The sequence below is a fragment of the Lepidochelys kempii genome, chromosome 5 (genome assembly GCF_965140285.1).
Source record: "Lepidochelys kempii isolate rLepKem1 chromosome 5, rLepKem1.hap1, whole genome shotgun sequence".
Lineage (NCBI taxonomy): Eukaryota > Metazoa > Chordata > Testudines > Cheloniidae > Lepidochelys > Lepidochelys kempii.
The window spans coordinates 98,169,262-98,297,958 of record NC_136384.1 but is presented as its reverse complement, the minus strand read 5'-3'; the positions used below and the strand labels follow the sequence as shown (position 1 = coordinate 98,297,958).

The window sequence follows — 128,697 nt, the reverse complement described above, 5'->3', positions numbered from 1 at the left end:
TTGGGAAAAAGAAGAGGAGTACTTGTGGCACCTTAGAGACTAACCAATTTATTTGAGCATAAGCTTTTGTGAGCTACAGCTCACTTCATCGGATGCATACTGTGGAAAGTGTAGAAGATCTTTTTATATACACACAAAGCATGAAAAAATACCTCCTCCCACCCCACTCTCCTGCTGGTAATAGCTTATCTAAAGTGACCACTCTCCTTACAATGCGTATGATAATCAAGGTGGGCCATTTCCAGCACAAATCCAGGGTTTAACAAGAACATCTGGGGGGAGGGGGGGGTTAGGAAAAAACAAGGGGAAATAGGTTACCTTGCATAATGACTTAGTCACTCCCAGTCTCTATTCAAGCCTAAGTTAATTGTATCCAATTTGCAAATGAATTCCAATTCAACATTTTCTCGCTGGAGTCTGGATTTGAAGTTTTTTTGTTATAATATCACAACTTTCATGTCTGTAATCGCGTGACCAGAGAGATTGAAGTGTTTTCTGACTGGTTTATGCATGTTATAATTCTTGACATCTGATTTGCGTCCATTTATTCTTTTACATAGAGACTGTCCAGTTTGACCAATGTACATGGCAGAGGGGCATTGCTGGCACATGATGGCATATATCACATTGGTGGATGTGCAGGTGAATGAGCCTCTGATAGTGTGGCTGATGTTATTAGGCCCTGTGATGGTGTCCCCTGAATAGATATGTGGGCACAGTTGGCAACGGGCTTTGTTGCAAGGATAGGTTCCTGGGTTAGTGGTTCTGTTATGTGGTGTGTGGTTGCTGGTGAGTATTTGCTTCAGGTTGGGGGGCTGTCTGTAGGCAAGGACTGGCCTGTCTCCCAAGATTTGTGAGAGTGTTGGGTTATCCTTCAGGATAGGTTGTAGATCCTTAATAATGCATTGGAGGGGTTTTAGTTGGGGGCTGAAGGTGATGGCTAGTGGCGTTCTGTTATTTTCTTTGTTAGGCCTGTCCTGTAGTAGGTGACTTCTGGGAAATCTTCTGGCTCTATCAATCTGTTTCTTCACTTCCGCAGGTGGGTATTGTAGTTGTAAGAATGCTTGATAGAGATCTTGTAGGTGTTTGTCTCTGTCTGAGGGGTTGGAGCAAATGCAGTTGTATTGCAGAGCTTGGCTGTAGACGATGGATCGTGTGGTGTGGTCAGGGTGAAAGCTGGAGGCATAGGTAGGAATAGCGGTCAGTAGGTTTCCGGTATAGGGTGGTGTTTATGTGACCATTGTTTATTAGCACTGTAGTGTCCAGGAAGTGGATCTCTTGTGTGAACTGGACCAGGCTGAGGTTGATGGTGGGATGGAAATTGTTGAAATCATGGTGGAATTCCTCAAGGGCTTCTTTTCCATGGGTCCAGATGATGAAGATGTCATCAATATAGTGCAAGTAGAGTAGGGGAGTTAGGGGACGAGAGCTGAGGAAGCGTTGTTCTAAGTCAGCCATAAAAATGTTGGCATACTGTGGGGCCATGCGGGTACCCATAACGGTGCCGCTGATCTGAAGGTATACATTGTCCCCAAATGTAAAATAGTTATGGGTAAGGACAAAGTCACAAAGTTCAGCCACCAGGTTAGCCGTGACTCATTCCAGGGTGCTGGGCATGGTCTGTATTCTCAGGAAGGGGTACTAGATACAGGATCCGTGCCCTAAGAGTATGCCTAGCAACCCCAAGACAGAGACAATTCAGACTCTGGGAGGATTAATACTGCAATAATAAAATAAAAAAAAGACTAATAAACAGGCAATTTAAAATTAACACTAGTGAATGAATACTTAGCTATTACTTATATTCTGATAGCATGTCATCAAGTGTGGGTAAAAAATACATCAGTCTAGCAAAAAAGAAAAGGAGTACTTGTGGCACCTTAGAGACTAACAAATGTATGTGAGCATAAGCTTTCCTGTAGCTCATGAAAGCTTATGCTCAAATAAATGTGTTAGGCTCTAAGGTGCCACAAGTACTCCTTTTCTTTTTGCAGATACAGACTAACAAGGCTGCTACTCTGAAACCTATCAGTCTAACAACTAAATCCACAGGAGAAAGCCCTGGGAAAAAATATATGTTGGAGAAAAGTACAGCAGAAATCCTTGTATTTTTTTCTTTTATATTTGCTGATTAAAAAACGATCTGGCTCAGAGTGAAAATACATGTGCATTGGTGTTTTTGCCAGCAGAGGTCACAGCAACACAACACATTACAGTAGTCATAACATAGAAGCTACAATATTAAAGGTAAAACCAGTGCAATTTGTTTACTTGAAACCTGACCATTTAAAAATAATTTATGTTCAATACCTTGTATTTGTTTTGTAAGAGATTTTTTTAAATAAGGTTTTTGTTAACCAGAACAAATAGTTAATTAACAGAAATGTTGGGGTTTTGTTGATAGTGTCATATGCCATTGACTTTCATCTAATTACTCCTATATTGATCCCAGTAATGTATAATGTTAATAGAAACAGCAAACCTTAAGCAAATACTGGCAAATATTCACAGAACGTAAACTTTCAAACTCATAAACATGAATTTTTGCACTCACAACCTGATTCTAAGAGTTACACTCATGCAGTGAGGGAAGAGGAACAATATGCCACTTGACCAATGTCCAAACTAACCAATCAGTTCAGCCTGAATTTTACATTTTGCCTGACCAGTACTCATCTCCAACCAACTACAGACTAAGAATCATGCCTAGAAACAATTGAGCAAATAGTTTCTAGTAACAAAACCTAAGCTGCTCTCAGAAAAATCGTAACGAGAAAAAGATGAAATTCATTGAGCAGGCTCATCCTTATGACTTATGGACCAAGTTCTACAAAGAACACAGCAGTGTTCTGGTTCAAGTTAACTGTTCCCAGTGGCCCAAACATCACAATAAACAAAACACCACTCAGAGAGATTGATTAAAGTGAAGGCTGAAGCTTTTATTAGGTATGATGTACCAAAGCTAGGAGAAGAACAGCCAAGTGGCTCCTACCCACATGAACTACCCAGCAAGAAGAGCCTAGTCCAGTTTCCAAACAAACTATCATCAAGGCAGAGAAATCCTAAAGAGGAGGCAGCTTCCAGCCCCTTCCTATGAAATCTATCCAGGGATCAGGACCAAAACCCCCCAGATTCCACCTTACTTTCCCTCATGCAAGGGATAAGTATTGAAATGTGAAGTGCCTCTTTCTGAAACTGAACATTGAAGTCTTGCCTTGTCATGCAATACATGGCAAGGGTCCAGCCATATGCCACCCAACTTAGCAACTCTGACTCCCTGCTACCTCAGGAAACCTACACTAGACACCTGCAGAACAGTTGCAAAAAACAAACACCCCTTCCATCCCCTCTAACCAAACTTCCTGTGTGCTGTAAGGAAGACTAATAACCCCCCACAGCTAGTTGTCATTCTGCAATGTGGAAAATGTCCTTCCTAGCCCCTTGAAAGGGTGTTGGCTGAAATCCAGAGCAGAGTGGGAAATCTAGCAATAAGAAACCCCAGAGAAGGATGGATGGGACAAACAAAGCAGTTATGAATGGCAGCCCACACCCAGCAGGAGGAATATAAGTTTCCTGATTATTAACAGATGAAGCACTGAACTCTGAGATATTAAGATAACTGTTTTATTATTATTTTCTCCATTTTAGACTTTACATGGGGCTGTAATTTTCATGGTCTATGATGTGCCAGAGATATATCACAAAATCCCATCACCCTGTTTTTTAACATCTCTGCCAAAGCAGTGGCCATTTCTACCTTGCTTACAGTCCTGGCTAGCATTTTTGAAGCTATCCGCCGTTGTTTGAAGCATGGTATCTTTGCATTTTTTGTTTCTCGTTCCAAGGCCCCTACAAAGCCATCCTGTTGGTATCCTCAGCTGCACAGCCCAAGATTCAGTGCACACACTTCTCTCTTCCCCACATCTGCCCCAAATAACTGCTACCCCAGGGGTACAGCTCAATGAGGGATGGAATGTAAGGGATGGGGTCACGTATCCAGAAATGCAAGTTTGGGGGCAGGGTAGGAAATGGGAGAATTGCATATGAAGATTTCCTGTTAAATGGTCCAGCGTGGCTCTGCACTGTGCTCTAAAACAGAGGTCCTCAACCAGGGGTCTAGAGTTCCTGGGGGACTGCGAGCTGGTTTCAGGGGGTCTTCCAAGCATGGCCAGAATCAGACTCACTAGGGTCCAGGGCAGAAAGCAGAAGCTCAACTGTATGGGGCAGAAGCCCAGGGACCCGAGCCCCGCCACCCAGGGCTGAGGCAAAGCCTGAGCAATGTAGCTTCGCAGGGACCACTGTGGCACCAGGCCCCAGGCAATTGCCCTGGTTGCTACCCCCTAATGCTGGCCCTGGCTTTTATATGCAGAAGAACAGGTGTGACACATGGGGGCCATAGAGTTTTTATAGCATGTTGTGGGGGGGCCTCAAAGAAAAAGGTTGAGAACCGTTGCTCTAAAACATCATAAACTTGCCCTAAAGAGATAACTGTATTAAATATATTTGTATTTTAAATAGGGAAAGTCCTTCCCTGCCTCCAAAAGTAATGATATCCCCATTTCCAATGCATGGCATTTACAAACCAAACGAGTTAAAGTAATGTCATACAATCCCCTGCTGGAAGGTTAAGATCTCCTTTTATATAAATCCTTCTGCAAATATTCCTCTAGTCTACTGATCTGTCTCTAACTATTGCTGCATTTTTGTTGAGCAATGTATTTTTATTGAATTGTGGCAAAGTCAAGAGTATATAGAGTAAATGGTAAATAAAATCAGCTTGTCCTGGATTTGGAATCAAGTTTCAACTGGACAAGTCACTGCTTGGCTCATTTCCCCTTTGAAAGCCTCATTGCTATGTAGTGCTGTGTGCCTTGAACATTGTGTCTCATGCAACCTGGTCACAGTATTAGCTTCATTTTCGTGGCAGATGAACTGATCTCTTGTGTAATGAAGGTATTTCTCCTGTACTGGCAGCTGGAGAAAGACATATGCAAAATGTGAAGGTGTCTTTAAAATTCAGTTTAATCTTATCTGGCATCGCACACTAGAAAATGCTGTTGTCATAACTGTATGGCTATTGCAGGACACCACTTCAAAGCAGTTAAGAGTGGTTGGGTGCCTTATCTGGTTGCATTTCCATAGTTTAATATGTCAGGATTTCTTTTAAATTTAACCTTAATACTGAATTTCCCAAGTTTATAATGCTTGTTTTGGAGATTACTACAACATCCCTGTAATCCCTCCCCCCCATTTATTGATATGTATGCTTAATTTGTACTTCCATTTAATGTAGGTTTTCTCTAGGATTATAGAGAGCGAATCTATAAATCTTGAGGTCTTGAGCTTTTGGATGAAGGTGGCTGATACATGTGAAGAAGTATTATTATAGGTTGGGATAAGTGAATCTTGTGATTTAGTGACACATCTGAATGATGCCACCACTGATAATGTAGGTTAAGCAAGAGGGAGAGAGAATGTGTGTGTGTTTGCATGTGTAAACAAGACCACCATTGGCCTCCTTTTCTGCCCCTTTACATAATCTATTGACTCATAAATCTTCTCTACTGCATCTTCTACCTCCTGGAACAGCTTTTGTGCATCTTTCTGCCTTCTCAATTTCCCACTAAATTTGAAGGCTTATCTGAAAACATATCTTCTCCCATGACAGTAGGGAGTCTTGATTTCTTCCAACCACTCCTGTTTATTATTTTTTACTTTGCAACTTTATTATTTAAGCCGGTAAGACCATTAAAATATGAACACGATTTGGCCCTGTGTATCTTATCCACATCAGAAATCCCATTGACTTCAGCCAGGTACTTGCGTGCATAAGGTGAGCAGGATTTGGCCCTTGTTTTCTGTGCATTTTATTATGTAAAAGTGCAGGTGTGCACTCTTTCTCTTATGGGGCAATGGCCTTTTTGCATTGGTATTTCAGAACAGCAAGTGATTTCACAACTGCTGCAATGAGTAAAATTTAAACAGATATTTTCTGTTTAATCATGTAATGGTTTATTTATACAATGAGAATTTCAGTTTTAAATATTTAACTTGTTTCTGGATTCTCTCAACTCTTGTGCTCTTTGTTCTGCCCTCACATTTGTTATACATTTCCCTGGTTGGATGCCATTATTAAAAGTCTCACCTTCAAAATAATTTATTCTACAGAACATTCAAAAAGAAAGGTTTGTTTTAAAGATGACCAGTTGGTTTGTTTAACGAAAAGAGAACTAATTGGAATCTTGTTGGTTCACATTTCAACTTATTCCAAGCCTTTCAGATGAAGTATGCTTCTTAAAATGTAAAACAGCAACATTCCAAAGTCAACGAAACAACAGAACTTGATGGACAGTTCATTCTTCTGCCTAGAGCTTAGCAAGATTCAAAGGGGATTGGATATTCATATGAACAATATGGATATCCAGAATTATTAGTTTAATTCTAACAGCTTGGGAAGGGAAGAAAACATCATGGGTCAGGGCTTAAACCAATTCTAACTATTAAGGATTAAGACGAGATCTTCTCAGAGAGCAGATTATCACACATCTACCTACGATAGGGTTTGTTGCAGCTTCCTTTGGAGCATCTGGATCTGCCAGCTTTTGGAGACAGATGAACCAGGGGTTGGTTTCACTATGGCACTTCCCATGTTCCTATATCAGCCCAACTCATGTGCCTAGTCATGGATGGTGCCCAATTCAATACTCACTGATGTCACTGGCAGTATCTCCATTAACTTCTCTGAGTGCAGAATGGGGCATTTGGTGAAACAGGTGCTTTAAACAGATTTGGGAACTTCTAGCATTCAACACAGTACACTGCCAGAGAGCATTTTTAATGATCTGTAATAGTTTTTTATGTAAGTGTTCCAATGCAAAAAGAGTAATTTAAATTTCTGGGTCAAATCCAATCACCCAGCTCTCCTTCCAAGCAGCTGATCTGGGAGCTAGGGAAGTGGAAAGGGGAAGGAAGGACAATCTGAGGTTGCAGTAAATGTCATGGCCCTAATACGTATCCCTGGGGTGGGAGGTGAAGGGAAGATCTGTTTCCCTCCCCCTCACCATTACAAACATTTCCTTTTTACCAAAGCCACGTTATCAGGATAAATTGTATGTCATCCCATTCTGTTCTGATAAATAGATTCCACTGTATCTATAACATACCATATAATCAGATATCTAATAGGATTATTGATACATAAATTACAATGTGTACATGGGTCACAGGCAATCGGTACTTATTCTACATTTCATCTATTTCATGTATGTGCACCCTTTACAAGAGAGTACAACAAATACATTAATTTAAAAAAGCCTTTCAGCTAAAGAAGGGAATATCTTGAAAAAAGAGTCACCTGAGACGTCTCTGGTGCTACATGTACCAACAGTACTATCCCTAGCCACAAAGTAACCACCTGGGAACCACAATAGAGGCATCAATGCCCAGTCATTCCAGGCTTGGTATTTAACAAGGTCTGGGGAAGTGACAGATAAAACATCAAGGGTTAAAAAGGGTTCTGCTTGATTAATTATGGTGAGTACAGCATCCTCACAAAAGAAAGCAACATCATGCAATTACTGAGACAGGAGCATATGATCAGACATGATCAGTCTTACATCAATGCATAGTCTAATACGCAGACATTTTTCTTTTTGCTGCAGGAAACTAGGACACATCTGAAGAGGAACACGGTGACTCAGCACAAGATGAGAGCACTGATTGGGGGTGAAGCATAAACTGTAAGACACAATTCATATTTTGTTGATTATAGAGCCAAGGTTCACTAATCATAATATTGTTTAATGATAATAGTTTCAAATCATTTCAGTTGATAGTTTCCATTTATCTATTAAGGCATAAATAGAGAACTAATGAAGATCAATCTTTTAGTAAACAAATTCTGAGGTGACCTGATATGCACTTTGATAAGTGTGTTTCTTAGCCCTTGTGAAGTTTCTGTAACCAAGAGCAGCCATACAGTTGCCCAGCCATAATTAGTAAGATGAGTCCAATGCATTTTTGTGCAGTCAGAGTTAACATTCTGCATATCTCTTGGCTGCCCCTTTTAATAACACTAATAGGGTATTTTCCTCAACCACATTAAAATGGAACATTATGGAATATATACTACCTGTGACAACCCATGGGAAGCAAGCTCATCAGGAAGGGAACATGGTGGCAGAAAATGACTTCAATTTCCCCTGTGCAATGGGGACCATAAGGGAGGTAGAATAGTTTAAAAAGTAGGCCATATTATTTGAGAAGGGTGCGGCCCTGGAGTGCTCTTATCCAACATCTCCCCCCAGTAACTCCCACCCATCAAGATCCCCTGGAGCTCTGACAAGATTCAGCATTGTTCACCCCCCTCCCCTTGCCAGTAAGAACCCTGACGGCAGCTGGTTGCACTTACTCTCCTTCAGGGCGAATCTTCTTTTGGGGTACATGGCCCATGCAGGTGCAAGGAGATGTAGCTTACACTTACCTGCACCAATGTTTCTGAACCTGTCACACAAACTTTCCTGTGTTTTACTGTGCCCCGGGATCAGAAGAACTTTAGTCTGAACATATGTCTTACTAGTGTGAAGTTAACAGGAGCTAGTGAGTGGTCAATAATTTTGAATATCAGGTTTTTTATTTAAGAGTCAGAATATAGATTTAGGAGCTTGACTTTAAGCTTCTCCTTTTTTAAAAATCATGGGTACTCTGATAATCTGTAGAGCAGAGACAAAATCACTCACCTGTCTCTCACTAAAACATCTGCCAAAAGAGAAATGATAGAGTGGGGAGAATATATAGTAATTAGTGTATTAGAATTGAACAAGTAATTTGCAGTGAGTAATTTGCTCTATGAATTTAGAACCCTTCTCTTCATGAGGAATGTCTGCAAACCGATCATGATTTCCTTTAATTTATTCATCATTCAAATGTATTCATTAAATTATTTTTATCCTGTGGATTAACCATGCTGTACATGTTCGGTACCCAATACTGAAAAGCTGTGCTCTATTGGTTAGTAATGATTGATTGCATAAGCCAACTAGCATTGTTTCTGTTCCCTGATTTGATGACCTGGAGTGCCTGAAGAAGCTAGTGGGGCCTTCAGGGGGAGGCAGACATTCAGGGAAAGGTAGCAGAGAAACAGGATTAAGGATTCCTTTCCGTGCCAATCAGGCCATCCCTGAGGCATCATTCTTAGAAAAATTAGACTAGTAGAAGTATTGTCTGGGTGCAGCATTCAATCAGTTTTCTAGCTTCAGTCACACGAAGTAATTCCATATACCTGCACAGTGCTCGCTGCAAAGGACAGTTAGATCCTTGCCTGACTCAGTTGACTGTCTCCATTCCATGAAATCTTATCCAGTTCCCCTTGCCGCAACCAATCCCATAAATTAGACCACAGCCAGTGTAACTACTCTCATGCCTGAGTTTACCTTGTCTGTCTTCAAGTACTCAAGTGCGTGACCTTAACATACATTCCCATGCATTTTATTGTGAGTAAAACTGATCATTCATAGAAAAACAAGAAGGGGAAGTGACTCTGGCTCCATAGTATTCATTTTTCAGTCTGACTGAATATTTGTAGGCAATTATTGTGGAATTCTCTAAATTCTACAATTTATCGAGTCCCTCTCCATGGTAGTTTCTCAGAAATCCATTTCTTATTTTGCTTTTACTGTAGAATGGCTCAAATTCTGGTATTAATGTGGAGTAATTCCATTGATTTCAATGAGATAATAAACCTCATGCTTAAGGGTTTAAGGCAGTCTCTAACTATTAAGCATATTTTGCATAGCAGGTTATTCCATATCTGCATCCTGTGGAATTCTTGAACCTTCCTCTGAAGCATCTGTACGGACCACTCTCAGAGACAGATATTGAACTAGATGGACCATGGATCTGATCCAGTCTGGTCCTTCATAGACTTTAAGGTCAGAAGAGACAATCATGATCGAGTCTGACCTCCTGCACATTGCAGGCCACAGAACCTCGCCCGCCCAGTCCTATAATAGATCCCTAACGTCTGGCTGAGTTACTGAAGTCCTCAAATCAGGATTTAAAGACTTCCAGTTACAGAGAATTCACCATTTACACTGGTTTAAACTTGCAAATGACCCATGGCCCTTGCTGCAGAGGATGGTGACAAATCCTCGGGCCTCTGCCAATCTGACCAGTGGGAAAATTCCTTCCTGACCTTATATATGGCAATCAGTAGACCCTGAGCATGTGGGAAAGACCCACCAGCCAGACACCTGGGAAACAATACTCTGTAGTAACTCAGAATCCTGCCCATCTAGTGTCCCATCACCCACCATCAGAGATATTTGCTGCTAGCAGTTGTGGATCAGCTACATGCCATTGTAGGAAGTTTCATCATACCATCCCCTCCATACACTTATCAAGCTAAGTCTTGAAGGCAGTCAGGTTTTTTGCCCCACATCTCCCCTTGGAAGGCTGTTTCAGACCTTAATTCCTCTGATGGTTAAAAACCTTTGTCTAATTTCAGCCTAACTTGTTGATGGCCAGTTTATATCCCTTTGCTCTTGTCTCCTATGTTTAACAGAAACACTCCAATTTACACTGGTGCAAATGAGAAGAATTTGGCTCAAAGCTTTGTTTACTCAGTCCCATCCATTTATGTTCCATCTATCTACGCAACTCGTCCTTTGGACCTGCTCATTTATCTGATTTCCCCCAATGTGGATTCAAAATATTCGTTCATTTCACTTCCCATCATGTCCACAAACAAGCAATGTTGTGGATGAAAATTTTGGTTGAAGTCTCTCCTCTCTATATTAAATTCTTAAATTACTTTGTGAGATCTTACATACACATCTTGAAAATACCAGTCTAGAAAAAGTAATGTATTTTCTTTCTATTCTGACTCTGAGATCTCATGAGAACCCTGGAGTGATGTCAGGAATGGCAAAAATCATTACTATGTTGGATAATGGAGGGTTATTAATAATTTTCCCTCTTGATGCCAGATGACTGTAGTGCTATTAACTCAGATATTAAATTGGGCTTGCACATTTATCTTTGAAAAAAATATCAATAAATGGACCTGAACCTAAGTACAAGTGAGAAAAGGTCACTAGCTCAATAAATTTTCATGCCCATTCATCTGAACTAGAAACCCAATCAAACAGGTATTTTAGCTATGCTGTCTAGTGGTACTTAAGAGAGCTAAGAAAAGTTAGATCTCAAGCCCATTTTCTGTCAGGAGTAGTCTATATTTAATCCTCTTCCTCACATGCCCCATAAGAATCTGGTGATGTTTATCAATTGATAAGATTTCTTTGTGGATCAAGAGAGGAAAATTTTGATAAACAAATAAAACCCCTATCAAATAACTTATTTTCACCACTCCACTTTTCCTGACTGAAAATAAGGGAAGAATAATCCAATTATTTCTCCTATTGTTTCTAAAAGCTTTAGGTTAGTGCTGGTTAGGAATTTTCCATCTAAAATTTGTTCAGTGGAAAATGCAGTTTCTGCAAAGTCAAAATTTTCTGCAGGGTGCATAAAGCACTCAGTCATAATTATCAAGGCATTTGCTATTATTTAATCATCATCATAATAGCCTATATTGAGCAAAGGCTGGTGCACATAAATTCAAATATTTACTCTTCTTCAGTCATATCATAATGGTGGCTATTTGTCTGTCCTGTCCACAAGTAATATTTGTTTCTGATGAAACATGAAAGAGAGCCCTCAACACATTCAACCCATTTCTGGTAGGTAAGTCTCACTGAAGTCAACTCCATACCAACATGTCCAAGGGGTTTGTTTCCTCAAGCTTGCCTGTTTCCAAAGCTTCCCTCTTTGGAAAATTTTGCTACTTTATCTGTGTTCCATCCTCCACCCCCAAAACCCCTGTTGTATTTTGGCTAGCACATACAGTGAAAAGGGAAATTTAGGGTATGAGACCTGGTAGTAACGTGCAAAAGCAGCTGTGGTCTCTTCTGCTTTCTAGGTCAGTTTATTACACTGTGGGTGAATCATCTGCGTCGCTGCCTTTGACGACTGTTTCATTAGCTGGAATATCAACAGTCAACCCATTCTATTTCCAGGTCTGTTTATTGGACCTGTATGCCTGTCCAATATTTCATACACCAAGTGATTTATATCTTTCCTTCAAGACTGTGTAACACTTTGACTGAATCAGTTTATGTTGGGCTTTCAGCTTTTTAATTTTTTGTTTCCAGAGCAGTTTATTCATCAAGCCACGGTTTGTTTCTCTGCCAGGCAAAGGCTATAATTCAGCCTCTAAGAACTTTCTTTAGGGCCTCCCACTAAGTTCCCAGAGAACTATCATTCCCAATTTTCAGAGAGCCTGGTTTCACTCTGACAGTGATGTTAAAGTGGGCTTTTCCTTAAAAGGAATGATTTAAATGTCAGGTTTTAGTAAATGGGTATTAGGCAGCCTTCAAGCCAGTAGAACTGGCCCATACCTTCCATGAAAAGAGGGGACATTGCAACAATCATGCAGGTCTAACAGGTGGAATTTTCAGGAGGAACCTCTCCTGGAATGGATACTGGGGACTGCTGAGAAGCCAATTTAGTGGCTTCATCTTTTACAGCATTAAATTCAAGCTCCTCATCCTCCCCTTGAAAGCCCTATATAATCTCACCCTAATCCTTAGCTCTGTTCTCATTTGCTGGTCTTGCTTCTTAAATTCCTGCAATTTCTCTCACCTTCTTTTTCTCCCACATGGGCTTTTGTACAGCGCCCTACACCTAGACCAGTTCTCCCTCCTGTCCCCTTTTTGGCTGCCAAGTTCTTGTGTTTCAAATCTCTCCATAAACCCTGCTTCATTAGGAAATTATCTTTTTAGCCACACCAGTAACCCCTGCACCCACAGTGTCTTTAGTGGTTTTTTCCATGACTTGCCTTATATCTTAGGATCTGAACCATCAGCTCAGGTGCTAGGTAACTAGGGGATTCTAACAGCTACATTTATTTGGCCCTAATTAGCCTGCCTCTCTTGCCATGCCATACTGCCACATCTGTGGTCAGCAGCAGCCAAGCTAGATCCCCCTCATTATAAAAAAGAGGGGACAGCTGGCAAGGTGTTCTCTGGCAGGGCTGCAGGGACTCTGGAACTCTCTCCCCCATTGGTCTGAAATAGTCTGAATTTGGTGATGTTCAGGCATACTGCAAAAGACAGCTATTTGAGAGGGCTGCAGGTATGCTTCCTATGATAAAAAAAGGGTGGAAAGGAGTTTTGAAGGTAGCTGGCTACGTTCCTGTTCAAATGATTACTTGAATGCTGCTGCAATTTTATTGTATTACTAATGGTGTAGCATGGGTATGCCAGCCCAAGCATACACTGCCATGCCCAGTCTCCTTTAACAAGGTTTATTGTCCACACATAAGCAAATAAAAACATTCCCTTAACTCACTAACTGTCCGAATGGTTCACAGCTGCCCCACCCAGGGTCTCTGGTGATCCTGCGTTGAGTCATACAGCTTCCCAGTGGCAGCCAGCTCTGCTACCTCCTTAGCTCCAGGGACCCACCACAGGTGTTGACTCTACACCTCTGTAGTTTCTACTCCCCAAGCACAGCCTGTCCCACTTATTCCTCCCTTTCCTGCCCTCTGACAGGTCTTTATAGCCTCAGGAGTAGCCCTTCCCCCTTTAATTAGCTCAACCTGGTTACCAACTCTGACACAAGGGAGCTATGCCTGGTCTACTCAGAGAGACTAGCTGTTCTGTGACAGATAAATGGGTGTCTTTTTATTATTTAAATCTAATATATAAAATACATTTGGTAGGGGCTTCAGGAGTAATCAGTTTTCAGTTTTGAAAACAGGCACCTCTCCTGTGAACCTTACTCTAAAATGGTGGACACAACTTCGCAGACCTGCTAAACAACAGATACCAGTGAGAGGGCCTGATTAGCCATTGCCTTTCTCCTCTTGTATACCATTGCCTTCAGTAGAGTTGCACTGGCAAAAACCAGAAATAACATAGTAGTGAATGAGGCTCAGAAAGAAAGGGCCTCTTAAATTACATCTGCAATACTTGTAAGCATAAGCCCTCATTTATGCATGCACAAACTAAGTAAGTACAAGCCATTATACCTATTTGAACATGCCATTGATAAAGACTGTGCCTGTGGATAGATGAAGTCCATAACATGGTGACCCTTTGAACATTTCATTGAAAGTGTTATGCTCTCATGTAGCTCCCAGTTCACCTCCCCCAGGCTCCTGAGACCAGCCTTAGACAGGTTGTAACCACTGCAGTTCTGCTGCAATAGGTGGGGAGGGACAGAATACCAGGAGTCAATGTGCCCCCTATGTGCTCACAGCGTGAAGCCTCAACCAGAGCTTCTAGTGTGACTACAGTTAGGAGCTCTTTAGAGGCAGGGTGGGTTGTGGCTGCAGGATTTACTGCTCTGAACATCCTCCAGTTTAAACCCCTCTCCCTGATGTGGAGAGTGCAGGTACAAAGGCCAGGGAAATTGTAGTAGTGCCCACAAAGTGGCTCTACTTCTGCTCTGTACTCTGGAGAGGACTCCTCCAGTACCCAGCTGAGTTACTCAAGCTGCCTGTTGGGGCAGGATTTGGACCTTTATGGATAAGACCTTCCATATATTCTGAAACTCTCCTGAGTTGAATGTTTGTGTCAGACAATTAGACCTGATTGACCTTCTTATGTTACCTGGGCTACAGTACCTTGGTTTGCCTCATTCAGACGTAGCTCAAATACTTTGGACAAACATATTTAGTCTTTTAGCCTTACTTAATTGCTAAAAGGTGTATCTCTTTACATTGGCAGTGCTTGATAACAACTTCAGCACGATATCAGATTAACTCAGTGTTAGACATGGCTCCGCAGGAAAATATTGTGTATTCCTCTTTGGCTGAATGGCAGGGTTTGCCTTTACATAAACATACACACTCATCTGATCCAAGATGTTTGCAAAGACAGGAGCTTAAAGCCAGTGTGAGATGCCAGCTAGCTGCATACATCCAATTTTCAAATGATATTTAGTCATTGAAAGAGGGCAAGTAGTATCACTCTCCATCTGCAAAATTGGGAACATGTTCAGGTTTCTTTTGTGCTAGAAACTGCCAAACCACAATAAAACCAGATTCAAAATATTGCATAAAGCTCTACCAGTTTTTAAAAAATATGTAGGCCAGGAGAGATACATGCAAGTATCTGAGGGCAGATTTCAGCCTCTCCGATAAGGCATAGAAACAGAGGGCTCTTTTCTTTTTCTTTTCTTAAGGTGAAATTTCAGAAAGGTGGTCACTGATGGCTTAATTCTGCTCCAGTGGGACTTTTGCCACTGACTTAAGTGGGAGCCAACAATCATAACTTTATAAAATCCCACCTCAAGACTCCACTTTGCCTTGTGTATCTTAACAAGTCTTTAATTCTTTTTAGGATCCATTTTTCCACTAAGACTATTTTTTCTACAATTTTGTCATCTTTAAATGTTTTGCTTCATTTCCCCTCCTTCCTTCTTTCTTTCAAGAAGGTTTTCTTTTCTTATTTGGCCTCTATTTTACCATCTGTGGTTTCTCTCTCGCTCTTTCCCCCTCTGTACAATCTCCTTCTACCATTATCACCTTGCATTTATATCACTTTTGATTCCCCCTCTACTTTTCTCTCTGCTCAATTTCTCCTACAGCCCCTTAGTCTTCTGGTGATGGGAGCTGGAATGTGGGTCCTGCTTATTCTCCAAATGTGGGTGGTGATGAGACTGTTCTAGAGCATGAGTGAGTTGATTTGGTGGTATCACCTTCCAAAAAAGGATAATATAGAATCCTGTGTAGAGATGGGCCTGGCAACGAAGACTGGATCCTGACCTTATCTTCCCCAAAGTCCAGGGGAGTTTGTTAGTATCTGGAGAAGGGGCCAGATGTGAAGTTCAGATCTGGGTTTTGGTTGCGCTGACAAATGTATCACAAGGTATGGCTACACTGCAACGTAAGCCCAAAGTTAGCAGAAGTCAGGTTAGCAGACTCTTGGTTCTATAACCTAGGGCAGGGATCGGCAACCTTTGGCATGCGGCCTGTCAGGGAAATCTGCTGGCGGGCTGGGATGGTTTGTTTACCTGCAGCGTCTGCTGGCTGCAGTTCACTGTTCCAGGCCAATAAAGGCTCCAAGAAGCAGTGAGGGCCAAGGGATGTGCTGTCCGCTCCCTCCTGCAGCTCCCATTGGCCTGGAACGGCGAACCGCAGCCAGCGGGAGCTGCGATCAGCTTAATCTTCAGACACTGCAGGTAAACAAACTGTCCTGGCTCACCAGCAGATTTCCCTGACAGGTCGCATGCCAAAGGTTGCCTGAGCTAGGCTTCAGCGTCTACACTCATCTGTAACCCCAGGTTAGGAACTGGTGAACCCTGGGTCCCAATCTGGGGCTCCAGAATCTACATTGCATTATGCAGGCCCAATCCAACCACCCATATCTCAGACGTCCTAGCGCCCTCCCAAAATATGGCTGCTATAGCCCTTTGTTTGTGGTTCAGTGTGGGAAAACTTGACAGTCCATCAAACTTGACTGTTGAGAGGACAAAGAAAGTTGCCCTGTGGGATACTTTTGGCAGACTCCAAGAGCAAGAGTCCACACTGCAAAGCAATAGGGGTCAAACTTAGCCTTGGCTTGACTCAAGCTCAGACCATCCACCCCACTGAAATCCTGGTCTGAGCCCTGGGTTAGCGTGATTTGTATGTAGACAGAAGGGGAGATAGGCTTGAGTCTGAGCTCAGACCCTGGGCTTACACTCTAGTGTAGATACACCCCTAATAAATAAAATCCTCTTCCATTCTGTACTGCACAACAGCCTCTGTATTGTACATATTTTCTGTTTACTAATGTACCATATCCTGGCTAATGGACAGAGTTTATTTGTAGGGCTGTCAATGGGGAGGGAGAGCCAGTGCAACTGCCCTGGGTCTTGAGTTCAGCAGGGTCTAGGACCACTAAGCATCTCTGATAGTGGGTCTGAGCTGTTGCAGCACTCTCTGTGCCTCACAGTGCAACTCCCGGTCTAGCTGGTGGCTGCTGGTGTTGCTGCAGGCAGCCTGGAATGGGAGGGTGTGGGCAGAGGTGCTGTATGATAATATCAGCACACTGTGACTCCACCAGATAGTATGAGGAGCCCTATTGTGTGAGAGTAAAAATAGGGGAGAAAGAGGCTGAGAGAAGGAGATGAAGAACAACAAGAGGGATCAGAAAGAAGAGGAGGGGAAAACCGTGTAGAGATGAGGTTAAAGAGAACAGTTGGAGAAAAAAAAAACATTGAGGGGTGTGTGTGTGTGTACACAAAGTGGAGAAGAAAAACAGGAGAGAGAGAGAATATAGGTGTCCCACCCCCAGGGAACCCTGCTTCTACTTCTTGTCTGTCTGTCTAGGGGTTTATACCATGTTTATGACTGCAATCCTTATTTGGGGCAGCTAGCCCCTCCCATTGCATGGCTACACTCTATCTTTAGCATGGCAGCTCAATTAGAGCTAGTTTGAGTAGATCACCTCAAGTTGCAATTTACATCTCCACTTCTAAGTGTAGACATACCCTAAATGCTGGACTCAGATTATCCTGGTCTCTGTGCACCTATGTATTTATTACAGTTTTCTTCTATAAGTAACTGTCAAAGAATTAGGTAGTTTAGCTTTCCTAGAGCCAACTTAATATATTTCTAATGACTTAAGCACATTTGAGAGTACTGCGTATTCTGTCGCATCCAAAGTGTACTATACAGTGCTCAGTGAAAACTATTGCCATTTTAAATGTCAGTAAAAGAAACAATATTAGATTTGAAGATAGATTTTAATAAAGTTTACATCCAGATTATGTGTGGAGTACTTAACACGATGAACAAATTCAACATTCTCAGCAATGTACCCAGAACAAATCTATGATTTTCCAAAGAGACAGAGAAGAATATCGATTAGATAGTAATTTGTAAGTGCTTTTGCTAACGTCATGATGAAAAACGTAAAGACAGCTTGCCATCTAATATTTAGAATAGCACATTAAATCAAACTGCACAAGCTGTATGTATTGGGAAAAAAAAAGACATTTTCATAGCACATATCTTCCATTGAAAAAATAGTCCTTTCTCAATAAGAATTTCAAAATTTGTTAGCTATGTTCCAGGCATTAAAATGTCCCTCTCAGTAAATTACATGTACAATTTCTACATTAATCTCGATCATGTTAATTTAAGCAAATTCCTTGTTTGCAAGTTAATGAATAATTTGGGATGTAAAAATTTTTCACAACGCAATTAACCTTTGCAGATTTGCTTAGTATTTGAAGATGCTAAATTCTGTCCTGGAGCAACATTACGAGTTCTTCTGTGGAATTTTGATTGTGACAGTCTTAACTTCTGTATATTCATGAATGCCATATTCTCCCCTAGATAAATGAGAAACAATAATAGCACTCGCTGCAATGCTGATCATAGTAGTGATGTCTCAGAATGGATCTGCTGTAGTACTTTACAACTGGCTACATTTTCTTGGCCTCCTTGGAAGTTTTCAATCTAGCTAGGCTACTGCTGGATGCTATTTTCAACACAAAAGCAATTGCTTCCCAGGAAAAATGTGTCAAAGGGCTTCCATTTTGGTATGACACAATGTTACTGAAGCCATTTAGCACATATTTAAACTGAGCCCCAAATCAGGAACTTGTCACGACCTACACCCACATACACTTTACAGGGCCTTCCTCAGCTGTCTGAATTTTCCTAAGAATCTTATTCTTGGGTGAATAAAACACATAGTTAACCCATTATGGGAACTTTTAGTTAGTGACGAAACTGTATACAACAGTATGTTTAAATATTTTTCAGGCTTTGACATAAACCAACAGAAGTTAGGAAACTTAAAGTTAAATCTGACTGACCCTTAACCTATTATGGTGGCCCTTTAAATTTCACATTGTGAAATCAGGATGGCCTGTATGCTTTAACTTCGAGTTTCCTAGATGTTTTACATTTTATGCCACACTGTTTAGAAATAATTGATTGTTTTTACAGCATATTAAGCTGGGCCTTGCTACAATCTAATTATATCTTGGCTCCTATAACCATACTGTTAAGTATGTATATGAGAAAAGCTGAGATCTGTCAACTATCAGGACCATACACTGAGATATCCTTTACTGAGATTTCTTTCATGAGGCATCTTGGTCATTCATAACATTCATTTATTTACTTTGTAACAGCAAAATTGTATAACCTTCACTGTAATGGTTACCTACTAAGTTTTCTTTTAGTTTTAGTTCTAGATATAGCCTGACACATTTACTTTCTTGTTCTCTGTGTTATTTATTACACATTTGCTTGTTTGTGTGTCTACTCCTTGAAAATGTTTTTGCCAAATGTTGTCTATAGAAATATAACATAAAATTTTATTCCTTTCGATATGACTTTTCTCCATAAATTCTCTCTATCTCATGTTTGGTTTACTTATGGCTCAGATTCCTAAGTTAGACACCTAAGCCAAAGGAAACATTGCCTCCTAACTGTCCTTTTATGTCACTCCATTAACTCTGATGATGCACTCCTACACATCATGAGGGAGGAGATTTCCAAAGGGACGAATGGGAATTAGATGCTCAACTTCCTTAAAATTCCTTACTCTAGATAATACCAGTGTTTACATTATTTTTGTACAATTTCCAGTGGTGAAATCTCTCTCTAACAACTGCATGTATCTCCTGATTTCTGCAAGGGCTTTTTAACCTTGATTTATAAAGACTGTGGTTCATAAATAGCTGCCTCAAATATCTGACATACCAAATTTAAAACAGTCTTTGATAGCAATGGCTTAAATCATCATTTGTTCTCTTTGGGTGGGATTTTCAGAAGTGCCTAGATTAGGCCTAGTTGTTCCCTTCAAAATTAGTTTTGCCAAAAGGAGCAGATTGAGGACAATGCTGAGTGCTTTTGAAAAATCCTACCCCTTATCTCTAGAAAGAGAGCATTAACTCAGATGCAGTACACCTGTACATATGTTATTTATCAAATTAATTCTGTTGTTCGATGCAAGTATCTATCCTGAGACTTAACAAAAGGGAAACTATTTATTGTTTTGGCTTTACCCTTCAGTTAACAAATTAATGTAGATGGAACATTGCTGCTGTGATATATTGGTGTTCTTTAGAAACTTGCTGCTTGTTTCTAAGGTGCAGGTGGAAAGCAGCAGTGTATGTTCTGAAAATCAGAAGACATAATGCTATTTCATGCAACAGGCTTACATGATGTCAGGTGTTTCATGATATTACTCATTACATGACTCATCACATTTGCTAATATTACAAGTAGGGATGAGTGAGCTGGCTCAGATAAACCAACAAGTAGTCCAAATGGAATATGAACCAAACTTCAGAGATTCAAATGCGTTTGGTTCACTTTTCATTTGTATGTACCTTTGCACTTTGTGGTTTGGGTCAAAACCAGAGGTAGAAGGACTGAGACTGTGAAAGGCTATTTCTGTGGCTACTTTTGAGTAAACTGGAACTGGGAAGCATTTTTAAAATGTTGTTGCCACGAGCCTGTAAACCTGGAAATATTCATCTAAACTAAAATGAAGCTCCAAAACTTTTGAAATTTGTGCCTCACTAGTTACAATATGCAGGATGGGTTGAATTTTCAAAAACTGAGCACCTAAAGTGGAATCCACAAATTATACATGAGCATTCAGGTAACTGCATTAAAACATGCATGTGTGCATGCAAAATGGAAAACTGTACCCACAAATACCAATTTTGCATATACACGTGTGCCCTTATACCTCACCACAAGTGCCCATTCTTTGAGAAACTGGCTATAGTGTCAATAATTTAATTACTGAAATTTATTAAATGATTTGTCTGACGCTATATGTAATAACAGGAAAGCTCTGAACTTTAGCTGAAAAATATGACACTACAGACCCTAGGTAAAGAGTTCTAGTGAAAAATGGTGAAAGTGGTCCCCCAAAGTTGAGTTCGGGAATTCCTGGGAATGACATGCAGCTAAATCCTAGTGTACAGATCTAAAGCATTACTTACAGTTCTCGTCCATTTCCTGACATTTTAAATCCTCCAAAAGGACATTGAGCAGACACTGCACTATAGCAGTTTACCCTGAAAAAGAAAGATGACTTTACACATCATGGGCCAGATTCTCAGCTGGTGAACATCAGTATAGTGCCTTTGATTTCAGTAGAGCTATGGTGATTTCCACCAGCTGAAGATCTTAAATATACTTACCAGGTATGTCGTTCATAGTTCAGTGAAACAGTAATACGTGCATTTACAGTTGTAGATACTGGATTTGTAATACAATTTAGAGTCTTCAAGGGATAATGATAATTTTATATTTGTAACTGACAACTATAACAAATCTCCCTACTACTGAAAATCTGTGAAGTTCCGGCACCATTTTTCAGAGCCCAAGGAACAGTCAGTGTCTTTCAGGTTTGTTCTCAGAAACAAAGTCTAGGGTCATTTCACTATTTACTCAGGATATTCTGTTGGATTCTGCGTGACAGTTCCAATACTCTATATTATTTACTGTTGAGGACAAGAAACCTCAGTAGAAGTGTAATTACCTATGGCAAATTTTTTTTAATGGGGCTAGAAACTAGCAGAATTAATAGTGTGGGCAGAGGGAGCCTTCTACTGGTTCAACTGATTAGTTGACTCAGTCCTCCAGGATTTTCAACTGAGTGATTCTTCATTTCTACCGCTTCTAATTCTCTTCTCTTTCACTGCCAGGTCCCACTGACTTGAACACTGGCAAGTGAGGATTAGGAAGAAAACAGAGATTTCCACAGAGAACAACATTTATTCGAGACTAGAAAATATATTTTTTTTAAAAATTACTCTCTTCAAATGTTTTTGGTTATTGACTACTGGGATGCTTCACACTGGTTCTCTCTCTAAAGGGTTTATACAATTTTAAATAATCTAAAGAAAAATACCTACTCTTGAATCAAAACCCTGAAATTACTTTTGTAAGAAGGTGCATTTGTTTGGGTTACCGGTAACCATGTATTCTTTTGTGAATAATGTAAGTCTAATTGGACAGGGGACTGGTGCTAAGTGTGTGTTGTTTAAGATCCAACACAAAATAAGGCCAAGCTTTGGGTCCTTGAAAAATCTGTCTACCCCTTTGACTACCATGTGCCACTTTACTGGTGCACCCCGGTCACTCTCAGTGTGGAGAACAGCATTAATCATTTGAGTCTCTCTCTCCATTCAGCTCATCCCCAGGGTGCCACTCTACCAAGGTTGATGTCTGAAGCATTTTAAGAGAATGGGCTTTTTAAGGTAACGTGAGAAACTGAGTTTTATGAACTAAGTTTATATTGTGCTACCACAGTATTGTGTATGGAGAGTCCACCAAGTCACCTGCACTTTCTAACTGGCAGATTCATGAGAAATACTACATAATAGCAAATGAGGTATTGGAGGGCAAGGGGAGGGAATCTGCCTCCCTGGAGATCAGAAAGGGTTAGAAGAAAAAAAACATATATAGTAAGTCACCCAATAAAGTGTTGTTCAAATGGCCTCCTATTTCAGCCTCGGCTATGTATAAATATTATCAATGAGGGATAATTAAATCATTGTTACATACCATACTGTTCCAGCCTGAAGAGCAGTTGTAAATGTCAATGCTTTATCAAGGTCTCTGGTAAAAACTGCTGCTGCTAACCCATACTGAGTATTGTTTGCCCTCGTGATAACTTCATCTACAGTTTTAAACTTCATGATTTGCTGCACTGGCCCAAAAATCTATTTCAGATCCAAAAAAAAAGAAAAAGAAAAAGAAATAAAAGGTGGTTAAAATCTGTGGAAACTTCAGTATGGTTTATTGTTTGAAATAATTTATTTCTAAAGTATTTATTTCTGTCAGAGGAGCCTTATTCCTATGTTATTAGTCAAATCAAGAACATAGACTTTAGGGCATGATAACTAAATGTTCACTACTATCCTAAGTGTAAGTGAGGTTAGAATAATATGGAGTCGACAATTAATTAAAGTAAGATGATTGTAAACATGAAAATAATTAAAGAGAAACAGAAGATCATTTAATACCTAACTTGAAGTTACAGGATGTTACCACATCTGTACAGTGTTCCAGTGAACTCTTAAATTATTTATTTTTGGTCAACTCCATTTTTAAAATTGAAAAATACATTCAATTTTTCCTCTCATAAACCTTTTATTAGCGTTTTATCTCCACAAGTGCCTGCACAACTAAACAAAGAAGCCAAGTAAAATAACTAATTCTACTCTCCTTCTGGGTGTTAACTATTAAACAGGAAAATATTCCATTAGACTCAGCTCTTCTTCTGTTATTGGGCAATTAATTTAGCTCCATGTTCTCAGCCAGAAATTGCAATGCTGCACTATTCAGTACTTCTGTAACTAGGGATAGGGGAGTAGTACCACATAGACTCAGTCTTGCTCCCACCGAAATGAATGGGAGCTTTGTGCGTGACTTTACTAGAAACAGCATCTAGTTCAAATTCTGCAACGAGGGCTATATGAATTGGTTTGGATAAAAGAAGCAGCCACCTGAACATTCCCCCCAAATTAAAATTGAAAGTCAACCTCTGAGGTTCAAAATTGTAAATTAATCTTGAACATTTTAAAATGGTCTCTGTTCATCCTGATTTCATCTAGATCAGTGCAGATAAGAGAGAGGCTATTCTTGTGGGAGTGATGTCCTAACAGAAACCACATAAATCTGGTGAGGATTTTTAAATCGCTCTCCTGTTGCTCCTGGTCCCTCAGGATTCATTCTAGAGGCACTAGGGCTTTTTTATTCACTTTAAATTAATTTGTTGACAGCCAAATTGTGAACTCCTTGTTCCGGGGGGAGGGGTGGAACAGCTACTCAACAGAATAATTCCACTGAAGTCAATGGGACTACTGTAGCAAATAGCTGCTCATCAAGGGGATCAAGGAGTTCACAAGCTGTCCCTGAAAGATTTGTTTTCTCTGTTATGTATTACCCTAGATCTGGCAGTACAGGGTGATGTAACTAAAAATTCCAACCACTGTACCTGTTGTCTCATATAGACTAACTGGAACCTTTTTTAGCCAGGCAGATTATTCTCCCTTTCCAGCACTTTTCATTGAGTTGACTAAGCTAATGTAAGTAACTAAGAAAGAGATTCTAAACTGAACCAACCTAGAATGAAAGATTTATTGCAAAAATTTTTATCTATCAAATTGACCTTTTAAATGGATATTTTGTACAGACATTTAAGCAGAGAACTGCATGTGAAAGTACAGACTCTCATGAATTTATTTACCTCTTCTTTGGCGATGCGCATATCATCTGTAACATTAGAGAAAACCGTGGGCTGGATGAAGTAACCTTTGTCTCCCCATGGACCTCCTCCACATTCCAGTTTGGCTCCTTCTTTTTTCCCACTCTCAATTAAGTCAAGTATTTTATGAAACTGCTCCTTATTAATCTAAATGAAAATATATTGCAGGAGGGATAAAAGTAGCATGTACTGATAGCAATCCCTTCCCAACCCATTAACAATGTTCCTTAACAATGTTGTAGCTTCATTAAATCTTACATGTTGAAATGAAACAGCTGGCAAGCCCCACAAATTTTTTTGTCTTTAACTTCTCAAAACTTTACAGGCTTTCCCCATATATATCAGTAATAAGAGATATAAGCACAGTATGAAGGGTTAAATGTTCTAAACAAGTTGATATTCTGGTTGCATAAAAAATAAAGATTCTCCTCTATAAAATACATTAATTGCAGACTTCTCTCAGTACTCTGAAATCTGTGGGATTACTATTGGCCCGTGCAAGTGGGCATCACAGAGATTGATCCTGCAGTCTTAATATAGGGCCCGATCTAGCACCCACTGAAGTCAGTGGGATTGTTTGGGATCAAGTATATAGACAAGCCTTCCCAAGAACTGCCGGATTGGTCACACTCTTTTACTAACACTAGTAGAGGGGGAAAAAACAGAGCAGAATTTGAATTCAGTACTATTTAATTTTGTTCTATCACTGGAAGTTGCTGGAATACAGAATAACTGTTGGCATTGAGCTTGAATGGTGGTTTATTTATTGTTTTACACCAAAATCAAAAAACAAATGCAAGTAACACCAAGCATATATCAGCTTGGCAGGTCCATCAGAGCAAGATGTGGAAGGAGCAGACATTTACAATGGGAATGCAACTGAGACAAGACATTCCCAACAAAATGGCAAAGTTGATAACAGAAAATAGAGTTGTACCATGTTAGAAAGTTATTATTGTGGCAGCAAAATAAACACACTATTGTCTATTCCTTCCTGGAGGGAAATTTTGTACAAGTAACTCTGCATATGTTTCAAAATATAAAACCAACACCACAACTTGTTTCTTATAGGTTGAGAACCTTCCTATCTTGTCCATTTTCTCAGTGATTTTTTTCTGTGTGTTTTTGGGGTTCAGCCTTACAAACACCCAGTCATTAAGACAATGAGACTACTCCCATGAGTAAGCTTACCCCTATCCATTAGTGTGGATAGGGTCCTTACTCTGGACAGCGCAACGCTCAGGGGGAAATCCTGGTCCCAGTGAAGTTAGTGGCAAAACTCCCATTGATTAAATTCAGGTAGGCACACTATGTTTACTTTTGCCCAGCATTTATCAGCATTCTTATTGAGCAGTTTTCCCCATTATTATATCATTTTGCTGAGGAGGGAAAGGGAGTTCTATCTTCTTGCTCAAGATGACACCTTAGAGAGAGGAGGTGACAACTAAACTCTTGCTACAGAATTTGACTGCAAGCCAAATCTCACTGTAATACTGACATGATTTGTCCAGTTCTTAGAATTGTCAACTGCTAACACCATTGTTTACAGTTATCAGGGTTGTGTTCTAAAACCTTACTGGTGGAGTTTCTAAGTAAGGATTCGCTAATAAAGTATACACAGACAGCTTTATCTGGGAAGAAGTTTTTCTTCTTTTTCATTCTTTGTGGTCTGGTATCATAATTCACCATGGATGTTTTGCACCTCATCCCTTTTCCACACAGTAGAGAAGTGGTCAGGAGAGTTGACTAAGCGAACAGAAGGACAAGGCAGGAGGCTAGACGCTTCATCTTAATCAGCTCTAGTATTATCATGCTCATTCCCATAAAACAGTGTTTTTAAAAGGCTTTGGAGAACACTGGATCATTTTGGTCTCTTTTGTGAGTTTCCAAGCTATCCAACAAAACTTATGATTCAACAAAACTTATGATAAAAGCTTGAAAATATTTATGAGGATTAAAGTCTGTTTCACCCCCTGCCCCCTTGGCCACCCGTGATACTTTTAAGCAGTTGCCTTATTGTACACAATAGACATATACGGTTACTGTTATCCTGGTGGGCAAAATATCTTTGATATGTGCAACATCAGGAAGAATGGAAAATGTTGAATTGAAATAGTTGGATGTTGCTGTCAGCTGTGTCCACTTTCCAAATTAACTCTTTGGCAACTTCAGTTATAATGTAAACTAGATTGTAAGCTGTTCAGGAAAGACTCTGTTTCATGCTATCTGTTTGGATGGCACCCAACACAATGGAGCCTTAATCTGATAGAGGCCTCTGGACCCTATTGTAATACCCAAATAACAATACGTGATGATGATGTGTGAGTCAGTATGCATGTACATATGAATGAATATGTGAAGTAGTGTGCTCCCATGAGTACCACTGTGCAGGACTCAGAGGGAGATACAAATCAGGATGCATGTAATTCACCTCCCAAAACAACATCCAGTGTCATAACATTGACAACCAGAAATAAAACTGTCATGACCAGGCTCGTCCAGTGTAGGAGACAGGTTTTACTGAGAAGCTGGGAAGCGCTGCTTCCCCATAGGATAAAGCTCTCATTCCTAGCCTTACATGGCTGTTTGATAACACGCTTGGAAATGATATGACTTTTGCATATAGAATCTCAGATAGCAATCTTGCCAATCCTGGGTATTGGGCTAAAGAGGGAACATTTCTCTCGCAGGTCCATTAAAAAAAATAAAATAATATGAACCTGTGTCTCCTACATGTTAGACTTTGGCTGGAGACACCGATTGTCTAAATTCTGATTGGGTCCTTTTGATGACATCACACCTGCACACAAATCTCCAGTGGAGCCCAGTGAGACCAAGATTTTGCAAACTGGGTTCCTCATACACCAGAATTAGTGGCCTGTATGGGAGTTGCTGAGTGCTCAGCACGTTTCAAAATTAACCCTCTTAGGATACCTAAAAATGGACTTACAAACTTTAAGCACCCAGTTTGCAAAATCTTGGTCCTGGTACCTCAATAATGTAAAGAACAACCCCCGCCCCCGAGTCTCATTATATTTAATGGATATGAGGGAGGAGAAACAACAAAAATAAAAGTACCATGAGAGAGTGAAGAGAGGCAGCTAGAGTAGGAGGGAAATGGGCAAAACTAAAAGTGAGAGTTTTAAGCACCTCCTCCCGCAAAGTGCACAGCTACTCTTTCAACTCCAGTTTCTGGCCTTCCTGTCACTTTTAACTCAGTTTCCAGTACAAAAAATGTCAATATTTCAATTGGCGCATTGAAAGAAGCTGCTGCATCACAAACGGCTGCTGCCTTTTGGACTGAGAAGAGGGCCAAAATAGTTCAAGGAACTTACAGAAAAGAGGAAAGGGTTTGACATAATTACTAAACAGTACACACATTCAGGACAGTAACAACAGTCACTGTTGTTCACCATGTTCGGTTGAATCCCAGTCCATCCCTTTTTCAATTCAGTTTTGAAAAACAGTGTAAACAAAAGGACAGTACACTGATTCTGGGGATAAAAGCTCTGCTGGCCTGGGAGGAAGATAAGGGGTGCTGGTGAGCTAAGAATGAAAATGAGGGTGAGAGGGAGATGGTGGGAGTGGGGAGAAAAGGGTTTTTTTTATTTTCCATTTAAACCTCTTCAGAAATGTACCTTTCAGCAGTTTGACCAACCCTTTTGATTGTTGTTTGTTTTCCTCTTTCATATCAAGCAGGAGTACTTGATTTTAAACTCAATACAGCAACAATAACATGAGGGTGGCTTCATGTTAGCTCAGTATTAATCACACACTAGACTAAGAAACACAAACACACCTTAGTTCTCTCAAGTTCATTGTTATGAACACCACATTCCTTGGCCTTGGTGTTTATTCAACCCAGGATATGGGTTGTTACTTCACTAACAAGGCACACCTTTCAAACTCCCCAGTTAGGATGGTTTTGGATGTATTTTTCCATCTTTTGTGATGTCTTTGATTATTCCAAGTGTCAGTACAGTTGCCAGGAAGAGGAACATTTTATAACCATTAATTTTGGGGAGTTTTCTTTGTTCAGCTCTAGCTTTATCATCTCTAAGATGATACTTAGATTCTATAAGGATCAGGTACACAATGAGTAAAAAAGGTGTATTTACAGTACATATCCTACTGTGCCGACTCCCATTTTAGTCATACTTTAGACAAGGAACAATTTAACAGCGCTATAAAGTAACCTAAAAAGAATCCTTATCGGTTGCATAGTGTTATATTTTAAAATATGCTTAATTGAATATTTATGTAACAGGTCACCACCAAATTGTGATACAATGTGTTTTAAAATTTGCAATATTTTGGGGAGCAGAACTGGAGAAGTACAAGAGCCTTGGAGGAGTGGGAAAAATGTCAGTAACTTTGACTTCTGCACAGATGTTCACTTATAATACAGTGGTAGTACTTGAATATATTATTGTTAGAGGTCTCTGATTAGTATAGATGGGTAATAGTAATTTGAACTTCTACAATGGCCTTCGTCTGAGTTTTCTCAAAGCACTTTAGGGGGTGGGTAGGTACTATAGTATTATCCCCATTCTATAGAAGAGGGAACTGAGACAAGGAGGTGAAGTATGTTGCCCAAGAACCTTTAGTTAAAGGTAGTAAGGCATAAAATGCAGGTCTCCTGACATGTAATCCTCTCCAGGACTCTAATTAATAATAGAATATATTTTAAAGCATAGTGCCTGTCACAGAAGCCCACTCACTCCAGGAACCACAGCCTGCTCTTTGTGACTCAGCCCTCCGGCCAGGTTCATATGAGCGTTTCCCCTTCTGGGGCGGGGTGGGAGGGTGAAACAAAGACGTTCCAGAACAAATTGTCCCAGGTAGTCCACTGTCCTCTGCCTGGTCTGTGCCATGTCCCCAGTGGCTGGTAGGGGGAACCGAGCTCACTCTCTACTCCGAGTTCCAGCGCAGGGACCCTCTAAACAGCAGCCAAGGTCTACACTCCTATTCCTTGCTCTTCTGAGCCTTCTCCTATCTTCCTGACTTCCCCCATTTTTGATTTGCCAGCCTCCCAACTCTCCTCCCAGGGAATAAGTGGACTATCCTCTATAGTCCTAACATACCTCCATTCTCTCAGGGAGTGACTGCAGCCTACTTCCCTACAGCCTCCTTCTGTTGCCAACTACCTGGCTTTATATAGGTCCCTCCTGTTCCTGTTCAGTTGAGCCTCATAGCTGATTAATCACTCCCTGCTCCCTGGCTGCTCCTCCAGGTGCTGCCTATAGGTTAATTAGGCCTAATATACCCTCTCAGGGCCAGTGTGGGGAGTACACCCCCCTCCCAGTGCCTCTTTGCCATAGCATTACAGGACCATACAAAGTTAGGTAACTATAACTTACCTGGGGACCTTGATTTACACCACAAGACAGAGGATCACCAAGGGTAATTTTCTTAGCTCGCTCAACACTCCTGCGGACAAACTCTTCATAAATAGGTTCTTCCACAAAAATCCTAGAGCCTGCTATGCAACATTGACCCTGATGGTAGAACAGACCAATGTGTGCAAGTTCCACAGCACTGTCCACTGCAATGAAATGAATATTTAGTCAAATCTCATTTCTTTGCAGTCTCTACATATACTGGTTTTGAATGCTCACAATATTGCCTCCCTTTGTCATACCACCTCATTGGTAAAACTTTCCACTATGTGGTCTTTTAAGGCACAGATGATCCCTCTTACATGTATCCAACACTATTCCCCAAAAGACTTCTAAATATGATATACTTAGACAAGTGCATCTTTGACTACATGGTACAGAATTTTCATTCCACATTTTCTCATGATGCTGGGTCAACAGTGCCAAAAGGAGCATTCAGTTATGGTATGCTGAAAATTATCAGCTTTCAGCGATCCATCTTCCTGAGTTAGCAGCACTCTTGCCATTGGTTCAGAATCTCATGGATTCATGTCCCATAACAGAAGTTAGTATCAACTTTGGGTACAAAACTACCACACGATACTAAGGGCTGACACACTGACAGAAGTTCTGTCCTTCCATGGATGTCAGACCAAGGTCCCTTTTTCCAGTTTTTAAGTGAAAATTAAGTTAAAGATCCTGAGGCATGACTAGAAAAGAATGAAGGATCCCATACGGGTACTGGACAAATGCACAATGTTGTACACACAAAAAAGAAACAAAACACCAGTGATTTAGATACATTGTCTAAGACCACAAAGCAAAAGAGGAAGGTAGCTATAAAAGGAAAAAAGATATAAAGAATTACTAACAATCCGCATCCGCAAATATAATATTAGGACTTTTCCCTCCAAGTTCCAATGTAACCCTCTTCAGATTACTCTTTCCAGCAGCTTCTTTGATCAGTTTGCCAACCTAAAATGTAGCACAAAATAGAATTTAATCTCAACGTTTTCATAACAAAAAACCCATAAAACTTAAAAGTGTTGCTCCATCCCCAGCTCTCACTTTCCCAAAAAAGTGAGGGTCGGGTTAGTAGCTGTCCAATATGAGAATCATTAAAAATATTTTGAGGGGGGGATCAGATGGTGGGGTGGGTCCCTGAGTTTTATGTCCCCCAGGAATTCCCCCATCCCCAAACCAGAGATAAGCCCAGCTCCCACTGATGCATCTGTGAAGGGCTATTCAGTACCTCCCTCACCAATCGTGCCTGACTTGGAGCAGTACTGAGCACTAACATCACCTCCACCTCTGTAACACAGGCATTCTGAGGTAGAGGGCAGGAAAAGCTGCTGCCACAGTGGGCACCAGGGCTCTGATCTCCCACCTTCTCCCATTCAAGCAGCCTTCCTCTACTCCAGGCAGTGAGAAAGCCTTTTGAAGCACCATACATGGGAGGGGAGCTGTGGAGACCAAGAGTCTGTCTGCACAGCCCACTCTTCCCTGGCCCAGCTTCTACCTCTTCAGTGGGATGAGGTAAGGAGGCCCAGAGGGGACTAGAGAGTATGGGAAGGGCAGTCACAGCGCATGGCACCATTTTGTTTCCCCTCCACCTATTGCATTATTAAGGGGACTCCCTTGCAAACCAGACTGGAGAAGGTAGGGTGGTGATGCCAGCTTCAGCGTGAGGGATAGTGTGGTAAGATCCCTGTTGGCTTTCATTGCAGCCGGATAATTTGGGGGAGTTGATAATACCTAGATCTTCCTGCTTCCAGGAATTTATTTGCAACCCCTTTTTAAATTATTGAATGGAAACATTATCAAATACACTTTTCTTCTCAAAGAAAATTTCCTTTCATATATGAGTTATTGACGCCATCATTCATTTATGTCATGATAAATGCCTATGGCATGAGTGATCATTTACACCAGTGGTTCTCAAACTTTTATACTAGTGACTCCTTTCACACAGCAAGCCTCTATGTGCCACCCCCCTTGTAAATTAAAAATACTTTTTAAATATTTAACACTATTATAAATGCTGGAGATGAAGCAGGGTTTGGGGTGGAGGCTGACTGCTCATGACCCCCCATATAACAACCTCACAACCCTCTGAGGAGTCATGACCCCCAGTTTGAGAATCCCTGATCTAAACAGAGGCCCATCCTGTAAAGACTCATGCATAAGTTTAACTTTACACATATGAACAGTCCAATTGACTGTAATAGGATCACTCACGTGCATACATATGCATAAATCTTTGCAAGATTTGAGCATAGATTTCAGGTAGTTTTTCCTACCAAAATGCCATTGATGAAATTAAATAGCAGAAAGCTCCATTTGTTGAATTTTCAAATATATAAGACAACCTCACCCCCCAAAAAAGATATAAGAATAATATTTTTAAAAAGAAGACTCAGAATAGTACTGCTAAGTTAGAACCAGTTGTATCTCATTGGATTCCTTTGTTTGAAGAGGCCTTCCTAGAGTACAAACATTGTTTAGATAAGTTTGAAGTTTTCAATAACTAACAAATCATTACACAGACTTTGTTTAACAAAACAGCAGCCAAAAAAGAAAAAAAGTTAAAATAATTACATAAAGCAAGCTAGACACTAAATCATTACTCAGAATCGGAGGAGCGGAGCGTTCCAGTTTATAGTTACTTGCATTCAGAATAATACCTGTGTAGAGCCTGTGAAAGCCACTTTATCTATGTCCATGTGGTGAGAAATTGCTGCTCCAGCAGTGGGTCCGAAACCTGGCACAATGTTCACTACCCCCGGTGGAAATCCAGCCTACATTGTAAAAACCACCAGAACTATGAGTTAATGATGAAGAATGGATGAGCATGTCTATTACTTTCATTAAATTGTTTCTGTTCTACAGCTCCCCAATAATTTTTCCCCAACCACCCAAAAAGTCATTTCCACCCCCAACTCAAATATTTTTCTATCTGACAGTTCTTCTTTTTTGCTTTTCTTGCAGAGTAGGTATCTTGTTCCAATCCATTGCGGACATTCTTTTGGAAAAGCAGACTCGGTTTCTGTCATTATTTCAATGCTTTTGTCAAATGGTGAAACAGCATTAATTCAATATGCCCCTCCCCAAGTCAGAAAATGTTTAATGACGTGAAAACTGGTTAATATCTTTTTCAACTTCATTAAGCCAATTCCATTCATTTGACTGGTGATTTAGAGTGAGATTCTGCTCTGGAAAGTGACTATAAAAATGACATTGTGGTGTGCCACACGGAATGGCTTGCTTCTTTCCATTGGCACAACCTGAGCTGTAGGTCTTTGGTGGTGGAAAGACTTCCTGGAGGGACTGCTAGCAAGGAACTTTCCAATACAAAGTGGGTGGATCTGGCTAGTGAGGAGGCATGTCCTGTGTACCTAGGAAATGTGCTGTTTAACCTCCCTTCAAAAGCTTCTGTTTAATGCTGTCCTCCTCCCTGGTGTACAGATTTTGGCACGAATCAAATCCATTGTCTCTCGGTGACTCCAGATGAAATTTGCTCAGTTTACAGAAAGAATGTGTTTCCACCCCAGCAAACTCCCATTAGGGTCTCAGAGTCAAGTTGGGTACCTTCTTGCTTGTGAATCCTCACTGCTAACTTAGACCCAACTGAGGTGCAAGGTAAGTGTAGTTAAGGTGGGCCTCAATTTTATAGAATGGGTCTGCAGGGCTGGCAGTTAGCAGAAGATTTTATTTTACATGAAACAAATGTGGCATGGAATCACAGAAGGTAATAAACACAGATCCCCCATGTTATCACTTTAATAGAGTCCCTTTTTAGAGTAGAACTGGGACTTTGAAATAAGAAGCCTTTGAGGCACTTAATAGTGAAATATAACTCCCAGATAGACATGTTTAATTAAGAATACCATATAGCTGAGACTCATACACATATTGTATATATTTTTTAAAAGTTATTTCATATTTCCTATCAAAATGGCACCCTGACCCTAGTTAGCTTCTAGGCCCTACTACAATATACATGTGAAATTATAATATCAAATATAATATAAGCAGGTTTTTTAATTCATTTTTTTAAAATTCGGTCTTTTTAAGTGCTCATTAAAGGCACCAGATTTACATCATTGGCAACTGAAGTCCTCTGTTGCAGACCCATTCTGTGATAAAACAATGAAATCTTCTCTATGCTGCCTTAGCTGTGTTTCATCCCTAACCTAAAAGGACCAACATTAGGATGAAAAAAATGACAGTGTAGGGTCTATAAATCTATACCATCACTGGTCTCCATAATGAGACTGCCAATGAGGGTATCAGTTAGTGCCAACTGTGACTATGTTGTATTCTGATGTGAACACTTGTCCATGAAGACATGAATTTAGATCACCAGTTGGTTTCACATAAAGCAGCTATCAGAGTAACAACTTTTTGCCACTACTACTAGACTCAGATTTCAATAGGCAATTCAGATGCAAAAGCAGAACTGTGATGAATTTTAGTTCACAAATTTGGACTCAGAAACAATTTGACAACTTTAATAAGAATTTGCACATTTTAATGCCCTATAACTTATATCGGAGCATCCATCAAAAATATTCAATCCGGATATATTCAAACTTCAGATATACCTGAACTTTCAACAGGTGAAATTTGGATAAAGAAAACAGAAACAAAATGAACAATGATAAAACTAGATTTTTTTAAAAATAAAAATGGTAATTCTACTCCTTTGCTCATTTCTACATAAAAGTGTCATTGTCTTGTATCAGTTATACTCTATTGAACAACAACAGCACTGAGATTCTGAATACAGTTGACTCCTTATTGCAGGAATGTTAATCTTATATTTAGAGAGAGATGGTACTTCATCAAGGTCAGGGTAGAACTCAGTTAATTTTTCTTTTATATTGCTTTTCAATGGAGCCATCATCTTTATTTTTGCTGTTTAAAATGAACAGATGAAATACTTTGAGCAGTAAAAGCAATTCCCCCAAATTGTATTTTCTAGTAAAGTTTTCCATTGTGACTCACTATGAGCAGCATTTGGCCCTTTTGTGAATCTTGTCCACTTTGTCATACTGTTATCTTTGCCCTAAACGGACTATGGGCTGTATTTGTGATGAGTCATTGTTATGAGTCATAACACTAAAATGTGCTGAGTCAGTGTTGCCAGTACTTGGGGAAGTTACTAAGCCTGGTGATTATTGACTTTGGTGGCAGTAATCACATCCAGATAAAGTTTTTAGTTTGTTTTTATTGATCCTAACAAGAGCCAGTTTAACTGTTTCACCACTCTTCTCTGGCGTCCCTTCTATGCTTGGTGATACTCAGCAACGTTACTTTGAAACCAATGGAACGTTAAAGACTACTGTATTTGAGACATTCAGAAGCAGAGGAGGTGTATTATAGTTGGACATATTGTACATGAAGTTTGGCAGCAGTCAAGCAGTTTAATTTTATCCTCATTAATCATAAACCCAGGTGAAAAAAATATGTGTTCCGTAAAATCACCTGCATAGAACAGATCTATTACTAAGATAACCATGATGATAAACTAACCACCACTCATCTCCAAAAGCTTCTTGTTTGCTTTGAACTTTGAAAAGTATGATGCTGTTATAACACACAGTCATTTGCCAAAAAATTTAGTTTACTAGATTACTAATGTGGTGTGATTTTTTTTTCAGTAGGCTAGATTGTAAAATATGTAAGCTTTTTACCCTTCATTAGCTTCAGTGATTTGCAGTAAATTCCATAGTACAAGGCTAGATATGCTATTTGCTATTTTGGCACAGTGCAAACTAGTTCTTACTACTGTACGGGCCTCTTAGAAAAGTATACTAGTCTGCTATGGCAAACTCACCTCTTTAATTAAAGATCCCATGTAAATAGCAGTCAGTGGAGTTTCTTCTGCTGGTTTGACGATCACCGTGTTTCCACAACAAAGAGCAGGAGCGATCTTCCAGACAAACATAACCAAAGGGAAGTTCCACTAAAAGACAGATGAGAAGATGTATCCTATTTCTAATACAACATTGTATTGCATTGGCTTTCCCTTCAACAGAAGCATGAACTGCCACATGGGCCGTGCAAAACCCACTGATTTGGATTTATGCGATTTCAGTGCACTCAAACTGGCAGTTAGAGATCAGATGAGGCTGAAAACACCTAATGCAACTCAAGCAAAGCCGGACAAAAGTTGCCCGTTTAGTGATGAAACTGGTGAGTCTTGCCATCTCCTTCTCTCTATAGTTCCTCACCTGAACTGGCCTACTGAAAGGGATGGGATTGTAACTTGCAATCTCTCACCTCCGCATGGCTTTGGTGAGTGGTTGATTGCTGAGAGTGAGAGAACCAGTCTTCAAGGAGCAGCTGGTTGGCTTGCTCCCCTTGCTGTGCATCTCTGGAGAGTCAACTGTTGGTTTGTTGTCTCACAATCAACAGGAAATAGCTTCAGGATCACTAACAGCCTATCCCTCCACCCCACAACCTGCTGTAGCAGGACTGTGAAGTGTTCATTCATTCCTGCTGGTGTCTGGAAAGGTTTACCTTCTGCTAGGGTTGGTATGTACTGCTATCATAGGGAATTATCATCATGGGGTTCATAAAGAGAGTCTTTAAAACATCCACACAGCACTGGAGAAACATCTCCTAGTCATGCTGCTGCAGACGATGTAGCTGGGGCAGGGTGGGCCAGCTGTCTGTTCTTTTGAAAATATTTCATGCAGGCAGGAGGCAGTTGGTCTCTGTGCCTGCAGCCAGCGACAGAGGAGGGTACAATGTGCCATCTGGCCATCTCTGAAGATCTGTGAGGGGTGAAGCAGCCAGTGAATACACCAAAACGTACTTGGAGATTTACAACTTATTATAAGAGATGATGCAGATTGTTTTGTTTACTCCTTGTCTGCCTGTATCCATCTGTTATTTCTTGTCTCATACTTAGATTGTAAGCTCCTTGAGGGCAGGGGCCATCTTTTTTCTGTGTTTGTACAGCACCCAGCACAGTGGGTCCTCATCCATGACTAAGACTCCTAGGCACTATGGTAAGGAAATAATTTATTTTACATTCTAGACTGTACATATTTTAAACAGTGCTATATTTTGTGAGGGGTTTACCCTTCATGTGCCAAGCACCTTCTGATTTTAGCACAGCTCCTCTCAGGATCAGGGTCAGAAGCAATCTGGCCTGAGAAGGAAGGTTCTGATGATTAAAGATCCATACATTCATTTGTGCAGAGATAATTTTGAAAGCAACTCCTTTTAAATAAAAAACTTTTTTTTTTATGTAAAGGCTCCAACTTACAGGAATAATTTGGCCACACACACCAATGGGCTCATGTCTCGTAAATGTGAAAAAGTTTCCATCTAAACAAGAAGAAAAAATAGTACACTCAGACACAAGCTTTTGTGAGAAACAGCTCAAGTATAAAGAAGATAAACTTAGTTACCAAACATAGCTACATATTCTTGTACTTATAAACGATATTTTCAAAATCTTAAGTATGCAACAAAAAAGTACATCTGGATTCAATCTGGACCTTCCCTACATGCCTCAGTGTTTGATTCTGCCCAGCCTGGCTGATTTTTTCCTAGTGGCAGCTCTGCTTCTGTCTGTGTGGTGGGTAGGCATCCTGATGGGGTGTGTAAAGCATGCCCACTCAGCATTTTTAATTCCTTCTTCTCCCTCCCCCCCCCCCTTTTTTTTAAAAAAAAGTGTTTTTTTAAAAAAGCTACTCACAATCCTAGGTACTTAGACATTTTTTAATATTATATTTTAGCTGACATGAAATCCATTAAGTACAAAATCCTCTTGGTTTCAAATAAACATGTGTTTCAGTAAGCCTAGTATAGAGGTCTGTGTGATGCAAAAATCTCTGAAGTTGAAGTATTTATCACTCTTGTTTACCCTAATTCCTCCTTCAGTACAAATCTATCTTTCTTAGAGAGAAGGCAGGGCAGTCAAATTCCTTAGAGTTGATCAATGGAAGGGACAACAGAATGGGCTCTGAGCTAAATCAGGTAAATTTCTTCCCTTCCCTTCTTCCAGTCAGACTCTTCCTCATCCATCCTCAAATAATGGAATCAAAGAATAGTAGGGCACCTGACTTTCTTCTGGCCCAGGTCTTAGTCTTTACTGAACCAAAGTCTTTCTTAACATATGTTTCCAATACTGTTACACTGTTATGTGTAACCTCTACCACTTATATTGCCCATTTAAAAAAGACTCTTCATATTTACTTTCACATGTAGAAACTAATATTTCTCTAGTAAACAATTAATATTGTTTCGTTGAATAAATACCAAAAATGTGAATAAGTAAGTTATGTTAACTGTGCCAAAGATGTAAAAAGAGGCATCTGATAAGCCTTAACCAACCCACATTAAATGTTTATCTGAAATCTGTCCCAAGGCAAAATATTTTTCCACATTACAGAATTTTTAGCAGGAGGCAGTTCAAAGGCATATCACATGTCGTGCATCAGGTCTGGCTTGAAAAGACTTTCTCAGAGCTACTCACCCATTGGAATGGTGCGACCTTGAACTTTATCAGCCCAGCCTGCACAGTAGCGTAAAGTTCTAAGGCAGGCTCCCACATCCATGAAGTAGGCAGTGGGAAAAAGTTTCCCACCATCCATGGATTCCATTGTCTAGAAGAAAACACATCAACCGTGTATTAATAAAGGCAGTTACTTTTTATCTAAATCACTCGTTATGGTGTTATTGGCTGCCCAAATTACAGATTTGCAGCTCTGGTATATTCACTTTCTAAAAGGCAAATCAATCACTTTCTGAAGGAAGCAGAGCCACTGGAAAATCAGCTTGGAAATCTGTAAACCAGACGTTTCCCTAGGGCTTTACTCTCAGTGATTTATTCAGATCATTTGATAATGGTGCATTTTAAATGATGCAGGTTCGGGGGGAGGTGGGAAACAGATTTCTGTTAGCTGAGTAAGTGAAGCTGCTCCAGTTTAGACTGAGTATTCTATAGGTGTGTATAAAAAGAGCTACAACTTGAAGCTCCTGGCTCAGATGATATAAATGGAACCATAAATACTGAGCCAGTGGGCATTCTCAGTTTGCACACTCTGCAACCGCTTATTCAGAGCTGATTAACCCTCCTCAATGATGTCCAAGGGATGCAGAGGCTCCCAGCAAGGGCAACACCACTCAGGTGTCGTTGCACTAGGATACTGTGGTTCTTCAGTATTGTGGGAGACCTTCCATGGAACCTCAATGAAAGAATGAATAATTTACAAATAATGTGAGCAGGGTTCCATTGTGGAGGGCTCTTAGGGCAGAATGGCATCCAAAACCAAACCAAAGTCTCCCAGTCTGCATATGAGAGGCCTGTACAAATGAGGAAGGGCATTTGATGAAGGGCATTTCAGTATGGAAAAATAAACACCTCCTAAACAATGGATTGTCTTTTATTAGCTAGCTACATAGTGGTAAATGAATTAATAAAATCCTTTAACTTGGTTTCTATACTCAAGCCCTCCCTCCACATAGCCATCCAAAACATTAACTCTCAGAGTGACAAGTTAGTGATTCCAAACCTGTAATTTTCCCCTTGATCATGGGTGCCCACTTCTGTCAGTACTCCAGTCCAAGAGTTAACATTAAAGAAATCCCACGTTCCACTATGTTTTGACTTCATTTTACTAAAACTTTTCAGAATAGCAAAGATGTTATAGAAAAAATAGACACAGTTACAATTAGGGTTAGAAAGTAGGTTAATATAAATTTAAGAATGGACCTGAACATTTGCCCATAGCTCAAAATAGATCAGAACTGAACTTTTAAAACATTGTTGATTTGTGTTTTTCACATTCATCCAGCTGTACACTTATTGCTTTTTGAGATTTCTGACCTAACTAGACCCAGAACGTACAAGCAATTTCTCAGAAACACCTATTGCTAGTAAGGCAGATTCCCATGCTGAGATACAGATAATGGAGTTAAACCTATAAAGGTTGGGACGTTTCACTAAGCAATCAAAGGTGTACATGTTTATCCAGAACTAAACTGAACATTAAGCAAACTATTCAGAAACTTCTTGGAGACTGAAATATTGTTAGAACAGTTTTTCTCATGTCTCCCTATGCACACGGGTACCAGGGGTCTTAAACTGTGTGAAGGCTCTTGTGGGGATCATCAGTAAGAGAAGCACCTAGTATTTCCTGCTCCTAAGTAGGTCAGAAATACCAAAAAATCCCCATGTACTGTTTTGGAGTTTCAGCATTTATGTTTTTGGTCCTGGCCAAATGTGCAAACTTATGCAAAATTTTTTTAAAAAATGAATTGAACTAAAATCAAAACAAAACAAAAAAACCTTTGGATTCTCCTTAAGTTTTGATCAATGGTGTTCGCAGGGGTGTTCTGAGTTTATCCAAATCGGTTCAGCTTTGGGAAGGGAAAAAACTCAGAATCTTTTGTTGATGGGGTCTGGAAGGCACTGCATTCAATAATAATGATACAGAAAAGGCAGACGTGTTCAATATTTTTGTTCAGGATTTAGGGGGGGAAAAACCAGATCATGTAGGCATATCATATGATGCAAAAAGAAAAGGAGTACTTGTGGCACCGTAGAGACTAACCAATTTATTTGAGTATGAGCTTTCGTGAGCTACAGCTCACTTCATCGGATGCATACCGTGGAAACTGCAGCAGACTTTATATACACACAGAGAATATGAAACAATACCTCCTCCCACCCCACTGTCCTGCTGGTAATAGCTTATCTAAAGTGATCATCAAGTTGGGCCATTTCCAGCACAAATCCAGGTTTTCTCACCCTCCACCCCGCGACACAAATTCACTCTCCTGCTGGTGATAGCCCATCCAAAGTGACAACTCTCTACACAATGTGCATGATAATCAAGTTGGGCCATTTCCTGCACAAATCCAGGGTCTCTCACCCCCTCACCCCCCTCCCAAAAACCACACACACAAACTCACTATCCTGCTGGTAATAGCTCATCCAAAGTGACCACTCTCCCTACAATGTGCATGATAATCAAGGTGGGCCATTTCCAGCACAAATCCAGGTTTTCTCACCCCCCCCCACCCCCATACACACACAAACTCACTCTCCTGCTTGTAATAGCTCATCCAAACTGACCACTCTCCAAGTTTAAATCCAAGTTAAACCAGAACATCTGGGGGGGGGGGGTAGGAAAAAACAAGGGGAAATAGGCTACCTTGCATAATGACTTAGCCACTCCCAGTCTCTATTTAAGACTAAATTAATAGTATCCAATTTGCAAATGAATTCCAATTCAGCAGTTTCTCGCTGGAGTCTGGATTTGAAGTTTTTTTGTTTTAAGATAGCGACCTTCATGTCTGTGATTGCGTGACCAGAGAGACTGAAGTGTTCTCCGACTGGTTTATGAATGTTATAATTCTTGACATCTGATTTGTGTCCATTTATTCTTTTATGTAGAGACTGTCCAGTTTGACCAATGTAAATGGCAGAGGGGCATTGCTGGCACATGATGGCATATATCACATTGGTGGATGTGCAGGTGAACAAGCCTCTGATAGTGTGGCTGATGTTATTAGGCCCTGTGATGGTGTCCCCTGAATAGATATGTGGGCACAGTTGGCAACAGGCTTTGTTGCAAGGATAAGTTCCTGGGTTAGTGGTTCTGTTGTGTGGTATGTGGTTGTTGGTGAGTATTTGCTTCAGGTTGCGGGGCTGTCTGTAGGCAAGGACTGGCCTGTCTCCCAAGATTTGTGAGAGTGTTGGGTCATCCTTTAGGATAGGTTGTAGATCCTTAATAATGCGTTGGAGGGGTTTTAGTTGTGGGCTGAAGGTGACGGCTAGTGGCGTTCTGTTATTTTCTTTGTTAGGCCTGTCCTGTAGTAGGTAACTTCTGGGAACTCTTCTGGCTCTATCAATCTGTTTCTTTACTTCCGCAGGTGGGTATTGTAGTTGTAAGAAAGCTTGACAGAGATCTTGTAGGTGTTTGTCTCTGTCTGAGGGGTTGGAGCAAATGCGGTTGTATCGCAGAGCTTGGCTGTAGACGATGGATCGTGTGGTGTGGTCAGGGTGAAAGCTGGAGGCATGCAGGTAGGAATAGCGGTCAGTAGGTTTCCGGTATAGGGTGGTGTTTATGTGACCATTGTTTATTAGCACTGTAGTGTCCAGGAAGTGGATCTCTTGTGTGGACTGGACCAGGCTGAGGTTGATGGTGGGATGGAAATTGTTGAAATCATGGTGGAATTCCTCAAGGGCTTCTTTTCCATGGGTCCAGATGATGAAGATGTCATCAATATAGCGCAAGTAGAGTAGGGGCTTTAGGGGACGAGAGCTGAGGAAGCGTTGTTCTAAATCAGCCATAAAAATGTTGGCATACTGTGAGGCCATGCGGGTACCCATAGCAGTGCCACTGATCTGAAGGTATACATTGTCCCCAAATGTAAAATAGTTATGGGTAAGGACAAAGTCATTGATTAAAAAACTAGAATATAAAATTAACATGGCACACATTAAAGGGACTAAAAAGGTAGCTAACAGGTTGCAAAATACAATCGTAAACAGGGAATCATCATCAAACGGATGGGTTTCTAGTGGAGTACTGCGGGGTTTGGTTCTTGGCCCTACAGTATTTAGCATTTTTATCAATGGTTTATGAAGAAACGTAAAATCATAATTAATGAAGTCTGCTGATGACCCAAAAATTGGGGGAGTAGTAAATAATGAAGAGGACAGGTCACTGATACAGAATGATCTGGATGGCTTGGTAAACTGAGAACAAGCAGACAGTATTTGTTTTTAATATGGATAAATATAAATGTATACATCTTGGAACAAAGAATGTAGGCTCTACCTACGGGATGGGGGACTCTATCTGGGGAAGCAGTGACTCCGAAAAAGATTTGAGGGTCATGCTTTATAATCAGCTCGACATGAGTTCCCAGTGTAATGCTGTGGCCAAAAGGGCTAGTGTATAAACAGGGGAATCCTGAGTAGGAGTATAGAGGATATTTTGCTTCTGTATTTGGGACTGGTGCAATTGCTGTTGGAATACTGTGTCCAGCTCTGGTGTCCACCATTCAAGAAGGATGTTGATAAATTGGAGATGGTTCAGAGACGAGCCACAAGAATGATTAAATGATTAGAAATCATGCCTTATAGTGATAGACTCAAGGAGCTCAATTTAGCTTAACAAAGAGAATGTTAAGGGATGATTAGATCACAGGGTTTAAGTACATACATGGGAAACAAATATTTGGTAATGGGCTCCTCAATCTAGCAGAGAAAGGTATAATATCCAATGGCTTGAAGTTGAAGCAAGACAAATTCATTTAGGAAAGAAGGTGTAAATTTTAACAGCATGGGTAATTAGCCATTAGAATAATTTACTAAGGGTCATGGTAAATTCTCCATCATTGATCACTTTTAAATCAAGATTGGATTTTTTTTTTAAAAAAAGATGTGCTCTCTGAATTACTTTGGGAAGTTCTATGGTTTTTGTTATACAGGAGGTTATCCCAGAGGTCATGGAATCTATGAATTTATGAACTCTTCCTATCTAAAATGGAAGAGGGATCCAATATCACGTGGAAGGTATGGAAAATAAAAAACAAATTAAGGAAAACAGAGATGTACAAGAGGTTTTAGTAGGGGAGGAAAGGAGTAATTAGACATTATTGGATTGGCAAGTAAAAAAAAACAACTGACTGCTTCAGCTGTCTTGTGGAAGTAGCTTATTTTCCTTTTCTCTTCATAGAATCACAGAACTGGAAGGGACCTCAAGAGGTGATCTAGTCCAGTGCCCTGCACTCAAGGCAGGACTAAGTATTATCTAGATCATCCCTGACAGGTGTTTGTCCAACCTGCTTTTAAAACCCCCAATGATGGAGATTCTACAACCTCGCTAGGCAATTTATTCCAGTGCTTAACCACTCTGACAGTTAGGAAGCTTTTCCTAATGTCCAACCTAAACCACCCTTGCTGCAATTTAAGCCCATTGCTTCTTGTCCTATCCTCAGAGGTTAAGAACAACAATTTTTCTCCCTCCTCCTTATAACAACCTTTTACGTACTTTAAAACTGTTATCATGTCCCCTCTCAGTCTTCTCTTCTCCAGACTAAACAAACCCAATTTTTTCAATCTTCCCTCATAGGTCATGTTGTCTAGATCTTTCATCATTTTTGTTGCTCTTCTCTGGACTTTCTCCAATTTGTCCACATATTTCCTGAAATGTGGTGCTCAGAACTGGACACAATACTCCAGTTGTGGCCTAATCGGCATGAAGTAGAGTGGAAGAATTACTTCTTGTGTCTTGCTTACAAGACTCCTGCTAATACACCCTAGAATGATGTTTGCTTTTTTTGCAGGGTTGACTCTTACACCTCTATAGTCTGTACTGTATGGCAAAGATACAAATATCAGTATATGTCAGCATTAAAATTGGTATGTAAAATCCACATCCAAAGTATGACTCCTTTAAAATGTGCTAAACCACTAGTTCAAACAGTGGAAGTCTCACAATGTAGTTTCCCCTGTGTTTCCCAAGAAGTGTGACAGCTAGTTCTTCTGTTAGGTCTGACAGGACTAGTTTAAAGTGGGTACTTTGCTGAAGAAAAGTATATGTTCAGATCTGATTTTTGAAAAATAAGCTGCCCTAGAAACTAGCAGTTGCCAACTCTCAAGTGTGAGCAAGTGACCACAGCCCCTATAAATCTTCATTTTTGGTTTAAAAAGCCTTTTGGAATGCAGGCAAGTGTTATTTAAGAAGACTCTATAGCCAGAAAGAAAGAGAAGGGCAAATGGAGATTTCTTTGCAGATATTTATGTATTTTTGTAGGCTAAGTATGCCAGTTCCATTACATTAAACTGTTGGTATCGTCTGCAGCTGCTGACTGTATAGTTTGAATGCTGTGATTGAATTACTCTGGGTAACGTGGTTAAATCATTGTGTTATCTTGGAGGTTAGCTACACTGGATGCTATGGCTAAATTTCTGGCATCTTTGGCAGAAAAACACTGTCCCAGCTCAGGATTTTGTGAACTATTACAATACCTGGTGGTTATTTTTTATGTAGCTGATTACTATAAGACCCCATCTCTAACACTGCTTGCAATAGCAAAGTGAACATCTCAATGACAACAACAAAACTGGGCTACAGAGAAAGGTGTAGGTAAATATTTTGGACCATGTACACAGCTATTTGCAGCACTGCTGTAAAGTTTTAAAATGCATTAATGCAAGTTGTCAGCCATCTGACTGCTAAAATGTTCCAGTAAGGAGAAGTCTACTAAATATTCAGAGTTAGGTGGTCCTCTATTTGCTCACCTTCTCACTGTCAACAGCAAATATGTTGCACCTTTGGTCTTTCATCCAAAATTTGTGAGATATAAGGGAGAGAGTGGGAGGAGGAAGAGGCAGTGATGAAAATGGTGCGTTAATGAAATCCAAAATTCTTTCCATCTTTAAGAGCGGAGCTTTGCTTTTAGGCCCTGATTTAGCAATTTTGAGCATGTACTTAAATACCATTGAAGTTACATTGATGTTAGTAGGATCTGAGTATGACTTAAAGCTGAGCATATGTTTAACTGCTTTGCTGAATGAGGGTACAAAAGTGTTGGTCATTTAAACATGCCAATTAGCAACACAAAACAAGCCAGTCAGAGACTTGGCTGAAAACAAGCACTGACATGGCCTGATTTTCAGAAGGGCTGAGCACCAACTTCTCCCACTGATGATGTGTCCTGTGAAAATCAGGGCATCAATATAAGACCATCCTTTCCCTTCTTTCTGTAAATGCTTTATACTTACAGCTAAGAGTAGACGATCTCTTTCAATTAAGTCAGCTAGTTTATTTAAGAGCCTTCCCCGTTCCGAAGCATCCATTGTACGCCATGGCGACCCAAGCTGGAAAGCTTTTCTCGCTGCTTTAACAGCTTTGTCTATGTCCTCCTGTGTGTGAACAATATGGAGATTTATTTGATTCTGTTATATAATCCTGTTTTTTTCCTATCTGTACAGCACCTTAAGTGTGCTAGGCATTTTGCAGAATAAATACAAGACATCAAACTTGCTGCAAGCAACTTACAGTCTAATTAGAGAACACTCATTTTACATCAGTTTTTTTCAAACATGCTCACTATCACTTGAAAAGTTTCCCAGTTATATGAAGTGATATAGGAAACAGCTGAAGTCTCAAAGCCCATACATAAAAGTATATTAAGGAACTCCACTTTTAAGTCTAGATTTTCAAAAACTTACCCCCCATTTTAGCACCCCCTGTTATTTGCAGGTGTAACAATCTATTTCAATGTCCAGGTAGCTGCCCGTACCCACAAATCAGGCATCTAAACATCTAATGTAGCCTAAATTCTAGACATAAAACCGCCCAAAGGCTTGGTTAAGGCCAGATTCAAAATATGTCCCAAAATATTTCATATGATGATCACAAATGTATTCTTTGGAAAACAAATCATCTTTGTTTTTTTAATTGAAAGTGCAGGACCTAAGCACCCTAAATCATGGAAGCGTCTGATTAATTGACCAGGTTTTAATTGCCAACCCTAAGCACTCCACAATGCTGGCACTGTCTCTAAATTAAACATGTTAACTTGTCAGCCTATGGCAGTTTTTATAATACTGTTTATTATTAATCTTTTGGCTTTCACAACAATGGAGCAATGTATATTTCACTGTGCGGGAATTGTATCTACATGGAGGGTGTTCTAGGATGCAAAAAGAAGCAATTAAAGGCCTATTTAGAAATGATTTTCAGTATTTGGGAGTTTGTCATACTTCACACATCCTGCTGCTCCTTTTCCAAGTAAAATACCAATGGAGGTTCAATTCAGCCCTTTGGTTTTTTTGAAAGAATATTTCTAGAAAAAGTAGGAATCTATCTGTAGAGCAATTTGCATGTAAAATTTAAGCAGCAACTTCTGAAAATTTGTCCCACACTGTAATTTGCCTGATTCTCCTCTCACACTGGTGTAAATCAGGAGTAACTCCACTGAATTCAACACTAGGGTAAAATTGTTGTGAAAGGTGAATCAGGCCCAATATTTTTAATCAATATTGATAACTGAAATTGAATTATCCTTCAATGACTTAGTGAGGGACAAATCATGTCACAGAGAGCCCAGAAAGCAAAAGAACCAGTGCAGACCTGCTATGCAGGCAGGATCTTCCTACAGTGGGTATTTACTATCACAGCACAGACAGCTCCACAGTGGCTCTCTGTGTCCAAGTCAGCATGAGGTTTGGGGGCAGGATGAAGGAAAGGAGTGCGTGGAGCAGGTGGATTCATGACCATGTAGCTCTGCTGACCAATCCCACCTACATGGGAAGGCACGGTAGCTATGGGGAATATTGAGGCTACAATAAAGCTAATATTCCGCTAATATTTTGTAGCCTGATGGAGAGGATTCCTTCCCTAAATGGAAGCTACCACATGCATAGACCATGTAGTTGGACATTGTGAAGGGATAAGGATTTGATCCCCAATTGAACATTTATACTTTATCATGGATGAAACAACTATATACACTGTATGATGGAATGTAATCCATGTACTGATTTAGACATAATGTTTTCCTACGAGTGTAAAAATCAATGGTACACAATGTCTCTATGGTATTACGCCCCACCCCTTCACTCAGCATGAATACCAGGGGAAATGCACAGCAGAATGAGGGAACATCCACCCTACAAGCCGATTGAGTAGCCTTGTAGCTGCTCTGCAGAGGCAATCTCAGCTCAATGGCTGAAGTAGCCTCCATGTACCCTTAATGTGGCCCTGCTTTGAGAGAGAGGATTGAATGGTCTGCACAGTGGCAGATCCTCTTCCTCACTCCCACAAATTCACAACCCATCTGATCCACACATAAGCCAATAGTGAGTTGTGGGTGCTCAGCACCTCTGACAATTAGGCCATTTATTTAAGTGCCTAGTTTTAGGCACCCAAGGGTGAAAATGTTGGGCTAGACCATTTAAAATGGTCTCAAATGCTCATTTTAATTAATTGTGATTCCAATATCATATAATGAATAGAATTTGCAGATCTAGTTGTAAAAAAAAATGCAAATATGTTCAAGACATTTTCCATCATACTTGTTGAAATTTCAAAATTCTCCCATGCACTCTGTCAGATATTAATGACCCAGAACAACTGTATAAAATAATAATTAATACTGTTTAATTTTATGGTGCCTATTGGCCTAAGGATAATAGATGCTTTTAGTCTATATATGATCAAATGCTTATTTTTGCAGTGATCTTTTCTACAGTAAAAAATAGCTAGTTAGAATCCATAAAACCAGAAAGCAAAACAAAAATTCAACTAATTAATCCTTTGAGCAAAAAATATAAAATATAAAACTGTTCTGTCAGTTGTATGAGACTTAATTTAACATAGAAAATCTACACCAAGAGACAGAGACAGATAATTATGCACATGGCCAGGCTTACTAGGTTTTTTTTTTTTTTTTTTAACACTTGTTATAAATGTGCATTTACTTTACATCTCACTGACCATTTGTTAAATAAATGTAGTCATGCTTTATTATTACTAGGGGCCTTCAGGATTAGTGAGCATAGCCTAAAAGAGCCATCTAACTGAAAGGAAAACCATTCCCATTCACATATGTGTCTGTACTTTGTAATCTTCACTTAAAAAAAAAACACACTGAAAGGCAGTGTACAGCTCTCTGTTAACTCTATTGTACATACAAATTAAATTCCTAAAATCTCTTGGCTAAAGACTAGACTCTAGAATATTAGGTTTACAATGACTGTAATTTATTAGATTTGTACATTTCACTAGACAATTTAGTTAATAGCAGTTGTCATTACACATTAGTTTACAAAATTACTGCATATGAAGCAAACCTGTATGCTGAACAGCATTATCTCTTTATTTAACGAGTTGTTAGATTGCTTGTAAAGAATGAAAGCTACAAGAGTTTCAAATGTTAAGTGAACAGTTGCAGGTCATGAGTAATTTAATTTGAGGATGATCAAATATCAGGCCAACCTGATTTGCAATGTAACTTGATTTTTAAAGATTAAAAAGAGAAGTAGTAGAAGGTGTCATAAATATAAAGGGAAGGGTAACAATCTTTATGGATGCAGTAATATAAAATCCCTCTTGGCCAGAGGTACAGAATCCCCTTACCTGTAAGGGGTTAATCAGTTCAATTAACCTAGTTGGCACCTGACCAGAAGGACCAATGGGGAAAGAAGATACTTTCAAATCTGGGAAGGCTTTGTTTTTGTGCTCTGTGTGTGTTCTCTCCGAGACAGAGAGAGACCAAGCAAGTAATCCAGCTCCTTCTGAAATGATACATCTAACATTACAGAAATAGTAGGTAATAGCAAGGAATGTGTTAGATTATCTTTTGTTTTAGCTTGTGAATTTTCCCTGTGCTAAGAGGGAGGTTTATCCCTGTTTTTTGTGACTTTGAAGTTTTGCCTACGGGGGAATTATCTGTGTTTTAAGTCTTATTACTTTCCATCCTGATTTCACAGAGGTGCTTCTTTTACTTTTTTTCTTTATAATAAAGTTCTGTTTTTTTAAAGAATGTGATTGGTTTTTAGTGTCCTAAAAACCCAAGGGTCTGGTCTGTGCTTGCCTTGTTTACCTATCTGGTTGGTAGATTACTCTCTAGCCTCCCCAGGAAAGGGGGTGAAGGGGTTTGGGGGAATATTTTGGGAAAACAGGAACACCAAGTGGTCCTTTTCCTGAATCTTTGTCTAACTCACTTGGTGGTGGCAGCAGTACTCATCCAAGGACCAGGAAGGATTTGTACCTTGGGCAAGTTTTTAACCTAAGCTGGTAGAAATAAGCTTAGGGGGTGTTTCATGCGGGTCCCCAAATCTGTACCCTAGAGTTCAGAGTAGGGAGGGAACCCTGACAGAGGGGTAGCACTTTACATGAAAGATACCTACAATGCCAGTGAGATACAATCAAGAGTGGTTATGAAATTCTTTGGATAAGGACAAAAGGAATGAAAAATGAAGATGAAGCCACACTGAGCATCAGCTACAGACAACCTGGACTGGAGAAGGACAAGAATGAAAAATTCCAAGACCAGATTTCATAGGGCCAGATTTACTAGGTTTTTTAAAAAAACAAAACACTTGTTATAGATGTGCATTTGCTTTACATTACATGGAGTTTTTGTTCAATAAATGCAGTCATGTATCCAACATCATGAGTCCTCCTGAGATATTTGACACCACAGGAAACCATTCTCATGAGGGACTTTATCTAGCTATCTATTTTACAAGAAATAGATCCAAACTTGAATAGCAAAGATGTTCCAAACATTGCCAGGTATCTTACAATCAGCTCTTATGCTTGGACACCTATCAGACAATCACACTTGGACCTGAATCCTATCGTCAAATCTATGGTACAGGTTTCTGGTAAAGTGCTGAAACCTGTAATTTAGAATCCACAGAATTATGCTGCAGACAGAATATTTTATGCTGGATCTGGATCAGTACCATATTAGGGTTAAATGATTACTGGAAGGGGATGGGAAGCTGAGCAACAGCTCCTATGTATTCAAAGGCTGAATATATAATAAAGTAAACAAATGATTTGGTCTAGTAAAAAGCGATAAAACTGGGAGAAATCCGAGAACATTAAGGGGGCATTTAGGCTGAATATGAAGGGGTTTTTGTGACAGTGAAACTTTGGGTATGTCTACTCTGCAAAGTAAGCCCGGGCCCAGATTCAGACTTGAGCCCAAACCCTCTTCTGTTTACACACAAATCTCTTGGGCTCAGACCTAGGTTCTAGGACCCTGCAGGGGTGGAGGGTATGGACCCAGGATTTAAGCTCTGTTGCTTTACAGTGTAGATGCAGCCTACTCTGACTTGGTCCTGAGAGTCTGCCAAAAGTATCCCATAGTTCCATGGGCCAACTTCCTTTGTCCGCTCTGTCCTTAGCATCTCCAATCCACTCAAGGGAAACAGACAGAATCCCCATTGGTGTAATGCAGCAGCTTGATAGGTCAGTGTTCAACCCGTCCATTGTCTTCCCAACACTGAGCTACAAACCCACCATGAGACTCTTCTGGGTTTGCAATAAAGGCTGAGCAGAAGAAGTCTTTTGCAAAGCGTACTGCTTCATGGTCATGGGAGCACAGCCAGATTTGGGTAAATCTCTGGTATAAAGCCAGCAAAACTGTATCCTTTAGTCAGAGTACTTAGAATGACCACGTGTACCAGGAAATAGCAAAGAAGCTGGCAGCATTGCAAATTTACTGGCTTGGTGACCAGTTCATGGAGTGGATTAACATTACTCTGGTCTCAAACCAGGGATCAGAACTGCACCTTGGGCAACTCACTGACTTCATGACCGTTTTATGAGGAGTTTGACTGAAAACAGTGAACTGTGGGAAGGGGAAGGGGAAATGTTTTCCATTTACTAATCTAGTCCATGTCAGTTAGAAGTAGTCCATGCAGTCCATAGGTGACAAAACTCTTTGTGCCATATTTGACTAGAGTTTGAAATTTGGTCCAGAAATGTGGCCGGGGAAAGGAGTGGGGATAAGGAGGATGGCTGTGGAGTTCTATGTGTTTGTGGGCAGCCATAACAGGCTAAGCCATGCGGAAGCTAAGAAATCATCCTGTTGATTCAGTCATGAATTATGACCCAGTTCCTGGTGCTGATAGCTGTAAACTTTTCTTGAAACAGGAACTCCAGATAGGCAGTCACATTTCAGAAAAGGAATCATTTTCCTGGGCCACCTTGGTAGCTGACCAGCCAACTCCACTCATAGATGTGCTGTTCAGTCACTATACGTATGAACACTTCAGCTGCATACGCTGCAGGTTTCTGACCAGCAGACTAGAATAACATCTCTCTGTGTCAATTGGGCACAAAAAGGACTGTTATGTCCTCCAAAATATGGAAGGCCTGAAATGATAGAAAAAGCTTTTGGAGCTCAGCCACTGATGCTCCCACCTCGCAAGGCCAAGTAGTTCTACAATTTTTAGAAAGCAAAAACCAGCTTTCAAATTAACTTTCCATTGTTCCTGTACTTCTGTTGCTGGGATTAAGCAGGCTGTGTCCAGGGAGCTTCTGTGGTCTGAAGCTTGGAAAAGTAACATTTTAAGTCCTTGAAATACAACAAGAAATTTGTCTATGCTCCTGCTCTGAGTTTATCTGAGACAATATCCCTCTGTATCTTGTCCTGTTCCAGGCCCCTTGACCTCTTCTTGGCTGCAGCACCTCCACCGCTCACCTATACTGCAGCAGAAGCCTGAACCTTCACCTTGCACCTTCACAGACTGTTTCCATGATGAACATATGGTTGAAATTCTGGAGTTGGCCAACAAGCAGGTCCAGCACCAAAGATGGAGGGACTTATAGAGAGAGGAAAGTCATGGCGAGAGGCAAGAGGAAAGGCTCAGGTTTGAGGGCAGGATTTCAACATGGGAGCTGTCTCTTGTTTTGCAGTTCCTGGAAAAGGAATGGTGGCTAAAGGTAGAGGACAGAGCTGAGCAGCTGATATCACTAATGGCCACAAGAGTATCAGCTCTTGCTGCATCACTCATATCGGAGCTTGACTCTCTTTCACCGTGCCTTGTGATGCAGTCCAGAAACAGCTGGGAAAAACTCCATGGCTGGGTGGCCCACGCAAGCAGGCCCCATGAACGACTGGGAAAGGCAACTTTGCCCCTTGCTATCCTCCATATAGACCCCCTCCCATCTCACCCAGCACCGAGTGGCAAAAGGGAAAAGAAGGGCAAGGAGAATAGGGGGTGGGGGCAGGGGACATGCAACAGTAGGGGGTTTCTGTTTGCTCTTGTTCATGCGCTTTTTTTTTTAAAAAAAGGGTTCTGTTGTGTACTGGTGTTTTGGTGTGGTAATGGCCACTGGCCTTCCTGGCAATGGGTTAACGGCGTACTTTCCTGATACATGTTTATAAATAAAGCTTTTGATTTTATCATCAAGAAAGTGTATTGCTATCACTGCATCACATCACACAATGTACATTTCAAATTATAAAGGTAAAACACATGATTAGGGACGATTAGGAATTAATATGCAAACACTAGTCCTCTAAACAGTTAGCTACCTCAATCCGTATTTTAATCACTTCCTTACGTCAGTCCATACTGTGGACCAACCACCCAACCCCATTCGGGAAGTGGTCATAAGCATATTGCATGACAATCAACCTTCCACCCCTCCCCAACCTTCCACCCCTCCCTCACCATCAATCAATGAGTTCCATCCACCCACCCCCGACAAGCACATTCACAAATGTACTATTCTTCTTCTTCCATTGGGCCATGCAAGTTTATAATGTGCGAGCACAAAGCATCCCTGACTTCTGCCTGGGTACATCCAGCTCCAGCAGTGGCTTCTGACTGAGTGTACTGATTCAGTGGCCCCTATCTGTCATAGCTCCATTCAGGAGGAAATGACTCGCCTCTGGCTTTGCAAAGATTGTGAAGAGCACAGCAAGCCACAGTACAGCATTGACGGTAATACAGACACTGGAATCCAAATGGGTCATAAACATCTCCAATGGGATTTCAATCTGCCAAAAGCACTTTCAACAACCATTCTACACCAGCTGAGAGCGTAATTAAAACATCTTTTGCCAGGGCTTCTAAAAGCAAGGTACAGTTTCATAAGTCAAGGCAAAAGGGGTTACATGGGGTCCTCCAGAAAATGGTGTGGACAGTGACTCTGTTGATGACAGTGTCATCTGGTGGATGTAGCGTCCCAGCCTGTTTATCCTCAAAGTCACAAAAGGGACTGACCTAGCCTCTGGCCATCTCACTTTTTTAGGGTAATTGTGGTGTGATCACATTTGAAGATTCAGCCCAATAAGCATTTCTTTATGGCTGTTGACTTAGTGGGAGTTATGAAATATACAATGAAAACAGGACTGGGTACTTAGTATTAAAACAGGTGCAAAATATTTCTAATGAAATGCAAAAGCCCTGAAAAATTGTATTTTCTGCATTTTGTTATTAATTTCACCACGGACCCATCTATATACACAAAACTCATTATTTGTGTGCAAACTTTTCTAAGCAAAAACGGGCCAATTTTGAGGCCAAAAATGATGTCACAAATGAGAAAACTTTATAGAAACAGAAAAAATGTGTGCCTGCATGTGCCTGTGTATCCATGCATGCTCGGGAATGAAGATTCACAAAGGCAAATATTTGCATGGATGAAAACATTAACAGATAAAACCAGTAATTTTTTCCACAGGTCTAGTTAAAAGTTTTTCTACAGTTGTCAGCTAGAAATAGAACACCCTCATCTCAGGCTTCCTTTTAGAGAGTTCATCCAAAAAATGTCTCTGGATATCAGTCCTAAAACTATGGAAACAAAAGAGCCTGCTATATTTAAACATATCTCTCTGTACTTGATAATGTGCACTGAAACTAGATAGTATTATTAAGCAAAGTCTTTTCAAACAGAAAATTATACAAAATTATGAAAAGATACGAAAGTTGCTCTTCAGCTCTTCAGGTTCCATTCCAGATTTTTGAAATCTGTATGTAAGTGTATCTTTTTCCCCCTAAATGGTCTTATACATGGCAAAATAAGTACATTTCTCTTCAGCTATTACCACCTTTTGCAGTCCTCCCATCAAATCTTAACAATTAGGAATGTATGAGCCAGATCCATTTCACAGGAACTGGTGCTGGTGATCCAGCAGGCAGAATTCATCACTGCAAATCTGTATGAAATCAATGATCCACTGTGCTGTAAGGATGCACTCTCTTATTGGAAGTGTCATCATTCACAAAAGACATACATACAGAGTTGTGACCACTTGTTAGCAAAGATTCCCTGACATTTTATATATGAGTTAAGGGATTAACGTGGCTAGCGTGGCCAAATACCAGTGTGGCTGACTATTGTAACTGTCCTTACATAGTACATGCGCTTAGTGTGAATAGAACTGTTAAGAAAGGCTTTCACAGTAAGCAAAACTTTGAAATAAATCAGTCAGTGATGAATACATTGTATCCCAGTTATTTTCATGGTATCAGGTATGTCATTATATCTTCACTGAAGGAACAATCAGAAGAAGGAGCTGGGCAGTATGGGAGGAAAGAATACAGACATAAATAGCCAGAATAATAGTAAGATGAATCAAGAAAACAATTAGCCAAACACAGGGTTTGGGGCTTTGTTTCTTAAATGTTCTCTTTTTTCAAGTTTACTTGAGCGACTAAATCCTTTTCCAGATTCACAAACTACTGTACACTGGAGTAGTGGCTGATAAAAAGGTCTTGCTCCTGATCTCAGCGTAATCAATAGCAAAGCTGTCATGGAGCCAAATGCTCTGCTGGGGGAAGCTGGTATAGCTCCACGGAAGTCGTGGAACTGTGTCAATTGGCACCAGCACAGCATATGTCCCATTGCCTTGCAAGTGCTGGATTGGATACAAAGAAAGCAGTGACATGGCAAAGCTTTAAAAACCTACCTTGTCTCCTTCTTCAACCTCACAAATTTTATCTCCAGTTGCAGGGTTATAGACTGCAAATTTTTTGCCATTAGTTGCATCATGCCATTCATTATTTATAAATATCTGCAAAGAAATAAGGAAACAAAGAGTGGAACATCATCAATAACACAGATATCGTCGTGGTTTATTACTTGTTGCAATGAAATATTAGTATGGTGTCACCTGATAGCTATCCAACGATCCTTTTTTGTTTTAGGTCCCTATGCATCAATGGGGAATAGGCCCCTTCGAGTTCTGCAGAGTAAATACGGATAAATAAATGTGGAATTTTAAAGATTTTGAAAATTTCAGTAACATTCACCTATCTGCTTCGAGTCACCAATGACTTAAAAAATGCAGACATTCGCTCATGGCTTTCATCTCATATAATAAAATAATTGCTTCTTTAAGATCATTGGCACTCAGGGAACTAGCACAAGTGGATAGAAGGCAGTATATGACCTACAGAGCCTTCTATCCACTTTCACAACTACTGCAGCTCCTCTAGTATTAATAAACCCCTTCAACATGGGTAGAGACGGCAGATGGAATGGTGTAGCAGTATATTCTCCTGTCCTGCTCCGCAGGCATACAGGAATCTCTTTGAGAAACTGAGCTCTGTGCTGCACAGGGAATGTAAACTCCCTGTATAGCCCTCTTGAAATCCTGTCTCCCTTTTGCCCAGCAGAACCACACAGGTTTTGCTGCCAGGGGAGCCTTTGTGTCTCAGAGGCAGAAGATTTGTCACCTAACAGAAGACGACAAACAACTAGGTCAGAGCAGTCATAGATGTTTTGGAGAGAGCAATTTTATTTAACTGTTTATCTAACTTTTCTTTCATTTCCTTTCAAACAACATGTGTCTCTTAAATGAAAGACAACACTAAAGTGCTGCAGCCAATTTAATGAAATCTACAACAAAGAAGGAACCATTGAGGCATAGTGCAAGAGCAAGAAAATGTGGTTTGTACACTCCTTTACTTCCATATCACAGGAGAAAAATAAAAAGGAACTCTAATCTCTGTGATTTTATTTCCAAATCCCTCTGGCCTGCGGACTGGTGCTTCATTTAATATGATCCTAATAAAAAGCTTATTTAAAAGCAGAAATGTAATGATATTAATCTTTTACAGGAACTAAGGAATCTATTTCATTTCATGGAGGAGTATCCACAGATCAAGAGGCATTTACTAAAATGACACTGCTTATTTAGCCAAAACATGGATTGTCTTTGTAACGATTAGATGGATCTTAAAGACACATTGCACGTATATTTCAAAATGCATGCAACAATGCTGGAAACTTATTAAAACGGTTATAATACTATAAATTATTGTGTTATTTAAGTGAAAACACTGTGCAATGAGATACATTCTAAATATAGTGGGTCAAATTGCATTCTCAGCTACGTGGGGGAAACCACACTGACTTCAGTAGGTTGCACCATGACCTGAGAGCAGACCATGGTGCACAGTAACTTGTTTCCATGTTAATTCTAGAGTATTACAGATGGATTGTGAAACAAGGTCTATAGTTAAGGTTGACTATGTGTTTTCATTCCAAAGGAGTCCCATATCCTTCCAGTCAGTGTTTGAAATTATGTAGGGCATGATGAAGCGCTTCAGGGCAGCCCTGCATCATCCTGCAGGAGCCCTTCCCTTGTTCTGCACACACATTGAGAGTATCCTACTGTTTTCTAGCAAAGGTTTGTGTGGGACAGAATTTCTTTGTTGTTCCAGCCCCCCTGACAATCTGCATAGTGGGGGTGCAGAGAACCGTTGAACCAAACTGTAAACCCTGTATATGATGGAAACCACTTCAAGCCAAGGGGTGCTGCAGCACGCCCAGCATTCCTAGTTCCAACACCTATGTTTGTTTTATCATTTTTTTTAATTTTTTTTGTTTTAAAAACAACACACCCCTAGGAAGTTTCACACAGACACAAAGTTAAGCTCTCAAAAGTCTGGCAACGCAAAAGTGAAGGCTGTATGTATGCATTACAATAGTGTGGGCCTATTTTTCTGCTGGTGCTGAGCTGCACCAAATTTACACCGGCAAGGAACTTGGTGCATGGTCTTTAATTACATAACCACATAGTATTTTTAGGCAAGATGGTTACCAACTTTAGTTCCCAGGAGAGCTCCACTTTGCAACCTTAATGTTCTTTTAATTTTGTGTGTGTGTGTGTGTGTGTGTGTATGGATTTTAAAATGTATCTGCTATAGTGTTATATATTTTGTGAAAAGGGGATTTCCAATCATAGGAAACGAGAAAAAAATTGTTTTCTGATATACCGTACTGTTTTTGTGATTACGTCACCACCCACTTGAGTGTCTTCATTGGATCCCAGTCATCCACCACATCAGATTAGCATTTCTTGGCCTTACACAACTTTGCTCCACCCTATATCTCTGATTAAATCTTTTATCATGTCTGTCTCACCATTTTCCCTCTATAAATGACACCAGACTTGATGTTCCATTTATCTCCTTCTCTCACATTTTTCTCTGTGCCTTATTCCATGCTTTTGCCTTTGCCTGGAATACCTTCCTCACCCCAGGTAACCAAACCAGCAACTGGTTCTCATTCCAATGATTTCTAATGACTAACTTCTTGCACGGTCCACACTAGAAGTGGGCTAGTATGTGACATTTAAAAACTAATCAAAACAGTAAGCTATTCTCCCCTCTGGGTATCCTGTCTTATTGGTTTCTGTCTTTTCGATTTTAAGCTCTTATATAGGACTGAGCATGTTGTTGGCAATTAACAAACATAATGAATAACAAAAAATGTACTGTGGCCAGTATAAAGCAAAGATAATTAAACTGGTTGATGCAGCAACCTTAAAACTGCTGAGATCACATCCAAAGATTATTTCATATTTGCCAGGAACTGCATTACATATGTAGCTTTAACCTTTATACAGGCAGAAAGAGCAGCACATGCCAGTTTTCCTTTTTATAGCTGGAACAACCACCCTCACGCACAGATAGGAACATTGAGATATCCTGGCACAGAAGCACACTTTAATAAAACTAGATGGAATGGATATCATTATCCATCATCAGTAACATTAAACACACAAATGACGTCACTCACACAGGAAAACATTTGATTATCTTATTTGCAAATTCACTCTCACTCTGGAATAATCCCCCGCAAGAAGTAAATATTTGAATTCCTTAGAATGTCTGGATGACAACAGAGTCAAATGTGAGCACTTTCTTCAAAGACAGCAGAGAAGTTTCAGGATTGGCAGGGATAAAATCACCACCCAATCTTATCTGCTTTTTACTCTGAATTTTGTAGTCTATTCCATATGGCACTTTCCTTCCCCTTGGTATTAGGCCACACTGATCGTCCCTAAGCTGACTGCATATGTTCTAAAACTACACAAAATGAGGATTTCATAAATGGGTAATTCTGTCTCTCTCCTTGGTGTTCAGTTACTTGTAAATCCTGCTTGAAGGTTAGTATGAGTGCCTGTACAGCCGGTATAAACAACGTCTCCCTATAAAATGCTGTGAAAGAAACCAAAGCAGTTGCTATCAAAAAGTCAACATTTACCTACAGTTACCAGCAAGGGGTGTTGGAGATACTGCAGTTATTTTCTTTTGTAACTATAAGGAAAATTTGACATCTCACATGTCACCATGGTAAATTAGGGTAAGTGTTTTTCTTTATGGTGAACATTATACCTTGGTAAACTGATTATAATAGTTTTGCATCAAATACTGTGCTCTCTTTTGTGCCTTTAAGACATAGCCTCTTTTTAAGAGTGGTGCAAAACTGGACTGGCCCAGCAGTTGCTGTGGCGGGGCCATAGACGGAACCCATATCCCTATCTTGGCACCGGAGCACCAAGCCGCCGAGTACATAAACCGCAAGGGGTACTTTTCAATAGTGCTGCAAGCTCTGGTGGATCACAAGGGACGTTTCACCAACATCAATGTGGGATGGCCAGGAAAGGTACATGATTCTTGTATCTTCAGGAACTCTGGTCTGTTTCAAAAGCTGCAGGAAGGGACTTTCTTCCCAGACCAGAAAATAACCGTTGGGGATGTTGAAATGCCTATATGTATCCTTGGGGACCCAGCCTACCCCTTAATGCCATGGCTCATGAAGCCGTACACAGGCAGCCTGGACAGTAGTCAGGAGCTGTTCAACAACAGGCTGAGCAAGTGCAGAATGATGGTAGAATGTGCATTTGGACGTTTAAAGGCACGCTGGCGCAGTTTACTGACTCACTTAAACCTCAGCGAAACCAATATTCCCACTGTTATTACTGCTTGCTGTGTGCACCACAATATCTTGAGAGTAAGGGGGAGACGTTTATGGCGGGGGGGGAGGTTGAGGCAAATCGCCTGGCTGCTGGTTACGTGCAGCCAGACACCAGGGCGGTTAGAAGAGCACAGGAGGGCGCAGTACGCATCAGAGAAGCTTTGAAAACCAGTTTCATGACTGGCCAGGCTATGGTGTGAAAGTTCTGTTTGTTTCTCCTTGATGAAACGCCCCGCCCCTTGGTTCACTCTACTTCCCTGTAAGCTAACCACCCTCCTCTCCTCCCTTCGATCACCGCTTGCAGAAGCAATAAAGTCATTGTTGCTTCACATTCATGCATTCTTTAATCATTCATCACACAAATAGGGGGATGACTACCAAGGTAGCCCAGGAGGGGTGGTGGAGGAGGGAAGGAAAATGCCACACAGCACTTTAAAAGTTTTCAACTTTAAAATTTATTGAATGCCAGCTTTCTTTTTTTTGGGCAATCCTCTGTGGCGGAGTGGCTGGTTGGCCGGTGGCCCCCTCACCGCGTTCTTGGGTGTCTGGGTGTGGAGGCTATGGAACTTGGGGAGGAGGGCGGTTGGTTACACAGGGGCTGTAGTGGCAGTCTGTGCTCCAGCTGCCTTTGCTGCAGCTCAACCATACACTGGAGCATACTGGTTTGGTCCTCCAGCAGCCTCAGCATTGAATCCTGCCTCCTCTCATCACGCTGCCGCCACATTTGAGCTTCAGCCCTGTCTTCAGCCCGCCACTTACTCTCAGGGACAGCGGTATTTAAAAAGACACATTTTATAAAACAGTGGCTACACTCTTTCAGGATAAACCTTGCTGTTAACATTACATACATAGCACATGTGCTTTCGTTACAAGGTCGCATTTTGCCTCCCCCCACCACATGGCTACCCCCTCAACCCTCCCCTTCCCCGTGGCTAACAGCGGGGGACATTTCTGTTTAGCCACAGGCAAACAGCCCGGCAGGAACGGGCTTCTCTGAGTGTCCCCTGAAGAAAAGCACTCTATTTCAACCAGGTGACCATGAATTATATCTGATTCTCCTGAGGATAACACAGAGAGATAAAGAACGGATGTTGTTTGAACGCCAACAAACATACACTGCAATGCTTTGTTGTACAATGATTCCCGAGTACGTGTTACTGGCCTGGAGTGGTAAAGTGTCCTACCATGAAGGATGCAATAAGGCTGCCCTCCCCAGAAACCTTTTGCAAAGGCTTTGGGAGTACATCCAGGAGAGCCGCGAATGCCAGGGCAAAGTAATCCTTTCACATGCTTGCTTTTAAACCATGTATAGTATTTTAAAAGGTACACTCACCAGAGGTCCCTTCTCCGCCTGCCGTGTCCAGGAAGCAGCCTTGGGTGGGTTCAGGGGGTACTGGCTCCAGGTCCAGGGTGAGAAACAATTCCTGGCTGTCAGGAAAACTGGTTTCTCCGCTTGCTTGCTGTGAGCTATCTACAACCTCATCATCATCATCTTCTTCGTCCCCAAAACCTGCTTCCGTGTTGCCTCCATCTCCATTGAAGGAGTCAAACAACACGGCTGGGGTAGTGGTGGCTGAACCCCCTAAAATGGCATGCAGCTCATCATAGAAGCGGCATGTTTGGGGCTCTGACCCGGAGCGGCCGTTCGCCTCTCTGGTTTTCTGGTAGACTTGCCTCAGCTCCTTAAGTTTCACGAGGCACTGCTTCGGGTCCCTGTTATGGCCTCTGTCCTTCATGCCCTGGGAGATTTTGACAAAGGTTTTGGCATTTCGAAAACTGGAACGGAGTTCTGATAGCACGGATTCTTCTCCCCAAACAGCGATCAGATCCCATACCTCCCGTTCGGTCCATGCTGAAGCTCTTTTGAGATTCTGGGACTCCATCATGGTCACCTCTGCTGATGAGCTCTGCATGGTCACCTGCAGCTTGCCACGCTGGCCAAACAGGAAATGAGATTCAAAAGTTCGCGGTTCTTTTCCTGTCTACCTGGCCAGTGCATCTGAGTTGAGAGTGCTGTCCAGAGCAGTCACAATGGAGCACTCTGGGATAGCTCCCAGAGGCCAATACCGTCGAATTGTGTCCACAGTACCCCAAATTCGAGCCGGCAAGGCCGATTTAAGTGCTAATCCACTTGTCAGGGGTGGAGTAAGGAAATAGATTTTAAGAGTCCTTTAAGTTGAAAAAAAGGGCTTCATCGTGTGGACGGGTGCAGGTTTACATCGATTTAACGCTGCTAAATCCGACCTAAAGTCCTAGTGTAGACTAGGGCTTAGTTGGGGATTGGTGCTGCTTTGAGCAGGGGGTTGGACTAGATGACCTCCTGAGGTTCCTTCCAACCCTGATATTCTATGATCCTGGGGGTGATTAGGGCCGCGGGAGTCTCTGGAGGAGACCGTCAGGGGACAGGGAGCAGGGGAGCTTAGATAGGGGGTGGGGTCTTGGGAGGGGTGGTTGGGGCGGGGGAAGTCTCTGGAGGATGTAGTCAGGGGACAAGGAGTGGGGGGGCTGGATGGGTCAGGGGTTCTGAGGGGTCAGTCAGGGGGCAGGAAGTTACTATTAATAACGGAAATGCTCGAGGCCAAAGCAAGTTTGATATAAAGCAGTTTCACCTATAACGCGGTAAAATTTTTTGGCTCCCGAGGATCGTGTTGTATCGGGGTAGAGGTGTATTTGTCTAGGTATCCAAAGAGATATATGCACAGCCTGCAGCCAACAGTGCCTGAACCTCAGGCTTGTCAAAAGTTGTAAAGATAATAATGTACTATATGACTTCCTAGCAATTTCACATGGTTGATCCTAAGGAGTCCATATGAAATTGTGGATGCTGTGAGGGGGCACAGATGCACAGCAGTCAGGTGGTTAACAAGAAAAAATCCTATGAAGTCATCTATCTATGTTGCCAAGAAAAGAGACAAAGTAAAAGGTAAATATTAACATAACAGTGCTGGGTGATGCTACAGTATGCCAAATTCATATCTGTCTGTGAAAGGAGTAATAGTAAAACTTACCATTTTGGGAAGTTTTGCAAATATTGGTTTAAGTACTGCATTTAGCGTACTGACACAATGCTATTATTTTAGAGTCCCTTACTTATTATTGTTCCTAATGTCACTTCCTCCTTATCCTAACTTTTCACTATGTACAAACCTGTACAATGTACAAGAACACTGAAAATTGCAGTATCCAAACATCTCCGTTAGGATACATTATGACTTTGCTTATACAGGTATGAACTAAAGAAAATGGTGCAAAAAGCCCAAATCCAACCTATACGCAATGGTACATATGTTGTAACCCTGGGAGCTATTTTTTCCAGAGTATGTTGGCAGCTACGCTCCTTTGGAGTGTACACTGCATAGACACATGGGCTGTGGTGCACTGAAAACAGAACCAGCTAGTGCACAAGCCAATGTGAACGGACGCTGCAACAAAGATCAGCCTCTGGCCTGCTTGAATTGCAGTACACTCATTGCCCATGCTTACAAAAGCAGTAGCAGTTATCTTACATCATGGTGTGGTAGTTTGCTGTCAGATAGCCAGGTCTTCCATAGTAAGGTGTTTCTTTTGCCAGATGTTCACCCACAGTTGCACATGCTGTATGAGTGTTCATGTTCACCTGTAAGGACTGGATATGACTCATTGGGTTTAAGAGTTTTTGACAAGTCAAATCTTTGCATCAAGTAACTTTTTACTTAGAAATGTTATGGTGTGCATGGTAGAGCTATTGTTTTCACTGAGATCTTCAAGTAAGATGGCAAGTCTTATAATGACCATACTCTTGTCCTTTCCACTAGAACTAGAAATCAACATTTGTTGTAGATGGATTCTGACACTGTTCTACGGTTCTGAAGCTTTGTATTTCAAAATACAGACCCAGGTGGTAGCTCTACGGTGGCTGCAAGCAAAATCTTATTTGACTGGAATTCATCTTCAGTGATAAAAATATAGTAAAATCCTGATTCTCCAAATTCTCCAAGTCATTGCAGACAATCAGAAATGTGGGAAATTGGCAGCTCTGCAAGGGTTTAGCTTCAGCCTTGTGAGGTTTAGGCAATATTGAAGTCTTAAGGTCCTTGTCTGGGGATTTTATTTGCTTACTTTCACGGTCTGAGCATAGGACTGGGAGCAAGGAACTCCTGAGGTCTGATCCTGGCTTTGAGAATGATTTATTCTATTGCTTTGGGCACCCTTGCCCTTTTTATGGCTCAGTTTCACAATCTGGAAAATATAGATAATATTTCTCCATCCCACAGGTGTATTGTGAAAATTGATTAGTGTTTGCAAGGCACTCTTAAGACAAAGAGTGCTATTATCTTACTATAGTTATTTATCACACACAGATAGCATTTCACCCACAGAGGGTTTGGTGTGAAGTGGAACCTACTGCAGCTCTGCAGAAAAAGAGAAGAAGGTTTCCTGTGCGCGTCTACTATACGCTGTGGAGCACAGCTCTGCAGGACCTCCTTATGTGGGTGACAAAAGGCAGGATTATCTGCTGCATGAATCCTCTGACAGTTGGTCGCCAACTGGCAGCTGGCTACTCTGCAAAGGTTTCAAGTTCCAAAGGTTTCAATAGCAACTGAGGAGTGGTTCCTAAACTACTCTATGGATTCAAAATGAAATTCCTCATCCCCAGCTCTGCAGCAAACCTCAGCGTGCACCCATGTTACTCAAGCTGGCCTCTACAAATTGGATTTACCCCATGTTTATCCTTTGGCAAGAAAGATTTCTATCTAACTGGATATAATTGTTGCCCACTGTAAAATAGTGGGCAGATATGCCAGCCAGGGAAGGTAAAATAACTCCCCCCCCCACAATAAATAAACCAGTTCAATCCAAGGTTCTTTCCTCAGGGCTGGCTTTTATCATCAAAAAAAGACTCAAACAACATCAAAACAACTTAAAACACCTGAACCTGGCAACCAGGTCTCAGTAAGTTGGGAGGGGAAGAGCACACTCTTCTCTACAGGTAACCTTTTCTATGTCCTATAATTCCTGCCATGGAGATACTTCTCACTAAGAGCCATCATATTCCCCCACAGTGCGCTCACTACTCAGGCTACCCATTATATTGTTCCAAAGGTGGTCACCTGACTCCCTGGTCATGTGCCCTCAAGACTTGCAGTCCCTCTTGGGAAACTACATTTCCCAGAATGCCTGCTCTTATGAGGCCCAAGGGCCGTAATAGGAGCACTGTACCCAGTTACACTAACATTAAATCAAAAATTTAAAACACAATATTGAAAAATAGCTGGTATCCACTCATGTACACTTACCAACTGTGATAACTGCTCCAAGTTTATAGTCCTGTACTAGAGTTGCCAACTTTCTACTCGCACAAAACCGAACACACTTGCTCTGCCCTCTGCCCCGCCCCTCCTCCGAGGCCCCGCCCCCCAATCACTCCATGCCCTCCTTCTGTCGCTCACTCTCCCCACTCTCACTCATTTTCAGCGGGCTGGCTCAGGGGGTAAGGGTGCACGAGGGGGTGAGGGCTCCGACTACAGGCTCTGGGGTCGGGCCAGGGATGAGGGGTTTGGAGATGCAGGAGGGGGCTCTGGGCTGGGAGTGATGGGTTTGCAGGGTGGGAGGGGGATCAGGGCTGGACCAGGGGGTTGGGGTGTGGGAAGGGGCCAGGCTCCGGGCAGCGCTTACCTCAAGCAGCTCCTGGAAGTAGTGGCATGTCCCCGCTCTGGCTCCTATGTGGAGGCATGGCCTGGCAGCTCTGTATGATGCCTCATTCGCAGGCACCTCCCCTGCAGCTCCCATTGACCATGGTTCCCGGACAATGGGAGCTGTAGAGCTGGCGCTTGGGGTGGGGGCAGCATGCGGAGCTGCTCCTACACATAGGAGCTGGAGGGCTGACATGCCACTGTTTTTGGGAGCTGCAGGGAGCCTGCCTTAGCTCCACTGCACCACTGACTGGACTTTTAACGTTCCGGAGAGCTGTGCTGACCAGAGCCACCAGGGTCCCTTTTTGACTAGGCATTCTGTTCGAAAACCGGACACCTGGCCACCCTATCCTGTACATCTGTGGTTGTTTGATGGGGTATGAATGGAAAATCCCACCAATTCAGCTAAACCTAAAGAGTTCTATGGACCATCAAAAACCAGTCAATTAAACCGGAAACACTATTAAAGGGAATCTGCAGGGTCTGATTCTGCCCCACTTATTTTGTGCTAGATCCACAAAGTGACTTAAGTATTGCAATGCTGAGTATTGCTTCTCTTTTAGGCATCTTGCCACCCAGTGAAAGCCACAGCCCCAAGTTAGGCGCCTAGGCCCTATACAATGCATAGCAAGAATTAGGCACCTAAGATTGGGACCCACAAAAGCCAGCATGCTGCAAGGGGAGCCATCGAAGCTAGTCAATCAGAAATGCTGAGGAGATGGCTATAATATAAACCCTGCCCCTCTCTGAGAGTTAGGTGCCTAAATTCTGGGATTCTCAGCCATGAACTCTCTGCTGGAGTTAGGAGTCTAAGCCATGTTTTGCAAGAAATGCCAGGGAGGCACGCAGGTGAGGAAAAAGGCCTTTCTTATACATTTTAGCACTCACCCAGGACATTGGAGACTTTGGTTGAATTCTCCTCTCTGTCAGGTGTGGAGAATGGGGTTTGAATACAGGTCTCTTGCCAACCAGGGGAGTACTCCAATCACTGGGCCTTAGAGTCATTCCCACTCTCACACTGGCCCAGCGCATATTTAATTATTCATACACATTGGAACAGCTGCAGTAGGAGACACAGAGAGACCTGCAGACTAGAACATCTCATAATCAGCTAACCAGGGCCTCACTTGAGAGGTGGGGGAAAAAAAAAAGTTCAAATCCCTGCTCCACATCAGGCAAAGGAGGACACTGAACCCTACATTCCACTTCCAGGAGAGTGCTCTAGCCACACGCTAAAGGCTGAGATGGAGGAGTCCTCCTCATTCTCCCTCTGCCCCGGGGCTGTTTTGTGTGGCAATGCCTACTGGATCAGATGAAATAGGCAGGGGAATGCCTAGTCTGAGGATCTTGCTGGGGTTGAGGCATAAAATAGGTGCCCAAGTGCCTTAGAACGAGCTGGCTGTGCGCATCCTCACTGGCAGAAACATACCTCCTGTAAGGTGGAAATTCAGGATCCTAGGGATTTTAGGTACCTACAGGGTTAGGTGGCAGCTGAGTAGGGATTTGACCCTTTTTTAAAAATTTGAAACCATTTTATTATTTCCTCTTTGCTTCTAGCTGTAATGATTAAAATACATTTTATATTTGTTTCTCTTTTCCTTTATTTACCGTAAGTGATTTAACTTTCCACACACCATGTTTTTCCCTCAGACACTGTGAAGAGCAGCGGTGGCAAGAGAAATATTGTTTTTTCTGCTACCTCATGTAATTTAACTACCTGATAAGTAACTAATTGTGCTTTGATACCTGGCTGTTGGAGCGCCATAGGACCTGCTCTTTTCAGAAGCATCACAACAGAAATAATTTGTTAAACAATCATTGTCTAATTCTTTAGTGTAACAAAGTAAAATATTTACCAGTACATGTGAGCCAATCTTACATACCTAAAATACTCACGAATGTCATCGGCACATCTCTTAAGGAGTTTTGGGTATAGAAGGAATTCAGGATCATGCCCCAATTCAGGATCCAAACTCTCTTTAACAATTTAAAAATTAATCCATCCAAATTAAGAACATAAGAATGGCCATACTGGGTCAGACCAAAAGTCCATCTAGCCCAGTATCCTGTCTTCCAACAGTCACCAATTCCAGGTGCCCCAGAGGGAATGAACAGAACAGACAATCAAGTGATCCATCCCTGGTCACCCATTCCCAGCTTCTGGCAATTGACTCTTGAGTGTGTTAAATATCTCTTTAGAATGCTTAGTTCATGCTTTATGAGAAGGGTACAGACTATGATCTGGGAATACTTATATCATCATAGAAATACCTCTGGATTAAATGGATCTAATTTATTTAGGGCCACATTGCTCCTGGTTGTAGAAAAACCTGTGAAAGGGGCCCATGGTGTGAGGAAAAGTCCATGAGGGTCCCCTGGAGAGTTTTCCCTAGATCATTCTAAGGAGGGCAGAGGGTTGCAGTTTTCCCATGTTGTACAGGGAGATGGTCCAGTCCTTAGAATCTACAAATATTTGAGAATCTGCTGGAGTCCAAGGAGAGTGAAGATTGAAAAGTTTGTACAACTGCACTGGTTCTGGCCCCCCAGGCCTTTCTGTTGGTCCCTGAAGCTTAACTTCAGTGATGCCACACTACCTGGGCTTTGCCATCAGCTGGTTCTCCTGGAAGCCGCATAAAGGGTCGGGGAGGGGAGGGTGCTAGGAAAGTCAGTCCAGCCTTAGACAATATTAGCTTGTCAGAGAATTAGTCATGGGTTGGTAGTGTGGTATTAGGATGATGTATTTGTAACCTTGTGTATGCTTCCCACCCCCTGCCCTATCCTGGTCCCCTCATCCCAGCTCACCATCTCATTTTATGTGGTCTCCTGGCCCATAGACAGTCCTCAGTGAGATTTTGGAAAAGGAGGAAAGTGCTATGTAGGGCAGAGGTGAAACTGGTTCCCTCTACACGTACAGCTGTGAATCATGATTGGAACCATAATTATTTACATATTCAATGATCTTTTCATATGCTGGATTTGACCCTTTGTTCAATCCCTGAGTACATGATAATGCACATGAAACTCTGAATTAGTTGAAAGCTGTATACCTTCACATATAGGGAAATACCTTCCTCATGGCAAAGTCTCTGATGAGGCTCTTGTGCATTAGTTATTTCAGCAAAAAGATGAAACACTCAAGAAACATATTCCTATTAATACACTTTTTAGATGGCAATGTAAAAACATCTGATATGACAACTATTCTGTGGTTACCTACAGAATCTCTCCTATTAGTGAAAGTTTTTTCTAAGTGAGTTTATGCTGGCTAAGAAAGAAAGCAGTGGGGAATGGGGAGGAATATTCCAGTTTATGCTTTTCAGATCTTCAATAACTTGGGGCATCACCTTGTCCTCATTCCTTTTTGTTTGTAGTTTAATTCAGCAGTTGAAAATGCATCATTGCAGTTCCTAAAGTATCTTTCCTGGATTAAGCCCTTTATACTCTGAGACAGGAATAGCCCAAGTGAGCTATCACATAGCAGAACTATACTGCACTTGCACAGGTTTAACGGCTTGTTAAATATTTACAAAATGAGGTCCCAAACCTGAAGTCTTTATTCATGAAAAATAGGTACCAAAAGCAATTTGGGGTCTCCCTGAAAATGGGGTGCAGAGTTGGGTCCAAAAGAGCTGACCTTGAGTGGCACTGAGCTCTCCAGATTATACCCTAATGTTTGAAAAGAAGTCAAGTTTTGACTCTAGTGAGAAGTTAAAATTCAATGCCATGCATATTTGTATTTTGGAAAAAACTGAAGTTTAGCTCACGAAGTCGCAACAAGAACACTTTCTTGATTGTTTTACTTGGGAACTTTTCTAGACAGCAGTAACATACTATGTGGCATTTTGCTGTATGTCCAGAATCTGAGATAGCCACGGCCAGCAAAAGCTACAATTGTTACAGAAGTTTCTCAGTTTCTCTTTATTGCTGTATTTCACTTTGCTCTACCAAACACTACCTGAAAGTCTGAGATTGCAGAAACTTTGCTGTTTGTTCAAAGTTCAGTCTCTCTTGCAACTCTCTGTGTACTGTGGTATGAAACACATAAAGTGTCTTTTTAAGGCAGGAATACAAGTCTGATTTTAGGGTTAGCCTAGAGGATCCATTTCATGCTTACCTTATCTGTGTTTTTAAATGCATATGGAAAGAATTTGCTATTGTACAAGGTTCCTGATAATACTGACTAATTAGCAATGGTGGACTTTAGCTGTTTTATTGATAGTTACTTGCTTAGCAAGACAAACAGGTTTATTATCTGTAGGAACATATGTCAAATGCAGGAGGACCCTTGCTTTAATTTTATTAAAAAACAAAACAAAACAAAAAACCTTCCTCCAGACCAACATCATTGGCATAATTCTTAAAATCTGTTTGTAAATATCCCAGTTTATTTAAAAATTAGACTAATTGTTAACATATTCTACAATTATCTTTTATTTTCTTGCTGCTGTTCATTGCAATGATGTAAATGTTTCCTTCTCTGGCTCATTTACACTTTCCAGGATACTTATGACCACAGGTCTTAGCTTCTGAAAAAAATATGGACAGCACACCAAAAAATAGTAGTATAAAACTTACCAACTCCTTGGAAGAGTTTCTCAAGACAGAAGAGATCAGAGAATGTTCCCAGAAATTACACTATAAGAATTAAATCTAGGTAAACATTTGTAAATACACAATTGAGTAGTGAGACGAGGTGGGTGAGGTAATATGTTTTATGGGACCAACTTCTGTTGGTGAAAGAGACAAGCTTTCAAGCTTACACACAGCTCTTCAGAAAAGATATTATCTCACCCACCTTGTCTCTCTAATATCCTGGGACCGACATGGCTACAACACTGCAAACAATAATTGAGTTAGTGTTATTTCTTTGGTTTGAACAAAACTACTTATGGTAAGTACATATATAGTCTTATATGAATGCCTAAGGCAAGTTAATAAACATGCATACTAACCTTAGTATACTTAATTTTCAGATCACTGAGTGGTGCAGGCATCGCTGGAGCAGAGTTGCTATCTGGGATTTGTTTTTTCGTATTTTCAGTTGACATGTTTAGTTAGCTCCTGAAACACAGGTGAAATGAGGAATCAGAGAAGCTGAGTGATTTTGTCCTGACTGAGCATTTAGCTTTATTTGTGCTATTTTGTCTGAACTGGCTATGGTATATTTGCATACAAGACTATGATTGGATGAAAGATTTCACTGCAAAAAGAAAATGACACTACTTATTTCTAACACCAAGGGCACTAGTGTTTTCACTTAGGTTGAAATCTGTATGATGCAAATTCTTCAGAAATAAACTGTATTGAAAGACATTATGAAAGTTTTCAAATATTAGAACATTGCTTGTAATCTTTCTTAGATCAGGCAGGTCCAGAAATTCGAATCTGGGCTCTTCAGCTTTGGAGGTAGAGACAAATTTGTTAGTTCTGGGTGCAGGCAAAGCCTTTTGCACGAGAGAGCCAGGCAGAATAACTTCCAGAGCTGTAAAGTACTCAACTGTGATTTTAATACGCTTGGAACAAAATCACAATTCCTGTCGACAACACTTATTGTCAGAGAACATGTGGAATGAGGACTAATGTATTAATATAAGGTCCTCATATCCTTACCAATACCAAGTAATTTAAGGGAGGGACAAAATGATGGACCTGCCTGATCCAAGAAAGAAAATTTGGAGATAAAAACAAAAAATTGCCTATTCCTTTTCGGAGGCAGCTCCACAAATTGTGAGTAACATTTTTTCAGCAGTGCCCACTAGAAAGGGTACCTGAATTTATTCAAATAACAATGTGCAATTCATTATGAAAAGCGGACTGCTGAAGTACTGTTTCATCCAGTGCCCCCCCTCTGCTGAAGGAGGTGCCCACTGATGCTTGTGTATGTCTAGTTTCTATTACTTAGTGTGGAGCAAAGGTGTTTACTTCACACTTCTCTTCATAGAAAGCATGAAACTTCTGTGCCCATGAGGATGCCATCACTCTTGAAGAATGAGCATTGAGTTTTTGAGGAGACACTATTCTGTTCATTTTCTAAGCTTCCGATATGCCTCCTGGACCTGATCCAAAGCATACTGAAGTCAATGGAAAGTCTCATTGATTTCAGTGAGCTGTGATCAGGACTCATCTGAGCTGTCTTGCAATGAAGAAGGTAGAGGCTTTGTTGCCTCTCACTGATCGATGATACAGGCCATATAATTAAGCTGATCTTCTGATCCATTTGGTTCTTTCTGTATATATCTTAGCAGCCGCACTGACTTCTAATATGTGCCACAATTTCTCCTTGTGGAGCTTTGGCTTTGGACAAAAGAAGGTAACATGATCTTCTGGCTTTAAGAAAGACCCAATTAATTTTTGAAATGAAAGTCAGTTCTATCCTCAGAGCTACCTTATCCTGGCGAAAAGGGCAGAACGGGTTGCAGAGGTAAAGGAACACTCCTCAGCTAATTTGAATAGGTGGCTAGCGAGGGCATTCAAAACTAAATGTAGGTCCCAGAGGAGGGATTATTAAAGTATCTGCTTTTAAAAAAATCTCTTCAGATAGGGGGAGAAAATAATCTGTTTATTTGATGTAGGCAGGAGAGAGATTGCTTCTCCTTTATTATTGCTCCTGGGTCTTGTTGTGTTTTGCTGGTTTATTCCAGAGTGGAGCTAAAGTGAGGCATCATCAGCAAATGCCAATTAGCCACATACCCATACGAACACAGTGCTTCAGTGCTCACTGCTGCGGCACTATGATTTTTTACACTGCTAATCTGGGTGCTCCCCAGCTGTATTGCAACTCTGGCCCCTCCACGTCCCTGAAGGAAGTGAGCCCTCCCCATTCAAGATCTATAAGGGAAAGATTAGCCACTAGGAAGCACTGTACAATAATTTGCGTTGAAGACCGGGTATATGCAATCTGTTTTCCTCTATAGTGCCTCTTCATGTCTTGATATGCACTTGAATTAGAGACACTTCAGGCCTTTTACTGCTTGCTACCACTTTCATTTGGGAAGCAGTTTTCACTACCACTTTCACTTGGGGAGCATGGTTTTCAATAGCACAACAAATATAGACTTTGCAAAGTCACGTCCATACTTTGTAATAACTTTTCTGTGATTTGGTTATCAGTTTTTCTGAAAATAATTCAGTCTCTAGTTAGCCAATCTGTTAAGTGCTCAAATTCACATGATTTAGCTTTATCACTCAGGTCTGCAACACAATGATCGATGGCCTTACTTGGTTTTTATGAGAAATATGCCGTTCCCAAATGACATTTTCCTGAATCACATTCTCATCTCCATGGCACATATCCCACTCCCTATATGTTATGAGAGTGAAAAATCTCATCAGATATTATTTAGAGATCCTGAAAAGACTCTGGAAATCCTTGCTTCCTTTTCCATGCCATTTATTCTCTTTTCCACACACAGTGTACTCTCCCTTCCAAACTGTTCCCTGACCAGATGCAAGGAATTTGGGTTTTTTCTTTCAATCTCGGATTGAGTTAAGCTACCTTCACTACAAGACGTGCACTGACTCCTTCCTCCCCACCATCCTTGGACCTTTTTGACAATGTGCAGTCCAGTAAAAAGGATTACCTGCTTTCCTGATCCCCAGACTTCTCATATTATTTGATCCTGTCTGCTGAAACTTTTTGCCTTACATTACTATTATTGTCAATAATACCTTTAATTTCCCCAACTTTCTACTTTCTATGACTGCCTGCCTCTTCAAAATTTCTCCTTTCTACCTGACATTCTAACTACAGCCCTTTCTCAACAAAATACCTCATTAGGTAGCTTTCTGTGAGCTGTCTAGTCACCTATCATTCAGCAACATCCTTGACCATTTTTAACCTGAGGTTCACTCAGGCCTTAGCACAGAAATTGCTTCTTTTCATGCTCTCCTCCTGCTTTTGCTTTTCGCCATAATCAATTCTTTCCCCCTTCTCATTCTTTTTTAAGTCTGTGAAGTCTTTGACACAGCAGACCACAACATTGTCCTGGACCTCCTCCATAACTAGGCAGGCAAATCTCACCACATACACATTTGTCAAAAGGTTCTTTCCTCATATCAGGGGAGGATTCCTTCTGTGTGGAAAGATTGCTCTTCTATATCAATGTCCAATGTTCAGTCCTTAACGAATTGCTCTTTTCTATCTACCTTCTCCATCTCAATCATCATCTTATCTTTACCTCAAACCTCAATTAAAATAGAACATCTGGACATATTGTTTGACATCATTAGTGACTCTTCCCTGTTCAACTCTCTCTGCATGGAGGAGTCAAGTAAACTTGAAAGTTCATGACAATTTTCTTCGGCAAAACATTTTGAAGATGGAACCAAGTGTGTCATCCTCAAATCTAATTCTATCTCCCTTATTGATTCAGACATCCAATCTGTCCTCCTGGTCTGCATCTTTGGTGCCTTCCTGGGATCTCACCCATACCTCCAAGGTTTGGAAATTTTCCTCTTCCTTTCACAACCGTATTGCCCAGGTGCCTCTCTACTTCATCTTACACTGTTATCTCACCACTGCTGGTGTGAGAGGCAGATCCTCAATTTACAAGAGATTTCCTGTAACTAGATTCTCCATCTGGGGGACTAACTTGAAGGGGAAAGGAGTCCAGGAGAGCTGGCTGTATTTCAAGGAATCCCTGTTGAGGTTACAGGGACAAACCATCCCGATGAGTCGAAAGAATAGTAAATATGGCAGGCGACCAGCTTGGCTTAATGGTGAAATCCTAGCGGATCTTAAACATAAAAAAGAAGCTTACAAGAAGTGGAAGGTTGGACATATGACCAGGGAAGACTATAAAAATATTGCTCGGGCATGTAGGAATGATATCAGGAGGGCCAAATCGCACCTGGAGCTGCAGCTAGCCAGAGATGTCAAGAGTAACAAGAAGGGTTTCTTCAGGTATGTTGGCAACAAGAAGAAAGCCAAGGAAAGTGTGGGCCCCTTACTGAATGAGGGAGGCAACCTAGTGACAGAGGATGTGGAAAAAGCTAATGTACTCAATGCTTTTTTTGCCTCTGTTTTCACTAACAAGGTCAGCTCCCAGACTGCTGCGCTGGGCATCACAAAATGGGGAAGAGATGGCCAGCCCTCTGTGGAGATAGAGGTGGTTAGGGACTATTTAGAAAAGCTGGACATGCACAAGTCCATGGGGCCGGACGAATTGCATCCGAGAGTGCTGAAGGAATTGGCGGCTGTGATTGCAGAGCCATTGGCCATTATCTTTGAAAACTCGTGGCGAACTGGGGAAGTCCCGGATGACTGGAAAAAGGCTAATGTAGTGCCAATCTTTAAAAAAGGGAAGAAGGAGGATCCTGGGAACTACAGGCCAGTCAGGCTCACCTCAGTCCCTGGAAAAATCATGGAGCAGGTCCTCAAAGAATCAATCCTGAAGCACTTGCATGAGAGGAAAGTGATCAGGAACAGCCAGCATGGATTCACCAAGGGAAGGTCATGCCTGACTAATCTAATCGCCTTTTATGATGAGATTACTGGTTCTGTGGATGAAGGGAAAGCAGTGGATGTATTGTTTCTTGACTTTAGCAAAGCTTTTGACACGGTCTCCCACAGTATTCTTGTCAGCAAGTTAAGGAAGTATGGGCTGGATGAATGCACTATAAGGTGGGTAGAAAGCTGGCTAGATTGTCGGGCTCAACGGGTAGTGATCAATGGCTCCATGTCTAGTTGGCAGCCGGTATCAAGTGGAGTGCCCCAAGGGTCGGTCCTGGGGCTGGTTTTGTTCAATATCTTCATAAATGATCTGGAGGATGGTGTGGATTGCACTCTCAGCAAATTTGCGGATGATACTAAACTGGGAGGAGTGGTAGATACGCTGGAGGGGAGGGATAGGATACAGAAGGACCTAGACAAATTGGAGGATTGGGCCAAAAGAAATCTGATGAGGTTCAATAAGGATAAGTGCAGGGTCCTGCACTTAGGACGGAAGAACCCAATGCACAGCTACAGACTAGGGACCGAATGGCTAGGCAGCAGTTCTGCGGAAAAGGACCTAGGGGTGACAGTGGACAAGAAGCTGGATATGAGTCAGCAGTGTGCCCTTGTTGCCAAGAAGGCCAATGGCATTTTGGGATGTATAAGTAGGGGCATAGCGAGCAGATCGAGGGACGTGATCGTTCCCCTCTATTCGACATTGGTGAGGCCTCATCTGGAGTACTGTGTCCAGTTTTGGGCCCCACACTTCAAGAAGGATGTGGATAAATTGGAGAGAGTCCAGCGAAGGGCAACAAAAATGATTAGGGGTCTGGAACACATGACTTATGAGGAGAGGCTGAGGGAGCTGGGATTGTTTAGCCTGCAGAAGAGAAGAATGAGGGGGGATTTGATAGCTGCTTTCAACTACCTGAAAGGGGGTTCCAAAGAGGATGGCTCTAGACTGTTCTCAATGGTAGCAGATGACAGAACGAGGAGTAATGGTCTCAAGTTGCAGTGGGGGAGGTTTAGATTGGATATTAGGAAAAACTTTTTCACTAAGAGGGTGGTGAAACACTGGAATGCGTTACCTAGGGAGGTGGTAGAATCTCCTTCCTTAGAGGTTTTTAAGGTCAGGCTTGACAAAGCCCTGGCTGGGATGATTTAACTGGGAATTGGTCCTGCTTCGAGCAGGGGGTTGGACTAGATGACCTTCTGGGGTCCCTTCCAACCCTGATATTCTATGATTCTATGATCTATTTTCAAATGCTATCTGATAGTACAACTTTTCTCCCTGGCCTAAGCCTGTTGATTTCTTTTTTCTTCTAGTGCTAGCTTTAAAAAAAAAAACTTTTCAATTATGTTATAAAACTTTTTAATGTGTTTTGAGACACTGTTTATGTGCAAGAAGCTGTACAGCATGAATTGTATTGTAATGCATTACACTGGTTTCTTCACAAAGATTAAAAACAAGAAAAACCAAACAAACAAACAGAGAGCCACCAACAGGGAATTTCACAGCACCCAGTTACATACCTCAGGTATAGTAACATTGGGAGACATCACCAAGGTTGTAAGCACTCAGCCTTTAGTTATATGTATTGCAACACAAGCTTGGCATTGAGCTGTTTGCCAACAGCCTCATGCCTCATAGAATCAATAAAAATTAGTCACTTGATATATCTCATTGCATAACAAGCAGCACAGAGTTTGATGTCAAGTTTTTTAGTAAACATGCTTTGTGATTTTCTACCAATGCAATTACTGTGCTGTGGGTGTAGACTGGAATAAACCTGTCACCAACTAAGATTAAGGGGTCTACTTTTTTTTTTTTTTACGTTGGTTTCCTTCAGTGCTCCTCAGAGGTTACATATAATTTGGAAGCTATATAATGTACATAGTATTTCCCCTTCAGCTATCAATAATACAGAAGCATGAGCCTTCCAACTACTTCATAAATGGATAAAAAGAAAAACCCATTCTGAATCTTTCATGGAAGTAGACATGAATTCCGCATTTTTGAGAATACATTCAAATTCAAATTGTTTGTTCTTGTCTGATTCTCTCCAGCCCCATCTATTCAAGTTGCCAAAACTTTCCTCCAGCCCAAACACCTCCATCCTGATCCCTTCCAAGCTTTCTTCTCCCACCCTGGGTAAAATGTTCCAGAAAAACTATCTAAATGTCAGATTACAAATGCAAGAACTTCAGTTCTGGTAACCTTATTCAAGGTGTATGCAAGGCAAAGGTATAATCCTTTATGGAGATCCACAATCTCAAATGTGGATAATATAGATCAGAAGATGAGTGTATTTTAGAAGATGGCATAAAGGACTTGGCCAGAAATTCATATTGTGAATCTGATACCTATGGGGACAGCATGTAAAATACGTATCTTATTTTATAGGATTACATTACACCTGTCAAGGTTCCTCCCCCACTCTGAACTCTAGGGTACAGATGTGGGGACCTGCATGAAAAACCTCCTAAGTTTATCTTTACCAGCTTAGGTCAAAACTTCCCCAAGGTACAAAATATTCCACCCGTTGTCCTTGGATTGGCCGCTACCACCACCAAACTAATACTGGTTACTGGGGAAGAGCTGTTTGGACGCGTCTTTCCCCGCAAAATACTTCCCAAAACCTTGCACCCCACTTCCTGAACAAGGTTTGGTAAAAAGCCTTACCAATTTGCCTAGGTGTCTACAGACCCAGACCCTTGGATCTTAAGAACAATGAACAATCCTCCCAACACTTGCACCCCCCCTTTCCTGGGAAATGTTGGATAAAAAGCCCCACCAATTTGCATAGGTGACCACAGACCCAAACCCTTGGATCTGAGAACAATGAAAAAAGCATTCAGTTTTCTTACAAGAAGACTTTTAATAAAAATAGAAGTAAATAGAAATAAAGAAATCCCCCCTGTAAAATCAGGATGGTAGATAGCTTACAGGGTAATTAGATTCAAAAACATAGAGAACCCCTCTAGGCAAAACCTTAAGTTACAAAAAAGATACACAGACAGAATTAGTTATTCTATTCAGCACAATTCTTTTCTCAGCCATTTAAAGAAATCATAATCTAACACATGCCTAGCTAGATTACTTACTAAAAGTTCTAAGACTCCATTCCTGGTCTATCCCCGGCAGAAAACCAGCATATAGACAGACAGACAGACCCCTTTGTTTCTCTCCCTCCTCCCAGCTTTTGAAAGTATCTTGTCTCCTCATTGGTCATTTTGGTCAGGTGCCAGCGAGGTTACCTTTAGTTTCTTAACCCTTTACAGGTGAGAGGAGCTTTCCCCTGGCCAGGAAGGATTTCAAAGGGGTTTACCCTTCCCTTTATATTTATGACACGCCCCCCAAATCTCAGCTAGGGTGAAACACTGGCTGGGATTTCTTCCTGGAGCTCTAGGAAAAACAGAGTTAATAAGACACATGCATCTCTAAATATACTACCAAGTACATAAAGACTAACAATATTTTCCACATCTCAAGGATGATTTTAACCAGTTGATTCTGGGAAACTTTCACGGGAGAGTGCATCAGCCACTTTGTTAGAAGCTCCTGAGATGTGTTGGATGTCGAAATCAAAATCTTGGAGAGTTAAACTCCACCGAAGAAGTTTTTTGTCAGTTTCCTTGACGGTGTGAAGCCACTTCAGTGCAGCATGGTCGGTTTGCAGGTGGACCCTAATTGGGTGAGCATTACCTGTGTCAATGGAGTGGTATGCCCGTTCAGTCAGTCCTGGGGTGGCTGAGAACGTTGGTGCGTAGCTAATGCACAGCTTCTGGATCTGCTGTCGCTGCATACGCCCAAGGGTCATGGAGAGGTTCACCTCTTCCACACCACCACCACATTTCCCTTCGTAGTAGACACCTTCGGGCCACTCAGCGTCATCTCCTCCGTGGGCTGTAAACTGACAAACCTTTAATTCTCTGGAATAAAAGGGCTTTAGAGAATTAATATGGTACACCTTAGGCTTTCGGTTGGAGGTGGGGAATGCTATGAGATAATTAACAGCTCCTAGGCGCTCCTGGACCGTGAATGGCCCTTCCCACGATGCTTCCATTTTATGGGCCTGGAGCGCCTTTAAGACCATGACCTGGTCCCCTACTTTGAAGGAACGCTCTCTGGCATGTTTATCATACCAGGCTTTTTGCTCTTTTTGAGCATCCTGTAAGTTTTCTCTAGCAAGGGCTAAAGAGGTTCGGAGGGTGTTTTGTAGATTGGTTACAAAGTCCAGAATGTTAGTTCCTGGAGAAGGTGTAAATCCCTCCCATTGCTGCTTCACCAACTGCAATGGCCCCTTAACCTCATGGCCATATACAAGTTCAAATGGGGAAAACCCTAAACTGGGATGTGGTACAGCTCTGTAGGCAAAGAGCAACTGCTGCAACACTAGGTCCCAATCATTGGAGTGCTCATTTATGAATTTACGTATCATGGCCCTCAAAGTTCCATTAAACTTCTCCACCATGCCATTTGTTTGATGGTGGTAAGGAGTGGCAACCAAGTGATTTACCCCATGAGCTTCCCAAAGGTTTTCCATAGTTCCTGCCAGGAAATTAGTCCCTGCATCTGTGAGGATGTCGGAGGGCCAACCTACCCTGGCAAAAATGTCTGCTAGTGCCTGGCACACACTTTTAGCCCTGGTGTTGCTTAGAGCTACTGCTTCCGGCCATCGGGTGGCAAAATCCATGAAAGTCAGTATGTACTGCTTTCCTCTGGCTGTCTTTTTCGGAAAAGGACCCAGAATATCCACAGCTACTCGCTGAAATGGAACTTCAATGATGGGGAGTGGCTGGAGAGGGGCTTTGACCTGGTCTTGGGGTTTTCCCACTCTTTGGCACACCTCACAAGACTGGACATAGGTAGAAACATCCTTGTCCATTCCCTCCCAGTGGAATGACCCCCCCTAAACGGTCTTTGGTCCTGTTCACCCCAGCATGGCCACTAGGGTGATCGTGGGCTAAGCTCAAGAGCTTGGCCCGGTATTTAGTTGGAACTACCAACTGTCTCTGAGGATGCCAGTCTTCCTGGTGCCCACCAGAAAGAGTTTCCTTGTATAAAAGTCCTCTTTCTACAACAAACCTGGATCGATTAGAAGAGCTGAGAGGCGGTGGGTTGCTCCGTGCCGCCGTCCAAGCTCTCTGGAGGCTTTCATCTGCTTCCTGTTCGGTCTGGAACTGTTCCCTTGATGCTGGAGACATCAGTCCCTCATTGGATTGTGGACCTAGGCTTGGTCCCTCTGGAAGCGATATAGGGGATGGAGCTGTTTCTGTTGACTGTGAACCGCTCTCCGCTGGTGCACTATGTTGGGATTCAGGCTCCGGCTGAGTCTCTTGTGTCGGGTTATCGGCTGCTGCCAGTTCAGGGTCGGTGGGGCCCTCTGGTGTTGAGGTTGCAAGTACTGGATTCAGTGCTGACACGGGGTCTGGTGTTGGTTGTTCGGCTGGTTCCGGTTCTGGGACTAGTTCCATCTGGGTCTCTGGGACTGGGTCCACTACTGCTGTTGCAGACATTGGCCTGGGGTCCGGGTCCATCACCTCTGACCGGATCCTGATAGAAGTTTCCGGAACAGAGCTAGGCCTCACGGCTTGTTTAGCCTGGCTGCGGGTGACCGTTCCCACCCTCTTGGCCTGCTTCACATGATTGGCCAAGTCTTCCCCCAACAGCATGGGGATGGGATAATCATCATAGACTGCAAAAGTCCACATTCCTGACCAGCCCTTGTACTGGACAGGCAACTTGGCTGTAGGCAAATTGAAAGAGTTGGACTTGAAGGGTTGAATCGTCACTTGGATCTCTCGGTTGATTAAATTGGGGTCCACTAAGGAAGCATGGATAGCTGACACTTGTGCTCCGGTGTCCCTCCACGCGGTGACCTTCTTCCCGCCCACACTCACAGTTTCCCTCCGCTCCAAGGGTATCTGGGAGGTATCTGGGCCTGTGGACCTCTGGTGTGATTCCGGTGCAATGAACTGTAATCTGTTGGGGTTCTTGGGGCAGTTGGCCTTTACATGCCCCAGCTCGTTACATTTAAAACATTGTCCAGCTGACGGGTCACTGGGGCAAGGAGGGTTGCTGGAGAACGGGGTGGTGGGACGATAAGGGGTCTGGAGGGTTCTTTGGGAGGTAGGTGGGGCTTTGGGCGGCCCCCGGTAATAGGGTGGGGTCTGGGGTTGTCCCTTCTGGTCTCCGCTCCAACTGCGACCAGTTTTCTTCTTCTCTGCCACCTCCACCCATCTGGCTCCAATCTCTCCTGCCTCGATTACAGTTTTGGGCTTCCTGTCTAGGATGTATCTTTCTATTTCCTCAGGAACACCCTCTAAGAATTGTTCCATTTGCATTAGGAAGGGCAAATTTACTGGAGATTCAACACTTGCTCCTGATATCCAGGCATCCCAATGTTTCACAATGTGGTAGGCATGTCGGGTAAATGACACGTATGGTTTCCACCTTAGGGCTCTGAACCTCCGACGAGACTGCTCGGGTGTTATCCCCATTCTGACTCTCGCCTTGGATTTAAACAGTTCATACTTGTTCATGTGTTCTTTAGGCATTTCAGCTGCCACCTCAGCTAAGGGTCCACTGAGCTGCGGCCTCAGCTCTACCATGTATTGGTCAGTAGAGATGTTGTACCCAAGGCAGGCCCTTTCGAAGTTTTCTAAGAAGGCCTCAGTATCATCACCTGCCTTGTAGGTGGGGAACTTTCTGGGATGGGAAGTGGTACCTGGAGAAGGATTGCTAGGGTTTGTTGGTATATTCTGCTGGGCCTTTATCCCCTCCACCTCCTCCACATGCTTCCTCTCTTTTTCCTTCTCCTCCTCCACATGCTTCCTTGCCTCCATTTTCCTCTTGTAGGCAGCCTCCTGTACCTCCTTCTCCAGCCGCATGAGTTCTATCTGTCTTTCATGTTCCCTTTGTTTTTCCTCTGCCTGAAATTTGGCTAATTCCAGCTGTAGTCGAGCTGCGGATTTTGTCATTCTAACCTCTCTGTTTTTAACTAACTTTACACCCGAGGTTTAGAAATAAACAAACAAAACTTGGCTGTAAAATTTTGCTGTGCTGGAATAGAATACCTATTCTCTGATAGTGATTGTCAGCCTACAGAAAAAGACAATTCCCTTGTCTCTGCTCTGGGCCCAAATTAAAGCAAAAAACCTCCAACTACTTGGAAACCTGCTTACCCAGCCCAAAGAAAAAGCAAATGGGTAGAACACACACCCCCTATTTACTTTTAGGAAGAAAAGAAAAAAAAAACCTCTGGGTTGGAAGACTGTGAATTTCCCTGCAGGAGTTAAGTACCCTGCCTCCAGGCAAAGAAAACCTGCAATTCACAAAGATAATCCCCTTTTGTCTCTGCTTGGCCACAAAGCAGAGAAAAAACAAGCTGCTTTCAGTTTCAGCTGCTTTCTGGACTTTCTTTCCAAAGGAAAAAAAATTTCCTTTTTAAAATCTGTATTTCTAGTTCAAAAAATCTCAACTGGATCTCAAAATGATTTCAGGTTAATCCCACCACTATGCCACCATGTCAAGGTTCCTCCCCCACTCTGAACTCTAGGGTACAGATGTGGGGACCTGCATGAAAAACCTCCTAAGTTTATCTTTACCAGCTTAGGTCAAAACTTCCCCAAGGTACAAAATATTCCACCCGTTGTCCTTGGATTGGCCGCTACCACCACCAAACTAATACTGGTTACTGGGGAAGAGCTGTTTGGACGCGTCTTTCCCCGCAAAATACTTCCCAAAACCTTGCACCCCACTTCCTGAACAAGGTTTGGTAAAAAGCCTCACCAATTTGCCTAGGTGACTACAGACCCAGACCCTTGGATCTTAAGAACAATGAACAATCCTCCCAACACTTGCACCCCCCTTTCCTGGGAAATGTTGGATAAAAAGCCTCACCAATTTGCATAGGTGACCACAGACCCAAACCCTTGGATCTGAGAACAATGAAAAAAGCATTCAGTTTTCTTACAAGAAGACTTTTAATAAAAATAGAAGTAAATAGAAATAAAGAAATCCCCCCTGTAAAATCAGGATGGTAGATAGCTTACAGGGTAATTAGATTCAAAAACATAGAGAACCCCTCTAGGCAAAACCTTAAGTTACAAAAAAGATACACAGACAGAAATAGTTATTCTATTCAGCACAATTCTTTTCTCAGCCATTTAAAGAAATCATAATCTAACACATGCCTAGCTAGATTACTTACTAAAAGTTCTAAGACTCCATTCCTGGTCTATCCCCGGCAGAAAACCAGCATATAGACAGACAGACAGACCCTTTTGTTTCTCTCCCTCCTCCCAGCTTTTGAAAGTATCTTGTCTCCTCATTGGTCATTTTGGTCAGGTGCCAGCGAGGTTACCTTTAGTTTCTTAACCCTTTACAGGTGAGAGGAGCTTTCCCCTGGCCAGGAGGGATTTCAAAGGGGTTTACCCTTCCCTTTATATTTATGACAACATCATTATCACAAATTTGGTTATATGGAAAGGAGAGGTGCCCCCATACTCCAAGTCTGGTGCAAGAACATCTCACTCTTTAGGGCGTCCTGAGAAACTTGACAATATCTCAATATTTTACTTTGCATTACCTCTGCCACCAGCCCCGAAAGGGGAATGCTTACATCATCAGCAAGTGCTCTTCCTCTCCTTTTCATAGTGTGATCTTCACAAGCTAATTATGAACAGCAGCTTCTTATGGGAGTGAAGATTTTACAAAAAACAACAACAATGTTCCTAGACAACTATCGTGTGTGTCTGTGTGTTCATTCTTTTTTGATTTAATGCCCTCTACTAGGCCCTTTTGCTTCACAGCTTACACCAAATCATCTCTATGATGTTAAAATATACATGGCTATGTATTTTCATTGTGATTTTTACTATTCTGTTTTCCCCAACTGGCCTGAAATGATAAAAGAACAGAGGTTCATCAGATCTATCTGGGTTTCTATCTACAAGGGATAGATGGCAGGACTGACTATTAAATTCTGAATGTGGTAGTTTCCATTTCTCTGGCAAGTCTAAGTTGACACTATGATTGGAATACAAATCACTTTTATCCAAGCAACACATATCCTAGACACAGTTGCCTTCTGCATCTAAAAGGACTAGGTAGGCCAGCTCATATACACCACCTGTGATTAAATAAAATGAGACAAATTACTACAACTACTACTACAAACTAATGAGGGAAAATACTTCAAAAAGCAATTTTTACTGATACTTCACTCAAACTTTTCCACAGAGGGGAATAATCCTCATATAAAGTTTTGTCTTTAGTTATAGGGATGACTATAATTCTATACCATTGTCCAGTATTTATGATCCTGAAAGGTCAAAGGGAGGAGGGTCAGAGGCACATGTGGAGGTCAGAAATGCCATAATCTTCCATTATTGGTCCTGATATTCAAATACTACGTCATCACTAAACTCGAATTGCAAATTTTTTTCAGGTGCATATGAACTGAGACAATGATCCACTATGCAGCAAACCAAACCAAACCAACAACAAAATAAGAGGGACAAGAAGATGAAGGAAGACAAAGGATAATGACATATAAGACACTATCCATTTGATCACAGGGAGATCACACTGATCCCTTATGTAAGAACTCACAGTAATTAGGATCACACTGAACGTTCTTAATTTTCCAGAAACAGCACATTTCCCATACACTGGTCCTTAAAAGATCATGGCTGGCATCAATCAAGAGTAACAGTAGCTGTGATCGTGGAGGGCCCTGCTTGCGCAAGTACTTTATCTATTACGTACGCCCTGCCTTTTTTACTCTGTTTGTAAGGGACATAAATTGAAGGTTGCCTTTAACCAAGTATGTCACAACTCCAAATATGACTTTTTTTCCTAACCCTTAAAATAACTTAATAATTCTTAAAATAACAATTATTTTATATTTATAAGTAACTTATTTTATGCCCAGAATAAAATTAATCATTTGTTATGCTACAAGGTAAAATACATCTGAAGATTAACTAGGAGAAATGAGGCCAGAAATACCTCTCCCTAAACACACCCAGCTTGATTTCATGCTATAGAAATCAATGGGAGCTTCTATGACTATAGGATCAGGCCAATGGTCCATAATAATATTTTTAAGTTCCTGAACATTTTATTAATACTGTGGCATTGGTGGAAAAATGCAAGGTGCCCTGGATTTGCCCCATCATATAAAGGAGGGACAGACAAGAGAGGGGTAAACTTCTTCACTGACTATTTAATCTGAGTTGTCTTTCGATAAGGAAGTTCAGGATTTCAGGAAGAATTTTTTTTTTTGGTTTGTACATATACAACGTTGCATAAACATCACCAAATAAGGAAGAAAACCTGGCACAATATCCATGTCAAATATAAAGGAGAGTTATGTGCTAAAAGAGAAGATGAAGTTATATGAAGAGAAGGAGATGCCCGTTAAAAGAGTCAATGGGTTTAGGGAAAACCCAGATAGTCTCGCCCTTAACATAAACTGGTTACAGCTTTTCATGGCAGGAGACAAGCTAGCATCCTTTACATGTGCACTCCAAATTATTATTTACATAGAGCTTATAAGATGATCCATATTTCCACTCAAAGTTCCCTAGATGTAATACAACACAGGGTTCATATTGTTATTGCAGGAAAATGGAGAGTAGGTGTTCCCCATCTTTAACTATTGCAATTCAGATGTTCTGAGAATGCTCCAAATTATATATTTTTTGGCAGCTGTTGACCAGGTAAAAGCCCAGATGAATTAATTCCTCTTGAGCCTCACAATTGTTAAGATCTCCTAAAAAGTGTGATAAAGAAAAAATATATTGTGACAGGGTCAGGCCAGATGGCTATAGGAGAGTAATTTTTTTTTTTTGAAGCAGGAGAAAATTTTATTTGCATAACACACTTACAAAAAATCACCAAAAAAAATAAAACAAAACTATGCAACAAACCAAAAGCAAACGCAATGTATAACACAGCAGCCTTCAGGGGAGACAAGTGTTCAGGCTTGCCTGGGCCCAGAGCGGGGGTCTTCCTCTACACTCATGATCTTCCACACTCCTGAGTTACCTGGTGGCCTAGAGCAAGGGGGCTTTCTCGACACTCATGGTCTTCCACTCCCTCGAGTTACCTAGTGCCACGCCCAGTGTCACCAACTATTCCTCTCCTGAGAATGCCCAACAAGATGGGCAAGGCTGCAGGGTGGGCAATTTGTGGGGGAGGGGGCGATGGACTCCTAGGTGGTGGTGATGATGGTATCCACAGCGGCAATGGCTGAGGCTGGGGTCTCTCGCTCTTCCCCTCAATCAAAGGGTCAGACGGAGGGAACCGGACAGGGTCACTGAGCAGAGAACCTCGGACAGCGCCCACTGCTCCTCGAAGACATCAAGGGAGTCGGTGGACGCCACTCAGAGGAACTCCGCCTGGATACGTGAATGTACTGAGGATCGGAAAACAGCCCTACAGTCGCAGGAAGCTTCATCGGCCAACCTCCTCTCTCTGGTTTTATAGATGGCTGTTTTAGCTAGGGCTAGGAGGGGGTTAACCAGGAGATCCCGCGACTTTGTGGGGCCATGGATGGGGAGTGTGTAAATGAAAAGGCGAGGGGAAAAGTGCAGCCAAAAGTGTAATAAAATATTCGTGAGGAGCCGAAAAAGGGGCTGCAGCCTGGCACACTCTAAATATATGTGTGCCAGGGTTTCCCTCACGTTGCAAAAAGGGCAAGTATCTGGAATGGGGGTGAACCACGTCAAAAACATGCCCGTGCTCACAGCTCCATGAAGGAGCCGCCAACTGATGTCCCCGATGGGCCTCGGGACCAAGGTGGAATACAGGCTGGCCCACTGGGGCTGCTCACCCTCCAAAGGTGGCAGGAGGTCCCGCCACTTTGTATCGGGGCAGGACACCAGGGTGAGGGCGTGAAGGGTGTGAAGCGTGAGTGTGTATAGATGTTTCCTTAGCGCGGTTTGGAAGCTGACCAGCTGCAGTTCATGCAGCTGGCTCGCAGTGAAAGGGTGAGGGGTTTGTTGGGATCCACGGGGTAGGAGCCCATTGAAAGGTTTGGTGGGCCTGGGGTAGAGGGTGGGCGGGGTGCGCCCTCACACAGGGCTCGGTTGAGATAAGCCCAAGCAGCGGGCGTCAAAGCGGCCTTCACCTCCTGAAGTACGCGCCAGGGGGTACAAGGTCTGGAGAGCCCCATGCACTGAGTGAGAGTTAGGGGATCAAGCCAGACTCCCCGGTCGTAGTCCAGGAGGTCTCCGACTCTTGTGACTTCTGCCAGGACCAAACTCTGGTGCACTGAGCGGGACTCCGCCACCTGCACACGGAGCTGGGGGTTGTGTAGCAGGGGCTCTGTGAGGAGATCTGCTCCCACGGTGGCCGCCGTGGACATGGTTGTTGAAAACAGTTTCCAGGTCCGGAGGAGGTCCTGGTAGAAGACCGGCAGCCCAGAGAGGTCTCGTGAAAAATCTCTTGGACAGAGATAAAAGAGCTGCCGGTCATATTGGAGCCCTTGGAAGCGGCGCAGGAAGGTGTGTGCCAGTATGCTCCACGTTGAACTACCTGTACTATAGAGGAGTCTCTGCAGGGCCTGGAGGTGGAAGACATGGACCTGAGTGTGCAGACACTTCAGGCCCTGCCCTCCTTCCTTCAGGGGTAGATGAAGAACCCCAACAGGGGCCCAGTGCATTCCTGACCAAAAGAACTCCAGAATCGATGTCTGGAGGTTGGTCAGGAAACCCGGGGCCAGGACCAGGGTGTTGAGCCGGTACCAGAGCGTGGACAGGATTAGTTGGCTAAGCACCAGTGCTCTCCCTCGGAGGGAGAGACATCGGAGTAGTCTCTTCCATTTCTGGAGCCGCTCTATCACCCCACCTTCTAAATTTTTCCTGTTCTCCAGCGGAGATGGGTGCGTGGCAGAAAGGTAAATGCCTAGGTAGAGCAGCGGACCTGCACTCCACCGGATGGTCTGAAGCGCGGGTGGGAGGGAGCTCACCTGCCGCCAGTCCCCTACCACCAAGCCAGAGCTCTTGACCCAGTTGACTCGGCGGAGGAGGCTGCTGAATAGATGGCCTGGCAAGCCTCCACTCGCGCCAAGTCGCCCGGGTCCTGGACCAAGAGGAGCACGTCATTGGCATACGCCGACAGGACCAGCCGCAGGCTCAGCCCCCACAGCGCCAACCCTGTCAACCTCCTTTGGAGGAGACAGAGGAAAGGCTCGATTGCCAGAGCGTACAGCTGGCCCGAGAGGGGGCACCCCTGCCATACTCCTCGCCCGAAGCTGACCGGTTCGGTCAGGGTCCAGTTGAGCCTAACCAGACACTCCGCGAAAGCGTACAGCACCCGGAGAAAACTCACAAACTGAGGTCCGAATCCAAATGCATGCAGAGTGCCCAGGAGGTACCCATGGTCCACTCTATCGAACGCCTTCTCCTGATCAAGAGACAGGAGGGCGAACAACAGACCATCTCTCCGCCCGAGTTCCAAAAGGTCTCGGACTAGAAATAGGTTGTCAAAAATGCTGCGACCCGGGACAGTATAGGTCTGGTCTGGGTTGATCACGTCCGCCATCACGGACCCTAGCCACAGCGAGATTGCTTTCGCTACGATTTTGTAATCCGTGCTAAGGAGTGAGACGGGACGCCAGTTTCGTAGATTGCGGAGGTCCCCCTTCTTCGGCAGCAAGGCGAGCACTGCTCATCTGCACGACAGAGGGAGGACCCCGCTCTGCAAGGACTCAGCCCAGATGGTGACTAGGTCTTGGGCCAAGGATGTCCCAGAACGCGCAGTAAAACTCCACGGTCAGCCTGTCCATGCCCGGAGATTTATTGGTGGGCATGCAACGGAGGGCTTCCGAGAACTCGGCCAGGGTGAGAGGCAGCTCTAGTCGGTCTCAGTCGCCCACACTGACCGTGGGGAGCACCCCACAAGCGCCAGGATCGGTCGGATCCGGGGAGAAAAGGCTTGTGTAGAAGTCACGGGCCCTCCCACACATCTCCTCCGGGTCCGTGAGGGGGGTGCCGTCTTCCGCAAGAAGGCAGGTGACGTGTTTCTTGGCCCCCCTCATTTTCTCCAGGGCATAGAAGAAGCGGGAGCCGCGGTCCATCTCCCGAAGGAGGCGGATGCGGGACCAAACGAAGGCACCTCTGGCCCGGTGGTCCTCGAGGGCCCGGAGCTCCTCCCGCTTCTCCCGGCACGCTCCGCAGAGGGACGGGTCCTCGGGGTTGATGGCCAGGCGCCTCTCCATCTCTAAGACCTCCCGTTCCAACTGCTCTATCGCCTCATTTCTCCGTCGGCTGGTGCCCCGAGTGTAATCATGGCAGAAGAGCTTGGCGCGCACCTTCTCTAGATCCCACCATCGCCGCGTCGAGGGAAAGGCACGCCACTGCTCTTGCCAGGCCAGCCAGAACTCCCGGAAAGACGTCACGAAGCCCTCATCTTCCAACAGGCTGTTGTTAAAATGCCAATAGGCTGGTCCCGGCCTCTCTGCACAGAGGGAGGCTGTTATGGTGGTTAGATTATGGTCGGAGAATGGGGCTGGCCGAATGTTGGAGGAGTGAGCTCGTGAAAGATGGAAACGTGATAAATAAACACGGTCCAACCGGGAGTGATGTGACTGATGAGCCTCCACCTGGACAAAGGTGAATGTGGAAGTGTCATCCGGGTGGTGGTCACGCCATACGTCCACTAGGGAGTGATGTTCGACTATTTCTCGGAGAATGTTCGCGGTGGCCGGGTTCAGCTCAGCCCCAGAGCGGTCCTGCTCCTCGAGGGTGGTGTTAAAGTCCCCTCCCAGGACTAGGCACTCGTGAGAATCTAGAGTGCTGAGGAAGGCGGACACCTGCTGATAGAATTGCGGCCACTTCGGGCTTGTTGTCGGGGCATAGATGTTAACGAGGTTGATCATGAGCCCCTCCGTACAGACCCGGAGATGTAGCAGGTGGCCCAGCACGGTCTCAGTGACCCCTAGTACCTCGGGCCGTAGTATCGGGGGAGAACAGGGTTGCCACTCCAGCCTGTCGAACCGTGAAATGGCTAAAGTAGACCCCGTCCCCCCACTCCAGCTGCCACCTGTCCTCGGCGGTCGGATCCGTATGGGTCTCCTGCAGGAAAACCACAGAGTACCCCGAAGGAAAGAGAGCACCTGGGACCTGCAGAGAGCCATCCTACAGTGCCAGGTATTCAAAGTTGTGATAATGAGAGGCGTCATGAGGAGGGCTGGGGGAGCCGGGGGTTCCTTGTTGGTGGGGGTATTTGTGGCCCCCAGCAGGTCGCGCAACAATCCGTGACCCGTCCCGTAAATGAGTAAATGATCACAGAAGCTGCGGACCCGCCCGTAGGCCGCAGCACCTTGCCTTCCTGTCCCTCCCTTATGAGAGCCCTTGTGGCCTGGAGGATTTGGTCAAAGTCCCCCCCATCGCTGGAGAGCTAGCTATACCTTGTTGCAGGAGCCATGGTATCTTCTAAAAACTCCCGCAATGGTTTTTGCAGCTCATGGGGGTGTGGGGTTGAGATTTCTCGGTTGTTCCCTGGCGGGGCCCTTGGTGCAGCCTCATGGTCCACTGAGGCGGACAGGTAGGGTGCGGACCACCGACGGGGTGTCTGACAGGCTAAAGTTATTGGGTCTGTCTCAAGCCTTGCAGTAAAAGGGGGTGGCGGAGGGAAGATTGCGACTCCTAATGGGTCGCGGCAGGAAAATGCAAAGGCTGCTCCTTGGGGTGGATCCGCAAGAAAAGGGAAAGAAATAACCCCAGGGGTGGCAATAGCATTACAGGAGGAGGTGGATTGGGCAGGGACAGGGGTAAGGGTAGGGGCAGGGGCAGAGGCAGAGGCGAGGTTCTGGGCTTTGGGAGGCAAGCAGCTGAAAGGTGACGCCTCCCGATCAGATTTGAGGGTTAAGGGGGTGGGGAGGGGGCTCCCAGTGATGCCAGGCGCAGGCTCTGTGGTGGATTTGGCAGCCATGGCATCAGGTGGTGGACTACCTTCTGTAGGGTCCCCACCCGGGAAGGTGGTTAGGGGGAGGGAGCATGGGGAAAGGGGGGCTGGAGTGAGGTTGCCCAGATCGAGGCCAGCTGGCAGAAGGTCATCCTCTCTTTGGGTGACCGGGGTCAGACCTAGGGCCTCGATCTCCTCATACATGGAGGAGAGGTCGCCTTCCGCCACCCCAGGGGTCTCCCCTCTGGTGCCCGCCTCGACGGTCGCCTTGGGGTTAGCGGGGGTTTCGGGTGATGTCCGGGCAGAAGGGGCTTCCTCAGGCGTCTCGGAGGGGAGGGTCTCCTATGGAGGGGAGATCCTACCTTCCAGGGCTATCGTGTCTTCCCCACCTGACACCGGCAGATGGATCTCACTCGTGGGCAGAGCGGAAGGCTCAGTGTCAGTGCCCTCCTTCCTGGTCTTCCGGAGGGCCTCCGCAACAGATGGGTGAAGTGGAGCTCGAGCCTTCCACTTGCCTTGCTTCCCTTGGACTAGGGTCCAGCCCTCCATAGCATCATCTGGGGGCTGGTTAGCAGGGGTCGTGTTGGGGGGCAGAGGCGATGGCTCAGGGGCTCGGGGGAGTAATGGTGAGGCAACATGAGGGAGGGAGGGTTCCCCTTGGGGCGGGCCCTCTCCCATGCCCAGTAGTATCTTTGCTGCACCCTCCTCCATAGGCTCTGCCAGATTGTTAGCAGTGGGGGCGGGGCTCCCTCACTCATCTGGGCATTGTAGGGGAGGTGACCTTTGGGCCCGGGCCGGAGTAGCAGTGGCTTGAGCAGGAGGAGAGGTGGTTTCAGGTACTGGGCGTCGGCAACAACGGAGCCAATGTCCTGCCGGGTCTTGGGGGTCTCGGGTGCCCCTCCCCGCCCGGCCAAGGGGCAGTCTCTTCGGACATGCCCCGCTGATTGGCAGAGGTAGCTCCGGGCCTCTCCTGTAGAGCAGTAGACCCAGTAACGGGCTCCCTGGTAAGGGACTAGGAAGGACCCCTCGAGCGCTTCTCCATCACATGCCACTGGCGAAGGTAGAAGCTGCACTTGCCTGTGGAACGAGAGGACATGACGGAGGGTGGGGTCCTTGCAGCCCAACGGGAGAGGGCTGATGACAGAGACGGGTTTCCCCAGGTTGGAGAGAGCAGGTAACAGAGCGGCATTGGGTAGAAAAGGAGGGACGGAGGTCAGGACTAGGCGGACACCCAGGTCCTCTAGCAGCTCCAGGGGGATGAACACCCCACCCCCTCCGCCAGGCCCTTCTCCACCGCTTCCTAGGCGGCAGCCTCCAATGCTAAGAAAAAGATGACTAAGAAAAATTTCTTTCAGCCTCAGATGTAACTCATCACCGGGTCCACAAGATAAGCAGTTTTATTAAGAGGTCTGTATCATGTATGCTGAAGTTAGACAAGAGATCAATATGTTGAAGCACATATTTAAATTATGCAAAATAATATCGGAATAGTGTCCCACGAGATATATCAGTTTTTGTTCATAACTGCGATAAACAGAGACATTTCTTCAGAGTCTGGATGGCCAGGAGATAAAGGGAGACTGTCAGTGCTTCAGACCTATCCCATGTTGCTACTGACAGAAAGTTATGTTAATCCGGAGGGAGAGTTTTAAAAATGCCAAAGGGGTTTAGGAGCATTCTTGAAAATCTAGGACATCTAATAAATGGCCTATGCAAAATGAGTTAGTGGTCTTTATCCAGTTCCCAGAGGACAGGAATACCCATCAGAAAACCATTATCGAGGCACTAATTTGCACCAATATTAGCAGTCTGAGCAGAGAAGCCAAAGACGTGAAGGGACATGAAAAATAAATTACCCCTTTACCAACACCCAAGCCAGTAAGAATTCTCAGTGGATTTGAAGTGAACATAAAAGGTCTATTAACAGTCATTTTAAGAGTTATGAATTCAGGCCAAAATGGCCTGATTTACAGAGGTACTGAGCAGTTTCTTCTTCAACAGGAATTTTAGGTGCTCCATACTTCCGAAAATCAGCACACTTACTTTAGTGCCTAAATAAAAGTAGGGGAGTGGGCAGCTTTAGGTACCTAGGTTTGCAGGTTGTTCTCATTTTATTTATTCTACCTTTACTACACAAAATGTAACATTATATGAGGCAGTGTCACAAGAAATAGTTCTTGACAACATCTTCATCACTAACAAGTCGAAGCAAATGCTGTAATACCGGCTTTTTGTTCTATTCATACAAAAGAATTTGCAGTAGTCATGGTTAATTTAATCTGTATTGCTATGTATGCATCACAATGAAGGGTACAGGAAATGGGATAGGTGGAAAAGGCAAGGCTGAAACTTTTGGGGTACTGGTGACATCATATAACACCTTAACTGATTTCCAGCTAACGTACTCAGCAGGGTGTTGATATCATTATTTTTTTAGATATTAATCCAGCTTAAACCCCTCCAGAATCTATTAATTTCACATCAAGCCAAACACACTTCCTGCACAAGATACAAAACAAGTGTGTCTTCTGCCCCATTGCCTGTTCTTGTTCCAAAACTGAGCCACTGCAGAAGAATACCATGTCGTCCATGTAGATCAACAAGCTTAGCCCTGCTGATGACATTTTATTTCTCCCAACTGTGTGCACAGTTTTAGAAGGTGAATCTCCCACTCCACTTCCTATATTCTACGTGCACTGGCAAGAAGCACGCATAAAGTCATAACAAATACAGCAATAACTAGTCATTACAATTATTGCCATAAATCCTTAAAAATAGACACTTATGTGTAGGAAATGACAAAATGGAGCCAAACATAGTGAAGGCTGGGGGGCTCCCAGCCTCCTGTGTACCGTATTCTGAACATGATGGCAGTAGAAGTAATCTTCAGCTACAAGCCCAAGAAGGAAAAGGGGCTGCAAACACCTGAGTGACCCTACCAATAGTCCAGGTGGCTGAAGAGAACCAGTCTGGAAGCTATCTTTGCCCACTTAGTCATGACCCCCCAACACCTCAGCCCAACTGGGCTGAGATGACATGACTGGACGGTCAATCAAGAACAGGCCCTTGGGGGCTGCCCCAGGAAACTGGTTTCCTGTTTAAGATTTAGGAATTATTATATTTTTGTGGTAGATGTAATATTTTGTGATTAGGATTTAATAATGCTAGGGTAATTCCCAGGGGGATACAAAACCTGTCAGTGGTTAGCAGGTCCAAGAGAGAGGATTAACATTTCTTGAGTGCAGAGAGAGTCTTTGCTCATTGCAGAGATTGACTTGGCATCCAGGCATATTTATGTAAAAACTAGCTGTGCTCAGCTGGAGCAAACTGCTTCATTAGAAGCATGTGCACCAGTCTAAGCAACCATGTGTTCTTATGACATTTATCCCTCTGTCTATTACCCTGACAGTTACTATGTTTTGTCTCCTTTGTTTTATCTAATTTTTGATTGTATGTTGTTTGGGCAGGGACCATGTCTTCTCTGTGCCTAGCAAATTTGGGCATGAAATAATTATTTAATAACAGCAATAACAACGCCAATAATAATTAATGTAAGAAGAGAGAACTTTACAAATTAACAGGGACCTAGGTCAAGCTTTTTAAGGGTATTTAGGTGCTGCTGCACCTAAAGATTTAAGAGATGAAATCTTATTTTCAAAAGGAATCTATTTACCCCCCTTCATCCCAACCCCTGCAATCCCCTCCTTCACCCCTAACCCCTCCCCCCTCTCCCGCTCCTCTAACCCCTGCACTCCCCTCCTGCACCCCAACCCCTTCCCCCCTCCTGCACCCATGTGGGGAAAAGGACTTGGATGCATGGAGCAGCTGGCATTGCAGCTTGCTCCCCCCTCAAATGCTGCTCCTCTGAGCACCCCTAGATTTTTTTGGGGGGGGGGCGGGGAGAGACACGGTAATGAGGAGCAATGTCAGGGCTTCCTGCATCCAGATCACTTTCCCCACCTGGGCTGCTTAAAGGGAGGGCAGGAGACCAGCAGCTCCTGATGCCTCACAGCACAGCCCAGATGGGGAAAGTGACCTGGATACAGGAAGCCCTGGTGTTGCTCCTTGCTATCCCCCTCACATAAGCCCTAGGGGGGCGCAGAGGAATGTTGGGTGGGAGGGACAGTATATGTGCATCACTGTTTGCTCCCCACCCATGTTCCTCTGCCAAAAGGAAGCAGGGAGAAATCTGGATGCCCCCCCACGCAGCGCTTCCCTGCCAGCCGGGAGTAGTTTCTGACTCTACACCAGCAGGGCACACCTCTGTGCTGCCACATAGCACCCCTTTGACCATGGCGCCCCTGGGCAGTCACCCGGGTGGCTTACCCCTAAGGCCAGTCCTGGTCCCAATCAGGAAGCAAGTATGAATCTTAAATTGGGGCCTGATCCTGCATACACTTGCAAAAAGGTATACATTATATAATCCCAAGTAACCCCATTTATTTCAATGGGATTTCTCATGCTCTGAAATACTATGACTGATATTGAGTTTTTGCAGGATCAAGCACACACATATGAAAAGAAATCAGCAGATTTTTAATTAATAATCAATCCAACAAAAATCTGTGGCATTTACTCAAGCAAAATTATCTTTCATCCTTATAAGTGCTATAGGACAGTTGAATTATATAAGGAAGTTATACTTGAAGAAAGAAAAGGAGTACTTGTGGCACCTTAGAGACTAACCAATTTATTAGAGCATGAGCTTTCGTGAGCTACAGCTCACTTCATCGGATGTATGCCGTGGAAACTGCAGCAGACTTTATTTATACACAGAGAATATGAAAAAATACCTCCTCCCACCGTATTTTTTCATATTCTCTGTGTATAAATAAAGTCTGCTGCAGTTTCCACGGCATGCATCCGATGAAGTGAGCTGTAGCTCACGAAAGCTCATGCTCAAATAAACTGGTTAGTCTCTAAGGTGCCACAAGTACTCCTTTTCTTTTTGCGAATACAGACTAACACGGCTGTTACTCTGATACTTGAAGAAGGAACTCAATTTTTTTCCCATTTTTCTACTGTTAAAAGAATTTAAGATACATAATTCTGTTCAGCTCCCAACTTGCTAGTAATGCTAGAGTAATAATTAGCTAAATGGTTCAAAGTTTTCTCAGATAACTGTGTCTGAACAAACAGATCGGTCTATGCCACAGGTTGCAGTTAAATGACCTTAACCTGATCTCACAGTGAAGTAAATCAGGAGTGATTCAGCTGAAGTCAGTGAAGTAAAAATGGTTTGCGTGAGACCAGGATCAAGCCAAAAGTTGTCAGTTATTAACCTGCATTGTTAGTAACAATTGCTGCCAAGTAGTTTTCAGCATTCCCTACATGAACATTTGTTTCAAAGCCAAGATTTAGACAACCTCAATTGATTTTACATAATTGCTTTGTGTGCTTTATAAGCCTGTGTGTCAGTAGAAGATTATGTCCTTCATTATGAAAGTCTTGTATGTAAAAATGTCTTTCTCTTTTTTTTGAGTTTGAGGGAGTATTTAATAAATACTTAAATGTAGTACAGTTAGAAGTTTTTGATAATATATGATAGGTAATGGTGAGACATTTGTTCTCCTACTTACCTTCACATTTATCTTTTGATTATATACCCAAATGCATTTTCCAAGATAGCCTGCTACCACTTTTTTATTATTACTAATGGCATTGTTAGAAGCGAAAGTTGATCAAGAGTATAAGTTGCAGTGCCATTTTTTAGACTTGTTCTCATTTGATTTACAGGATCTCAGAATCGGCAGATTAGAAATTTACATTACAAATAATGTACAGTTTGAGATCCAGTACTCACTTGCCACACAGTACAGGAGTAAACATGCAGGGCATGATTCTGATCTCACCTGCACTGCAGTAATTCAGGAGTAATCCTGCTGAACTGCATAGAGTGAAACAGTTGTAAAACCAGTGTGGGATCAGCATTGGATCTTTTGTCAATTCTTGAGTCTGGCCTCACTGCCATTATTCACACAAGTATTTCCATTGCCTTCAGTAGGAACTACTTGCCTGAGTGAGGATTTACAGGATCAGGACGCTAACTTGTAAAATCTGAAGTGGAACGGGAAGGATCATGAAAATTCCATCCATGTCATAATAATCTTTGTTATAAAAAATGATTGCCCATAGGGCTTCATCAGACAACATTTTCAGATTAATTTGCTGTGCAACTCAAAATATTATCCTAGCCATATAATGAAAGTGGGTGGTTTACAAAAGTAAAGAAAAATGAAAACATTATTCCATTTACATTTTGTAAAGCATTGCTGAGCATTTCATTGAGTCCAGAGCAGTTTAATTAAAGATGGGCCTGAACCAAAACTGTGGATCTGAACACACTCAAACTTTGGATTTCGGATCCAAATTTCACTACCAACTGCTAACTTTATCATGGACCAAATAAAACCCCCACACCTGGATTTTGAGAGGTACCTTATTTTTAAGGTAATTAGTAGAATTTACATTATCCCATTGTTCTGTAGTACACCTCTAATCCTCAAATTTAAATACAGTGTAACTGACATCATTAATTAAATAATCTGAAATACCGGTTTCTCATGTATTTGGTTGTTTTGTGGTCCCATGTATACTGTTTGCTGAACCAGTGACGTACAGGTTCCAAGTCATCTGCAACACTGATCAGCAAACATTAATAAAACAAAGCAGAACACTTTATTGCAGTTTTTGGAAATACAGTTTAATTTAGGTGCTATTCCCTGCTCCGCGTGAAGTCAATCAGAGTTTTGCTATTGTCTTCACTGGGAGTAGGACAGTCTCATTGAATTAAATAAATATTTAAAAAAATTAATCTATTTTGTGGCAAATAATATGAACACACGTTGAATGTATATTTAAGCCCAGTTCTAATACTCAGTCAGGGAATGCCATTCCTATAGCACCCACTTATACCCAGAAATTTAAAACAATCCTAAAGCAAAAATCAAAGAGATCAACTAAAAATCTAAGAATTAATTTGCTAGTTTGTTGGAGGAATGCTGTTAGTCAGCAGAAGTATAAAGCAAACCCAATTACAGTACACAGTAAATCCTAGAGATAGCCTAGCCTGCATTAAAAAATGCAATATGTTTGAATTTTCTGCATGTTGTGTAGTGACACTATTAACTATCTTATCCAAAATTAGAGTTAGCACAAAACAAATCCCTTTCCTGTTTTAAAATTCTTTTTTTTAATTGCAAGAATATTTCACAGTTTCAGAATAGTAGCATCACTGAATGCAGCTATGATTTCACATTAATTTAATATATATGTTTAATCTCACCACTAGGGAAGTAGCCAGAAAAAGAAAATAAAAAAAGCCCTTTCTCCAGGTATTAGCAATCAGTGGCTTAGAAATGTGTAAACTGGTCAAACAAAAGGTAATACATTATCTACCCAGTCCACTCATTCACAAGAACCAGTATGGTTACAGACATTTACCAAATGTTAGGACAGCTGTTTATTTGCAACGTAAATATTTTCTCCCCTTTACTTTTTATTTTTATAATTGCTTTTTAAACAAATATAATTATTTTTTCTCTACAAAAATACATGGTTATACAATGAGAGTACCTTTTAATCTCACACTATATATTTCATTCTGTTCTATTTAAATTGTACATACTATTGTCTAGAATAATGCTCTGAAGCAAGTTTTGGTCACCAATGGATTCAGGCTGCTCATAATCTATATAATCCTTTTATTGCCACTTGTGTGTAACATTATCTGGCTGGGGGTTGCTCAAATATCTTAAGAGGAGAAACAGACCCCAATCCTAAAACAAATCCTTTAAGAACTTACTACACTTCAAAAAGTTTGAAATGAAAAGAGATATATTTTTGTTTGATTATTAAATTTATCAGCTAATAAACTAGTTAATGCCTACTTGTTTTCCATCATTGTACACAAGAGAGAATATGATGGCTGTACACTGGAAATGTCAACATTTCATTTAATATTTGGTTCACATATCCCAAGAAAAATCAGTGTAAGCTTATAAAGTTTCAGTGCATATGATTTATTTTTCTAAGTTCCTGACAATAGTGTCTATTGCCTAATCCACGCTATCTCCTACTACTAACTCTATGGTTTGTGTGTGTGTGGCAATGTAATACTCAACATACAATAATTATGTTTATTAGAACCATAGTTATCAAAATGATAAGAATTATACATTACCCGAATTATAACCCAAAGTCATAGCCCCTGGTCATGATGATGATGATGCTATTTACCTGCAGAATCAGCAAATTGTAGCGCAAACAGAGAGGCAAAAGTGAGACAGAGGTTGTTACAGATTGCTTTCCAGCAAACAAAGTTTCTCTTGATTCCCAACAATTTGGGAGGTTTCAGAGTAGCAGCCGTGTTAGTTTATATCAGCAAAAAGAACTCGAGTACTTGTAGCACCTCAGAGGCTAACAAATTTATTTGAGCATAAACTCTCATAATCGTTCGCCACTTTTCCACTCCACAATTTGTTATCCCTTACTGTGTAAAATCTCATCTCAGGAGCAGAAACCTCTCAATTTATGTGTTTGTAAGGGGCTCTAACTCTAACTCCTGTAGAAATAACAACAATAATAATACTTTTACACAGGTATGACTATATGATGCAGGTAATCACATACAGAAACCAAAATTCTCTGCACTGAATACTTTCTTCCCTCTATACAATTTGTTGTTAATTCATTAGGATTGTCAGTCCTACAGAATAGTATTAATGGAATATCATCACGTCTATGCAATAAGTAATGGAATTCCTTGCTGTTCCTCCTACCCACTCAAGATTGCACATATTAAAACTACAAAATATCTGTTCTTTGAGAGGAAATTACAACATTCAAGTGCCGAAATTTGCAATGAAGAGGAAGAACAATTGTAAAACAAGGCAGTAGTGTCATCTACCAGTAAAGTTATGCAAGCTCATACCAACCTAGGGCAAGTTATTAAGATGCTGCTTTGCGACTAGGCAAATTTATAGCTGCATATAGTATTCATAGTTCAAGAGCATTCAGTGTTTTGAGAATTGTATCATGTATTTTCGGTTCACCTAATGCAATTAAAAGTGTTTCATCAGAGACCACAGATTTTGGATGGAAGGATAATCAACATAAGACCCTTTGAAAAGCAAAGTGTATATGGTATTTAACAATGTTAATCATATGACTGACTCCCTCTGCAAATCAGTGTGGTACCACATATAAAAGGATATTATATGAACATAATATCAGATTGGATTGTAGTAAGTATATTGTCCATTTTAAGTGCAGCCGTGGCTGTAAAGATAATTCATTTATATGAAAGTCAATGATGCATCTATTTTTTTAATATTTATTTGTGTACGGAGATAGAAGGATTGATCTTGCTCTCATTGAAGTCAATGAGAGTTTTTTCCTTAACGTAGAGAATGAGAACCATAATAGTGAACTTAATGCAATAAAGTTTTAATAAGTTTCAAATTCATTTGGTCAAAGTAATACTCAATGCTGCATTTTATACTGAATTAAGAAGTAAAGTTAGTTGAATAATACACACAGATGACTCATTCAGTGACATTTTTATGTATAATATCAAACTGTTTGACTTTCTGAGTTGTGGTTAGAACTAGGAGAATAATAATTAAAATTATTCACAGGTATCTTGTTTGGAAAATGTTGTGAAATTAACATGCATTTCTGAAAAATATTCCTCAGATACTTAAGAATTTCACAACATTTGCCAAATGCAATCTTTGTGAATCATTTTAATAATTTCTCCCTAATCTAACCACACATCAGAAAATCAAATAGTTTAATGTAGTATTTTCTCCAGCCTGAAAAGAAAAGTTTTCACATCACTAAACTTTACTTATTTCAGAGTAGCAGCCGTGTTAGTCTGTATTCGCAAAAAGAAAAGGAGTACTTGTGGCACCTTAGAGACTAACAAATTTATTTGAGCATAAGCTTTAGTGAGCTACAGCATCCGATGAAGTGAGCTGTAGCTCACGAAAGCTTATGCTCAAATAAATTTGTTAGTCTCTAAGGTGCCACAAGTACTCCTTTTCTTTAAACTTTACTTAGTAATTTGAAACATATTAGTAATGGTAGCATGTGTTAAAAAACAGGAAAGTCTAGATCCTCATGCCCAAGAATGGATTTAAATATAATCATGGTAATCGATTAAAGATACTTATTATGTACTGAAATATCATGCAGGTGTGAGCCTGGAGTTGGAGTGCCAGTGAGGAACTTCAGCATTCGCAGTCATGGTAGTAGGTGCTATGCCTTGTAGTAAGCATTTGTTGTAATGGGACCTTATGTTACATAACATGTGTCTGTTTGGCGTTTGTTAATATGTGGTGGACCAAGCTCAAGAAAGGAAAGTACATTGGTGAGTGTGGAAATCCATTATGGGCAAAGAAACTCTTTGCTTTGTTGTCCTACAAATTAATTAATTGTCAGATATCTGTCTGCACAGTTAACAGGTAGTAGTCAAATTCCCCTTCAATAAAATACTTAATAGTGGTTTTCTCTTTACTTCATCTCCACTGTACCATTAGGGAAAAAAAAACCAAACACACCACCCAGAACTCCACTTTTCAATGAAGTATCATTTAAAAATCTATTTCTCTTTTTAAATAGAAAGTGGTGAAAAAACTAATAATCACATTATGTTAAATACAGCTTAAAATTAGAAATAAGTCAATTTAACACAGATTTCCCATAAGAAGTCCTAAAAACTAGAATTTCATTAGGAATTGGTTTGTTTTAAGAAAATAGTATGCATTGCAGAAGTTACCCACCATGTGATGTCACTGTTATTGTAAAATATGGATATTAGCCTGAACTGCACACTTGTTAATACAGTGGAACTACAATTGCCTTGGGTGTGGTTATCCCCGTCCATGCACATACCTTGCAGCCAGTTTTTCAGTATTTTCAACCACTGTTTTATTTGTTAGATCATAAAATACCATTTGTGTTCAAGTCTGTAATCCCCCTCTAGATATGAAGAAAACACACTCAAATGCAAGCAGAAAACAGATTCAAAGACAAACAAGAGGTCTACTTCATGTTTAAAAGTGAAGACCCAATGCTGTTTTCTAAGAAAATACACTGGACTTTTGGGGAAATGGTCTGACGATCCTTGGGCCTGATGATCCACTCTTTTATGCTACTTTTATGGCAGTGCAATAAAGTGGACCATCAGGCCCTTTGCATTTAAACTTACAATTGTATTTCCCTCATTAAATCCTTGCCAAAAACAATGGGTTGCAAGATGAAATATACACTGCTGAAGATAAAACACTTCAAATCAGTGTAAAATATTCCAGTTTGTAGGAAAAGGTTTATGGAAAACTTTGAATTTTCAAACTCCTTGACAGCATACATGTTAATATTAAAAAGTTGGTGAAGTCATTAAGATCGCCAGCTATATCTCTGCCCTTTGAAGAAATCAACAAAGTGGTAAATATACTGTACATGCCTGAAGTGGAGCATAAAGTGGAATCTGTTAATTATTGTTGATGTACTACACAATTAACACAAAATATTCATTTTAGTTAAGAAATATGGTGTTACAACTTGAATACTAGACTCAGTTGTTACTGTGCTTTCAATACCTTTCACCTGACTTCTTAGACTTGCAAAATTCTATGGGTGTTAACACTGTATAGGTATGTTATTTTTTAATATTCAGGCCAAACACACACACACACACACACACACACTTCAGCAAAAGCAAAATAAATACTGTCTTCTACTCAGTAATCACTGTCTATTTTAGTTCTCCAATGCTTAATTTGTAGCATAACACTAGATACAAAACATATAATTGTTTTGATCTTTAGCTAATGTTACAGTAAAGTCCACTGCAATACACTCATCAGCTTTAGGGTCACAGGGGGTAAACTACCAGCACAACTGAATCATTTGAAGCAGCTTCTACTAGCAAATGTGTTGATCCACTAGACATAGGTGTGTTGTAGGGGTTTTTTTTGGTACAAAGCAGTGTAAATAGGATAATGGCATGTGAAGGACAAATTATAAAATACATGAGCTTTAAGTGTTCTAGGTTTTGCTGTTAGACAACGAACAAAGCTGCCAATACAGTTGATTTTTCTGGTACACAAACAACACATATATTGCTAATCAAATGCAAACATTATTCTGAAATTAGTATAGTATATGTTTATTACAAATAAAAGGGTATGATCCTGCATTCTGTATGTCTTGGACAATCCCAGACTCAGTTCAGCTGGAGTTGTAAGTGTGCAGAATCAGGCTTAAATTTTATAGTAGATAAATTACATAATATTTTAGATTGTCATTTCTCTCTCCTAAACAACACTTTTCTACACTAGCTTCACTTAACTGACTAGAAACAAACATTTGCCCTAGCTAATTATATCCTAAAATTGTTCTCCTCCAACTGCAATGCTGTCTCTATACTCCTCCCTCAGTGGCTGTTGGGAGCCAAGGATTCTGCATGTTATACTGAGATGCATGCTATGCTTTGAATGGTAGATTTTCAGGTGTCTTGCATGGCAGTCTGACATGGGCATAGGCAATGAACAGTAATGGGACTTGTGGGTCTAATCTGCTGCACATGGTGCCAAATATCTACTCCAGTAAAAGTCAATTTTTGGGAGACCCATAGCATATTAGTCTTACCCAACAACTATAGTCCATGAAAACAACCTTACAAAAGGGGAAACCTTGATTACTCTTCCAGAGATTTGGAATTGGTAAATAAACATTAATATTTTAATACTTATTGTACTTTTTGTGTAAACCAAGAAAGTATACATACATATATCTGTATGTTATGGCTATCCTTACAAACTCTCCAGCATACTGACATTTAGTTGGAATTGATAAGATATCAAATAACAATAACGTGTACAATTCTTAATCTTACTTACTCTATTGTTTCAAATCTTCTTGATTTTTAAATTAAGCCAAAATGTTGTAATTTCTAACATTTCGATTGATTGCCTGTTTAAAAATATTTCACACTGTGATCTAAGACACTTACAGTAAGAAAAGAGAAAATGGAAATACTAGACATAATACCATCTGCCACTGGTTACTAATATTGAGTCAAGAGTCATTACTTGAAGTATTTTCTCTTAATAATAATTTTATAAAATTATTAATAGAAAATACTTCAAGCACTATATATAAAATCTTTTACACAGAAAAAGCATTTGAGGACTAACTCTGAATTACCGTATAAAGCACAAAAACATCAAGTAAATTTAAAGGACAAATCCTGTTATCTTCAATAAGGTGAGCACACTTTGGCCCTAAATTAATTTTTGTAATTAATTTTTTTTGTAATTAATTTTTGTAATTAGCACACTTTGGCCCTAAATTAATTTTTGTAAGAAAACATGATTTTATTTAAAAATCTAGTCAAAGCAAATGTACAGACAGTATATCCCTATCTGAAGCCAACTGCATTCTGCTTAGCCTGAAACTCTTCCAGATAAAGCAAACTTCAAGGAAAGCCTTTCAAAAGAGATACTCGACTCCCCTATTTTTAATGCCCTTATTTGGTCTGATTATGAAGCTTGCACTTTGTTCTTCATTTAAAATGCTGGTGCTCTGTCTCATTCAAAAATCATGTTGGGGGGAGAGGGGGAGCAGAATATTTTTCCTAAACAATTAAGGTCTCTCTCTTCTTTTCTCAGCAAAGGTCCCTGATTTTTCATTCTGTGTCCTGCATATCATATATCAAAGATTATTGACATGTTTTTAAATTTCAAAGATACTTGTATCTGCATTAAGCATTTTAGTACTTCACAAATAAATTTTAACACTAATTACAATCTTAAATGTTGCACACCTTCACACAGAGCTGTCAGTTTTATTTAACCATTGCTATAAACTTAAATATTGGTAGCCCATATAATATGGCATAACATTTATTTGAGGGCTAAAGCATTATAAACATTCTTCTTTGTATGTGTACTGTTATGCTTTTCTTCCTGGAACATACATCTTATCAAATGCAAAATGTACCATACTCAGATAATCAAGACTCCAAGGCCTTACCTTTACAACCAAAGCTTGATTTCCCAGATCTGCTAAACTTCACTTCCACAGCACACTCTGCCCTCAGCTCTGTGATCAATAGTATAGTCACAGCACCAGGCATGACCTCTATATATACACAAAGCAGTAATAGCAACAAGTGAATACTTAGATTCTTACTTCAATCCCAAATTTATCAAGTGATATTACTCATAGAAAGAGATCCTTCAACCAAACACTTAATCTGCATTGAATTGGGAGGGATCTTGATGATACACTTGGGGGGGAAAGCAGCTTGTTATACAACAGAGCAGATGAAAATACCCACAGCTATTGCACGTACCACTCATTCTGTTAACCATGTAATATACATTGTCATTTTGACGTGTAGACCATTTCTCTTCCTCCATCACCTCCACGTCAATCCAATTCACTCATTCTTGCCTATGATGAAATGGAAAAAAAGGAAACACGGAAAGATTGTTATCCTAGATCTGCATTTGTGGGACATTTTAAAGCCAGTTAGATTAACCATTGGGAAGATGTTAGCCTTGATAAGAGAAGCCCCACTGGCTTTCTGTCTCCCGTAGACAATGAAATCACATAGTTGTGTCTGTGCCTCTCTGTTTGGATTGTTCTATTTTAACACATAACAGATTGAGGGCTGCCTTCTTTTCCTAATTAACTCAAGCTAAACTAATGAGAGAGAGGGGGGGTGGGGGGAAGCTAGGAAGAGAAGAGAGATCATGAGTTGGAAGGGGACGGAGAAAGGGGAAAACAGATAGATACAGTTAGTCTGCATTCTTGGGGGTGGGATGTTTGCATGGTTTCCAAGAAAAGATGATGACATTCTGTAAAATTACTAAATAAATATATAAAATCCAACGTTGTGTTAGATTTTTGCTTCTTGTTAGGAAGTATTTCAGCACCCACAGGGGAACAGCTCAGATTCCAAAATCTGGACATTGCTATCCCATCAGCAGCTGTTCCTACCTTGCACCCACCTCTAAAAAAATACATGATTTATTGCTGCAGTTATTTTTGCCAACCAAAGTACTACTTATAGTTGCTAAATGTTCATGGAAGGAAGTGGTATCTGACTGTTGGGGTTTTTTTAAACTTCTTCTCAACTGCCAGCAAAATGGCAGGGTTTGCATTATTCTAACCAAAAATTAAATACACCTTTCCTTATGATACCAGTTAAAAATATACAACATAACAAAAAGTCAGGAAAGAAGGATCTAATTGCAGTGCTCACACACAATGCTTTTTAAGATGTAGGTGGGCACAATCTGCGGCTTACAAGAGCATGTGTACACACATATGTGTACGCACACATTTGTGGAAAAGAGAAAGAGATCTTAATCTTCAACTTTCATTACTATAATTACATCTCTATGTGTTGATAGTTTGTATAAGATATAAAACAGTTATATGAAAGCATGTATTTTTGATGCCACTTCTTTGGAAGGACTTCCTATGTCTAGGCATGAATTCAAGTTTCTGGTGTTCTTAAACACAGTAGCCCTGATTCTAATCTCACTTATACCAGTTCTACACTGCTGTTACTTCATTGACTGTAGAGGGACTACTCCTAATTTATACTGGTGTGAGACAAGCAGCAGGACCAATATGTGTGTGTATATATATGTGTGTGCAGTGGGTGTTAACAGGAACATGTTCTGTGTCCAGCCTCTATTTCAGTGGAGGCATCAAATTACCTAACACACTTTTTCTGGCTGGGCCTTCTGGTATTCCCTCTCTCTCCTGTCCAATGCCTGAAACGTACGCCTCATGGCAAGTGGAAGAGGAGACAGTGAATGTCTCTACTGCAGTTGTAACACAGGCAATACCACATACCAAACAGGAGAGTTTCCCCCTTAACACACACCACAGACAAACTGGTTAAAGGAGAAATCAGACAGAGTGAGAAGATGTTCAGACTGGGGAAGCAGAGGCTGAGGAAAGACAGGGGGCATCAAGCCAAAAAAGGGGGAATAAGAGCACTGGGTGATAAGAGGGCCATGTCAAGCTTGGGAAGGAGGGGTAATAGTGTAGGAAGAAATGTCAGACTACTAATAAGCATGTGCTGAAAACAGTTTCAGGCTGGAGAAGGTGAAGAAGGGGAGGTGAGAAGGGAAAGTTAAGCTGTAAAAGGGTAAGGTAAAGAGTAGTGTCTTGGGTCAGGCTAGGAAAGTGGGGGGGAAATATTACAAAGGCAACCATTCAGAGGAACAGGAGAGGGGTCAAATCTGAGCCATTGGGTAAGCAGAGGGAGGAGTTTCAGTAGGAGGTGGAGTGTGGAGGGGGGAGTTGTCAGGACAGAAAAGGGGAGAAAGGGAGGGTAGATGAGGAAAAGTTTGTCAGGATGGGTATGAGGCTGGGGCAAGGGGAAAGACCAGATTTTGGGTTCCTCAGGTTTCAAGTCATTATCAACTTGAAAGTAGGAGTTCTTGTCCGAAGCTCTGTTGCCTGTGTGTCTGCCTCTCTGCCATGGCTTTGATTGGGGTTAATAAAAGCACTGGCTGGTTTTGCAAAAGCCGAGGGGATGTGACAGGTAACTGAGAAGGAAATCGCTGTCTGCCTTTGGCTCACTGTGGTTATTCGTGCCTAACGAGGCCAACTCGTCGCCAGCCTCTTTGCAGATGAAATGAAGCGATGGGCTGAAGCAGGGCAAAGGAGGCGCCGTGTCCTGACAGGCTGAGGTGTGACCTGATGAATCCTAACCATCCCGGACATCTTCAGAAGAGCAAATGGAGAGAAGGGAGGGAGCGGAGGGGTGCAAAGCCAGAGACCAGATTTTGGGTAGGGGAAAAGAGGTTGGGGAAGGAAAAGGGAAAGTGAGATTATAGATCACCTCCTTTCAGATCTAATACAAAACACACTTACACTACAGCCACTGCCTCTGGGATCTGGAACTTCCCAAGAGGAAATATTTTTGCTGAAGAGACTGTATTCATTCTCCCTTCACGTAGTTAAAAAATATCTCTGGGTAGATGTCTCTCATCCAGGTCTAATTTTCAACAGGTTTTTTTGCATGCAATATTGTGAGGGAAAACAAAAGTTTTCTTTCTAAATGCGCTCAGTAAATTTGCCCCCAAAGACATGTCTGGGAAGACATACAACTTGATTGTCAGATCCTCTAAGTACACATGGACTTATACACTTATACACTGGTGTGCACTTGTATATCTGTAACTATACACCTACTTTGCACACCCAGAGGTGTGTGCTGCTAATTAGTAAGTGCAAATACTCATTGCACACACATGGAAACATCTTTACATCTGAACACATCTTTAGTCATCAGCATTTGAGCATTCACAGAAAGCTGTTTCTGAGTTAAAATATACACCATTAATAAGGCTGGTTGTTTGACATGGCAAAAAGAGAAAGAGAGAGAACACTAATCATTTTAGTTTAAAACGTGAAAGTTGGTGGCACCAAATATTTTAATTATTATTAAATTATTCTCCACTTGAAAAGTGGAAATAGCTGCCATTAATAGTTTAAAAGCAAATAAAGATAGCCTAGTTAGATCTGATAAAGCATGTTATACATTCCTAAATTACAGCGACATTAGAGATCTCCTATCATCGTTAAACAAACCTGTATAGCCAAAAAAAAAAAAAAAAGTGTGACAAACACTATGGTCCTGATTCTCCACTGCCATGTATATTATGAGGTCATTTTCATGTGTGTAAAACACTACCATTCTGATTTGATTTTACACTCATTTTACATTCACTTTTCCCAGGTGTAAAAAACTAAACAAGTACAAGACTGAGTATATTCAGTCCCCAGGATTTTTCTGTGGAAAACTTCTAATTGTCACTAGTTTGTTTCAGAAACCATGGCCAGGACAAGTATACAGCTGGGCCTGTTCCAATGCTCACTAAAATCAATGGGAGTCAACGGTCATTGGTTCAGCTCAGAATGAAACTAATCAAACTTTTTCAGCATTTTCTTATACCAAGAAATTTAGAACACTGTGCAGCAATCACAGAACCATAGGACTGGCAGGGACCTCAGGAGGTCATCTAGACCAGTACCCTGCACTCATGGCAAGGTCTAACTATTATCTAGACCATATTATATCAACATTCGTATTCCCCATATATGCAAACATATTAAAAATACATTCTCAGTTACTGATAATTATCCAAGACACAGTGATTTTTAAGGCAAGACAGATACTGGCCTCCACATTTGGCAGTGCAAATAATGGAGGTCTAGTTGTGGCAGGATTGTTGGCACTTTCATTATTCCCTCCCCCCGCCCCAAGAAACAGGTTTCAAAAATTGATCAGGCTAGTTCCTACAGAAAGTGGGGGAAGAGAGATCAGGCCTGAGCCCTTTGGAAAAACCATCCTGTAATATTGTGATTTTATAGCCAGGAAATTACTCTCTTAAAATATGAGGGGAAAATGCACAAAGTAAGTTTTACAGTATTGTACTTGATAGTTTTGGATTATGAAAATGAACTAAAGTTAACCGTATGATCATTTGCTGGAGTTATTTCTCACATCACAGTCTCATTGCCCAGCAAAGGATTGCTCACATCAATGTTTAAATCTAAATATGTTTGAAAAAATGGGTGGGAAATCTCTCTCGTTAGTGAACTATTACCACAATGAATAGGAAGGAAAGGGGTGTGTGTGTGTGTTTGCACGCGCGTGTGCAGCCATGTGGCTATGGTGTGGGGGTGAGCGAGGCTAGATTTATGAACCAAATCTAACATTTTTTCAATGAAAATTACGTTTTTCACAATGTATAATTTCTCATAGTTTTACTGAGCAAACTGTCCTTCCTACTGGACATAAAAAGTTACGTGAACGGATGTGTTCATGAAAAAAGGAAAACAAAATGGTGCACAAAAATGACAATTGCCCCACCATGATTACATTAGTGTAATGTGAGACCAATCTGTGCAAAATGTTAGGAGAGCTCTAAGATGCTCCTCTGTTCTATGTATATAGGATATCCTTGCAGTGTAGCTTACACAGATACAATAATCAGATATGCAACTATTTCATTTCAAGCTACATTGTCCTCCTGTTCTATTTAGCTAAGTAGGGACGCTTGTTCCTCAACCACCCCCTTGCTTGATCTATCAAGACCTGGGGTCTGGTTGGAGCACAGGCCCTACTCTTAGAATATTCTCCCCTGTGAGAAAGTGGATGGAGAGGGGCAAAAATGGGTGGGCCCTGGGCTATGACCCTTCTCCCTTCTTGCTGGCCAGAGTAGCCATGCATGGTAGCCTAGGCACAAAAGAGAGATTAAGCTCTACCTTTGGAAAATGTTAAGTATATTCCAACCTCCCAACCCAAAACCAAACCAAACCAAAACACAACACCACACAAGAAATGAAAAATGTTAGTTTTTCCCCCTAGATTTTTCAGGGGAAATTTTTCAGTGAAAAACTGAAAACTAAGAACTTTTTGATTTTTGAAAACTGATATTTCTTCTGTTTTTTTCATCCAAACCCCGGAAATTTCAAAAACTATGCAAAAATTCTACATTTTTTCCCATTTTTTTAAAACAGTGATTTTTTGCCAAAAGAAAAACTGTAAATGGAAAAAATATGACCACCTCCGTAAAATGCCTCCTGGGTTACTCCTGCATGGTGCAATTTATGTACAATCCAATGCTCAGGGTTGTGCCTTTAGTCACGATCTGGTCGCAAAATGAAGGGCCTGAGTCTCCTTTATTGTCAAACAACTTAAATCAAAATAAGGCGCAACTGCATTCACATTATATGGAATTATACCAGCATGAGAACAGAATCTGACGCCAGCCGATTAGCACAAACAAATTTTGTTTAAAAGTTAAATACAATTTGCTTTGCTGTCACTTTCTCCATTTCTGTTAGCCTCCTATGACAAACAAATAAGTAGAGAACAGTTTGTTATGCTACAGAAAGTTCCCATGCACACTCCTGGCATTCACCTTTCTCCTGCAGAACAGGTGGAGTTTATAGGCTCTCAACTGTAATTATCACTGTTCAAGCAAGAAGCCTGCTTCTTGAAAAGAAGTTAGGTGACAATATCAAGCCATTAATAATCTTTCCAATGTATAAATTAGTCAGATACTTATCAGACAGATCATAATTTAAAATGAAAGTTTTGCTTTCAAATGACAGTCTTTAACATTAAGCCTCTTAAGAAGCTATTATCTAAAAGACTAACCATAACTAAAAAAACCCATTTCCATCTTGCAAGCCACTACTCTATACCTTAAGGCCCATGAATCTAGTGACTAGTCAGCCACGAACTTTATACTCTATTTCACCCCATACTGCAGAATTATGCTTGAGAAACTCAGCTTTCATTTAAATAACATGTTATTATCCCTTTTGATTGCGCAACATCCTTAAAACTGTGAACCAGGAGTACAGGATGCAGTGATGACTGCCTGAGGCTATGTCTACACTACCACTTTTGTCATTATGATTTATGTTGCTCAGGAGTGTGAAAAACACCCTTCTGAGCAACATAATTTACACCGACAGAAGCGCCGGTGTGGACAGCACTATGTCGGCAGGAGATGCTCTCCTGCCGATATAGCTACTGCTGCTTGTTGGGGGTGGTTTAATTATGTCAAAGGGAGACCTCTCTCCTGTTGGCATAGAGTGGATACTCGGGAAATCTTACAGCAGCATAGCTGCTTCTGTACAGCTGTGTTGCTGTAAGGTCTCTAGGGCAGACATGGTCTGAGCCTGCAAAGAGCTAAAACAATCACAGTGAGATAGGTGAATTGCCCCACATCATTTAGGGCCCCATGATTCAGTAGCTGTAGAATTTGGTATTTTTCCAAGATGCCACAGAATACAATATTTTTACCATGGAATTTTCTATTTTGCTACAGTTGGGCGACTGACATTTTGTTTTTTGGCTCCCTGACCTGGCAGAACCTGCCTGAGGCTGCATCTTGCTCTCCAGCTTTCCTCATAAGAGGGAATTAATTGGCACACATGCAAAAGGAGTTTTTTTGGGCAGATGCCTGAACAACACTGGGGGAGCCAACAGCAAGGGACTGGTGCTGGGCCACCTGGTAATTATAGAAAAAAAATCCTCCTAAATTACTGTTGAAAATAATTATTGATGAATTTTATGTCAATGAGGATTTCCAGCCATGAGCCACAATCGTGCGTGGTTTGTGGGAGGGAGATAAGGGCATTTCCTGGTAACATCCTCACCAAATGCTGCCACAAAATGTAAAGGTTGTGCCATAGAGTACAAGGGCCCTGTCTATACCTTTCTTCTTTAAACTTTGGGGCACAGAGGGCTGTGAAAAAGTTCTAAGCAGTTAAACACAGGTCTGTTGCTTATCTCAGACCAGTTTTGCATCTGTGTAACTGCACTGACATCAAATCAAGATTTAGACCAGCGTTAGATCAAAATCAGGCCTGAAGAGTTGAAAATGGTGAAATTTTATATCTTTTTTTGGTGTTTGGATTGCACTCATTTTAGTAATTTGCACATATTTTAATACCTTTTATATTCCTGGTATTTTTCAGGTTCCCCAGTTGGAACGTGAGAAAAATAAACATGATCTAAGCTTATATTTACTAAAGAAGATTTCCCTGTGGATGGTAATACAGTATGCAGTGGGGAAATTATTTTGATTTAATTAGGTTTGCTGACATATGGTGACATTACACACGTTACATATCACCCTTTCACTAAGTCATTTTCAGACCAGTGCAGGATGAAGGACTATTTAGCACTTGTCCGTCAATTTCCATCCTTGTTCTTCTGAAGGCCTTGGAGCCAAAAGCTGATTAGAAGTAGCCAAATCAGGTCTATGCTCTCACTAGCAAGACCATCCTCTGAACCATGTGTTTAGCATGACTGAGCCTATAATTTATGAAGGTTTTTCGTTTTGGTCACATCTATGGCTGTGACAACGAAGCAAATGTCTCCAACTTTCAGATGAGCTGCTAAAATTGTATCTAGTATTAAAATGGTTATAGGAGAAAATAAGCTTACAAGATGAATCACATCCTGTCTTTCAGAGGATAAGTAGTTTATCTGAGTCTAAGCAAAACAATTGGAAATTAAGGTCCATTTGCTGTGTAACTAGGTGATATTAAAAATATACAGTTGTTTCTGTACCGTTGGTATTAAATACTCATTTTATGACAACCTGGTACATGTTGGAAATCTTGTTGGTTATCTTATTACTTGGAACAAAAACTTAAGCAAGCTGAAAAACAATGAATTGCTTCTGCTACTCTTAAAGGGGAACCAGATAATGTGAATAACCAGAACAACACATTTTGTCAGGTTAATTTTCAGGCAAGATTTCATTAAACCAGAGAATATACACAAAATTAGAATTTTCTGTGAATCCCTCATGTATCTGAATTCAAGGAATAAATTAAGTTGAGGCTCTCCAGGATGATTCTAGTTAGCATACTGCTAAACTTGTTGCCAAGCAACAAATCTCTAACTCTAGTTTATAATCACATAGTACTGTAAAAAATGCTGCTTGAAAATTGTCCCCCTAAACAAAAAGGAACTGATGAGTCACGGTCAGCTGCTGGCAAATAACACAAGAGACAATCTAGCAGAAAGTGAGTTATTCTCAGTCACTGAATTGCTTCCTACCATGCATGCCCTCGCAGTTAAAAAGACAGCTCCAGAAATTAGAGTCACAAAAGCATGTGTAGTTTATGAAATCCCAGGTATAGAAGAAATTCAAGATGGAAGCGTTGGAATGTACAGTTATTCAGATCACAGAGAGCTGTGGAGTGAACTGACCAGCTCTCAGGTGGATTACCCACCAAGGGACCCAGAACTGGATGATCAAGATGACCAAGGCCAAGTGTGCACATGTGCTTGCACCTGGAGGTGTTCCATTTGATGACATGATTTAGGTTTCCCCACATCTTTGGTTCCAGCATCTTGGTTTTTTTAAAATTCAGAATAGGAGCTGGCTGCAAGAGGCTCTGTTGTGACTTTTCATGATGAACTTGGCTGAAGTGAAGGTGGGCTGAGCTGGCTGTGAAAGAGACCTGTCACATGAAGGCCTGTTCTCTGCTTTTCCATATAATGAAGCTTGTTTCTGTAAAGGACTGCCTTTTTCATAATGGATTTATTTGAAGTTAACAGGGTCGTTCAGTAGAAAAAAACTGGCTATGAGAAGGGCCTGATTTTTCTCCTGTTAATCACAGAAGATAGGATGGAATTGAGCTGGAGTTTAGCTTTTGTGGGGCAATCCCATGTCAATGAATTTGCTGTTTGTTTATTTTTTCTGTTGAATGTGTGACCCTGCCCTTTTGTTGCAGTGGAACTGGGATTGTTCTTGGGATAAATGCTTTATTAAAAAAGCTTTGCTGAAGTTGGACTGCTCAAATCAGCTACTTTGCCTGATGAAGGAACCCTGCACTGAAACCTGTTTTACTGCTGCCAGGTAGGCAAATTAATTGAATTAATTTCTACGAATACTGAATTAGTCCAAAGGATTTATTAGGCATATCTACTCGGTAATGCTTGTTGACTTATACTTAAATAGGTTGCTTTCTGTACTTAACTGTCATTGCAAATAATAAGACTTTTAAAATTATTGACATGTGTTGTTTCATTGATAATTTGTACATCAACAGATGAAAATGTAATGATGCTGTGGGATATTTGGTATGTCATCATGACACTTATAAATGACTACTCAACTGATCTTTGTACTGAAACTAGGTTTTCTTTTAAGTGATATGAAACAAATACATTAACAGCTAGTTATTGAATTGTTAAAAAAGGTTATGTTACAGACCTTGTTTTAATCTTAGAATCTCATTGCAGTTTATTCCTGAAAACATGTTATATCATTAATATTGTAGAAGCCAGTCTTGCACTTATTGATAAGCTTCCATTGACTAAAAACTGCTGGAGCTGACACTTAACTTGCACAGTTTCGTTCCATTAAATCTACTCAGTGTATGCAGAGGAGTGGGTTTGTGATAAATGTTATACGGCTAATTATTGTTTGTACAGTAGTACACTGACCGTGTGAAATGCTCATTATTAGTCATGATAGTACTGTATGTGTAGCTCCTCCATCTGAAGTAAGGACACCACACTGCTTTAGGGTCCGATTCTGATTAGAGTTGTATGAATAACTGAACTTTAAGTTTGTTTGCCAAAATAAAATAAAAAATAGTTTCAGGTCAACCTGAAATGAACATTTTTCAAATATTTTTGCAAACAGAAAATATTTTTAAAAAATTGTTTTGTGTCAACTGATATATTTTGTTTAACCTAAAAAAGTTTCATTTTGTTTTTGACTTTTTTACATCTCTAATTTTTTTTAATGAAATTGAAGAAAATTTTGAAATGAAACATTTTGCATCAAAATGTTTTATTTCAAAACTGTCAAAATGAATTTTTTTTCCAGATTTTTTTGTGTTTGTTTTCAACTGAAACAATTTGGTGAATTTGACATGAACTTGGAAATGTTTCGGTTGACCCAAATCTGATTTTTTCAGAAATTTTTTTTTCCAAAATATTTTGCCCAGTTGTAATTTTGATCTCATTTACACCAGTACTTAGCAAATCAGTAGTAGCCCCACTAAAGTCAATGGAATTATACCACTTTAGAGCTGATGTAAATAAGATCAGAATCAAGAACTTAGGCTGTTAGCTAGTGGAAGCAGATATTGCTGAGAGTTTATACTATATTATTAAAATGCATGCATGTAAAGATTGGGGTAAGATTTTCAAATCTAAAAGTTTCACTAGATTCTGGCCATGACTTGGGAAACATATTATATTCCAGTTTTGTTTTCAAATAATACTTATGGGCATCCACTGTTAAGAGGGGATTTGGAGCAAAGGCCTAATCCCTCCCAGGTATAAATCACTATATATTTTACAAAGAACTATGATTAGTAATTGCAGCTCTTTTATTTTATTTTATTTTATTTTTAAAGGGCTGCTTTTATTTCTTCTGAAAGTTGAATATGATATGATCCTTTTATTAAAATAGCAAATATGATCCTTTTATTAAAATTCCTGATATACTAGCAGAATCTCAAGCTTTGCTTAATTTTAAATGCCCCCCCCCCAAAAAAAAAAAAAGTATTCCTCTAGTTATCTGCTGATGTATCTAACAGAAGAAGATATGATGGAAGTAGTGGAGGGCAGGGGGCAGGAGGTTAATGATGGAGCTGATTCCCCTCTCAGGAAGAAATCAGACATAACTACATGGGTGTAAAATTGGTGTAAGTGAGAAGAAGAATCACTATCTGAATGATGGTCTTTGACTGTGTGGTCCTGATCTGCACTGGGGTCTGAGCTGAGATACACCTAATGATGAAAAAGCCAGATTACAATTCTGGATGTGTGATGGACGTTATTATTGATCATGGGAAATCCTCTCAGCCTGTGTTGTCTGTGCCTCTGTTAGACTTCTACCTAGCTTTTGTAAACTATAAAGTGTTTGATTAGGATGTTTGCCATTATTTGCATTTATTCCTTTCTAATGGAAATGTTTTTTAAAAGATCTGATGATTTTACAAGTGTTACTAAAGCAGCTATTCAAGCAGTCATGTTTAGAAAGATTAACATAAATTGGATAAAAAACACACAAGAAAAAATATTTATGCGGGGCAGTCCATGTTTATATCCCATAATTACAGACTCCCTCCTTCCCTTTTATAAACATTAACCAAACTGATAAGTCAGTTTAAAATTTTATTGTGTACATTTTATATTAATAATTTATTCCAAACGTGTTGGGAAAATCACTGAATAGATTACTTAATATATGGTTCAATAATTTATTATGGAATTATTATGGGACTAATCTACAGCATAAGAATGGAAATTATACACACAGTATACATTTATATATATGCACAGTAAACATTTTTAAGCAAGGTTCATGTTCCTGCTTTTATTGTTAGGAGATGGGAGCAATCTTTTAAAAATATTTCAGAATTAATTTGTGATTAATAAAATGTGGTAATATTTTTAAGAAAAATATACCACAACTTCTTTTTCTGTGTGGTTTTCTTCTTGCTCACTCCCTGCTAATGCGTCTGGAATCAGCTCCAGGAAATACTATTTCTTTGGAAATTTAATAAATATCATAATTGTTATTAAGTTAATGAATTGCCGGTTTGGGATTTATATTGCACTGCTGGGATTTTATTCCTTTTTTTCCCCTTCCCATCAATAGCAAACACATATAACTATACATTTTTCAAATTTAATTGTTTCAGCAGGAAATATTTATTTCCAGCACACTAATTTTGAAATGTACTCATTTCCAGTTTAATAATCATTTCCTTCTAGTCACTTTGATTGTTTTTATCAAAAAACTTCTCTACGAATGACCATTCTGTTCCCATTTGTCAAAGCTGAATGTACAGGTTTGATCATGCATACACACAACCCACTCTTAAATACAGGTTTCTATTTCATTGTGGAGATAGAAATTAATGAGATCAATGTATCTTCCTCCTGTTTTTCTCTTCAGAGTTATTATGTGTTTTCTATAGAACTTTAATGTTAATACCAAAACACATATTTAAATATCTCCTCCCTCTTTCCTACACATGCTGAACATTAGTTGCTTCAGTACAACTGAAGCCTTGATAGACTGGACACTTGAAATAAAGATATCTTTTACTGAATTGTAAGTTGCTGAAAGAGGCTTTGGGCCAAAACATTCATACCTTCCTCCTCCCACTTTTGAATTATCTACTTTTTGGATACTTTTTGCACTTATTTTTTTAAATAAAAGAATGAATGGATCAATTCCTGCTCTTATATATACTAAGGTACAATCACTTAACTCAATGGTGTTACTGCTGATTAACCCTGGTGTGACGGAGAGTAGAATTTGGCTTATTAAATGATGTAATGCATCCTATCGAGAAATCTATCTGGGTTCATTGTCCCAAAGACCAAAGAAAAAAAGCCATGGATTGTTTAAAGAAAAGGAGGACTTGTGGCACCCTAGAGTCCTCCTTTTCTTTTTGCAGATACAGACTAACACGGCTGCTACTCTGAAAACTGATTGTTTAGAGATGTTTTGTTGTTTATGTGAGAGTTCACAGTGTTACTACAATAATTTGTGCCTTTTCAGTGTTTTATTCTATACATTCCTGTTTACTGAAGTATTTAAAATATCTTTCATTTCATAGACTTTGTTAATATTCATTAATGAAAATGAAATTATTAAATGGATATAATATTAAATTGATCTTGGATGTGGGTTTGTTATTTTTAATGATTTTTCTTCAGTCACACCAGAGCTAATGAACACAGTAGTGAGTGTTGCTAACTCATAGAGTTTGATAGTACTTTACAAAAGATTATAACATGAAGCCAGGAGCTGAACAATCTTAGTTAAAAAATTGGGCTAATAAAATTGGACTTTTGCATATGATTTCAACCACCTACACAAAAGGGCATAATGGGTAAATACAAAGCGTCAAAATATTTAAATAAGAATAGGTAATATGTGATTTTTTACACTTGAACAGAAGATCTCAAAATGCATAAGGGAAAATAAAAGACCTGTGATACAGCTGTGGTTGGCCCAAGTCAGCCGAGTCAGGCTCGCACTGTGGGGCTGTAAAATTGCAATGTAGACATTTGGGCTTGGGCTGGAACCCAGGCTCTGTGGCCCTCCCCCTTCACCCTGCAATTACAATGCAGTGTAGACATACCCATAGTAGATATGTTTCACAAACAAAAATCCACACAAATTTCAATATTTTCTTCAAGAAATATCAAATTTTTCAATGAAAAAAACCACAACTTTTCCAAAACATATTTGTGTTTAGATTTTTGCTCTCTCCCCATTCTCTCTCCTTTTTCCTTTTTTGACCCCTCGCTCAGAACATTTCAAAAGAAAAAAAACCTTCTGGGAAAATGTTCATTTTAGAAAAGAGGTAATTTTTCATCAAAAAAAGGGTTGCATAGAAAATTTCAACCAATGGCAATAGTAACCTCCGTTTCAATTCCATTCATGTCATCCTTTGACCTCGCTAATATTCATTCTTCATCCTCAGAGCCTGTACAAGGATCAAGTAAAATAATGTCACCAAATCAATCATAAAACAGACATTTAGCACTGAAAGGTAAGTTTGAGATGATTGGGTGTATCTACTGGTATAACACCATATATCCTGCTTATATTCTAAAATATTCCTTCTATGCTCTGTGCTACTGTACATAACCCAACCATCAACTGTGGAGTATACCTAGATGTCCATTTGCACATCAAGTAACATCTAAATAAAGCAGAAGTGAAAACTTGTCCTCAATCCCCTTTGGAAACTTCATTTGAGGCAAAGATTAAAAGAGCACAATTTTCAGGTTTTTGTTGGTACCTTCACCTGGTTTCCACATCTGTTTTTTCTTACCCTTAATAGGTCAGCTTGTCTTTCTCCCCCTCACTCCTGGAAAGCCATTTGTTTTTTCCCATTCCCCCCCCCCCCCCCGATGTTGGATTTCTCTCATTTCTTCCTATGGGAATCTCCCTTCCCACACTCTGTGGTGTCTCTTCCTACTTCTCCCCGAGCTGTTCTGCCACCTCGAACTGCCTCCCACCGCTCATCACCACCTCTGCTCTCCCGCAGCCCTTCTGCCACCTCGAACTGCCTCCCACCACTCATCATCACCTCTGCTCTCCCACAGCCCTTCTGCACTCATAGAACGCCAGCACTCCTGCATCCTCAGAGCCCTTCAGACCACCCCAGCAACCTCACAGCCATTGAGCTGTTTGAGACCATGGAACGGTACCTAACACCGAGCTCACCTTCACCCAGCAAGCCCAGCTGAAGAAGTTCAACCATCTCAAAGCCTATAATCTGCAGAAGGAAATGAGGAGCCTCAGGGAGCTGCTGGAGTCCACGCCCTCCCCCTGTGGTCTTCTGCCATGATGACATCCAGGAAGGGAACATCCTGCTGCTGGTGGGGTGCCAGTCGCTCTCACCCTTGACAAGCTGATGCTGACTGACGTTAAGTACAGCAGCTATAACTGCAGAGGCTTCGACATTGGTAATCACTTCTGTGAGTGGGTTTATGACTACACCCATGACACGTGGCCCTTGTACAAGGCCTCCATGGAGACCTTACCCTCCTTGCCAGCAGCAGCTGCACTTCATTCAGCACTACCTTTGAGAGGACTGGGGGAGGCCCAGGGACATTATGCACAAGGAGCAGGCCTGCATTGAGGAGGAGATACTCACTGAGATCAACAGGTTTGCTCTAGCCTCTCACTTCTTTTGGGGCCTCTAGTCCCATCCTGCAAGCAAAGATCTCCACTACCGAGGTCGGGTACCTGGACTATGTGCAGTGCCACTTCGAGGCCTACTTCTAGCAGAAGGTGCAGTGCACGTGACCAGGCCAGCCCACAGCATCCCCCAGCCCAGCTCTGCCTGCTCCACTCTCAGACTCTGTCTCCTGCAGTGTGGCCCTGACCTCGGGTTGCTGCAGACACGTGGGGCCTGGTAGTCACTACTGAATGGCCGCTTCCTGGCCAAGGGATCCATTTGCCCTGCGCTACCAAGGGACAGCAGCTGGTAAGGACCACAAGGGAACAACGTCCACACCACGTATGTATATATCCCTCTTCCAGCCTCTGGTACTTGGGAGGACCTCTCCTTTCAATCTGCAGTGGGGGAGGAGTAGGCAGCCAGCTGTGACAGAGACTGATGGAGACTGAGGATGGCACAAACAGCTCCACCTGCTGGCAGGGACTGGAAGATGCAGGATTATTCATTGGAGCGAGAAGAGCCTGAGGAGGCTGAAGGAAAGATTTGGAGAGGCATCACCAGCTAATGGCTTCCCAAGGCATTGGATCTGGTCTCATGGGAGTTGTTTATTTCTACTGTGCGGTAAACAAACTTGCATTCAATAAATTTACTGTTTATATGACAATTTTAGAGGGTGGCATATGAATAGATGGAAGTCAGAGACTCTCAGCTGTGGTTCAAACCACATCCCCAGCGAGGGTCTGTTTTAGCCCAGCTATAAAAGATGTAGCTGTCCTAAATGCATATTTCAGGGGATGTTAGAGGGACAAAGTGGGTGATGTAATATCTTTCATTGGGACAACTTCTGTTTGTGAAAGAGACAAGCTTTCAAGCTGCACAGAGCTCTTCTTCAGGTCTGGGTATTTCAAAGGATGGCAGGATCCAGTGGAACTACATTTGAGATTTCATATATAGCTGTACAGCCCTTATACCCTGATTATTCTGCTTTGATTCATATGACTTACAGCTCTGAGCTCAGGACAAGGCTATTAGTGCTTGACTCTATGTAGAAAACAGGAGTTGCCATATGAATCAGACCTGTGGTCAATCTATTCAGTATCCTGTCTTTGACAATCACTAGCACCCAATGATTCAGTTACGAGATAATCTGCTCCCTATGCACATCTCATCATAAATAGTTAGCTTGTCTTAAACCTCAACATGAGAGGTTTCATATTCCTTCCAAAACTTTTTTTTTTTTGGTCACAATAGTTAATGCTAGTCTACATATTCTTATCCATATCAATATCTGGTCCCCTTTGTATCTTGTTAAGTTTTTAGCCTCAGTGACATCATGTGACATTGATTTTAATTATGTGTTATGTGAAAAGGTATTTTCTTGTCAGTTTTGAATTTGTCAACTTTCAGTTTCATTGAATATCCCTATGTGTTATGAGACAGGAAGAAAGTTCCTGATGTACTTCCTCTAAACCATTCATTATTTTATATGCTTTTATCACACCCCTTTTCTTCATCTCTTTTCTGAAGTAAGCATTCCCAATCGTTTCAATCTCTCTCACTATTAATGATTTTCCAAATGGAAATATGTTCCATCAGAGAATTCCACACCAGCTTTACGCAGCTCATACCGTAAGTCTTCTCTTTCTAAAAAGCCACTTCCAGTTCCCTTATATTTAGATAAGCTAGAACAGGCCACCTGCTTCAGTGATTGAACAGAAGTCACTTATTCCCCAGCAGGATCAACACCTGCTATCAGGGTGGGATATTTCAGACAACACTGTCAGCCTTTCTAGCAGAATGGGGAAGGGAGGTTATGGGGTGCGGTGGGAGAAAGAGGTGTTTGGAAGGGTGCGTTCATGTACACGAACATCTGGTCTGTGGAGTGGATCTTTACTCCATGTCAGTCGCCTGCAGTCCGAATACTGGAAAAAAGAGTGAGTCAGGAATGGAGAAGGTTCCAGGGTGTGAACAGATGATCTGTTGCTGCTGCATAGATCCTGCTATATTCTACCCTATAAAAAAAGCTATAAAAAAAAGCAATGGGGTTGGCGTGCCCATTGTACAGTGGCTCTGTGAGAGGGTGTCCATTTGTGTGTCTATATTTTTGTATAAAATTACCATTTTTTCAGTGGGCCAACTGCCAAATCATCGTTTAGGACATTATAAGACATCTTATTCCATGTAGAGAAGATAACAATAGGATGGTGATGAAGAGCCACAGGCTGAATACCATTTCCAGGGAGTGGCCCAGTCCAAATCCCCATCTCTTCACCTTAGAACTAGATGTTTGTGCTCAGCCCCTTATAGAGTAACAAGGCCAGCAGATGGGTTTTCATCAACATTAAAAACAAATTTGACATGCCCTGTTAAGTATGTTATTGAATCACTGGGCTATATTTGATTTTTGCTTCCAGAAATAGAAGATGTAAAATGTGACAAACTATCACCAATATTGAATTCCTATTTGTATGTTGAAATTTCACCTGAAGATTGTTCTTCACATGTTCATAGTTACTTACTATGCTGGACTTTATGTCATGTCTGGTTGAGAAATTACTTAGTAAAGCCACCTACATGTGTTGATGTGTAGGTTGAACACGGACTATATTCAGCAGAAATAAGTATCTGGAAACCCTGCTCTCAGCCACATCTGCTCATAAATAATAGATCAGTGTGGTTATGCAAATGAAGTGATATTTCAGTGATTTAAACGGCAATTTAAGTGGATCATAATATACACAGAAATGAACTTTGTTATTTATCTGGAAAGAATAAAATTGTATCAGTTTTTCATCTGTCTGATGCTGTCTGGGAGTTCCTCAAGCTTATAAAGTAGTTTCAAGTTCATGAACTGTTAATAATTTGCTTTCTCTTGCTAAAATTTCTTCTGCATCTGCTTTTCATTATACCATTAAGCATTACAAAGTTATTGCACTGATTTCTACTCACAGCATGGCTCATTGTGATATAATGACTACAGAGCTGGACGCGTAAGTCATGTCTATGTATTTTTATTATGCTTGTTATATGGCATTCTTTGTGTGATATTATTCAAACTTTTGGATTTAAAATGGTATAAAAATAAAATAAATTAAAAAAGCTTTTTAGGCCCTGATTCACCGCTGTGTTACTCCAGTTTTTTTGCCAGTGTAGCCATGGAATTATACCAGCATAAAACTGAAGTAACATAGTTGACTCAAGCCCTTAATGGACAGCTGTGGAAGGACAAGGTAAATAAGAAACAAAGATAGCAACATACCAAGAAGTCAGTAGAAACTAGGGCTCCTGAAACAGAGGCTTTTGAAGAGAATGGCTTAGATTGTAAAGTAATCTGACTTTAAATGATAATGTTAAATTTCCACTATCTGCTTAACTGGCAGTCATGCAACCTTGGGCTGTGGTCTTGTAAGATCAAAACACAAGCTTAGCAAGGTCATGGATAATCAGTCCTTGGATGGCAGATTTCAAAGCAAAACCCTAGGCAGCTGCAATTCTATCCCCTCTCAGTCAGAACTGCAGGGTTGATTGTGCCTGGCTGCTCCTGAGGTGTTTGACGGGAGGGAACAAAAAAACCTTCCTTCCGTTGCACTCTTGAGCAGTGGCCAGGTAAAAAGCGAAGTTCACATTTGTGAAAGTGCAGGGGCTGCTTCTTTTCAACACCCTTTCAACAAAGGTGAACCGGGGGAGGGCAAGTATAGAAGACCTGGGGCTTGTTGAGTATACAGGAAGAAATATGCTGCACCTTCTGAAGCAGTGGGTGCATCTCTAGTGTATGTAGCGAGCTCGGTGGACAATGCTGTCTCACTGAAGCAGAATTCCTTTTGGGGAGCCCTCTAGACAGAATAGTGCAGCACTGTCCCAACACAGACCAGTGTTTATAAGGCAAGCCTCAATACATTGTTAGGGAGAACTGAGCTGATGAAAGAGCCACCTTTCAGATCAGATGCAAAATTGAGATCCACAGTACCATAGCACTTTTTCTTAAGAGTAGGGGTTTTAGAGGTGGTACCTGGCTAAATAAGTTGGGGATTTCATTTTTGCTACTTAAAATTTCCTTGTTAGTCTTAACTGGAGAAAGTGTTCTTTGTTTCCTGTCATACAGTGTTGCGCAGAGCTATGATGTGCTGTTAACAGGTAGCCATTCAGGGATAGGTGAAATGATCCCTGTATATACTGAGTTCCAGATCCTGCAATCAGATCTGCTAGCGCAGACCCGAGCCTGGCTCTGCATCGGCCCAGGGTTCCATGCTAGTGGATCAGGTTGCAGGTTTGGAGCCTTTGAGATCTATTTGCTGATATCTTTAGAAAATAGGTGCCATGAAAGTCAGTTATAACAATGAAAAGCACCATCTACTCCCCCTTTACCATTAAATTAGGAAAAATAAAGGGGTTTGTTGAAGAAAACATCTAGTGATCAGTGGCATTTATGTTCCCATTTTAACTGTTTTTTTACAGAGATATTTGGCAAAAGTAGTAAGGGCCCACTTTTGAGAAAAGAGGCCTGAGGTCTGTGCACCAACAGGTACGCTCAGTTACATGCACAGTTACTTCAGCTGTGCTTGCAAACCAGGTGACTGCACATACAGCAGACATCTAAATGTGCCCAACTCATGCAATCTGAAAACACAATTGTCTTCACTTTTTGCACATTCTTGCATATGAATCACATACCTCCTTTGTCCTTTGACACTCTGTATTCCTTTAAACTACCGTACACAAAATTAAAGGAATGGGCAACTGAAGCTCCTTCCTCAACTTTTCCCACAACGTAGTGCTCCTGATTGAGGCTTAAAAACATTCTAATCATACATACCAGAGAAGGCAGTAATTCACAAAATGTTTCTGAATGAAACTGTCTAAAAATACTCTCTCAGCAAAAAAAGGGATTGCTTCTGGATCACTGATAATTGAGAACGAAATGTGCACTGTTCCTTCTCACTGAAGCTCAGACTTCTAGCAGAAAGGGTCATGCTATGTCTACAAGCAGTTACTAGTTCAAATCTCAACTGATCCATCACACAGGTGACATTTTTCAGGAAAACTGAATTGTCTTTAAAAATCTAGATTCTTAAAAAAAAAATCATTTTCTCACTTTAAGCATAAGAACATGAGAAAAAGAAGAACAGACTGAGCCATTTTTTGGAGAATACACATATTGGAGGATTTTATCTTGGGCTGTTGAAGGAAAGAAGAAAAGGTTTTGTGGACAGAGAAAAAATAAAAACAAAGTATGTTTTTTGTTTGTTTGTTACTGAAGTTCTTTTCCGTATCTGACAGTATATATTAAAACAGAAACTGTAAACATAGTCCTGTGAAATATATGTTGGCTAGTCAATAGTCTCGATTTAAAAAGAAAAAACAAAAAAAGCGTTTCCCCCCCAAATTACCATAGATCAAAAAAGTAAAGAGGAAATAATTGAGTGAAAATCTCAACAGCTGATCAACTGTAGGAGGAATGGAAGGGAACTGTAACAGTACAGGTGCCCTTGAAAATCAATATGGGGGAACCTGAAGAAGAAATATCAAAAGTGCAACAAAAATGGAAAATATAGAAAAAGAATGCATTATTAGTGACAATGCATTTACCTGAGGCCCAGAGAAAAGAGAATGGAAAGAACTCTAGACAGGCTGCCATCTTTTAAATATTGCCTTCCATGTGTCAAATCATAATGTTTTAGCCGCAAAGATATTTGGGGATGTTTTCAATATCTTGGCAGCTTTGTAATTGCAGGATAGCCTCAGAAAAATCAGGAATGTCCTGCAGAACTCAGTACAGGAGGCAACTTTACCTGCCATGCTCCTCAAAAAAGAAAAAAATTTTGAAAGTACAACTGAGTGCAGATATGGCAGATTTCACACATAGGCTCTTAAAACATGTAAATACCACTTCTGATTAAATCAGACCAAAATTCTCCTCTGCCTTGCACCTTGTGTGGTAATTTACACTGTTGAAAGTGAACACAAAGTGGACATTAAACCCTACCAATTCAGAATGACAGTGATTTATATCTGGATTGCAAAGGTATTAATGAATACACACAGGGCAAGGCAGGAAGGAATCAAGTCCAACATATTTAATGCAGATTTTCACTAATTAGCTCAATAGAATCTAGAGGTGCAAAAGTTCATTTAGGCATCTAGTCTATCTCCCTTCTAATGTAGGATTGCTCCCCATTGTACATTGACTAGGGTTTTGTATATACTAGTTTTAAATGTCATAAATGATGGGGCTTCCACACTTTCCTTCAGGCAGTTTTTACAGGCTAATAAATCTCACTGCCAGGAAAACAGTGATACTGGAGATTCCTCACTGCAAGTGAAATTTCTGTCTGTCTCTACTGTGGCTTCAACAGCAGCAAAGGAGATTGTCCAAATCTGGAATACTACCTGGGCTCTGAGGTCTGAGTGCAAGCTGAGAAACTGAAGATAGAGCTGTGGGAGGATGAGGAAGAAAGAGATGAGCTCCTCAAAGAGGGAGTAAAGTTCAGCAAACACAAACGTCAAAGGACGTGAAAGTTTACTGTCCATCCTCCACCTCCATCAAATGCCACAAAAGAAGTACCACAGACAAAAACATTTATCAAAGTAAAAAGCATTATTGATACTGAAAAGAAACTGTACCAAGCCAAGAAAGACAGCATAGGGGTAGCTGCTTGTTCATTGGAAAGATCAATTGCACCTCCTGGTGGCAAACAAAAAATTACCAACCTCTAATGTGGACAGACAGTTTTCCCTCTTTGAAACAAAACAAACAAAATACTAAATGTTATTCATTTTAATATGTACTCTATGATTTACTCAAGAAGATTAGAAGATTGGCCCAGCTGTAAATTGAAATGAAATCTATTTTCTGAATGGTAGAATGCCCATTTTTGTTTTAGAAACAATTAATGTGCTGTGTCCATACAATTAAGGCAGATCATTGCAGAAGGTGTGCTATTAAATGGGGTTCTGGTATTTCTTGGATATCTCTGTAAGTGCATGGGGAGAGAGGGAGAAAATTGGCTCATGGCTAGTATCAGCGTCTCAGCTTCATCAACTAAAAATTAACCAATACCACCTTTTTTCCAGTTCCATACTGCAAATGAGATGTGTGCCACATCTGACATCACAGCTGACACATCACCCCGTCTCAGCCTGTCTCCACATCTATGAGTTATTTCAGCTAACCAGGTTTTTGATATAAAGCAGGACCAGGCTGAATTCTGAGTTCTCCTTTAATTTCTTGATCTCAGTTAGACAAGGGGGATAACTTGTCATAAAGATGGTTTTTCCATAGTTCCTTCTTTGGTTGCCATTCCAGGGAATATATTACATCATCTAGGCCCCAGCCTGGTGCCTGTATTCCATTGGTGACTTATCCTGAGCCATGCTCAGAAGTGGCAACTCTCTTTGTTGGGGTTTCACCCAGAAAAGGTGGCTTTAGATCACAGCTGATGCTCCAGCTCCAGCCAACAGTGTGCTCTGTCCTCTTCCAACTGAATTTCCACCGCTGGTGGCCTCCATAAGGGTAGACCCTGACCTATATCAGCTTCTTAGCTCACTTTTTTGTGCTTCACTTTAAATGTGGGTAGCGTATTGTTTAATTTAGAGGTCCATGGATCTGAACTGCATTCAAAATGAACAAAAATACCTTGTTCATCAGTGGAGACACAGTTCCATCCAGTCTAGCCTAGGTTTCACTGCAGGATCATCTTCCAAAATCTCTTGATGCTGCCAGGCGAAAAAAAGATGCAAAGAAACTGTTCAGAAGAGAGGAAAAAAACAAGAGCAGCTCAGTCCTGCTGAAGTGACTGGAGCATGACAGTGGAACCTCCCACTTCTGTTCTCGGGCACTTATTCTACCCCATCCTGAACCAGCTGCTTTTGGGTCTCAGACTTTACCTTCATAGGACTCTCTCTTATTAGGGAGGATGTGCATAAGTTAACATAAAGGGATTCAAATTCTTGTAGTATATTTTTGGACTGCCTGGTTTCCTTCCAGTAGCAATATGAGTTGGTGGGAATTGATACTCCTAACTGAACTGAATGCAATTCTCATGTTTCCTGCTGCACTCACAGAATTTTGGTTCCATGAAAGTGATGTCAATTGACTGAGCTAGGAGTGAGGAAGCCAAAAACTCACTGGCCTGAGACAGATTATTACTCTTTTTGTTATTAGGTTGCGAACAAGATTAGGGCTTGAGTCTTCTCTCACTTACACTGGCTTTATGCTATTGAAATGCCACAGACTTGAATGGAACTACTATGGGAGGAGATTTCGGCCCTTATGGCCTTAATATTGGCTTTGGTGGGCTTTGAACCAGGCTCTTAGATTCTAAGAATCCCCTTATCTCTGACCATTCTCAACTGTCTCTGTTAGAAGGAAGACTGTAACTTAGAGCAGTCATTTTCAGTAGCGTCTATGGATGCCCATTCCTCTGGATAGTAGCAGTCATGGTGGCAGGAATATATTTCAGGCCCAGAAATTTTGCTACAAGTAAGAATTCCATCCTCCTCAGATTTAAAATTAACCCACTTGTGATAGATACTCAGCTGTTTTGCGTTGTTGTTCATATATCACAAACATTCCCTCTGCTTTTCTGAGAGCACACCCCGCTGTGTTCAATGAGCTGCCATCAGTATGCCGGACACAGCATTTGCTGAGAGGAATTTTCAATTGGAAGAGACTCACATAGCTCAATATGTGGTAACAGCCACTGAAAGTCAATATTCTCTATCATGAAGGACACTTGCAGTGATGGTAATTATTTCAGCCACTTTCCTGTTTATGGACAGTACAGCTGGATAATTTGGGGAATGTTTAAACTTCAGAAAACCACGTGCATGGTACATTGATCAAGGCATGGAAAAAATAGGTATGTGAATAGATTTACAGTGCCAGGACACAACATTATTGTATTATGAAAGAAGCTCAGTGCTCCTCCTGAAACTATCAGGTATTAATTGGGTCCAGTGTCAGACTAAATGGCCTCATATCATACAATCAAGGAATTGCTGCCCTCCTAGCAAAACTTCCA

General features: G+C 41.3%; 1 protein-coding gene and 1 pseudogene across 1 annotated transcript; one reads left to right on the top strand and one right to left on the bottom strand.

Annotated features, from left to right (window-relative positions):
- Positions 1 to 17,776: 17,776 nt before the first annotated feature.
- ALDH1A1 (aldehyde dehydrogenase 1 family member A1) lies at positions 17,777 to 70,189 on the bottom strand. The gene is made up of 13 exons (XM_073345141.2): positions 70,025 to 70,189; positions 55,100 to 55,204; positions 45,438 to 45,578; positions 38,169 to 38,298; positions 36,954 to 37,015; positions 35,514 to 35,642; positions 32,359 to 32,472; positions 30,547 to 30,649; positions 29,657 to 29,841; positions 24,279 to 24,443; positions 22,592 to 22,749; positions 21,022 to 21,096; positions 17,777 to 18,381 (listed from the first exon to the last, which is right to left on the bottom strand). Exons 1-13 carry the CDS (start codon positions 70,118 to 70,120, stop codon positions 18,309 to 18,311), a joined length of 1,536 nt encoding a protein of 511 aa, XP_073201242.2. The 5' UTR covers positions 70,121 to 70,189; the 3' UTR covers positions 17,777 to 18,308.
- A 48,712-nt stretch (positions 70,190 to 118,901) lies between these two features.
- Positions 118,902 to 119,802, top strand: LOC140911951 (choline/ethanolamine kinase pseudogene; annotated as a pseudogene).
- The last annotated feature ends 8,895 nt before the right edge of the window (positions 119,803 to 128,697 follow it).

Bases quoted from the DNA above. Each gene is read 5' to 3' on its own strand.
- ALDH1A1 (XM_073345141.2), bottom strand. From the start codon at position 70,120: ATGTCAACTGAAAATACGAAAAAACAAATCCCAGATAGCAACTCTGCT. The intron at 45,579-55,099 runs GTAGGTTTTTAA...GTTCACACACAG, and splicing joins AGGTTGAAGAAGGAGACAAG to GAGGACATAGACAAAGCTGT. The intron at 29,842-30,546 runs GTTAGTAATTCT...ATTTCATTGCAG, and splicing joins TATATTTGCGGATGCGGATT to TGGACAGTGCTGTGGAACTT.